We start from the raw sequence: 126,901 nt of genomic DNA on the forward strand, positions 1-126,901 counted from the left end.
TACTGTACTATCTTAATTTTTTGTTAAATAAATTTATAAAATGTATACTGTATATTTGGTTACTAATGTCTTGTTTCACTTAATAAGTCTAAATTGTTACAAAAGTAACTGTTGTTGTTGTTTGGTATTCTTCCTTTTACATGTCCAGCTGAGTTAAAACATGTGCAATGTTATGGTTAAGATATTAAGGTTTACAAATAATGTACTATCTTAATTTTTTGTTAAATAAATTTATAAAATGTATACTGTATATTTGGTTACTAATGTCTTGTTTCACTTAATAAGTCTAAATTGTTACAAAAGTAACTGTTGTTGTTTGGTATTCTTCCTTTTACATGTCCAACTGAGTTAAAATATGTGCTTAAAGTTTTCGGACTCGCATATGTATGGACAAGATTAAGGTTTACAAATACGGGAAAAAAATTAATTTGTTATTTTTTTAATCGTTATACATTTGTTATTTGCCAATAAGATGAATTATTGTTCTGTATCTGTATTTTAGCCAGAAAAGATTAGATTTTTAATTTCTGTAGATTTTAAGTATCTAAATTAACAGTAGTTAATTTATGTATATTTTTAATAGCCAATTTATATGTAGATTTTTAATAGCCCAATAATATCTATATGTAGATTGTTAATAGCCCAATAATAGTTATATGTAGATTTTTAATAGTCCAATAATATCTATATGTAGATTGTTAATAGCCCAATAATAGTTATATGTAGATTTTTAATAGCCAATTATTTAGTAGATTTTTAATAGCCAAATAATGTAGATATTTAATAGCCCAATAATAGCCAATTTATGTAGATTTTGAATAGCCAAATAATGTAGATTTTTAATATCCCAATAGTCGCCAATTTATGTAGATTTTTAATAGTCCAATAATAGCCAAATAATGTAGATTTTTAATAGCCCAATAATAGCCAAATAATGTAGATTTTTAATAGCCCAATAATAGCCAAATAATGTAGATTTTTAGTAGACAAATAATAGCCATTTTTAAGTAGATTTTTAACAGCCCAATAATAGCCAAATAATGTAGATTTTTAATAGCCCAATAATAGCCATTTTTAAGTAGATTTTTAATAGACCAATAATAGCCAAATAATGTAGATTTTTAGTAGACAAATAATAGCCATTTTTAAGTAGATTTTTAATAGACCAATAATATCCAAATAATGTAGATTTTTAGTAGACAAATAATAGCCATTTTTATGTAGATTTTTAATAGCCCAATAATAGCCAAATAATGTAGATTTTTAGTAGACAAATAATAGCCATTTTTATGTAGATTTTTAATAGCCCAATAATAGTCAAATAATGTAGATTTTTAGTAGACAAATAATAGCCATTTTTATATAGATTTTTAATAGCCCAATAATAGCCAAATAATGTAGATTTTTAGTAGACAAATAATAGCCATTTTTAAGTAGATTTTTAATAGCCCAATAATAGGCAAATAATGTAGATTTTTAGTAGCTGAATAATAGCCAATTATTTAGTAGATTTTTAATAGTATATTAATAGCCAAATAATGTAGATTTTAAGTAGACAAATTATAGCCATTTTATGTAGATTTTTAATTGCCAAATAATAGCCAATTTATACAGATTTTTAATAGCCCAATAATAGTCATTTAATTAGTAGATTTTTAATAGCCCATAAATAGCAAATTAATGTAGATTTTTAAAAGCCAAATAATAGCCAATTAAGAATCCATTCTAGATAGATTATTGGTAGTCTAATAATAGTTGTATTTAGTAGGTGTCGCCTACTAATATCATCGCGAAATATGCTAATGAGGCAAACATCTACTAACAACTATAAAAAATCTATCAAATATCTATCTACTAGTAGGTGATAAATAGGCGACAGCTCTATATCTACTAAGCCGGATAGACTATAAGGCTAACCGCTATAGAGCTATAACTACTAAGACTTTTTGTTATGGGTTAAAGATTTTTCATGACCCTTGACACAAAGCAGATATATTAATAATAATATTTATTTGGAACAACACTTTTTTAACAGTAAAAATTTTGAAGGATCAGGGTCAAAGATCAAGGTTAAAAAAAAAATAAAAAAATAATAATAAGTGGGACTTGAACCAGCGATCTCAACTGTGAGAGGCTGGATACATAACCATTACACCACACTGTCATTCACAACTTTGTAGTGTGCAGTTAACATATTTACACAATAGAACTAATAAAAAAAAATGTGTAAAAAAAAAATATTCAGGGGGAATTTTATGTAGGGGAAATTTACAGTAGGCGGAGGTTTGCACTCTCGGAGTACCCTCTATCTAGTTGCATTTTGTTTTTATTTAAGATTGGTAAGACAGGTTTATATACAGTATTTTAATCAGTTATTGTGATTTTTGTTTCAACAGTTTAACAATTATGTATTTTTAAATGATTGCTTACTAATCAAAGTGTATCCTATACAAATTTTATTTAGAATTACTGATATCAGTATTGTTATACACCATTCCATTCATGCTTTTTATCTATAAACAAAATAAATGTTTACAGTATACACTGTGGAAAAGGACTTATTGTGGTATATCTAAAGTTGAGTTGTAGGCAGTGAGTATATAGGGGTCATTCCATCTCAGTTCACCCAAAAAAAATGGAATTTTAAACCCTACCTCTTCCAATTTTGATGAAATTTGGTATATGGGTGATTCATAGCAATTAAAGCCAACATTTCAAATTTTAACTTTATCGGACCAACGGTTTTCGAGATATCGCAATTTCAATTTTCGGTTTTTACGCAAAAAAGCGCGCGGCCGCCACGTTTCAAAGAGCTGTATCTCGGGAACTATAGGTTCGATTTTAAAAACAAAGGTATTTTTGTAAAGGGGAGACCATAAGGAACCTAAATATACTAATTGTGTTTGTTTTATGTTAATTTTAAGTTGAATAAAACTTTGACATATATTTTGACCTTGAAATTGACCCCGTGGAACACGCCCGATTTGTTGGTGACTATCACGAAAAATGTAGCCCTACGTGTCAACTACAACATATAAAAAAATTGGAGGGGTTTTTTTCTTTGTTTCCATGAAATTACAATTTGAAGTTGACATACCTCTTCCTTTTAGTGTATTTTTGGTGTTGTTATACTTATACACAGTGTGAACACTAACTGTTAAGGTGTCTTATTGTTACGCTTTCTCATCAGGCCCACTTAAACAGTAGATGTATTTTGATATGAGAAATACTGGGTAACTCACATACTTTTCAAATCAATTTTGACACATAGTTTAGTGTCCTTACTATGTTATTATGCACATTAACATATGCATAATAAGTGATTGCAGAGAACATACAACAGTTACTGTATATGCCTTTTTAAAGGTTGTCATCCCCTATATAAAAACAAAACTACCAACCATGAAAAAAGTTCATTATTTCACAGATGGATGTGGCGGCCAATACAAAAACAAATATTACTTTATTAACCTTTGCCACTACCAGGAAGATTTTGGTTTAGACGCCGAGTGGAATTTTTTCGCTACATCACATGGCAAGAGTGCGTGTGATGGCATAGGTGGAACAGTTAAGAGGCTTGTCACTAAGAGAAGCTTACAGCGTTTGACTGAATGTCATATTATCACATCTCTCAGTATGTTCGACTACTGTGTAATTTTTTATTTCTATTTTATGTCTTTAGGCAATGTGGCCAAGGATTATCAATAGTGAATTAGTCACTGTCCTATCAGATAGGTGGTAATCCCCCTGATACAGGGGCTATTGTGTGAACCAGTTCACCGGGGTAACCCCCTACTCTTTTTCGAATAATGAACTGGGTCCTTTAAAGTACACACATGTTATAACTGTGTACACTGGACTATGGTTTATAGTCCTTATCCGAGAAGACTTGAAGAGAGGAGCGAGTCGGCCTCGAACCCTTGCCGATGTTGTTGTCTTTTAGGTACGGTAAACGGCGCCCCTGCCTTAACCGCTCGGCCATATGACTCGCTCATATGGACATTCCAGGCATCAACTTTTTTCATGTGGGAATAGATGAGGTATCTACTGTAGAAAAAGAAATAAAGCCGAGATTCAACCTCGCCCAGACCATCAAGGGTACATTACAATATCATCGCTTTGTTCCCGTTTCTCTGGCACAGATGCAGGTCTACAAACTTAGTACCCAGATAAACCCTCCGGATGTGGTAGTGATTCAAGAATCTTTCAGTGATGAAAATGAAATTGTTGCTGATACACAACCCACCATTATTAGACTTCAGAATTTTGTGTGCTGTAGTTATGATGGTGTCCCATGGATTGGTTTGGTGGTGGATGTCTCACTCTCAGAAGAGTTTGGGGATTTTCAAATTAAATTTATGCATCCTCATGGGTCAGCGAAAACCTTTTATTGGCCGTCCAAAGAAGACTGTTGTTGGATTCCTGAATCAAATGTACATTGTATTATAGCCTCTCCGTTTATAAAATCCTCTCCGTTTATAAAATCCTCTTCGACTAGGAATTACAGTATTTCCCAAAATGATCGCCACAACATTTCTAAATACTGTTTGAATTGTCCAGATGACAAGGAGTAAAGGCCAGACATAGACAATTGTAACATTATAATAATATTTAGTTTGTAAATAAAATTAATTTTGGAATACATCAAATTGACATTGAAGTAATGCATGGACAGACACCAAAAATACACTAAAAGGAAGAGGTATGTCAACTTCAAATTGTAATTTCATGGAAACAAAGAAAAAAACCCCTCCAATTTTTGTATATGTTGTAGTTGACACGTAGGGCTACATTTTTCATGATAGTCACCAACAAAACGGGCGTGTTCCACGGGGTCAATTTCAAGGTCAAAATATATGTCAAAGTTTTATTCAACTTAAAATTAACATAAAACACACACAATTAGTATATTTAGATTCCTTATGGTCTCCCCTTTACAAAAATACCTTTGCTTTTAAAATCGAACCTATAGTTCCCGAGATACAGCTCTTTGAAACGTGGCGGACGCGCCCTTTTTTGCGTAAAAACCGAAAATTGAAATTGCGATATCTTGAAAACCGTTGGTCCGATAAAGTTAAAATTTGAAATTTTGGCTTTAATTGCTATGAATCACCCATATACCAAATTTCATCAAAATTGGAAGAGGTAGGGTTTAACTCATTGGGTGATCTGAGATGGAATGACCCATAGGCTTTTCCTATATAATACTAAAACATCAAGAAAAAGTCTATCACTACACTATTTGTACAGTAATAAAAACATAGCATACATTCTATTCTAGCATCAGTCACTCTAAAAAAAAATGTCAATTACTATGGCCAGCCACTAAACAATCATTGTATGTACAGTACTTCAAACAAAAGCAGATACAGGATAATTGGTCATTACTTCCTTAAATATTATAAAAAGTGGAATAACTGTAACACTACAGATAGCCTACAGTACAAACAAATTATGATTGCACAATTTAACAAAAACTACATACTTTGTTTTAAAAGTAGAAATAACTTATTTTTCACAAACAAATTGTGATTTTAATTTACTGCACGATCTTGTTATTATTATTGTTATCATTATCATTATTATTATTATTATTACTATTATTATATTATCGATTGCGACAGCAAAACATTTTTTTCTGCACAGACACTCTTTTGTGGGTTTGTCCCACCTTTATTTATTTCATTTCAGTCGCATACTAACAATGTATAAATTGTGATAAAAATAAAAATAATCAGTAGGCCTACTTCTTAAATCCATCTTTATAACATCCTACACATATACTACCCCGCCCCCTTCTCCTTTAGTCGGATCCTGGCTACGGCCCTAGGTTATATTATTACTAAACTAAACTACTAAACTTAATTACATTAAGAGATATCCTGGCATATGCAAGTGGTTCACCCCAAATACCTATCACAAGTTTTAACCAACCACCAATAATAGAATTTTTATCATCTGAAGATCAGTTTCCAACGGCAAACACCTCAGGGGTACCCATCTACCGCGCTACCGCTATCTCGACGTTTTCTACCGCATTTTTTTTTTTTTTTACCGCATTTTCAAATTTCCCCATATTTTTGGCCAAATTGATTTACGCTTACACCCAGGAACAATAGTCAATAACCAGACAAAAGTGAGGCAGGATGTTGAAACAATGTCTATTCATGCAGTCTCCGTGGTCTATTATTGTATTTTTATTTGTATGCACTGCCTTTTGTTAAACCGTAACAATAATATAAACATGCACGGTACTACACGCCGGCCGTAGAAAAAAAGAAGCGTTCAACCAACCGTGAATCAATCACGTGGTAACCGGATTACGCGATTATTAATTTTGGGAGGATCCAAGTTTTAACTAAATAAACGCTTTGATTACACAGTGGTTGAGACACGTTTTTAATAGTTATTACATTTTTAAACACCCTCATAATTAATGGACTCTACCAATGTTGATCCGCTGCAAAGAACAACAGATCGCACATCGCACGAGGTTGTTGACGCGGTGTTTTATTTGGTTTTAATGTACGATCCGATAATACGAACATGTTAAATGGATTCGCCAAGCAAGTACTGTAGGCCTACGTTTAATAAAAATTTACCTAAGATTGTCGTAAGCTCTTTTGTTCAAACTTGATATTTATAGCAATAATGCACCCGTTGCGGCATGCACGCTAGGCCTCCAGCCTAGGCCTACTCCTCGATCGATCATCGATGTCGCTGGTGGGGAGTTTCCCAGCGATAAGAAATCGGCGAAATAGCTCATAAACGGCCTACATTTTAATGTTATATCTTTAATGCCAGTGTAATTACGTATGGATAAAACAATATAAAACTCAATGTTTTTCATCTGAAATAATATGTTAACTCGCGTAATGAAGCATAAGACGGATTCGGAATAGTTTTTGGGTTTCAAAATGGTAGCTAGCTAGGCTAGGGCCTAGAAGTAGAAGCCCTAGGCTAGGCCTGTGCCTAAAAAAAATGAGTAAATTCTATTGGGCAATACTATCATGTGTAAATATTGTACATTATGTAATTAAGTTAAATTATGTTATATACTGAATTTTAGTTCACTGCTTACACTGTGATAAACAACTATCAGAGAGAACGTGGTTACATATCAACGACATTATGGAATTGCTTCAATTGGTCCTCACCACCACATATTTCAGCTTCAGAGGGGATATCTACCAGCAAAATTCAGGTATGGCCATGGGTAGTCCATGTTCTCCGATTGTTGCGAATTTATTTATGGAATGGCTGGAAAATGAGGCAATAACTACAGCTCACACCGACATAAAACCGAGGATGTGGAAAAGGTATGTAGATGACATTATAACAATAATTCCCAAGGATGCGACACAACCATTATTACAACACTTAAACAAAATCGATGATGACATTAATTTCACTTGCGAAGAAATGTCCTTAACAGACAACTCTATCCCATTCTTGGATACGCTAATTCTAGTTGATGGGGAAGGCAACATCAACACTAAAGTTTTTAGGAAAGCCACCCACACAAATCAATACTTGGACTTTAACTCACATCATCCTCTACAACACAAGTTATCCGTTATCCGCACACTTCTACACAGATGTAACACGATAATCACAAATAATCCAGACAAACAGAACGAAACTGAGATGATACATACTTCACTTAAACAATGCAACTACCCTACATGGACGATTAGAAAGGTACAACGTAACCTAGATAAACAAAAAACGGACAAACAACCCGAAACAGAAGATATAAGAGGGTCGATATCCATCCCATATATTCAAGGCCTGTCAGAGAAAATCAAGAGAACATTTAAAAAATATAACATACGAACATACTTTAAACCATCTAACAAAATTAAAAACTTAATCGTCCGACCGAAAGATAAAGCATGCAAAGAGGATTCCTGTGGTGTCGTCTACAAAGTGGGGTGCACCAACTGTGAGATGGTGTATATTGGGGAAACGGGTAGGGCACTCAAAACCAGAATTAAAGAGCACAAGAAAGATGTTGAGGAAAACACACAGAACATGCAGACGCGTGCATCACGGAAAGTTTCGTCCTCCATTTTACATAAATCAGCAATCACGGACCATATGACCACACACAACCACATACCTAACTGGGATAAGATAGAGGTACTACACAAAGAACAAGTTTGGCTTAAACGTAAAATTAAAGAAAGCATCAGCATAAGAAAGCAAAATAAAAATACAAAGATGAATAGAGACGAAGGCGCGCACCAACTATCTCACATTTACGATCAGCTTCTGACGACGACTGGTCCCCTAGGCTACACAACAAAATCATCTAGTGGCTGGAAAGGAGACCAATCGGCGCCATAACGCATCATAGCAACTGAAGAAGTCAAGCTGACAGCTAGACGAAACTGTCTTGCCAACGTAAGTTTTATTGGTTTACTATCAAAGAACTACTTATATTATTATACGAATCGAAACCAGAAGAAATGTTTTCATTATACCGTATATATTTATTTATTTTTGTTGTTTTCCGGTACACTTGATTGATCTTCGTAGCATTACAGTCTCATGCAAAAGGAAAATGAGAAAATAAGCTTTTAGTTAATAGTCTTTTTTGTTTAAATTTAAGCACGTTTTATTGATTTGTAAATATTCATTACGGTCTCATGCAAAAGGAAAATGAGAAATTAAGCTTTTAGTTACTCATACTTTTTTTTAACAATTTTTTTTTTGTAACATTAATTTTAAATATTTTAAAAATCATATTTGTAGGTTTTTTCATATTTGTAGGTTATTTTTTTTTTGTTTTGTTGTAGGTAGGGGGCCACTTCCAAAGAAGAAGTGGAAGTCGACGATATTTCTCCTGGGTAATTCGAATAGTTCATTTTTACCACCACAAAGGGAGTTAGAGCGATTGAATAGAAATGGACTTGATATGTATTTTTGGTTTAACGTAATTAATATGCGAGAAATTTAGTAGGCTGATTGTCCGTGTAGCCCATACCCTTTCCACTGTTATTTTTACCGGACATGATACGGCAAAACAGTCCATGGAATTGGAAAACATTAACATTTAACATTGCTTGAAAAGTCTCTTGAAATAATACAGTTCTAGATTTTGATAAGGTATTTCCGATATGATAGTGTCCTCGATTGTTACGGTAAGGGTTTTTATTATGTTAAGTTACTCGTGATAATTCAATATTACCACTTTATACCAAAAGGTGTTCCTGCAGTTGCAAGACCAGGTACTGATGACCTGGGAGACAAGTTAACCAACATAGATTTAACCTTGAATATAGCTGAGTTGGAGGATTTCATATATTCGCTTTACCCTAATGTTGGCCTTGCGAGGGTCGGGTTCACGTTTTGCCGGGCAACACGAGGCAGAGCACTTGTAGAGCCACCAGAAACCATCGAATCAGCGACAGACTTGAAAAAATTCATCAGGAAGGGTAAAATCTATATTTTGCCTAAACGAGATTTGATTCGACGGGTAATTACACGCAACACTTTATTTACAATACTAGGCCTACAGTATATTGTGCATAATTCTATTTATATGACATTTCTATAACATTAATGAATGGCGTTGGTTGCATTTTTGTTACAGGCTGGACAACCGCATTCAAATATAAACGTAAGTACATACTGTCTCTTATGGTACTGATTAATAAAATTACTTGTAGTGTAATAACATTTGTATAACTTAAATCTTTTAGCTTAATCTTGAATTAACTGATCCAGCGCCTGTAAGAAAAGAGGTAAGCTATCACGTCATTACAATTATTACTTTGATATATTATTTGGATATAATATATGTCATTATTTTATCTACAATAAAGTCATATCTATATAGTATCAATACAATTTTCAATTACAGATTCTTTAAATACCTGAATCGGCGTCTAGAGAACAAGTGAGTTAATCGTTGTTCAGCAGTCAATTAAAATAGATAATTATCTTCTCCCATAGAATCAGAATTTTAAAAACTGAACTAATAAGTTTGGCCGTAAATAGACTGACGGCTAGAGGAGATTACAAATAGGCCTAATACCAATACCAACAATTTTATCCAAAATCAACAAAATAAACATGAACATTACATGTGTACCCACTTTGTTCGGTATTAGTTTATGACTCTGTTAAACAAAATAATATACTTTTCTTCTGTTTCAGGTTGGTGTTGCAATATCGTTGCCAATACATGTGCAAGGTGAGTTTTCTCAACCAAAGATAGCATAGCCCTACATTATGTAATAAATTAAGTTTAAGGTTTACTTTAAATGTTGGTATCGACAACGTTACTGTAGATACTATACCGTTTCAGTTATTATTTTGTATTTAATTTGTTTAATTACTTTTGGTATTACCAGAATGAACCAGGGCCGTCGGGTATAGAGGCAGTGCAACTTGAAGTAAGTTTACCTAAATACATTGTTTTATTTTTTTCCTTCAATTATTATTATATTTCTTTTCTGCAACTCCGAAGACTATTTTTTATTTAATTACTTAGTCCGACACTGATTGCATTTTGTATTATCCAGGAATGGATGCAGGCGTAAGCGGGACATTAGCAACATCCCAAGAAAGTCAACTTGCAGTTGACGGTAATCAAGAATGTAACAAACAGGTACATATTTGTGCGTTTTTTTTATTGCAATTCCTTTTAAATCCATCATTCCGCTGACCAACGAGGGTTAATCACAATCACAAACAGAATTATCAAAGAGAGTTTCAAATAGAATTTATACCAAAATATTAAGCAGAAGCTTAAATAGACAGAAGTCTTGAAAACAAATATTAACCCGCTGGATCTCAGAAGAGATCAGAATCTCAGAAGATATTCTGCTCTCAGAAGAGAGTGCCAATGAGGGTTAATCACAATCACAAACAGAATTATCAAAGAGAATTTAAATAGAATTTATACCAAAGTATTAAGCAGACGCTTAAATAGACAGAAGTCTTGAAAAAAAATATTAACCCGCTGGATCTCAGAAGAGATCCGAATCTCAAAGAGATTCTGCTCTCAGAAGAGAGTACCAACGAGGGTTAATCACAATCACAAATAGAATTTCTAGTTCTAGTCAATGATGCCGCTGCTGAAGGCTGTAGACACTGGAAATTTGTTGATGATCTGACATTGGGTGAGGTTATCAAATCTGGCTCAAGATCTAACTTTTTTTTTCTCTTTTATTCAATTTTTCACACTTCAAAAATAAGTATACAAGTTATGTGAAACAATGATAACAGGTATCATAGTAATAAACAATAAGGTAATCAAACTAATTTTTAAAAAAATATATAGAGATACTTGTACTTTAAAAAAACAAAAAAGTGTGAAAGGAGGTCAAATAAGTATGATACTTTAAGCTTAACCCCTAACAAGACTGCAGAGGACGGTACATGACAAAAAACAGCACATGAAGTATTGATATTTGCAATACAAAATGCCTAGTAATATATATAATTAGAGAATAACAAATTTCGGTAACAATTGTGATTAAAATATAATATATAAAAAATAAGATAACAATAAATGAATTGCTTGCAGAGTTCACTTGATAATTTGAGTGAATGGTGTGAAACAAATGATGTTAAACCCAAGCTGGCTAAATGCCAAATAATCAGATTTAATTAAAAAAAAAAAACAACAGGTTGATATATCCTATAATATTGATAATTTTACTTTACCAGTAATTAAAGAATTTAAGCATATAGGTGTTATTATCCAGAATGATCTCAAATGGTCTTTTAACGTAAACTACATTACTTCAAGGGCATCTCATAGATTGTTTTCTTTGTGCGTTTTAAAAATATCATGTGCACCAGTAAGTGACTTCATTACTGTATAAACTACATATGTAAGACCCATTCTTGAATATGCTTGTCAAGTTTGGCATGCATTAATAACTACCCAACAATCCAACCAAATTGAAAGAATACAAAACAGAGCCCTACAAATAATATTGGGTCAAGATACTTATAGTCTGGCCCTTGATAATGTTGGGTTACTAGCTTTGTGTACTCGTATAGCCTTTTGTAAAGTTATTCTGGCTTCTGAGAGATTTAGGGATATGTTACCGTTGTATAAATCCAATAGACTCAGTTCTAGATCTCTCAGAAGTTATGCAGCCAATGGCTTGGAGAGGCGAATGTGTAGGACTGAAAGACTAAAAAAGTCAACAATACAGTACCTAGCTAAAATTTTGTAACTTTTTAGGTTTACTTGTATTTTGTGTTTTTCATATTCGTATTTTGATGGAATTATTTGTATTGTAATCCACCCTTTTCACCTTTTGCTGCTGGAGTGGAAGTTGTTTTTAAACCATAATAAATAAATAAATTATCAAAGAGAATTTCAAATAGAATTTATACCAAAATATTATAAAGCAGAAGCTTAAATAGACAGAAGTCTTGAAAAAATATATCAAGCAGAAGCTTGAAAGAGAATTATTTGTAGAAACAAATACAAAATACTAACAAGCATTAAGTAATAGGTATAGCTGTAAAACAAAAGGAATAATTTGCCAATAATTAGAATTCTACATAGATATCTTTGATCGATAATTAGTTTGTAGAAGCTAACTAAGAAGCCAGCAAAAGATATATCAATAAAGAGAAACAAAAATTGACGTGAAATTTAAATCATAGAATCAAAAGATAATATAAACTTGAATATTTTTTTTAAGAATTTTAATAATTAAATATTTTGCTGTAGCCAATATTGTTTTAAAGTTTGAATCGATTAAAAGAGTGAAAGCAAATATCAAGTGGAATTTAATTGTAACATTTATTAAAATTGTAGAAGACATATAAATTGTTTTTGAATTTGAAATTTGAGTTCAGTATTTTGAGGGAATTTTTGCATAATGGATACAAAATTCATAACAATAGTTAATGGTCTGTTGTTGTTAGTGATTGTCTTAATAATATTTTGCTAAATTTATCCATAATTCCACAATCGACATTGTATTGACAATTTTGCACTCCTTACTTGTCACTTAATAGTTGCATACAGTCATGGATGACATCTTAGACCTACTTGATGAATGCTGTTCAACTAAGAATGTCGAAGATGTAAACACTATAAAAAATGAAAGTGATGATACAGGTAATGCCTATTGTGAATGTATCAAAGATACAACTGAATTTAAAGAAGTAGTTAATAATATCCTGAACATATTATGTTATGGTACAGCGCTTACTTCAGAGTAATATCCTGAACATATTATGTTATGGTACAGCGCTTACTTCAGAGTAATATCCTGAACATATTATGTTATGGTACAGCGCTTACTTCAGAGTAATATCCTGAACATATTATGTTATGGTACAGCGCTTACTTCAGAGTAATATCCTGAACATATTATGTTATGGTACAGCGCTTACTTCAGAGTAATATCCTGAACATATTATGTTATGGTACAGCGCTTACTTCAGAGTAATATCCTGAACATATTATGTTATGGTACAGCGCTTACTTCAGAGTAATATCCTGAACATATTATGTTATGGTACAGCGCTTACTTCAGAGTAATATCCTGAACATATTATGTTATGGTACAGCGCTTACTTCAGAGTAATATCCTGAACATATTATGTTATGGTACAGCGCTTACTTCAGAGTAATATCCTGAACATATTATGTTATGGTACAGCGCTTACTTCAGAGTAATATCCTGAACATATTATGTTATGGTACAGCGCTTACTTCAGAGTAATATCCTGAACATATTATGTTATGGTACAGCGCTTACTTCAGAGTAATATCCTGAACATATTATGTTATGGTACAGCGCTTACTTCAGAGTAATATCCTGAACATATTATGTTATGGTACAGCGCTTACTTCAGAGTAATATCCTGAACATATTATGTTATGGTACAGCGCTTACTTCAGAGTAATATCCTGAACATATTATGTTATGGTACAGCGCTTACTTCAGAGTAATATCCTGAACATATTATGTTATGGTACAGCGCTTACTTCAGAGTAATATCCTGAACATATTATGTTATGGTACAGCGCTTACTTCAGAGTAATATCCTGAACATATTATGTTATGGTACAGCGCTTACTTCAGAGTAATATCCTGAACATATTATGTTATGGTACAGCGCTTACTTCAGAGTAATATCCTGAACATATTATGTTATGGTACAGCGCTTACTTCAGAGTAATATCCTCAACATATTATGTTATGGTACAGCGCTTACTTCAGAGTTTGATAAATGTAGGTATAGCACTCAATGCTCAACAAAAACCTGCCAACACACAGTTTCAGTATTTCATGTTTATTTTCTCATTTTTTTAAACGTTCGTATGAAAAATCTAAAGTCAATATAATTATGATTTTTTTCATATTTTATTAGAATGATATGTTGTCCTTATTTATATGTAAATTATACTACAATAGGCGTACAGCAAAAATTTTCAGAAGTACAGAAATGACCTCGTTAAAAACAACACGCGCAAACACCGTGTAAACCCATAAAAGAATACTACTAGCTCAACCAATAAACTGGATGGTTGCACTCCGAATATGGAATTGATTTTAACATATAAGGTAGCCCTGACCTGTGTCGTCATGCTATCGTGATCGTCATTTGTTTATTGCAGATACTTCCGAAGATATATTCATTTTGACAAGCCCACTTAGATTCCCTATAACTTTTGTATTTTTCACCTGTTCGAGTTGACGATACATGTTATTAGTAATTTAAAACATTCTATTTTGCTTTGATCAACTTGGATTTTGTGTTCATTGAGTGAAACCCACAGTAAAAGGCCGACAAAGTCAAGGCCTATGTTATATTCCTCCAGCGAGACCGTACATGTGCAACAAGCATGGCAAATGAACGCTTACACATTGTGCATCTAGTCTTCTTGCTTGGGCTGAAAAAAGCAACATGAGACTTAACCCTAAAAAATGTCACATTATGGACGTTTGTTTTTCTAACAGACCCCCTCTTCCTCCTGATATCATTCTTAATGATCAGGTTATTTTCACACGTGATTGTGTTAGACTGCTTGGCGTTTTTATTCAATCCAACTTAAAGTGGGACAGACATGTTGATTACATAGTTAGAAGAGGTAATAGCAAACTTTACTCTTTGAGAACGCTTAAACGTCGTGGTGTTCCTTCTGATGATCTTGTGTCAGTGCATGTAGGTGCGGTACGACCAGTTTTAGAATATGCGGTACCCAATGGTGGTCTTACAATTGATCACATTAATGCAATCGAACGGGTCCAGAAACGTGCCTGTAGAATTGTTTTGGGTAGGAATTATACTGGTTATGACGATGCTTTGGTCACGTTGCGCCTGGATGGTCTGAGTCACAGGCGTCGGGACCTATGTATTGCCTTTGCTAAATCCATCTTGAATCCTCAGTCTAAATTGTTCTCACTTCTTCCTTCCAGGGGTAATGTTGTGCACAAATACAACACCCGCAATGCCGACAGGATTCGCAATGTCAATTGTAATACAGTGCGTCATAGTAACAGTCCTCTACCTTATTTGATTAACTTAATCAACGAATTTAATTTGTGAGTTGCGCCCTTCGATTGTAATCACTTATTTTAATGTTATCATGAAATGCAATTCAGCTTGGGACGCATGCGTCCCTATATGCTGCTATATTTTATGAATTTTTTTTGGTGTAAATTTGTTGTTTTCATTTTTGAATAAAGATATACCAGTCAATAAACAATATGTGATTACAAATTTAGTGTGCTATGCCTAATAAATGTGATCTGTGTAGTATTGAAGTGAAAGCAGAGGACATTTACATAACATGTGACTGCTGCAGTAAACATTTTCATGTGACATGTGTAAGAAATAGTTTTGAAGACAAACTATGTGATGCCAGAGTAATTTGGATTTGTTCGATGTGTGGGTATAGTAATTTTGCTAATAATATGTTGGGTGAAATAGGTATTCCCTGTCATTTCAATAGATATATGATTCTAGAACCTGATGACTTTGTCACTGCAGACTTTCCAGAATTAACGGAAAATAAAGAAAAATGTTGTAATAATGTCAAATTGAAACAGGAAGTCAAGATTTACTTGGTAGTGATTGGATAAGGGTAAGATCAAAAAAAAGAACAGACAACAGAAAACAAAGAACTTGTAAAAATAGAGTAAATAAGAAAAGAGGAAAGCGTGTTATGAATGGTATAATTATAGAACCAGGTGTAAAATATATTGGAAAAGGTGTAAAAGATTTCTATGAAAGACGAAATAATAGCAAAATGAAATGGAATATGAATAAAAATACTTACAGAGAATACAATGAGAATGATGAAACGAATGTATTAGGCAATCACAAACAATAATTGACCACAGTGTTAAGCCTATGTGTGATGTTTTGAAAAATACAAAGGTAACAAACAGAATACAACAACAATTAGGTGGTGGTTCACGAAATATCAAGGGTCATTTTGTAAGAAGATTGATAAAAAAGAGTCACAAGATACTGTGCACCTGAATTTAAAACATCACAAGAATGACTCCGAAACTATGGAACGGATTGGCGAAGATTATTTTAAAAGACATAGGTAAAAATGACAATTCAGAAATGAAAACTGACGAGGATTTTGAAATGAAATGTACTGAAGAAAATGGCAACATAGCAACTGACAATGTGAAAGCACAAAATAGCAGCAAAATTAATGAAATAATAGATTTGATAGTAATGTTACAGATCATAAAAATGTGCAAGTTGTGAATTTGAGGAAAATGAAGATAATTGATGACAGATTAAAAAAAAGCAGTCACAGAAAAAATTTGGTCCCATACTAAACCTAAATGTGACCAACATACTATCGATGTGGATATTGAAGTTTTAACAACAAAGAATTTTTCGGAAGAATTGATAATCGATGAGGGACCAAAACAGAAAAATACACCAATAAGGCAGAATACACAATCAATAAATGAATTACAACTATATAAGAGTAATGATAATAACATAATTGTAGAACAGGGTAGTTTTAATCAAGGGAATTATAGATTTGGCTTTGCAAGTGGTAAACAGTGTGTTGCAAATAGTCTTGTAGCTATTCTTTATTCTACAAAGAGGAATGGAAATGAATTTTACACCAAAGACCTTAGATTTAGATACAATATTGACTCTTGGAAACGAGTTGTACTGTTATATTCAAAAAGATTCCTTTTGATGATTTCAGAACTACAGAAAGAATTGGATATTACACCTTTGTAATATCTCCCAAAGATTACATCAAGCCCTTGAACAAGAATTACACCCATGATGCATTTTTTATGAATTTCAATAGAAGCATATTTTCTATACACTGTTCACTATATGGTTTATAGTTGAAAATTGATCCTCTATTCTACTTCAAGATTCATCTAAGAAGCCTATTAGAGTATGTGGAGATGGCAATTGTTTTGCGAGAAGTGTTTCTGTGCTGTTGTATGGAACAGAATCTAAACATGATGATTTTTTTTAGACAAATAACTAATGAGTTTATAAAACACAGTAAGGTGTATACAACAACCTTTATTAAAAATGTCACAATACCATCGAGATAATTATACAACTGCATTAATTTTGAAGACGAACTTATTCAAACCTCGAAAAGTGGCCAATAGACATCGTTGTTTCATTTCTACGCTCTTGCAAATGTTTTAAATCATCCTGTTAAGAGTATATACCCACCCAATGTTACTAACCGATACGTTGATGTATGCATGATGGATCAACTAATTTTTCCATTGAATTATCAAGGAAGCAGAACCATAGATACTGATATAAGTATTATGTGGAAAAGCACCAAAAAGACCGAACTGAGTAGTTGGACGCCAAATCATTTTGTTCCTGTGACAAGGTACGGTAGGCCTACACGTATATTTAATTACATTTCATTGTAAATAATTAAACCAGTACTCAAATTTATATAGTTTTAATTTTCTAATTTATTTGAATTGCTCTTTGAAATATTGTTTAAAAAAACAACTGTTTAGCAACGTTGACATTCTACTCAAACTTGTTTTTACTATTAATAATGGACTCCTGTACTACTCAAATTTATATAGTTGTAATTTTCTAATTTATTTGAAGCTCATTTGAGATGACAACAGAAGAAAATGATACATTTGAACTACATGGTGATTGTAGTACTGCAGTACCCAATGATAAAGAGGATTGGTCCATCATCAGCGATACCAGTGAGTGTCCAAGCCTAAACAAGAGAAAGAAAACGGAAGACTACATACAGAAAATGCCTACCTGTGAAACATGCTTTGACATTGAAAAACTAATTGAAGACAAACAAGTCGGTGTAGGAAAAACACTTGAAACTTCTAAGAAATATCATATCAGACCAGATAACTCATTTCCCAAAGATCTACATGAACGGTTGACTTACACGATGTGATAAAAGAGTTCATGCAATTCACAACAGTGTAAAGGATAACCGGTGAAAACATTGCAGCAGTAATTCAAGATTGCATTAAAGGATGAGGTTTGAATATATTTTGCCTTTGCAGACAAGGATATGATGGGGCATCGAACATGTCAACCACTATGTGAGGTGTTCAGGGAATAATCAGCAGACTACATCCCAAGGCTGTTTATACCCACTGTGGTTGTCATGTTCTACAGTAAACCTTGCAATGTTCATTCAGAAGTTGGATTCGGTAACTTAAGTGTCAAAGAGACAAAAGTTTCTTGAAAAGGTCATAACATCTGTTGCTGTTGCTCCTGTTGCTGTTATTGCTGCTGCTGTTGTTATTATATTTAAATATTATAATTATTATTATTTATAATTCTTAAATTAACATCGAAACCATTGCAGGAGATAGTACTTTAAGGTTGTTTTGCCGAAAACTACTTTACATCACATGGGAACAGTTCATGTGATGGAATTTAACAATGCCTGTTGTTCCTCAGTAACTGAAAGGTTGTGACTAGGCAAAAGGTAGGTTGTTTTTATACAACGGTAAAGCAATCATTATTAAAGAAATATTCTCATTTGATTGGTCACATTTTAGGCTAGCAGATCGTGCATGTGACTTCAGGAAATTGGAAACATCATTACAGTGAACAACCCCAAAATGCATTTCATAAATATGCAGTTTAAACATTGAATTGCATATGTACGAGACAAGAAAATATCGGTATACCGATTCAAGTATTGGCGGGGTAAGGTAGTAAGGCAACAAGAATAAGAATGATATTATGTTCTTAATGATGCTCATGTTAATGTTGTTTTGTAATAACGAAGTAACACTAAAATATTGGCAATACAGCTTGTAATGTTAATAGTGGAATTATGAAATTAAAACAGTCATTGTTGACATGTTGGATCTACTTGTGCATCTGTTTTGACAATAACTCCATTACATTTTTTTGCATTGTTTGTCTGTCGATAGATTCTGTCTCTGTATTGTTCACACTTAAAAGCACCAAGCATGGCGTAATTGTGTGGATCATGCATGCATAATTTTCTCTTGCAAACTCAAACCAATCTTTTGTATCGTACCACGGAATATAAAAAATGAAATCTATTAAAAATAATTTAATTTTAAAAGTTATTCAGTTTTGTAAAACTTATTAAAACTGCAGTTGCCTTTACTGAGACCTGGCTAAAGGAATTTGTTTCCGACTCTGAACTGGAAATCTCAAACTTCAATCTATATAGTTGAGATAGATCTAGAAATCGCAGGAGGTGGGTCTAAATATCGAACCAACTAAAAAGTTGAAAATTGAAGATGATGGCAATGAACATTTCCTGAAGTCATCAAATCATTGTTGTCATTTATTATAGACTCCCTAGCTCTGGTAGAGAATCCATTATTAACTTGATCATGGAATGTTATCCTAATCATAACGTGCTACTTATTGGGGACTTTAATCTTCCCAACATCACTTGAAATGACAACGGTACTTATGCAGTACCAGCTAACTCGGGTGTCACAAAACCTACAATCACCAAAACTAAGACCCCCTAAGACCACAAAACCCAAGATCCAAGACTGTAGATTGCCAATATTTCCCTTTCGCACCGGTCTTGTATTTTAAATCTAAATTTAAACATCTTAGAATTACTACTTTTATAAAGAAGAATCAATAAATATCAAAAAATAATAATTAAGATTTTACAGCCGTTTTTTCATACTCTATGTTCAATATTTTCGTTTCTATGGAACTACAAAAGAGCAACATTAATAGAGGGCTAAAAACTATGTGAAATACATCTATTTTACACATTTTTTTTGGGTGAAGATCATGTTCAATTTTAATATATTTTGTCACTGTCAATACAAATAAAATGTTACTGTGGATACTTTACATGGTTTTTTTAAATTTATAAAATACAGTACTCATGACAGAAATTCAATCCAGTTTTGTTCACACAAATGTTTTTAAGAATTTTAACACCAACCGATGATTAGCCCTAAATATTTAGCAAACTGTCCCTAGCTCAATAAGAGGTACACTACAGTTTAATTTGTTACTAAATAAGAGCTAGCGTTTACGCTGATCGCCGAATGTCTTACTGTATTTATTTAGTGTGGTTCTTATACTGTATAAATATAATCTTCTGAAATAATTTTCTGAAATGTTCATGGACTCTATAATACATGGTCATAATATTTTTCAGTTCGCATCAAATTGTGCCTACCCGAAATGCTATAACTATCTCATGGGGACAAGGTTGCCAACAGCCTGCAAGCTAAACGACTTCTTAGATTTCAGGGATGACCCTAATGCAGAGCAATTAAACTTGCTTGAACTCAATATTGATAGATCCTCAATAACATCACTATCCACAAACACATTGTTCAACATCATGTGCATTACACTAGCTTCCAACCAAAAACCCAGCTGGAAATTATGCCATTGCAGCTACAACTTTGCATACAGGAAATGTTTACTGGCATCATATTCCATTTTATAAGTTACAAAAGATACTACTACAAAATATTAGGGACCTTACGCAACAGGACGGGATTGTAGGGCGGATATTCTGTGTTCATTGGAGCATAACAGATGACAGAGAGGCGTTTTATAGTTTACACACCTTGCACAAAGACGGCGTCCGGCCAGAGACAACATGGCTTCATTGAAGGTGGCAAGAGAAGCTGTCTCATTGATTTCAGCTCATGCATACATTTTTCACATTGTCCTGTGGCTTCCATCCTGTTGCATAAAATCACTATTTAAGATTGTACAATAAAAATAAAGAAATGTCAGTAAAATTAAAACTAAAAAACATTAGGAAATTTACATTTAGATAATCAGAAATATTTAGATAATCAGAAATATATAGAATTCAATGATCGATAGATGTTAGTTTGTAAATGTAATGTTTTATGCCGAGTCCACACACAACTGGCACCAAACTGGCAACGTTACCTTCACATTACGTGACAATGATCATTATTGCTCATTATTTTATGTCAATTTTTTAGAATTTTGAGGTAAGATACTGAAACACTCAGAAACTATTACAATCATCTGAATGTATTATTAAACATGAATAGAGAAAATAGTAGTATAAAATAAAACTAGAACTGAACTTCACTAATTCTCTGTATATGACCAAGCATTCAATTGAACTCTCACTAATCTCTTAATAACATTTAAAAAAAGAACAAGTGAAAACAATTATATTGTTTGCAAGTATTTTGTAAATGATTGGCGAATGCCATTCGATTACAGTCGTTATGCTAATATTATAACGATAGATTAAACTGCTATAGAATGGATAAGACATATGAGGTCTTTGACACTTCAATGCCTGGAAGTTTTAGAAGATTTGAAGTGTAGATTTGTTATTATTTGCATAATGGATACACAATTAATAACATTAGTTAATGATATCTTGTTCTTAATGATGTTTTTAATGTTAATGTTGTTTGTAGATGTGAATAAAAAAGCAGACAATATTGACAATAATGTTAATAGTGGAATTATGAATACAACTAAATTTAAAACATTCATTGTTGATATCTTGGACTTATTTGATAATGCTCTACATCTAAGAATGTCAAAGACGCAATAACTATAAAAAAGAAAATTGATTATACAGGTAATGCTAATTGTGAATTTATCAAATGAATTTAAGGGAATAGTTGGTAATATCCGCAACCTATTAACTTATGGTACAGCGTTTACTTTGGAGTTTGATAAAATGTGATCTACGTATTTGAAATGAAAGCAGACGACATCTTTGTTACATGTTGCTGTAAACATATCATATGCAAGACAAGATATGTGTTTACCTAAACTTTTCTGTTCATACAAGAAAAGAAACAAACTCAAGAAAACATTGTGTCATTAATGTCCTTCCCAAGAGAAACCTATCTCAATCTGAAGCCGGTCTATACTGTACAATTTTATGCTAGAAATTACAAATTTATTTGATAGCTAATCATCAGGTACTCATAATATAGGACCAGTAACAATATTGCTCAATATGCAAAATATAAGATTAACTTAGAACGAATTAACTACCAAAAAATTGATATGAGGAAAAACTATATAGAATCCAATAACATACCTGGTGATATAAAAACAAAATTCTTCAAATCAGATTTTATAAAACTGAAAAAAGATCTACAAAAAACATTGTCAAATATAAACCATGTTGACATGGTTCCTACCTTTACCACTGATCATCTGAATGGTGACATGTTGCTGAATGATTTGGTAGCTATTATGCAATCCTACTGTTCTTTTGTTGACTATATGTTTGGACTTGACTGATGATGTCCTGATTCTCAGTTTTAAACTCTTAAGCTGTCGATTGCAGATGTACTGATCATTCTGTCAATCTAAGTTGTTGTGTTGACTACAGATGTGGTGATTATTCTGTCAATTTAAATTGTTGTGTTGACTACAGATCATTCTGACATTTTAAGTTATTGTGTCTACTGCAGATGTGCAGATCATTCTGTCAATTTAAGTTCTTGTGTCGGCTGCAGATGTGCTGATCATTCTGTCTTTTAAGTTCTTGTGTCGACTGCAGATGTGGTGATCATTCTGTCATTTAAAGTTCTCGTGTCGAATGCAGATGTGGTAATTATTCTGTCATTTAAAGTTCTTGTGTCGACTGCAGATGTGGTGATCATTCTGTCATTTAAAGTTCTTGTGTCGACTGCAGATGTGGTGATCATTCTGTCATTTAAAGTTCTTGTGTTTACTGCAGATGTGGTGATCGTTCTGTCTTTTTAAGTTCTTGTGTTTACTGCAGATGTGGTGATCGTTCTGTCTTTTTAAGTTCTTGTGTCGACTGCAGATGTGGTGATCGTTCTGTCATTTAAAGTTCTTGTGTCGACTGCAGATGTGCTGATCATTCTGTCATTTAAAGTTCTTGTGTTTACTGCAGATGTGGTGATCATTCTGTCTTTTAAAGTTCTTGTGTTTACTGCAGATGTGGTGATCGTTCTGTCTTTTTAAGTTCTTGTGTCGACTGCAGATGTGGTGATCGTTCTGTCATTTAAAGTTCTTGTGTCGACTGCAGATGTGCTGATCATTCTGTCATTTAAAGTTCTTGTGTTGACTGCAGATGTGGTGATCATTCTGTCATTTAAAGTTCTTGTGTTTACTGCAGATGTGGTAATTATTCTGTCATTTAAAGTTCTTGTGTTTACTGCAGATGTGGTAATTATTCTGTCATTTAAAGTTCTTGTGTTTACTGCAGATGTGGTAATTATTCTGTCATTTAAAGTTCTTGTGTTTACTGCAGATGTGGTAATTATTCTGTCATTTAAAGTTCTTGTGTTTACTGCAGATGTGGTAATTATTCTGTCATTTAAAGTTCTTGTGTTTACTGCAGATGTGGTAATTATTCTGTCATTTAAAGTTCTTGTGTTTACTGCAGATGTGGTGATCATTCTGTCATTTAAAGTTCTTGTGTCGACTGCAGATGTGGTGATCATTCTGTCATTTAAAGTTCTTGTGTTTACTGCAGATGTGGTAATTATTCTGTCATTTAAAGTTCTTGTGTTTACTGCAGATGTGGTGATCATTCTGTCATTTAAAGTTCTTGTGTTTACTGCAGATGTGGTGATCGTTCTGTCTTTTTAAGTTCTTGTGTCGACTGCAGATGTGGTGATCGTTCTGTCATTTAAAGTTCTTGTGTCGACTGCAGATGTGCTGATCATTCTGTCATTTAAAGTTCTTGTGTTGACTGCAGATGTGGTGATCATTCTGTCATTTAAAGTTCTTGTGTTTACTGCAGATGTGGTAATTATTCTGTCATTTAAAGTTCTTGTGTTTACTGCAGATGTGGTGATCATTCTGTCATTTAAAGTTCTTGTGTTTACTGCAGATGTGGTGATCGTTCTGTCTTTTTAAGTTCTTGTGTCGACTGCAGATGTGGTGATCGTTCTGTCATTTAAAGTTCTTGTGTCGACTGCAGATGTGCTGATCATTCTGTCATTTAAAGTTCTTGTGTTGACTGCAGATGTGGTGATCATTCTGTCATTTAAAGTTCTTGTGTTTACTGCAGATGTGGTAATTATTCTGTCATTTAAAGTTCTTGTGTTTACTGCAGATGTGGTAATTATTCTGTCATTTAAAGTTCTTGTGTTTACTGCAGATGTGGTAATTATTCTGTCATTTAAAGTTCTTGTGTTTACTGCAGATGTGGTAATTATTCTGTCATTTAAAGTTCTTGTGTTTACTGCAGATGTGGTAATTATTCTGTCATTTAAAGTTCTTGTGTTTACTGCAGATGTGGTAATTATTCTGTCATTTAAAGTTCTTGTGTTTACTGCAGATGTGGTGATCATTCTGTCATTTAAAGTTCTTGTGTCGACTGCAGATGTGGTGATCATTCTGTCATTTAAAGTTCTTGTGTTTACTGCAGATGTGGTAATTATTCTGTCATTTAAAGTTCTTGTGTTTACTGCAGATGTGGTAATTATTCTGTCTTTTTAAGTTCTTGTGTTTACTGCAGATGTGGTGATCATTCTGTCATTTAAAGTTCTTGTGTTTACTGCAGATGTGGTGATCATTCTGTCTTTTTTAAGTTCTTGTGTTTACTGCAGATGTGGTGATCATTCTGTCATTTAAAGTTCTTGTGTCGACTGCAGATGTGGTGATCATTCTGTCATTTAAAGTTCTTGTGTTTACTGCAGATGTGGTAATTATTCTGTCATTTAAAGTTCTTGTGTTGACTGCAGATGTGGTAATTATTCTGTCATTTAAAGTTCTTGTGTTTACTGCAGATGTGGTGATCATTCTGTCATTTAAAGTTCTTGTGTTTACTGCAGATGTGGTAATTATTCTGTCATTTAAAGTTCTTGTGTTGACTGCAGATGTGGTGATCATTCTGTCATTTAAAGTTCTTGTGTTTACTGCAGATGTGGTAATTATTCTGTCATTTAAAGTTCTTGTGTCGACTGCAGATGTGGTAATTATTCTGTCATTTAAAGTTCTTGTGTTTACTGCAGATGTGGTGATTATTCTGTCATTTAAAGTTCTTGTGTTTACTGCAGATGTGGTAATTATTCTGTCATTTAAAGTTCTTGTGTTTACTGCAGATGTGGTAATTATTCTGTCATTTAAAGTTCTTGTGTTTACTGCAGATGTGGTGATCATTCTGTCTTTTTAAGTTCTTGTGTTTACTGCAGATGTGGTAATTATTCTGTCATTTAAAGTTCTTGTGTTTACTGCAGATGTGGTAATTATTCTGTCTTTTTAAGTTCTTGTGTTTACTGCAGATGTGCTGATTATTCCGTCATATAAAGTTCTTGTGTCGACTGCAGATGTGCTGATCATTCTGTGATTTAATCTGCAGATAATGCTGTTATTTTAAGTTCTTGTGTCGACTGCAGATGTGCTGATAATTCTGTTATTGTGTCGACCGCAGTTAATTCAGTCATTTAAAATTCATGTGTTGACTGTGTGGAATGCAGGTATTCTGATTATTCAGTATATTGTGTTGCCTTTAATCATCTCGGACATTTCTGTTTGGTTATTATTTAACTTCGGACATCTGTACTGCATTGCTGTATAAAAAATATTAAATATATTTAGTCTTTTACATACAGGTATTTATTTAATTAGTATTTTAACTCATTGGATTGGTATTGCTTTGGTAAATATGAAAACAACATCAGCAAACTATAGCAAATATCAAACCTGAAACAGAACAATTTAAATGAGATTTGAATCATATGATTAAAAATCAATTCATTCAAGTAAACCTGCTTACAATAACATTGTAAGCAGCTTACAATAACATTGAAGGTGGTTATTCAAATTCAATTAAAGGGACAGTCACAAATATTTTGAATGAGATTTTAATATGTAACAACTGTCTAATTGAGTTGGTATTGCAACCAGCCTTGACCTCCTCCACTTCTTCCGGTCAAAGTTCAATAACATTTTATGCATTTACGCCCTCTACGACGAATAAGTAACGAATGTTATAACACTTCACCTATTTAATTTTTTTCAAAATATTTTGGTATGGATTGATGGCCCTTCACCTACTTTACCATTTGCCACCCCAGTTCTGCAAACTTGTTTGCATCTACGCCCTCTACGCCAAATCAGTAACTGGCTTTTACGAACATTATAAAATTGACCTACTTAATATTTTAAAAATATTTTAGTATGAATTGATGTCCTTTGACCTACTTAACCATTTTCCACCTAGTTTCTACGCCCTCTATGGCAAATAAGTAAGTACAAATGTTATAACACTTGACTTACTTAATTTTTTCAAATATTTTGGTATGGATCGATGGCCCTTGACCTACCATTTGAATGAATGCGCAGCTTCCACAGCATTTATTATCAAATATCTAAAAATATTTAAAATTTGTTGTTTGTACACGGACAAAGCTCTTAAAGTTATAAAAAAACATCAAAAAACATGATAATGAAAAAGCACATCAAAGACACAAACAGCATAGAGGCAAAAGAGAAATTCCAATAACAACAAATTGTCATATTATTCTATGATGAATTTCCTGTTTTCCTATGTTGATGTTATCATAGGTCATCCAGACTCCTAGGTATTTAAATGCTTACATTATGAAGATTTGTGCACTTTGATGTTGATAATAGAGGTTAGATCCTATGAAAATCACATATAGAGCACACAGAGGGACAGACGATGCCACAGCCACTCTCATTCACAACACTCAACAACATCTCGACAAAAACAACACATTCACACGCCTTCTTTTCATTTACTTCAGTTCCGCCTTCAACACAATACTACCTCACATTCTCCTTTCCAAGCTTATTAACATGAATATAAACTCATCTATCATTCTCTGGATAAAAGACTTTTTAACAAACAGATCACAACAAGTTAAATTCGGAAATGCTACATCAACAACCACATTCACCAATACAGGCTCACCACAAGGCTGCGTTTGTCTCCCCTGTTATACATTCTGTATACAAACGACTGTAGAAATGCCACCGACTCCTGTCGTTTGATAACATTCAAGATGCTGAAGCGCTTTAGAACTATTTTACCGAAATAAAGTTATTTACAGAGTGGTGTAAAGAAAACTATCTTATTTTAAATTCTAAGAAAACCAAAGAAATGATTATCGATTTTAGAAAGAAATAAAGTAATCATGATGATGTAGTAATCGATGGTGAATGTATAAAAGTTGTCAAAGAATACAAGTACTTAGGAACAATCATAGATGATAAATTAAAATGGAGCAAAAATACAAACATGCTATATAAAAAGGGTCAGCAACAACTGCAATTTAAGAAATTTAAAGTAGATAACAAAATTCTAACCATGTTTCACAAATCGATGGTACTTAGCCTGATATCTTTTTGTTATGCTGTGTTGGGAAATAGTCTCAATGTAAAAGATAAGAGAAAACTACATAGAATCGTACGAAGAGCTAGTAAAATGCTAAATATCCCTGAAATCGATCTTAATATAAGATTTGATGAGTCAGAGTTATCACTTGTAAAACAAATAATGGCAAATATAAACCATGTCCATTATGTGCCGAGTGCAACTTTTTAACACGTTCACTGCCACGGCGTATTTATACGTCAAAAATTGCGTGTCGCTACTTGCCAAGACGTAATACTACGTCAAAATCGTAGCACTTTTGTATTGTATGTAGAATCGCTGGCAGTGGTGATTGGAACAGGAATTATCGCATGGCAGTTTATGAATGATGTACGTAAACGATAATCTAAAAATATTTTGAATGACATCATGATAGTCTGTGACCAGATGTTACACTTTCAAACTGTAATTTAATATGTAAACGGGACTTGGCACTGGGACAGAAATTACGGAAAATGCCTTGGCAGTCAATGTGTTAAGGTCATGGTGCCATTTACGGAGTATTCTCTCACGAACTACAAGATATAGTAAATCGTTGGTACCAAGTTCAATTAAAACTTTTAATAAGCAGTGCAATAGATAAATATACAATTATGAATGGACTGATTTTGCGATATTTTACATATTTTAAATAAAGTATTTTTTTATGATATTTTAATAAAGTACATATTTACTTCAATAATTTGCAATAATCTGCAATACGCCTAGTCTTTCCTCAAAACAAGTTACGTGTGCTTTTTTATATTTTAATTTTTATTTCTTTTGTTGTAAGTATTGTGAATGATGTACAGTATAACTCTATATATGTATGTATGTGTTATGTATGTAGTGTATCAAACGACACATTTCCTAGTTTCGAGAACTTTATTGCGTCTATGCCCTCTACGCCGAATAAGTAACTGGCTTTTACGAACGTTATAACACTTGACCTACTTAATATTTTCAAAATAATTTAGTATGAATTGATGACCTTTGATCTGCTTTACCATTTGCCACCCTAATTCCGCGAACTTTATTGCGTCTACGGCAAATAAGTTTTACGTTCGTAAAAGCTAGTTACTTATTCGCTTTAGCGGGCGTAAATGCATAACATGTTATTGGACTTTGACCGGAAGAAGTAGAAGAGGTCAAGGCTAACATGTTGATGCTATAACAACACAATTAGACAGTTATTACATATTAAAATCTGTTTTTAAAAATATTTGTGACTGTCCATTTAATTGAATTTAAATAAGGACCTTGGAACTAGTAACCAACTTCACAGACATCTAGCTCACCTCCATATCATCGTCTTCATAAAAGTAGTGATCCAGAATTTGTTGTGCTAGTTCTTGAACAATGTGTATGTTGTGATTGGCAAGGAGGTCCAGGCGATCCAAAAAACCAAACTCTTCAAACTTCATTTTGCTCTATCAGAAGAAATTAAATGAATTGTATCAAAAAAATTAGTCTGGGTTCCAGACAGAGTTTTGTCTTAACATTAGTAAAAAGATAAATATTTTGGCACATATGGCGTTTCATACGTATACAACTAGATTTTGGATACTCCGTCTGGGCACACACGTACAAGTCACGTGGTTTGACACCAAGAATTCTTGCATACAATTATCCAGTTGACTAGTTTCAGCCGCATGCCATTGGCTTATCACTAGTACGCAGTTTTAATATTCATATTTCAGAATTTCAAAGACTCAACAACTAAGAAAAGATGATGCGCATGCGCTATGTTACGTTTAGACAATGTGTACCTGGGTCAAAGATTTTATATAGCCAAAGGCTAGATTGCAAAGAATATATGTTATAGCAGTTCAAAAGTGATTCTCCATGGAGAGGGAACAAACAAGATGGCGGCTGCAATCAACCAATCAGATATGCCCTATGCAGTACGCACCACTACGCCTGTGTTGAGCCTATCTGCGTGAGAACGATACGCAACGCAGCGCGTTAAGCGTATAAATGCGAACGCATTCTATTTGATCATCATATACAAAAATTGCTAGATTACCAAGAAATTATTCATTTTATTGCAATTAACAATAATTATATTTATTTTATAAAACCTTCACTGTGCTTTGACAAGAATATGTGTTGTAATTTATGTAGTCTTAATGTATTATATTAGATTATTATTTTTTATATTAAATAATGTTTTTGAGCACATTTACGGCCGCCATCTTGTAGGTTCCCCCTCCTGATGTTAGAATCACCTTTAGTCTGGAGTAAGCCCTCTAGTCTTCTTATTACATCTCTCTGACATAAGTACATTGATGAACGTTTCTAAAGCCTAAAAATGATTTTATATGCCTAGTAGTCTGGGATGGGATTTTTCCCAAGAACAAAACTCGTCTTGATATGATAGGCTAGCTTCACCACAAATCAAACATTGAATGGATCATTAAGCAGTGATAATTTGATAAGAGATATTATAAGAGATAATTCTCATCCAGACCCTGTCCTGTGTGTGGTAGTGTAGCTCTGTTGTGTGCCGGTGGTGGTATGTACCTCATTGGCGTTTTATTTGGCAGGTCATACGTACGAGTTGAGTAGGCCTAAGGCCAGGACTAAACAATATAAACAAAACAACTTGGCAACACAATTTTATATTTCAACAGTTGTTCAGTCTTGATCATACATTCAGCACTGTACATACTTGACCTTTTTCATTTTGAAACAAAAATGATCATTGGTCGATTCGAAATCCATATTTACATACCACCCGCCCCATATAGACAAATACTGTATGATAACGTTAACCTACATCATTCTTATCAGATGTTTGCAGTCTGCAAATCGAATTCTATACGTGTTTCACAAGTCTGTATTTTCAGACCAAAATCGAAATAAAAACAAATAAATAAAAAAAAAGACAATACAGTAAATACAGACTTGGGGAAAGTCTACAAAAAAGTATATAAACTATAATTAATTCGTCACTATATGTTATATGCATTGATTTAAATAAAGATAATTGATTTTTAAAAGATAATTGATTTTGAAAAGATACATCGATTGATTTTCTCAGAATCTTTAATTATTTATAATATATGATAGGATCTTGGAAACGCAAATACAAAAGCCGGTATCACAATCCGATCCAAATCTGCATATATTGTCATAAACCGCATTTGTTACATAATAATAAAGACATAAGTTACTTTTTATCTAGAATTCATTATAAATCATGTGTATAATCTATACAATAAGAAATAAAATTGAACAAACAATACGGATAATAAAAAAAAAATCTTATTTTGTTTCGTTCCCCACGATGAGACTCGATCTCGGTACATTGAATGCCAAAGACACGAGCACAGACCACGGAGCCATACACAACTGACTAAAAGTAGTGAATAATAAATTTACCTGTAACCAAGTGGAAAGCCTAGAAAGTGATTTAACAGAGTTCATATGGATAGAGATTAAGCAAACGCGTCATAAAAGCTTGCTTGTTGGATTATTCTATAGACCACCAAACGCTACACTTGATGTCCTCCGTTGTTTTACTTCGTCTGTTGAAATCGCTATGCTATACTACAAAAACAGCGAATTCCTTATTCTTGGAGATTTCAACCTACCCAAAATTAATTGGACTAGCAACCCTCATTCTGCTCCAGCTCAGTCTATGGAAGAACACTTACTTGATGTATTGCTTTCTAGCTGTGGCCTATTTCAATGCAATATGTTTTGTACAAGACTGGATAAAATGCTTGATTTTGTTATTTGTAGTAAAAACATTTCTGACAAGGTCTATACCACCTAACGATATTTTTTTTATCTGACTACTCATCTTTGAGAATTGATTTCTGTTTAAATTTTGATGTTAATACAAGTCAAATAATCTTCCTTCTGTCATGATAACGTTTCGGTCCAGTCTAATTATGATAAAGCTACCACATTTAATTCTTATTTTCATTCTTTTTTTCAGTGAGCCTTCTGTAGAAGTTGCAGGATAACCCTTGTGATTGTTAAAAATCATCAGCATCATCATCTTTTTTTTTGTAAATTTTGTGTCTAGCGTATCTCTAAAACTTGGAAACATAACATCACTAACTTTCTCAAAATATCGCCATTCACGTGAAGTTGTGCAGCTAACATTTTTATGAGTTAAAGTTAAATGCAATTTTATGATTATAGCATATTTAACATAGGTCGAAAGCAATGAAACTTAGCAAAAGTTTAATTTATATCATACACTAACATTCTATTGAAAAAAAATGTTATGTTCAACAGAAAGTTATGCATGCACACGCGTTTAAAAGTTTAAAGTGCGAAATATCAATTTCTAATCAACTTTCTACGCGTATCTTGTCATTTTGAGCATGTCAAATGTTCCCACATACGCGCAAATTTTTACGCACGCAGTGCGCATGCAGCGATTTGAACTCGTTTGATTTTTTAACTTTTTTTAAGAGTCAAATAAAAAGAAAAAGCAAATACAAATTCTACCTGTCTATAATACATTAACATCATATTACAAAAATTAAGCGTTCCAGTAAGTAGTTCAGGGTCTGGTGAGGTAAGGAATGGGATGACGGCTTGAATGACACCCTGTTGCAATAGCTCTTCACAGGTGTCTCTACCACTATATGCCATATTGCATAGACAAACCAGTGCCTATAAAAAAAACAAATAGTTATGGAAAGTTATAAATGAAGTTCTTAATAGAAAAACCAAGTGTTTTACCTAATAAGGTCAACAATAGTGATAGTACTTTGACATGTGATCCAAAGGGTATGTCTAGCACTATATTTAGTCTCATATCAATTAAATTCTTTGACATGACTATATTGATGGGTAAACCGATTGAAACAACCTAATTGCTAGGGAAGCAACCGGAGAGCTCTTTACGGTAATCAAGCATGCAGTATATTAACAACAAGAAAGCATGTACATGGTGAAAGGATGAAAATTTTAGAGCTGTCAATCGCATAATTTCAGACTTTAATAGACTTATGTATTTTGTTACAAAATAATGTATTAATTAATGTGTAATTAATGGGTGGGCTTATAACCGAGTGTCTCATTTTGCATGAAAATTAGTCAAAAGTCAGGGGTGGGCTTATACGGTAGTATGGTACTTTTATTTAACAAGAGGTTAAAACAATACCCTGGGGACACTTCCAACACACCAAAAACAACCAGGAACAATTTTAAGATTCAGCCAAGAAGCCTTTTTCACAATTAAAATCTCATTACAAGGAATCTCTTTGGTTTTATACAACACACTTCTTGTTAGGATGTTGAATATGCGTGTTGTATAAATGCGCCCATTTTAGGCTTCCATCTAAAATCAAAATAAGTTTTAAAAAATAATTTAAAAACATAAATTTGCAAAAGGTACTCTTTAAATGACTCCTAGATCTATATAAGGCGTCATCTACAAATTATTTCAGACCACAAATCAGCGTCCAGATGCGTTTTCTATTGTTTACACAAAAACGCGTCTCAAAACCTGTCTGATTTGGCTACGTCTAGACGCCAATATGCATGTTCGACTATGGCTCCGCCGTTATATACGGCTGACTGCACATTGTTATACTGACGTGTACTGGTGGTAAAACGCGCTACATACAAGTGAATTCATTGATTTTATAGCAATAACTTTATTTATGACAAGGATGGACTCATGGGCATAACACTGTTAATTATGAAGTTCTTGCTAATTCAAACATTTCATGGACTTGTTGCAACTGTGGAATGCCCAATTTTTCCACATCATTATTCTCACAATGGACCATTGAGATGTCAAATAGTTCTTCTAGTACAAGTACAAGTTATAGCTTAGATAAAAATCCACTCAGTCCACCGGTGGCGACATGTTAACAAAAACCAACCACCTTCCAAAGACACACACTTGAGGGATGAAAAAGGCATGATCAATGAAAGGACTCGGACTAAACCTAAACGTGATACCGCCAAGGTACCATTAAAAATTCTTGTTATAAATTTCCAAAGCATAAAGAACAAAACAGCAGAACTTGCTGTCTGCCTGGACATCAATAAGCCAGACATTGTAATAGGGACCGAGACCTGGTTAAACCCCACAATTGGTAGTATTGAGATTTTGCCTCATGAGTATACTGTTATCCGCAAAGATCATGATGACTCAAGGGGAGGCATCTTACTCGCATTTAAGAAAAACCTTGTTACCGCACATATTACTGATACGGACACAAACTGTTAGATTGTATGGGCAGAATTACAAATTACAGGTGCTAAATCACTTCTGATTGGAGACTTTTTATCACCCCCTGATAAGAAAAACGCCGCTTATCTTCAACCGTTAAGAAAATCTTCAACCAAAATCAAAAACATTCACAACTGTAACGTTTGGCTAGGTGGAGATTTTAACGTAGGTGATATAGACTGGGAGAGACAAACCATTAGACCAGGAAATGATCCAAGAAATGTCTGTCACCAACTAATTGACCTAACTTCAGATTTCAACTTGGAGCAGCAGGTTATGTATCCTACTCGACATAATAGGATTTTGGATTTATTCTTCACAAATAACTCTACACTAGTTGATAGTTCCAATGTAATACCGGGATGTAGTGATCACGACGGAATTGCAGTAATCACCATGAACTTGAAACCAAAACTAAATGCCCAGAAAGTTTATTTGTATCATAAGGCAAATATGATCGAACTCAAACAGGACATGAAAAAACAGAAGCGATGTTGTTTGTGTGGAGGATTTGTAGAAACAATTTAAAGTCAAGTTGTTCGAATTGATGGACAAACATATACCAACTAAAATGTCTGGGAAGACAAACAAACCACCGTGGATAAACAATAAAATTAAGAAAATGCTACGGCTCAAACAGAAAGCCTACAACAAAGCAAGAAAAACTGGCAATGTAACAGACTGGGACAAATTAAAAAATATACGCCGTTACGGACACACACCTTTAAAGTAACAAGAACTGCTCACAGGAGATATATCCGTGAATTTTGCTTGGCATAAAAAAAAACAGTTTTGGTCCTTCGTAAAAAGCTTAAAGAAAGACTCCTCTGGCATACCAGCACTTATAGATCAAGGATCAGATAACATTACAAAAGCGGAACTACTAAATACCCAGTTCACATTTTTACTAGGGAGGATTTAACATCTATCCCCCAAGTTGAGCCCTGTAAACACACACCTATTCCTGATACTGTTGATCCAAACGGCATTGAAAAATTACTCACACCAAATAAAGCTCCAGGGTCTGATGGAATACATCCACATATTTTAAAGGAATTAGCCACTAAACTAGCCCCTATTTTAACAATAATCTACCAATGCTCACTAGACACTTGTCAACTACACAAGGATTGGAAATTAGCAAACATCACCCCGATTTTAAAAAAAGGGGAGAGAACTAAACCAAGCAATAATAGGCCAGTATCGCTTACTTCGGTGTGCTGTAAGTTGCTTGAACATGTAGTCCACTCTAACATTATGGACTGTTTTGATAAAAACCATACACTCACTGATCAAAACACAGGTTTAGGAGCAAGCATTCGTGTGAAACCCAACTTATTCAAACTATACATGATCTAACCTTTGCACAAAATAGCAAACACCAGACCGATGTTGTAGTAATTGATTTCCCAAAGGCGTTTGATGTAGTAGCACATCAACGTTTACTTGTTAAATTAACACATTATGGGATCTGTGGCAAACTTATCATTAGATTTCTGTATTTCTTGCAAACCGATTACAGTGAGTAATTGTAGGCGGCGAGCACTTCAAAATTATTGCAGCAAGATCTCGACACTCTGTCAATATGGCAGAGAAAATGGCAGATGTCCTTCAATGTAAACAAATGCTATCTCCTCAGAATTGCGGCATCAAAAAACCCAATTGCCAACAACACAGTCTTGGAAATTCGATCTTGCAAGAGACTCACACCCACACCTATTTAGGTGTTGACATTGCTCACAATCTGAAATGGAACACACACATTAACAGAATAGTTAGCACAGCCAATAAAACTCTTGGTTTTGTTCGCCGAAACCTAAGTTTCTGTAATACGGACACTAAAGCAACTGCATACACTGCACTTGTAAGGCCAACCTTGGAATATTGTTCTGGGGTTTGGGACCCCTTCACCACTGAACCCACACAAAAAATTGGTAAAATTCAACGGCGAGCAGCCAGAATGGTCCATAACAACTATGACTGGCAACAGAGCATAACAGAACTAATCTGGCTCTGCCACTCCATTTTTATCTGGCGCCGGCTCAAAGGCAAACCAGTCGATCTTTAACCAGCAAATCATTTATCCAACACCAAACACGCACTAATACTTACAAGTTCTCATATGTGACAAGAACAACTAGGGACTGGAACGAACTACCTCCAAGTATACAGAACATTGAAGAAAGTGAATCTTTCAAGGAAGCATTAAAAGAACACTCAAGAAACATATCACCTGAAATCAGAGACTAAATGCGCACAAACCCTGCTTGTTTTGATCCTTAAGCAGTACCCGAAAGAAGAAGAAGAACTTTATATTAGCCTTTGACTCCATGCTTTGACATATATTAATTAGTTTGTGGTGTTATTTAGTGTTGCGGCTGTTCTTTTTTTGAAAATCCATAACAAAATATCAATTTTTAAGCACATTTTTTTTTATCATGTAGTATCCACTGTATCAGTCGTGTAAACAAGCGGTAAAGACAACGAATTAGTATTCGTCGCCTCTGACCTAGTTTTACGTGTACTGGTTTGACATTGTTTCAGGCCTTTGCGTATGCAGTATCGCCCGCACTACCGGCGGTAAGACAATCAAATCAGTACAGGTATACCCTTTTACCCCCGACAGAGTATACTGCAAATTTTCGTTTCTATTTATTCGCGACCTTTTATTTTCGCGATTTTATTTTTCTTGTGCTAAAGAGTGAATTTACCACATGCAAAAAAACGTAAAAGTTAACTTTTAGAACATGGAATCACTCAAACTATTGACCTAAGGTAGTCTGCTAGTCTGTCTAACATCCATCATGGACAGACCTTTGGTTGGTCTTGTCTAGGCCTAGGAAGATAGAATTTAGGCACGTACGATCGATCTAGCTAGTTTAGGGCAGGTCTCTAGGCCTAGTCAGGGTATCAGGAAAGACTGCTAGTTATGATATATTATGCTGTGTGTGCATTTTGTTGTATAGTTTAGAAGATTCCATTTTCATAAAGGATGGTCATAACATTATGGAAATTACAATACAGTAATGTAGGCCTGCTGTTCATATTAACTACCTAATATATATGGTAGGCCTACTTCCGTAGTAGTTTCCTAGCAGCAACATCCATGCCATTGTTTATATTCCCACGGTGTTGCTGATAGGCCTAATATAATATTTTTTAAGAGACATGATCCAACACAATGAACTAGGCCAACATGTAAACATAGAGACATGATCCAACACAATGAACTAGGCCAACATGTAAACATAGAGACATGATCTAACACAATGAACTAGGCCAACATGTAAACATAGAGACATGATCCAACACAATGAACTAGGCCAACATGTAAACATAGAGACATGATCCAACACAATGAACTAGGCCAACATGTAAACATAGAGACATGATCCAACACAATGAACTAGGCCAACATGTAAACATAGAGACATGATCCAACACAATGAACTAGGCCAACATGTAAACATAGAGACATGATCCAACACAATGAACTAGGCCAACATGTAAACATAGAGACATGATCCAACACAATGAACTAGGCCAACATGTAAACATAGAGACATGATCCAACACAATGAACTAGGCCAACATGTAAACATAGAGACATGATCCAACACAATGAACTAGGCCAACATGTAAACATAGAGACATGATCCAACACAATGAACTAGGCCAACATGTAAACATAGAGACATGATCCAACACAATGAACTAGGCCAACTAATAAAAATAATATACCAACAAAAAAGATAGTACAAAATTCATTCTAAATATAGTATCAGAACATTCAGACGGTCGCTCAAAAAGACTGTCGACAGAAGATCGTAATTAATATAGACCTAGTTTTTTTGGTCACATGGCATGACACGCGATACTCTCTGTTTTACCGCAAACCTCTTGCTTGTTTTTTTAATCGGTACAAGGGGTGGCTACTGTACAAAACAGTATTTAAGAAGATCATGTGCCTGGATTTTGTGTCACATGACATTAAAACTGTTCCCAAAATCCCACAACTTGCATGTTTTTCCCCTCCAAATTCTGGTCGGGCCTTTTTCTTTACACATGTCGTAATAATAATTTAGAAGGCCTATGTTAAATCTAACATGGAAAATATATTTATTTTGCATATATGTTGTTGGTGTCCTAGCCTGTTTTTATAATTCTCTAACCAAAGGTAGGATTAAATCATTTATATAGTGTAGACCGCCGAAAATCTCTCTAAATAAACAAATACATTTTTATTTTATACGGGTTTCAATCACACAGACGTGTCTTCGCCGCGATTGGGTAGCTCATGAATATTCATAATAGATTGTTAATGAGGTTCTGCATTGGACAGACGCGTCTGATGGGTTCCAAGTTGCCAGACACGTCTTTGTGGTCTGAAATAATTTGTAGATGACGCCTAATTCTTTACCTCTTTTTGAATATCAAATGTTTCTTCACATCTTTGGACAATGTATAATATCAGGTTTGGTATCTTGCATACAGAACTACAAACAGTAACATCAACTATAAAACAAATCATACGTTTTAAATAGCATTTTTCAAAATTGCTTTGCATTGAACATTTAATTCTGTCTTATATATTTACATAGCACTAAAAGTACTGATATAACAATTGTTTCCCATTTCCATTTGGTTTTTATTTTATGACAGACTTAGACAAAAATGCGTTTAATCAATTGTAATTGTTTTTATTTGATTTTTTTCCACAGGCCAAAAAAACTGTTGACCCCTTTGTGAAATTGGTGAATGCATTGTAGAGTCCCAAATTGTAAAATCACAAAAAAAACATAAAAACAACAAAAACCTTTAAAATCACTGCAATTCGTAACATTTTTTTAACGGAATATGTTTTTTCAAAATTCATAACTTACAAATTGTTTTATAATTTTGCTAAAAAAAATTAAATATAAATTTATAAACAAAAATTAAAATATTTTTCCATAAGAATTGGACAAAGCATAAGCCCAATTAGTTTGTCACTATGATACAAACCATCCAATTTATAGTACCTAATAGATTGCTAAGCAGCCACAAACTTTCTTTTCTGATATGCCTGTGTTGAGAGTTCACAAGAAATGGAAAAATAGTAAGAATACATCCATTTTGCATCACCAACTTTATGTTTTTTGTAGGTCCACTGCATAGGTTACCAAGACAGCGGACAAGTGGTGTCAATGCCTACAAAAGAAACAATACATTTACACATTTTACATTGCATTTATTCATTTGATAACATTTATTTACAAACTCTGACAACAAAGTACAATGCATATAAAATAATGATAATAGGTCAGAAAATGAAGGCAGATGCCCAGAAAGATGAATAAGAAAATAATAATAATTAAAAAAATATAATTAAATAAATAAATAATATAAATATATATATACAGATTTCCTCATCTTATTGTTTCAAATATATATAAATATATAAATATATATAAATCCAAAGGCAAATTACTGAAAAACTGACAATGCTGTGGGTACCAGTGGCTGGATCTCAATAGAGATACAAAAAAAAGTGAAAAGCTAAATCAAAACGATAAAGTAAAACAGCCAGAAAAATTAGCAGAGTGTTCACCTGTCAATGTTACAGTATTTGCTACAACAGGTGAATAAACAAATCTAAATATTTTGAAAGCATCTAGACTTTATCTGCATCAACAATATGAGAAACAATAAGGAAATTGAATTGGAAATAAAAAGTGTAGTTGTAAGTTACCTGTATGTATTGCACTTAATCTGCCGAGGCTAGTAGGCAAGTCACACTAACAAGTTTAGGTATAGCATCATGTGATATCAAGAGTTCTTCAAATTCACCACTAAAATACACAATATTTTTAAATGTTGGATATATTCTGTTTTATAATACACCTTAGTAGATTGTTGTGATTTGATTGTAGGAGTGTGGGTAAGATGATGTTAAATAAATGTTCTATTACACTCTCAATGATGTCATTGAAAGCATTGTCATTAATATGCAAGTACTGCAATTTTGTTTATCTTTGTTACACAGTGAGCAACCACACATGCACAGAGGCTAGGCAGTTGACTGATCACTTTCGATCAGCCTGTAGTATGCGCTGTCTATAATTGTTCTACTACTGTTCAAAATTGGAGTGCTGAATTTCCAAATGGTAGGTCTTGAATTAAAAAAGTAGGTGTAATGAATGATTATCTTGCAATTGAACATTTGGCAAAAAGTGAAAAACTTAACTATTATTTGTATCCTATATTTAATGATTTATTTTAGGAAGGAACAAAGGATGCATTTAAATGTTTTTAATGCATGTGTTTGGAATTGAATAATACCAAGCCAAATGACCATTACAATTCATGTCTCGAATAAAATCCCTATTAATTAATCAACACTATACGAAATATGACTCAATCTGCCAAGTAGATTTAGCGATAGGAATAGAATAATTTTAATAATTAATTACAAAAACTGCAACATTTACAGGCTTTTTCAAGCAGTTCATTGTCTTATAAATTGTTAGACACAAAGTGTGTTTCCCGAGGTAACAATGAACTTGCCAAATAGGTTCAGTAACTTTTCAATCATTACTATAATCCACCGTCTTTAGTGGCCAATAAATAGGAATATTTATGCAATGATTGAGTTGAGTTTTAGTTTGAAATTGAAATAGATTAAGCAATATTGAGATTTTCAAGCCAAAGTAGATAATCCAAATTGAATTGTTTTTGCAAAGAAATTAGGGGTGACATTATTATTCAAAAGCATGTAGTAATGCAACTGTTATGTGTATGCATTTAAAAACAAAAAAAATGACATAGTGTACAGATGAACTACCCATTTAATTTAAAATAGTTAAATAGTCAGATGTTAAAACAACTTTATTCAAATTGAAGTACAGTATGTTGCATGCTTGTGCTGTAAGCTTGTTTAAACCATTTAATTCTAGCTAATTACCGAATACTCAATAAATTTGAAATTAAAATGGATGTACGTCTCCAAAACCACCCAAATTTACACTAAACCCGACATCTAAAGCTTTTTTCTTATCTTCTTTGAATATTTCATTTCCTAAAAACAAAATTTACCCAGTTCAAAACCGAACAAAACATTCACATGGAGTGAATTGAACGGTCATATACTAATTTTATTTTTTTAATATTTGTAAATTCTATTTGTTTTAATTTAATTTTGTTTTGTCTGTTATATTTCATGTTATTGTCCGGTAAAATTGTTGTGAGGGTCCCTAATGACCAGCTGATCATGATTCGGCTCGTTGGACCACCCTTTTTAAATATTGTTGAAATAAATAAATACTAGGGCAACAAGCTATTCAATGAAAAAAATTAACCATTAACTGCTTTGTAGTTTTCAAATGTCGCAAAATGTTGATCAAGTTAATCCTAGTCAGGATAAATGTTTTGATTGCTGCTGTTACTACTATTGACTATACGTATAGTTGGGTAAGTGCTTTTGTTCACAATCATGCATAAAGTGATTGGCAATTGATGCAAACTATATGAAAATTGAAAGAGGAAGTTGTAGTAATTATGCAAACCTTGCCATTGCATACATAAGAACCCATGCAATCTCTGCCAACACTGGTAAGTTGTCAAATTCAGAATTAACATGCTGTAATAGCAATGGTGCAATGCCTCCATTCATGAAAATACTGCAAAACAAAAACCAAAAATTAATTAAAAACTATTTTAGTTGCAAAAATGCATTCGCTACTATGTTGATAAACACTATAGATCTGTGTTTCTATCAAATTATGTATCTTAGCTTGATTTTTTTTTTAAACTGTAGTTGATTGAAATTTTAGTTTAGTTATTGAAAATAAGTTTTAAAATGACTACTTCAATAAGCCTATTCCAAACCATTGGTGACCTTTGAGTCACTCAGGCAGGTTGAACGCATTTTTTGGTTGGCTAGCAACCACGAAGCGCCACCTACAGTCATGACGTCAGCACCGCAGAACTCTACACAGTAGTATATATTAAATATAACAAATTGTGAGCCATGGTCAAATTGAAATAAAATTTGTACATAATAAAAAACATCAATTTTAAGCACCTGCGGACAAAAAGGAAGAACCCTGCACTATACCGATCATGAGCGACTATAAAAAAAAAACATTTTTACTCGGGGTACCCAAGTCTAGGACTCGCTCATCTTCTCCTCCCATCTTGACACTATTGAACCAAATTTCAAACCCTACTAGTTCTTTACGCGTCGTTTGACGGCTCTGAAACATGCATGCATATACTAGGGTAATAGGTGAACAAAGCTATAGAGAGAAAATGTTCGTACTTCAACCGGATGCAGAATTATGACCTCATAAACATGGTACCAATCGCAAAAAGTGCGATTTATAAAGTACTACTCCTCCCTTATTTGTTGTAGTATTGAGCTGGGATTTGGCATGGGTATACTACAGGGTCGAAGATGGTACCTTGGTGCCAAACCATTTTTGTCATAATATAGCCGTGTTTTGTCATAATATAGCCGTGTTGTCATAATATAGCCGTGTTTGGTGTCATTTCAAAGGTCTTGACTTGGAGAATAAGAAATATACAGTAACACCTATTTATGATATTGTGACGTCACTTCTGCTCCCGGAATTAGCAAAAAATCACTTTTCCGGTTATGTGACGTAACTTTTTGGAATATAGCCGTATTTGGTAGCGAGGTTATTGATGTGTATGTGACGTTACATCCCGTCTTATGACGTCGTTACAGCTTCTTTTGCTGTACTCCGAGTATCGCACATTCGTGCTTGTTTTAGTTAGTATTCAATATCAACAGATTATTGGGAGTTCATTTTATTGGTATTATGGAGCAGGACAATGACTTATTGCAAGTCTGCAGAATGGTATGCACATTTTCGTTGCTGTGTAAATAGGATAAGCTACATGATTTTCTGCTTACCATTGCCGCTTACCGTTATCTCTCATCTGTGTAAATTGGCCTTTATCCAAGTCATCTGGTGGGTCAAATATTAACATGCTTCTCAAATGATTATGTGCAATCCCTACACATAACCCCAATATATAAAACACTTTGATGTGATGATAAGTTGTGAATGTCGATGGATAGAGAGTCTCTTGGGTTTCAATAGGAAATGAAATAACTTTTTATAAGGGAAGAGATAATGCATTATAAATAGCCTTATATTGAAAAGTCACAGGTACTCTTAAAATGCCATTAACTCTAAAGTACCGAGTATGGGAAATGATTAATTTTTATATCTTACTAGAGAATAATGTACAGTAGGCGTAACAACAATAAAGATATTTTCTAATAATAATAACTATTATTCCAAAAAAATCATCAATGAGGACGCTGTTCGGCCAGAACAGTCATGTTTTGTGAAATAAAAATATTTTTTTAAGTAATTCAATTTTCTCAACCAAATATTGATTTATCTTTTATAAATTCAATAATTTAGCATATTCTTTCCTGAGGTTTTGGGATTGATTTTTTGTGAGTTTAGGGTTGCTTTTTAGTTATGTCTGTTTCAGTATCAAATAAATAAGATTTTATTTTTAGTGTTACAGAACAAAAGAAAATATGAAACTTTGATTAAGTGCAAAAACATAGAAATAGCTAGCTACGCTAACCATTCATGTTTTTGCTAAATGCGATTAGAGTTGTCAATTTGCGGGAAAAAAAATTTGCGAAAATAATTTTTCCGTAAAATCTAAAACTTCGTCCACTTTGGCTTCAAATATTAACATTTTATGTAAACCACAACGACTTCGCCGCCGTCGCCAGCCTATAATAAGTGACAGCGATGTAGCGTTACTTGCCATCAACAACGTTTTTTTCACGTCACTCGAATAAATTAAACAAGTTTTCCGTTAGGAGGCTTATTAATTGTACAGGCGAGTAGTTGTAAATCGCGTTATCTGTAAATTTACACGCGCCCGACTAAGGAGAATTTTTTTTTATGAATAGATATGCGCAGTAATTGTAATTACAAACAAACAAACTGCGCATGTGTAGAGATAAAGTTATTGCGCAATAAGAAACATGCTGCATGGACATTCCGACGTCGTAATTCGTTTGTGGTGTGTTACGATGTTGTCGCGAGTGAATAAGAAGCATATAAAACACAAATAAAAACTATTTATTATTTTATATTGTTTGTGATAGAAAACTTTATCCAGGCAGGATGCATATGCTGATAATTCATAGAGGCCTGACGCCGATCATACATGACTCGGCTGTGGCATAGTCAACCATTGAATAGGCCTCCTATATAGGCTATGGTCGTGGCAACTTGTATTGCGTCAGGCCGGTGAGGCTGCAGTAGATAGGCCAATGCGGTCATGTTTTATTTTTATTTTAATCACAAATTTTGAATGAATAAATGTAAAAACAATACCAGACCACAACCTAATATATTTATTTTCAATTTTCCAAAAAAAAATCGGCGAAAGAAAATTTGAACTTAGCGTGAGCATAGGCTAGTATGAAATCCTTTGCGAAAACCCATTCTTCTGTAAACATGAAATACCATTCCATCTAATTTTCTGTAGAGGTTGCAACTGGGATAAGTAAATCTGGAGAAATTATGAAAACATTGCTAAACAATGGGCGCTATATAGTGAAGAAAACACATCCATTGGCCAGGCACTTTACAGAAGTGGGAAAGGTGGAAAATGTTGAGGAAATCTTTTTTTTTTTTAAACTAGAGGCTTTAATAAAATAACAATGTTTTAACAAGATGTTTTTTCCACTTATCGATTATTGAGAGGTAGGTCTGCAAATAAGAGATTGGTATGTTTAAAATGGAGAACAAAACATCTACCACTTTATGCTATGCTGTAGATATGACATTACAAGCAAATGCAAAATATAAATCAATTAGGAGATTGCATAAGTTTACTAAATTTTGACAAATTGCTCTTGGTATATATATATTTACTGGTTACTGGATGAATTCAAACAGATGTTGAGATACATCTTTGCATTTCAAGAACTGGTAGAATAAAGTTCTTTATGAATTTGTTCACAAATGTCAAGTGCATAATGCACCTGGTAATATAAATTATTGTACAATATATCAGTATATGCAATGTTTAACTTGATGATATATTGATCCCATATTATGTAATTATAGTTTACCTTATGTCTGCATCTGGTCCACTAATAAAGTTGGATATAGCAAAAGCTGCTGATTGGATGACCCGTGGAATAGGCGACTGCAAGAAAGAAAAACACATACCGGTAGTTTGTTTGAATTTAAATAACTAGATGGTGGGCTCGCTTTGCTCGTGTACCATCTAGGTCGTGCCCACAGATGGTTCTCGAATACACAGTAATTTCAGCTAAAAGAATGGCAATTTCAAATGTATGTACCGCAGGACTATAATACATTGTCAATTACAGAAACAAATAAATAGAAAAAATGATTTATGTAGTCAACTAAAATGAGCACCCTGAGAATGAGTGCGACTTCCAAAAGAGAAACTTGTCATGAAATTAGTCCAAATTTCAGACTCATTTAAACAAACCCAATTTGTGTTTTGTATGTAACATTAGGGTTAAAGGATGGGGAAGAGGACGGGTACAAAGAGGAACAATTTTTAAATATATTCTTTATCCACTCGGTAACGAAATAGTTTGTTCATGTTTTATAGGCCTATAAATAATATACTACTTAATACAGTAACACAAACTGTCAAAATTGTGCGTTTATATATCTAACAGTAGGGCCTACCCACACTCACAGTAATAAGTTTATTTGTACATGTGTTTATATATCTAAAAGTACCAACACTTACACTTTTACAATAAAAATGGCGACCAAAAAATGGTTAAAAATACGTATTTACAGTAATGTTCAAGTATTGCAATATCAAAATCAAAATGTTTTAGGTTAATTCCCCAAGGGCCCATAAATTTACCTACAGGAACTTGTGTTAAACCAAATAGTTATATTGAAATGTTACATTCATCGCAAATCAATACATTTATATAAACGTATATTAAATCTATCAAAATAGTATGTTTTTTTAATAAACATAATGCTGTACTCGAACTGTTCAACCGGTTTTCAGCTATTAAAAAAAAGTATCGTAGAATTGCGTGCGGGTATTTTTCAAGATGGACATCCATCATTGTATACCACGATTGGAAAACACCCCTATTTGGGGCAAATCATTGAATCTAAATTTGTTTTAATTGTCAATAACTAATTATCTAACTCAATTTAATTAGTAAACAGCGTTACATCAGGTGGTTAAAATCAGCGCCACCTACCGTCGTGACGTCAGCACCGTGATACTCTATGGTATTTATATTACTATCATGCTTTTTATGATTTTTCATAAATCCAATATGGTAATTTTAATTCAAATAGAACACCTACAGTAGATTAATATAGAGAGTATAAAGAAAAAAAAAAGGAAGAAGCGAAAACGTATTGTATAAAAATGGTTATTTCTACACTATTATTTTATTATTTAGTTGACAGGTAGTAGCAACTAGATAATTGGATTCTCCTTGTCTGCCCCCTACTTGTCAACTCTTCTCAAAGATGACAGCTAGCATGCCAGTTCGACAACTTGTATAGTCAGAAATATAGGCTCTGTCATCTCATGGGATCTAGTTCTTAGATTATACATCAAAAAATCTTGCCTGTTACCCCATGAGGCTAAAACATATTGCTTCTCCTGTGATTAAAGATGATTCACAAAACAAAAAAATATATAAAATCGATGTGTGTCCTCCATGTGTCTACAACTAAAATGAAAACTTATGATTAAATAAAAGCAAATTAATGTTGCATTTACTGGTAGTGCTTATCTTCCAATATGTTTATAATCACAGAAACATAGACAGCTGATTATTGGCAACTACTGTTTAATCAATTTAATATTGAATAAATTAGATAAAATTGATGTACTTTAGAAAGAAAATGTATGTAGTCTACTCCAGTATTGGAATTATAACCATGAATAACACAGTATAGTCTACTGTAGTATTAAAAAATCAAAAAAATCAATAAACAGTATTTAGTTTACTGCAGTATTTAAATCATGATAAATTTCAACATCTTGTATAACTTCTATTGTAGATAGTTTTTTTGCTTTTATTTTTCTTGTATTTTTTCCAAATCTGGACCTCTTGGGAGACCAGTACTTGTGTATTGAAAGAGCTATTCCAGAATAAAGAAAGATTTGTAATCAATAAAAGGTATCTAGTTTACTGCCAATAAGCAATAGTTAGTTTACTGCAGTATTAAAATCTAATTACTATGTGTCTCTTCAGGTAAATTTAATGACAATGGTTATTATCAAAATGATAAAACAAATGCAGTAAATGCAGTGACATTGATTTGGATGTATTTTTGCAGGATTCTGATTCAGCTGCTATATTTAGTTGCATCTACATGTCATGTTGAGGTTGGCAGACAATTAGTGAAATTTACAGCAAATTAACCTAGTTAAATGTTAAATTTGTAATGGTCAAATAATCAGTAATAATGAAAATCTTCACTTTTTCTTAATTAATAATAATGTGTGTTACTTTCATTAGAAAACAATAATAATACTGATATATGTAATTTATGATATGGTATAAGACCAATGTGCTGATGGGAAGGCTATTGATTTCCAATGAATAACAATGTTAATTTTAATTGACTCTTTTAAATACTATACTAAAAATGTGAAAAATAAGTTGATTTTAATAATTTTAGCGGCCAACTATAAATCCCAACATGCATTGCACACAGATTGATATTTTTGTTTTTCTTCTGTAATTCACCCACTTTTCAATCGATGGTGTGGCCAAAACAAATGGAAGAGTCATTACTTTTTAGCAAAAATATCTGTTTTCCTCCAATTTGTATCAACCGAACGTCAGGCTATATGCCTATAGGTAGCGTACGATGTTTGTACGTTACAAAAATAAGCCTACCTGGACTTGGCCTACAGACCGTCCACGAGAGGACATTCACGGTGAGCTACTTAGGTAGTGCATTCCTTCTCTCTTTTTATCATAATTTACCATAAAACATACATTTAAGACAAGGAATGACCTGGTTTAATGTTTTTAAAGTAATATATATGCATTATTTTACAAAACACTGTTGTGTATTGTGGTAAAATAATACATATGTCTTTAATTAAGTCGAAGTATACCTCCATGGTTGGGGTTTCATTTGTTTCACTCAAAGTACATTCTCATCTCATTTCTTGTAATCACTGAACATTTTAATATCAAAACCTGCAAAAATATCTTTAAAAAAATTAAAATTGATTTAATATACCCTCTTGTAAAGTGTATACCTTTCATTTTATGAGTACTAAAGTAAATCATCACAAAGTCATGTGATCATGGTCATTGCATTTTAAAACCATAATCATGAGGGATTTGTTTAAATGGCATATATCATACAGGAGGTACTATGATAAATTCTAAGAAGGTCCCTTGTTTTAATTTCATATCCTAGACTGTGAATGTCAGGTCAGTAGAATCTACTATATGTTGCAGGTGGTGTTATAGGCCGATTTTTAACTAGTGGCATTCATAGCAGCAACAGAGCAAGAGAGCACTGGGAATACTTCTTTTTCTGTTTACTACGTAAGTATGTTCTTAACATTTAAGTTCATAGAGAAGTATTTCATTATTTATTGTATATTGCATATTACAGGCAAATGAGTCAGTTATGTTAAAATAGAAACTTATTATAATTGATACAGTTTAGTACAGAGATTGTCAAGTCAGGATAAAATAAATGATTCTTCTTTTATGTTTCCTAGTGTACAAGGTGCAACAAGTGTCCACATAAACATTTATTTTTGTATTCTTAACAACTTCCGTTTGAAGAATGACTTAAAGATTTAATTGTCAATACCAAACCCTACCCATAACTACTTCCTTCAATATGCAAACATTGCAATGTTAATAAGGAGATACTACTGACGTCTAGATTTAAAACATACAATGTACCATTATTAATGAACATTTAAAAGACATTGCTTCTAACTATATGGCATGTTTTATTATTGCATTGTTCACACAATTCAGAATCTATAGAATTATAAGGTTAGCATTAATATGCAGTATTTTAAAATTTACCTTTATCTCATACAGGGACAAAAATTCAATGGTAGAAATAATTGTATAAGGTTTTTACAAATCCCAATATTGTACTGTATATTGAAATCACATTCCCTTGGGTGAATATCAAGGGCTGTTCACACGTACAGCATAATATATAGATGGCTTAGAGTGATGTCCTTATGTGAAAAGTAGGCAATATTGTTAAACCCACTTATTACACAACATTATTGGCATTAGTATACAAAACATGCATACCACTTTAGCTATCGCCAATTAGTTAAAAATAAATGTTGACCTTATTTTAAAAATGGTGAAAGCAAAGATAACTAAACACCAGCTAAAATCAGAATGGGTTGAAATGGAAGAATTGAGCTTAGGAATTGGAATTCTTCACCACCCGGTGATATTAAGAGAGATTCTGGACAATATGTGCAAAACACTGGGGCTCGTTTATATGACATTATAAAATGATTACACTGTGCCTTTAGCACCTTGGTGGAGAAGCGTGCATTAGATATTGTATGGAGGTAGCGTTTGGGTCCTAGCAAGCTGTCATAAAGGCAAGCTAAAATCAATTTTTTTTTCATTACAGAAATTTCAGTATGATTTCGGCACGTTGTAACCTGTTGGCGCTGCTAATTGTAGCCGTTAATGGAAATGTGTGTTACTTTCCTCACACATTTTCTTGCACAGAAGCTAATGAAGAACTACCGGACACGACTATAGAAAGAGCATGTGTTTGTGTTCACGCTGATTGCATACCTAAATCTAACCCGTGTCCTTCTGTAAATAACATTAAATTTAAAGATTCAACATTTGAATTTATATCCAAAAATTCATTTTCAAATTATAGCAGATTAAATTCTATTGATGTTCAAAGTGGTAGTATTAATTTCATACAGGAGATGGCCTTTGGGAATCAGCAGCATCTAAAGATGATTCGTATTACAGGCAATAAGATAAACGTGGAAACTGGGGCTTTTAATGGCTTGTCACATTTAGAGATTTTGCAGTTTCAACCAAATTTTATTTCCATATCAAGCAATCTATTTTCTGGAATTGGATCATCATTGCAGAATCTAGATTTGGGATCTGGAATAGTTATGAACATTCTTAATGATACATTTGATGAATTTATAAATTTAAAATCATTATCAGTTGCAAATAACAAGTTAAAAACAATTAATAAACAATGGTTCATCAGATTAACTGAACTGACGGAACTTAATCTTGCTGGAAATTACATCCTTTCAATTCCCAGCTCGGTCTTTAGTCATCAGACCAAACTGAAAGAGCTGTATGTGCCAGAAAATGACATTATCATATTGGAGCAAGGATGTTTTGATGGATTGGATTTTTTGGATGAGCTTGTCTTATCTGGAAATAAAATCAGTGATATTGGAAATGTTTTAACAGGTTTTAAAAATCTCACTAAATTGGTTATAAATGACAATTTATTGCAAATGCTTAAAAAAGAAATGTTTGCTGAACTTGCATCACTTAAGTACCTATCACTGTCTGGAAACTCCATTGCAGAAATGACAATTCCATTACCCCTCCCTAACCTAGAAATTCTGGATTTAAGCAAAAATGTTTTGCAAAGTCTACAAAAATATAACTTTGAACATTTACAGACAATCACTAAAATTAATCTTGCTGATAACAAGATCAGCAAAATTGAAAATGGCACTTTCAGCAATCTAAGCACATTAGGGTATTTATTTCTGGAGAACAACAAATTGGCAACATTTTCTTTATTTGATTTTGGAAATGACAACAAGCTGCAAAGTTTAAACCTACAAAACAACACTCTAACGTCGTTGAGTTTTAGTACGATTCTTATACCACAATCACTGATGTATTTGGAAATGCTATGGCTCGACAACAACAGATTGACAACATTTCCAAGTGTCATCTTTGATTATGCACCAAGCCTTGCTATCCACCAGAACTCGCTCCAACTCACAAACAATCCTCTGAAATGCGACTGTAACATCAAGAGTCTGACAGAGTCCAGACGGAACATTATTTTAGACTCAGACATACGTACTGAATGCCAAAACCCTGGATGTAGTGTTCCAACGACTATGTTTGCACATGGAGACATAACTGTACCAGTTGGTGATGATGTTAGCTTCATCTGCAAAGTAACTGGTCAACCCAATCCAATTGTATCTTGGACATTTAATAATGATATTATAATTGGTGGTTGGTATAATATCATAACCGGAACGTCACAGATACATTTCACAAAATTATCTGCAATTAACTTTGGAAACTATACATGCACAGCTACGAATAATGTTGGAACCGCTAGTGTCACGATGAACTTATTTGAAAGACCAGTAAAATATCAAGGAACTGGAAGTAATAATAATGCAGACAACAAAAGTTTCAGAATTAGTCCTTCAATATTACCTTTTGTAAACCTCATCCTTTTAGGATTTTTAACTTTTTAATTAAATCATTTGTGGCAAAATTCTTCAAATTTTGATACCAAAGAATGATTTCAATGTAGATTGCGAAGTTCCTGTAATACGACACTGTGTTCAAAAATGTGTTTGTAGCATTTAACTTTGGAAAGGCTTTTTGAATAAAAATTATTTACAATTTTAGGTGGTTAAAACCATATTAATAAAAAAAAAATATTGCCAATATAAAATATATTTGTAATGATTTAATTTAACAATTTTGTATACAGAATTCCTGTCTTAGTGCTAGGGCCTATGATGGGCAATGATGGCACATTTAAATACTTTCAATTATACAATGCACTGTAGTAAGTGTAATCATGGTTTGAGTAGCCGTTTTTTACAATGTTGCTAATATTATTTGCACAATATGGCAGCACTCATGTAAATGAATACCACTTTCGAAATATTATTGATTTAAGTGAATTGCTAATATTCACATTAGTGCGATAAGTGAACATAATACATAACTGAAACATGTACAGTATTCAAGTGTAATAATTATGAATATTAACATACAGTGATTTAATGTAGGCCTATTGTAAACAATCTAATATCAAATGAGAATATAATTTATCACAATTAAATTACAAATATTTGTTCTAGAAATAACTGGCCATCTATTCTTTATTGTTAAAATCAATGTGCAATTCAAGTTTAAACGCAATTAGAACAAAATAGAAATAAAATGCATAATAATAGATTTTACTGTACAATGGTTTTAATATAAATCGTACTGATTACTGAAATTGGTAATTGGCTCCTCTCTCTTCTCCACCCTCATTCTTATGGGAAAACCCAATATGTGCATGCAATTTATTTTTAAATGACAATGAAAATGTTATTATTTACAATACTGTTCAATTACAAAATATGACAAATGCATCAATGGAATTTAAACAGCCAAGATACAGTTAGAAACATGTTTCATCATCTGTTACACAGTATTCAAAATATTAATATTAACATTTCATCATATAATTTTCCATATCATTCCAAAATTCTTCAGTTTAATCCTGCATAATCTAATGATATACATAAATATTGCAAACCTATGGCTTATAAAGAAAATATAGTTATTTTTATATTTGGAAAAGAATTATCCAATTTTTAGAGCAATACTGTATAATTGAGTACTATAGCTATGTAATTGGCTGCTGTATACACCCCAAACCCTGCTAAAATGTTAATGAAATTCACTAGTAGCCTAATAACTGAAACATGTACTTGACTTATAGTCCCATTCCCTATGTTTTTTAGATCAAATTTAAGGTCACGCACTACATTTAATATAAAAATAAATACTATATGGTCCAATTGAGATAACTTGTTTTGTCTAAAAAATAAGTTGATTCTAAAAATTTTAGCGGCCCGCTATAAATTCCAACATGCATTGCGTGCAGATTGATATTTCCGTTTTTCTTCTATAATTCACCAACTTTTCGTGAGGCAAAAACAATGAAGGACTTATTACTTTTCAGCGAAAATACCGGATTTCTCCCCAATTTGTATCAACGGATTCTGGCAAAAAACGTGCCACTAGCCTAGGCCTATAGCTATTACCATACCAGTCATCAGTTTGAATATAAAAAATAATTTTAAAATAATGCCTTAAAAATAATAATGTTTAATATTGTTTCTGTTTTGAATTACAATATTTTTGTAAATTATGAATGAGAATCAGTTTACTGAATTTTTTAATAAATAATTTAGTTATAAATAAAAAATATGTGAGGTACAAGTAATGCAATTTATATAGCATTTGTTATCAATACATATTTCAGTCTGTAAATAATTGTATGTTCTCCTTTTATAACATTAGTGAGCTTACGAATCTGTAATTTTCTGCAAAATATTAATCTGCGCACGAGTATAAGCCCAGTATACTCTGTACCATTGTCATCTGGACTGTCTTTTGGTCCGATAGATAGAGCAAAGTTTATGACGTCATCTTGAAATGTTCAATAAAAATAGTTGATTAGTATGTGGTTTGCCTACATTTTTCAATTTTAGTTATAAACATAACTAAAACATATTTTATGTATATTATAGTATATAGTATATAGTATATAGTATATAGTATGTAGTATGTAGTATGTAGTATATAGTATGTAGTATGTGTAGACTGTGAATTCACTTTGATTCTTCTAGTTTCATTAAAAAAAAGCCCTCTTTTAAGGTTTTAATTGGGTGTCTTTAGTTCAACCTTTGAACATTGCTAACCAAAGACCTAGCCTGGCTAAATGCAACTGTTCAACACTTGTGGCTAAAAAAACATCACGCTCTATTATATACTCTGTTTACCGTCCCAATGCGAAAGTTCCCTAATAATGTATGGAGTACACTGTACATAATGAGGATAAGAAAAAAAAAACATTTGATATGCAAATAGTAATTGATATTGTGAGACATAATAGATTTTTAATTAAATTTCTCAGTGCTTTGCTAAAATGATGTGCTGTTAAAACTGAATTTATGTTTAAATTTAAAATAAATTTTGTGTTATTAAAATTATTATAGCATTAAATCCTGTATTCATGATTTGTATTAGATGCTGTGTTAATCCTTGACCAATAAAACCTGTTCTTATAAAGTTATTACATACTACTGTATAGTTTAGGAAGGCTTCCATTGGATTTGTAAAAGCTGTTGTGAATTAAATATGTACATCATTGCAAACCCAGTTTTCTTTGAAAATCAGTTGTGTCCTTGGTTAAACTCCTGTCTCTCCCAATGAGCCTGTTTCTGCTTCAATAATTGTGGTTGGTTGTTAATGTTGTTAACTTACGCAAATTCAATGTGATCAGGCAGTCAAACTAGAACAGCTGTCAATCAAATAACCATTATTTTGCATTGCAAACTAAAAGTTACACATGGATAACCCGTTAAATGGCGTTCTAACCCCACTCGTTAAATGGCGTTCTAACCCCACTCGTTAAATGGCGTTCTAACCCCACTCGTTAAATGGCGTTCTAACCCCACTCGTTAAATGGCGTTCTAACCCCACTCGTTAAATGGCGTTCTAACCCCACACGTTAAATGGCGTTCTAACCCCACACGTTAAATGGCGTTCTAACCCCACACGTTAAATGGCGTTCTAACCCCACTCGTTAAATGGCGTTCTAACCCCACTCGTTAAATGGCGTTCTAACCCCACTCGTTAAATGGCGTTCTAACCCCACACGTTAAATGGCGTTCTAACCCCACACGTTAAATGGCGTTCTAACCCCACACGTTAAATGCCGTTCTAACCCCACTCGTTAAATGCCGTTCTAACCCCACTCGTTAAATGCTGTTCTAACCCCACTCGTTAAATGGCGTTCTAACTCGTTTCAACCTTTATTTTCACACTGATTGAACATCGTTTCAACCTTTATTTTCACACTGATTGAACATTTGTCCTGTTTCTGCTGCCAAGAAATTGGGGTTAATTTATTCACAAGCTGGTTATTATTTTGTTATGATAACTAAGGGTAAAACTATATTTAACTGACTTAATTGCAGGATGTAAACAGCATAATGGGCATCTTATAACCTTTCTGTTCAATCATTCAATAATGAATTGGAATAATAATGCAATACTCCACAGCCAGTTTCCATGACAATTTATGATGTGGCATAATAAAAATATTATAATTATTTCTAACAAAATGATTATGCATAGTCATACAACAATACTCAAAAGTTTATGAATGATCTACCACATAAACACAGACAGTTTGATTGTTCTATAAAATGTAACCAAACAAAATGCAGTATATTATTTAGCATACATTTCTGGCATTATAATCTAAATAATCTATATATAAATTTACATAAGAGCAAAATTTGGTAAATCGCACGTTACTTCTAGAATGTTTACTCGATGGTATATAAAGTTGGTCAATCTTTCGGTATTGATTTTAACCACCTAATGTAACCCTGTTTACTAATTAAATTGAGTTAGATAATTAGTTATTGACAATTAAATCGAATTTAACTTCAACTGAAAAGCGGTTGAACAGCTCGAGTACCGCATCATAATGTTGAAAATACTATTTTGATAGATTTATATAAATATACTTTATTACTGCGAGTGTGGGTAGGCCCTACTGTTTTTACTTATTTATTTTATTTTTAACTTAAACTTAAAACCAGATTAAAAACACATAATATACAAATAAACTTTATTACTGACCATTGCTTCTCAAGGTTTGTATTAATTAATAATTACAAAAAATATAAATGTCGTAGTGGTGTATCGTTACTATTTTTAATCGACTATGACAGTGAACAGTTTTAACAAAGTATTAAATCGCAAATGTTTTACTGTATTTAGTGGGATATTATTCATAGGCCTATAAAACATGAACACATTTTTTGTTACTGAGTGGATAAAGAATATATTTAAAAATTGTTCCTCTTTGTACTCATCCTCTTCCCCATCCCTCGAGAATTATATTTGCCTCAGCTAGCACTTTGGCAAAATATCATTCCCCCGGGGATGTCAAATCTTATATTTTACCTCTAAAGCCTGTTTTCCTGTCGACGTTAGTCGACGCTATCATCGTTAATCGTTAAAAGTTCAACGACGATCGTTAGAAAACGATCAAGTTGAAATGTTAACGATAGCGCGAACATTTGATTTCTAGCGTTGAACGTTAGAGTTGAAACTCCGGTCTTCTTTCTCGACGTCATCGTAACGCGCAAAAATGAATAGAGGACTCCCCTGCCTCTAGCAGTAGGCTCACAGTGTAGGACACGTGGGCCTAGGCATACTAATATCTCTATACTGATGGTTCTTCGTTTTCAGTAGACCTATCCTAGTCCAAATAGCATTTTGGACTAGGCTGAAGACTTTGACCTACCTAATATCCCCGCGCCTACTTTCGGAACATCATTTTATAGTAACTTGGTAAGGCTAGGCCTAGCTTTGACCGCGCCGCGATGCAACAAAAATAAATGTAGTCAGCAGAATTTGCCATCAATTATGTGACGTCATGTGCTGTATCGCCATGATGATTGGTCAGTTCTTGCGTTTTAGCGTTGCAATATCGCTAGAGTTGAACTGGATTCAACTCTTGCGCAGGCAATATCTGTATTAGTTATGGAAAATAATTACTAAGAGCACATTTAGAGTGTCAGTATACTCAGATTATTGTCTACAATACAGTATAGAAACCTCTATTTATCGAAAGACATAAATTAAAAGGTATGTGCTAAAGACGATTGCAGAGGAATCACTGCCAAGTAGCAATATTTATTTCAACTTAGTTTCAATTTCTAGGTTATACACATAATTAGGTAAGTTGATTAGTGACTTATAGACTCTTATAAACACTTAAAACTCGTAAAGTGTGGATATAAAAATAAAAGTATTTTCCAACCAGTCTAAACTTCTGTGCTGTGAAGTGAAGCCAAAATTGCAAGTGCAGCTACGGCGATATGACACTGTGTTACAGAATAGAAAATTTGTGAAATGGTCTATCTTCCGACGACTTGTTATCATTACCCTTATCAATTACTTTTGTAAAATTATGCTTATCTGATGTATATTTAGTCGTTTTTCCCATTTATCAAGTCAATATTTAATAAAATGCATCAAAACAGTGAAAAATTAAATAAGTTTTTACTTTATGTTTGCTGATTTTCGCACCGACTTAGGGAAAAGCCTTCAAAATCAATGAAGCGTAACGTATACAGTACATTCCTGCTGAGCGAGCAGACGACGATACACATGCTCTCTCTGATGCCCATGCCTGGCATCGTCACGTGATAAGCAGATACAGTATACAATACCAAACTGGTCGGGTCGAGTAAACCCCGTCTATAATCACAACAATCGTCTAGTATGCTAGCTAGGCCCGTAGCTATCGTGGCATGGAATCCCTAGTCAGATTGGCTCTCAACCATAACAAAAATGATTTAGGCTAGTGTAGTATGTGAAGCCGATAATACGATCTGCACTATAGGGGTATAAAAATAGTATAATTTATGACTCCATGATCTGTACTAAATTTTGTATTTCATTAAATGTCAAATATAATTATGCTACTGTTATTATTACAGTTTAGGCCTAGCTTAGCAAATCTACAAAAAATGTATTTCACAATGATCGGGTGGTCATCGTTTGACAGGGGAGAAAGATGTAAATTAGTTGACAAACACAATTCGTACATGTATATGACGTCGCGAGTTTGGAATCCAGTGATGACGCATGAATATTAATGAGCTTTCCTAAGCTGCTGAAAAACAGACCCTACCCTAAAATGTATATGAAATTTAATTTTTTTAATTTCTTGTTATAACTTCTTCATTCTGACATGTCTATATTGTTATAATATTTGTTATTTAATACATAAACAATATTTAAAAGTAATTTTAAATCTAGAATCCCCCTTTAATATAGCAGAAACTGTTTTGCTGCCCTCTATATATGTAACAGCTTTTTTTCTACAGTAGACCAAACCAAACATCTGCTGGAAATTGTCAGTGAACATCAACTAAGCTGTTTCTTTGTCCTCTCATCATCTTGACAACATATGATGTTGCCAGGGTAACCCCACGTGTCCTGAATGCTGCCACGCTAATTAAATAACAAGATAAGGAGTCAATTTCCATGTAGGCACCAGACAAATATTCTTCTCCAAACATGTTATGTAAATGGAGGACATAATTTATATTGCACCCTTGCGATTAAGACAATATGATAATACCGAAACTAAACAAAATTATGCAAAACACCTGGAGATGTGGATATTGGTAAAGAGAGAGAAATTTAGCCAGTGATAACTCAGCTGCTTTAAAAGCACTTTTCCTTTAAGATGAATTAATTTAAGATTCTGATTTTCATTTAGCTGAATGTTAATCAAGATGCATACTGATGATATGCCAAAGCAAATTACTACAGCTTAACACATGACTTTGAATAATTAGATTATCTATTGGGTAAAAAATCATATCAGATAACTGGTTTTTTAACATGGTTTATACACCAACAAAATAATAATGAGCAGAGTACATTCCATGTTTAAAACATATCATTACTAGACTTATGTGCTTATTTCCATAAAGTAATAATAATAACAAATAGTAATAATAATAATAATGAATAGTAATAATAATAATAATGAATAGTAATATTAATAATAATAATAATAAATAGTAATAATAATAATAATGAATAGTAATATGCGCCAGGATCAATGCTCATGGCGCATCAGCCAGGATCAATGCTCATGGCGCATGAGCCAGGATCAATGCTCATGGCGCATGAGCCAGGATCAATGCTCATGGCGCATGAGCCAGGATCAATGCTCATGGCGCATGAGCCAGGATCAATGCTCATGGCGCATCAGCCAGGATCAATGCTCATGGCGCATGAGCCAGGATCAATGCTCATGGCGCATCAGCCAGGATCAATGCTCATGGCGCATGAGCCAGGATCAATGCTCATGGCGCATGAGCCAGGATCAATGCTCATGGCGCATCAGCCAGGATCAATGCTCATGGCGCATCAGCCAGGATCAATGCTCATGGCGCATCAGCCAGGATCAATGCTCATGGCGCATCAGCCAGGATCAATGCTCATGGCGCATCAGCCAGGATCAATGCTCATGGCGCATCAGCCAGGATCAATGCTCATGGCGCATGAGCCAGGATCAATGCTCATGGCGCATCAGCCAGGATCAATGCTCATGGCGCATCAGCCAGGATCAATGCTCATGGCGCATCAGCCAGGATCAATGCTCATGGCGCATCAGCCAGGATCAATGCTCATGGCGCATCAGCCAGGATCAATGCTCATGGCGCATCAGCCAGGATCAATGCTCATGGCGCATCAGCCAGGATCAATGCTCATGGCGCATCAGCCAGGATCAATGCTCATGGCACAACAATGCAATGAGTAAAAGTAAAAAGGCCTAATAATGAATTTGCATGAATAACATTCGAAAGTTGGTTCCAATGAAATGGAGCAGTAAAACTAAATGTTACTGATTTTTATTTAGCACACAAAACAAAATAAATTCCCATTAAATCTATATTTAAAAAATCACACAGGTTATTTATATTTTTATTATCAAACTGATAATACTGATTTTGAGATCGTCAGTTCGACTCCAATGCTTTGTAACCTTATTATGACATCTTGATGTTTACCAATATCCACCCAGGTGTACAAATGGGTACCTGATAAGATAAACTGCGCTGATTACTAGCTGCTTTTTATTAAATAATTGACTGGGGTTAATGTTTGTACAGTGCTTAGAGATTTCACATTAGCCACTTAGGATAATATATTATTATGAACGGAAATAATACCATAAAAAGAATCATAAATTTAATTTATTTTCATATTCTAACAAATTCCATCCCAACCCAAACCCTTATTGTTTATGACCAACACAAGTGAGTCAGTGTACTATAGAAACTGAACTTAAATCAAACTGGCAAGAAGCATGTGATAGAGAAGTTGCCTTAGGCTGTTTTGTGTATTTATCATGAATCTTAAGCTGCACATCCATCTGGATATCTTGTAATGTGGAAGCTGATAAAATAAAAACAAACAAAACAATAAATTCTTGTAGCTTCCTTCTAAATAAACATTCTTTAAAGATTTTGAATTTCTTTAGTTTACTTTTATGGTCTCAGAATTCATTGAATATTTTACTTTTTCATTTAACTAATAATACTAGCAGGTAATCAGCCAATGGGCATCATGATAAAGGAAAGAGCCATTCCCTAAAGCTTTTTAGATCTAATTTAAAGATGTATTGTCCCTCAAAAACATGAAAAATGAAGATTAATTAAATCAGACTTTGAATATGTTATTTTGTAGTTTTAATAAAGTTAATTACTTCAATAGAAAAAACACAAAAAAAAAAAAACTGTTTTCACTTATAAAATGACAAAATAAATGTTAAAATTCAACCAAAAATCCATTGGCTGGCAGCCAATTATACCATTTTTTGCTTTAAATTACATTTTTTTCAGGTAAATACATTTTTTTTCGATCCAATTTTTGGTCAAAGTGGATAACTATTATGTTACATTAAAATGGAATGTTAAAAAAAAAATGTTTAAAGAATTATTTTTTCAGGGGGAAAATACATCTTTAAGGTCACAAACTACATTAATATAATAAATAAATACTATATGGTCCTATTGAGATTTTCGTCTTTAAATGGTTAAAAATGTGAAAAATAAGGTGATTCTAATAATTTTACTATAAATCCCAACATGCATTGCGCGCGGATTGATATTTGAGGCCTGGCATCACAAAAGCGGTGCAGTCGCAACCCAAACTTTTGAGATATTTAGCCTTGAAGTATGTGTATTTTGCAATCATTTAAGTCGTTTCCATTGAAAATCATTAGGAAATTGTATTTTTGTTCACTCAAAATCAACTTTCTTTACGGCGCTTTTGTAAACAAACCGCTAAACCGAATCACGTCATGTTTGGTACCTATGTGTTCAAAATTATATCAGCTACCATAATTCTACCTAAAAGATTTTTTTTAATCTAGCCAAAGGAAATTGGTTTTTATTAAGGTGTTAGGTTGATGAAATTTCTAACAAGAATTTGTGACTGTGATTGGCTATAGAAATAAATTACGCTCTCTGATTGGCTGACGCTTTGTTTACGATGAAAAAGCATAGCTTCCATCGTAGTTTCTCGAATGAATGTTTCAACATTTTGTGAATATTTACGAAGTCAATCGTTATTTTTATCCATATATTTTTTTTTAATTAAAAAATTAAAAAATATATATAATATTATGTACCACACAGTGATATATTTTCGACTAGTTTTCCGTTATTGAAAAGAAAATAGCGAGTTTTGACAGAGAGGTCTTGTCACGTTGATTGGCGAGCTAGGCTTGGCCAGGCGAAGCTAATCATATTTTTTCGGTTACAATAATGATTGATTGTATTGTTTTTTTTGTGAAGATGTTATGTGTATTAAAAAATAAATATCATAATGATAATCACACGGAATTAATTGACAATCCTAACCTACTGTACATTTGATGTTAAAATGAATCTTCTTGTTTCATAGACGATTGATTAAAACCCCCTTAGCACCCTAACCATGGTTTGCTATTTAATTTACATTGAAGTGTAATTCTTTTTTTGTTGTTGCAAACTATGGTTGTGTTTTCACTAGGGAGTAAACTGTTTCTTAAAACTCAAATCAAATTGAAGCCAAGATACTAGGATTTACATTTCCACAAGTTATGTCCAATTTCTACTGATTGCTGGTGCCACATATACTGTGTCAATCACTACAGCTGACAGTTGTTTACACAGGTGATCAACCAAGCAGGTAAATACTGTTTGCCTGTAACACTCTACCTTATTTATTCAATCACTCTACTGCCCTCTTTATATGGCTATCACAACAATAACAGCGTAAACTCCTACAACACAAAATAAACATGTGCGTGTGTATGGCACGTGTATCCCTTCAGGTAGGCCCAGAATTAACTCATACAATTTCAAAGCATGGTCATGATGGCAAGAAAGGTGACAGATCAAATAGTTTTAGTAGGCTGGGAATAAGATGAAAAAAATTATTTATAGTATGAAGGTCATTAAAAATAATGATTTACTTCATTCAACTATTATTATACAAATAATGAATGTTTATGAGTGTAATGGTACAAATAATGGCATGAGGTGAATGATGAAAGGTTATATATCACAGAGGCAAAGCTGAGTTGATATTTAACCTTTCATCATTCATCAAATGCCATTATTTATGCCATTATTTGTACCATTGCACGAATATAAAACATTCACTTATTTTTTTTATATAACATCTAATTTCTAAATAGATTCCGGTCATTTGAATCAAATAAAAGGTAGCTCTGGCCTACATTTAATTCACATTGATTAAAACAGTAACATTTGGTTTTTAATAATATTATATTATATTATTATTATATTATTTTATATTTATATGGATTTATAAAGACACCTACTTTAGTGATAATTATGTTAACAAACGACCAAACATTCATAGGTCTAGCAAGGCTAAAACACCTAGGAGGCCTAGCCTAATACTAACAGGCTTAGGCCTATATGCTAGATCTAGTACTAGCGTGGCTGAAAGGCAAAACTTCGACAGACAATTGAAACTCATCTAGGCTAATTATGGTTTTTCAAACGATTTCACATCTTGTAGAGATGTTCCCATTAATGAATCAAAATTCTACAAACGATCTACATCTAATTTAAATGCCCTTTTAATCTAAATTAGTACATATATCTTTCCAGAAACGTACTACCATCACGAAAAAAAAACGCGACGAAAGTACAAAATAGGTGACGCTGTTGTATTTCAAAAGCAATAGTATAAAACAAAATATTTTCCAAATGCGAAAAGATTTTTTTAGTCGCACACGAAAAAAAGTACTATTAAACAATTGTTTAATAGTGCGTACTATTGAACGCCATGTGACCCACATTCGTCCAATCAAATAACTGGAATTTATTTAGGTGTTATATAAACTGAATTATATTGAGTTAAAACTATACTACTGTATATTAAATTTCCAGACGTTATCAAGCCTCTTGAATTTCCCGAATATTAAAAAAATCTCTAATCTAAAATTTTGGTTCAAAATAAAAACTTTTTTTCAAGCTCATGTTGTTCTCTGTATGTGTTTTTTAGCAGGTTATTTCTGTATTTAATACTAAATTACATTCTAGTTGCTAGAGTGCAGGACGTATTTTTGGTAAAACAAATCTTTTCAAACGTATCAAATCTGTTAAAACGTGTCAAATTAAAACATCTTATTCCTAAAACCAACACTTTCATCATATTTGGATCTGTGTATATCTTGCAGGATAATAAACCAAATAAGAGGAGATAATCTAATAAAATATTAAGTTGAATTCCAATACTCTCTGAGAATTCAATCCAACTCTGCCCTAAACTGTCTTGGCCAAATCTAAGTCGGCCCCTAGTCAAGTCGGCCCCATGTCAACTCGGCCTCACAGATCAACTCGGTCAAAAACTAATCGGTCAACTCGGCCTCCATTAAAGTATGGAACACATAAAGTGAAGCGAATTAATAAAAAAATAAAATGACGTGGGGCCTACTTGACATATACGGCCGATAAGGTTTAAGGCCTGCACCCCTCTCTGGAATGCCTGTACTGTGCTAACTCAATGTTTACCCAGCGCACACACAGCTTGGACAAGGCCTGCACCCCCCCCCCCCCCCTTCTCTCTCTGAAATGCCTGCACTGTGCTAACTCAATGTTTACCCAGCGCACACACAGCTTGGACATTTTGTTGAGTTTAGTAGATAACAAATTTGAAAAGGCAGATGTGTTTTTTTCTTTATTGTTTTCCATGGAACATCTGCTATGAAAAAAGTAGTTTTGTTTCATGACTGTTTGTAATATTCTTAACAAATCTCAATCAAAAGTCATTAATAATAGCTTGCAAAAAGGAGGGAAAATTGAAACTAGACAATATACTTTTGAAGGACAATATTTGTTCTTTGTTAAGATAGTACTATCAGATAATTATACCATTTCTAGAAATATATGAAACTAAAATTTAATACATTAAGAAATATGTACAACATTTACATGGAAAAGTTCTTTATTTATAAACAAAAAAAACAAATTTTAAGGTAATATGTTAAAAAACATAGACCAAATTTTAAGTTAATATGTTAAAAACATAGAACAAAGTTTATAGTAATATGTTAAAAACATAGACCAAAGTTTATAGTAATATGTTAAAAACATAGAACAAAGTTTATAGTAATATGTTAAAAAACATAGACCAAATTTTAAGTTAATATGTTAAAAACATAGACTAAAGTTTATAGTAATATGTTAAAAACATAGACCAAAGTTTATAGTAATATGTTAAAAACATAGACTAAAGTTTATAGTAATATGTTAAAAACATAGAACAAAGTTTATAGTAATATGTTAAAAACATAGACCAAAGTTTATAGTAATATGTTAAAAACATAGAACAAAGTTTATTGTAATGTTAAAAACATAGACTAAATTTTAAGGTAATATGTTCATCGTACACTAAAACACATAAATGCCACCGGTGTGAACTAGGCCCTAAATTGTTATTAATTTTCTCATGCCACTAACCACTTAAGTTTCTGAAATATGTAATACTGTATAACAATCTTGTGTACAGCATACAGCATTCAACAAGTTTTAATTCAATCACATTAAACAAACAAGAAACAACAGCTACAAAAACTTTCTATCATAAAACCTGAATTGAGCAATATCTAAATAATAGAAAGTCAAGCTAAAACAAACAGTTTCCCCTCCACTTAGCAATGCTACATTGCCTGCGGACATCCGCCAACACAAAGTCTCTCACGCTGGATATATTGACTTTTTCCATAGGGGCAGTAGAGTGGAAGATTTGAAATTTATAAAGAATGGCTTTCTTGGGAACATTACAACAGGTTACAGATGGAGACTGTATCCTATTATATACTGTACAGGTTACAGATGGAGACTGTATCCTATTATATACTGTACAGATGGAGTCTGTATCCTATTATATACTGTACAGATGGAGTCTGTATCCTATTATATACTGTACAGATGGAGACTGTATCCTATTATATACTGTACAGATGGAGACTGTATCCTATTATATACTGTACAGATGGAGACTGTATCCTATTATATACTGTACAGATGGAGACTGTATCCTATTATATACTGTACAGATGGAGACTGTATCCTATTATATACTGTACAGATGGAGACTGTATCCTATTATATACTGTACAGATGGAGACTGTATCCTATTATATACTGTACAGATGGAGACTGTATCCTATTATATACTGTACAGATGGAGACTGTATCCTATTATATACTGTACAGATGGAGACTGTATCCTATTATATACTGTACAGATGGAGACTGTATCCTATTATATACTGTACAGATGGAGACTGTATCCTATTATATACTGTACAGATGGAGACTGTATCCTATTATATACTGTACAGATGGAGACTGTATCCTATTATATACTGTACAGATGGAGACTGTATCCTATTATATACTGTACAGATGGAGACTGTATCCTATTATATACTGTACAGATGGAGACTGTATCCTATTATATACTGTACAGATGGAGACTGTATCCTATTATATACTGTACAGATGGAGACTGTATCCTATTATATACTGTACAGATGGAGACTGTATCCTATTATATACTGTACAGATGGAGACTGTATCCTATTATATACTGTACAGATGGAGACTGTATCCTATTATATACTGTACAGATGGAGACTGTATCCTATTATATACTGTACAGATGGAGACTGTATCCTATTATATACTGTACAGATGGAGACTGTATCCTATTATATACTGTACAGATGGAGACTGTATCCTATTATATACTGTACAGATGGAGACTGTATCCTATTATATACTGTACAGATGGAGACTGTATCCTATTATATACTGTACAGATGGAGTCTGTATCCTATTATATACTGTACAGATGGAGACTGTATCCTATTATATACTGTACAGATGGAGACTGTATCCTATTATATACTGTACAGATGGAGACTGTATCCTATTATATACTGTACAGATGGAGACTGTATCCTATTATATACTGTACAGATGGAGACTGTATCCTATTATATACTGTACAGATGGAGACTGTATCCTATTATATACTGTACAGATGGAGACTGTATCCTATTATATACTGTACAGATGGAGACTGTATCCTATTATATACTGTACAGATGGAGACTGTATCCTATTATATACTGTACAGATGGAGACTGTATCCTATTATATACTGTACAGATGGAGACTGTATCCTATTATATACTGTACAGATGGAGACTGTATCCTATTATATACTGTACAGATGGAGACTGTATCCTATTATATACTGTACAGATGGAGACTGTATCCTATTATATACTGTACAGATGGAGACTGTATCCTATTATATACTGTACAGATGGAGACTGTATCCTATTATATACTGTACAGATGGAGACTGTATCCTATTATATACTGTACAGATGGAGACTGTATCCTATTATATACTGTACAGATGGAGACTGTATCCTATTATATACTGTACAGATGGAGACTGTATCCTATTATATACTGTACAGATGGAGACTGTATCCTATTATATACTGTACAGATGGAGACTGTATCCTATTATATACTGTACAGATGGAGACTGTATCCTATTATATACTGTACAGATGGAGACTGTATCCTATTATATACTGTACAGATGGAGACTGTATCCTATTATATACTGTACAGATGGAGACTGTATCCTATTATATACTGTACAGATGGAGACTGTATCCTATTATATACTGTACAGATGGAGTCTGTATCCTATTATATACTGTACAGATGGAGACTGTATCCTATTATATACTGTACAGATGGAGACTGTATCCTATTATATACTGTACAGATGGAGACTGTATCCTATTATATACTGTACAGATGGAGACTGTATCCTATTATATACTGTACAGATGGAGACTGTATCCTATTATATACTGTACAGATGGAGACTGTATCCTATTATATACTGTACAGATGGAGACTGTATCCTATTATATACTGTACAGATGGAGACTGTATCCTATTATATACTGTACAGATGGAGACTGTATCCTATTATATACTGTACAGATGGAGACTGTATCCTATTATATACTGTACAGATGGAGACTGTATCCTATTATATACTGTACAGATGGAGACTGTATCCTATTATATACTGTACAGATGGAGACTGTATCCTATTATATACTGTACAGATGGAGACTGTATCCTATTATATACTGTACAGATGGAGACTGTATCCTATTATATACTGTACAGATGGAGACTGTATCCTATTATATACTGTACAGATGGAGACTGTATCCTATTATATACTGTACAGATGGAGACTGTATCCTATTATATACTGTACAGATGGAGACTGTATCCTATTATATACTGTACAGATGGAGACTGTATCCTATTATATACTGTACAGATGGAGACTGTATCCTATTATATACTGTACAGATGGAGACTGTATCCTATTATATACTGTACAGATGGAGTCTGTATCCTATTATATACTGTACAGATGGAGACTGTATCCTATTATATACTGTACAGATGGAGACTGTATCCTATTATATACTGTACAGATGGAGTCTGTATCCTATTATATACTGTACAGATGGAGACTGTATCCTATTATATACTGTACAGATGGAGACTGTATCCTATTATATACTGTACAGATGGAGTCTGTATCCTATTATATACTGTACAGATGGAGACTGTATCCTATTATATACTGTACAGATGGAGACTGTATCCTATTATATACTGTACAGATGGAGACTGTATCCTATTATATACTGTACAGATGGAGACTGTATCCTATTATATACTGTACAGATGGAGACTGTATCCTATTATATACTGTACAGATGGAGACTGTATCCTATTATATACTGTACAGATGGAGACTGTATCCTATTATATACTGTACAGATGGAGACTGTATCCTATTATATACTGTACAGATGGAGACTGTATCCTATTATATACTGTACAGATGGAGACTGTATCCTATTATATACTGTACAGATGGAGACTGTATCCTATTATATACTGTACAGATGGAGACTGTATCCTATTATATACTGTACAGATGGAGACTGTATCCTATTATATACTGTACAGATGGAGTCTGTATCCTATTATATACTGTACAGATGGAGACTGTATCCTATTATATACTGTACAGATGGAGACTGTATCCTATTATATACTGTACAGGTTACAGATGGAGACTGTATCCTATTATATACTGTACAGGTTACAGATGGAGACTGTATCCTATTATATACTGTACAGGTTACAGATGGAGACTGTATCCTATTATATACTGTACATGGATGGAGACTGTATCCTATTATATACTGTACAGATGGAGACTGTATCCTATTATATACTGTACATGGATTCAAACCAAAGACCTCCCAAAGTGCACATATTCACAACAAGTGTAATGATGGAAATAAGTTTTGTTAATCTTTTGAAAAAATAAAAACTAAGTTTAAGCTTGTAAGTTAAGTTATTCAATTGAGTAGTGCTAGTAGTAGTGCTTTTCTTTCTTTTGCAAAAACTCAAATAAATTGTCTAACTTCATGAGAAATATTTAATTTTTACTATATTTTCATATTCGCATGCATAAACATAATCAAATTTATCCAAAAATTATATTATTTATCTAAATATAATCAGCAGAATATTCAATATTGTGAAAAATACTACAACTCAAAATGAAAGCTATGTTTTACAATAGAACAACACTCAAAAATGAAAAACTGTAGTTCCTGTACAACAGATTGTTTGTATAAAGTGTTAAAAGGTTGCTTGTCAATCTAGTTGATGTTGAAATCTGATAAGGATGAAAACATTTATAGATGCCAATTTTGGAACACGTTTTGAAAGTGAAATGACAGTTCAGGAAGCTATGAAGAATAAAAACGCTTTGATACAATAACAAGATGATTCTAGGGACTAAAAAAATACGCAAATCTGAACACTACCTATATAGGGTTAAAGGACAACTTTCCCAAGAACCATATTCTAATAATGTATCAGAACAATTGCAAGATTTAGTATATTGCCGCACAGGCTAACCCTCGCCATCGCCGTAATTGCTGTAACGTCCATGGCAAAATCTACCTCACACAGCGAGTTTTCACTGTAATTGTAAATAGCGTCACTTCAATTGCTAATTTGACCTGTATTAGGCTTACATTTGCCCACATTTTCAGTCTGGTATTTTGAAGAAACACTTCATTATCCATATAGGCAAAAGAAACAATAAACAATTTTTTACGCTTTATCTAAAAAGTGAGTTTACTAGAAATGTTCGTGCTTTGCCAGACCTGTCTACTGACCCGAAAGAGTAGCTGGAAACTGTAGTGCCACTGATTTTGGCGAACATCTCATCTGGTATGCAGGAGTAAATTTGATTGATTAGAAGTCAGTAGGTTCAGACCAAATAGGGAAAACCCATGTCTGATAATTCTGTTTTTTTGCTTCAAATGACAAGATCGATTATCACCAAAATTTATGAGGGAATAACTACTGTAAATAATTTTAACTTATAGTCTTGCATCACAGATCAACATTCACTAAACAGAAATGTTTTAATATAGCTATTATCAATACACTAAATATTGATTATTACAGTTTTAAAAAGATTCGGATTAAGCCCTCCACGGACCCACGGCAGCCAGCAGTGCAGCGCCTACCAGATCAGCACACCGGGAGACGATCCCTACTCTTTTCGAATAGTGTACCAAGTTCTTTAACGTGCACTGTTAAGTACACGGAACCAACGGCTTTACATCCCATCCGAAGGACGAGGCAATGAAAGTAAAGCATCTTGCCTAAGGATGCAATTAGTATGGTACAGATAAAACCTCGAACCCATGCCTATCACATGCTAGTCCGATATTACCATTACCCCATTACTCTCCAGTATATACAGCACCCGCCGCGATTTCTAGACGGTCTCCCATTGAGAACGCAACCGGGCACAACGCTGCTTAACTTCGGTGATCTGATGAGAACCGGTGTTTCAACGCAGTATGGCCGTATATATACAGTTTTGTTCCGCTTTCTGAAATTAGATTACATTAGTTACTTCTTTCTAAAGTACTATATATTACTTTAATGCACACTGTACAATTTTAGACAAATTTAGTGTATCGCACCAGCGATGATTTAATTTTAAATTTTACGCTTTTTTTTTCACTTTACTAATAATGTATATAAAGTGGAGCCTAAATGAAAGCATAGCTTCAAATAATAATGAATTTTTTACTAACACACACATAATTTTAATAAATTCAAAACATAAAAAAGTAAATATAGGTTATATAAATTATTTAACAAAGATGAATGTAAATAATAAAAAAAATTACAAAGAAACGATACATGTTTTTAAAATCTATTTTATTTTTCCAAAAAATAAAAAAAAAATAGAGAGGGGGGGGGGGGAGGAAGGCATACTGTACGCCTACTACACTCCCGCTAGATCCGCCACTTAGACTATCAATCTAGTTTATATAATTCTAAAATGATCACAGTAAATCATTTTATTTAAGAGATTCGTAGTTTGTTCACCTTATATCTTGACAAGTACTACATTCTCCTCATCTCAATCTTATGTGAAAAGTGTGATAGATTGAAACCTATTTAATAGGTTTTCTTAAGTTTAATCCCATCATCTTGTAATCTGGTTCTCATGTAAATACTTAGAGCTGTTTTCCTCTCACTCCAGTGAATTAACACAGCATGTTTAGGCCCGTGCAACCATCACACAGATACAGTTACGCATTACTGGCACCTATAATGGGGATCAATGACTGAACAAGTACAAATGCATATCAGATTTGCCCTCAGGTGCACCTTTTGTTGCTAATTTCATTCACTGTTTTAAAGCCGTCAGCTGTGAATAATCACGTTATTGTGATTGTTGAAAATGCCATTCACGACCATTCAAGAGATAGGAAGTAAACAGAAAAACATGATGGTACACGTTTACACATTGCCACTGCTGCCTTTAAAAAAATACTACTAACCTAACAAAATATCAATAATTTGTTTTTAGGGCATTACAAGAAGAAACAAGAACAGTTCTGACTAATTTATTGTTAACATATCCTATACATATTGGTAATTAGATATACTTTAATCAATGCTTTTAGTATTTACATTTTAAACTTGATATCAAGGGTTTTTAAAGCTACATTTTGATTTAAAATACACAAGGTCAAGTAAAATTAATTGTTAATTTTCATGTCTACTCATCACATTTTTGAGTCTCATGAACAGATTTACAATTTATTAGTATATTTCAAAAAGCATAATTTATCTAAGGAAAAGAAAATTTAAACCAATGTAAAGAATGATTATTCTGGGCTTGGACATGAAATATGATATGAAACCATGATTTACTTTTAAATACACATATAGGGTTTTACAAGATCGTAATATAATAAAATATTAAATAGCAAATAGTAAAACTCCTCACCAAAAGCAAAGCAGTACAATTACTTAGCCTACGGTCACACTACAGCCTCAAGCCTGGCAAGACTCACTCCAAATGAGAGGCCAGGTTTAAGTTTATTGATAGTATAATAATATATTAATATATGTCCAGTTAATCCCAAAATTCCTATCAAAATATTTGGTCAGACTAATGCAATAGGTCACATGAAAGGTAGTGATGATTACAAGAGCTCCTCTAATGACTCTCTATGGGTCTCTTTCTGATAAAAGAAAACGTTTCAGTATGGTAACAGTAAAACATCGTTTAACCGGTTATCGCTGTGCAACTTGGCAATGGCAAACTAACGTCTTTCTCCATTGACTTAAATGAGTGAACTACCGTAGCATTTGATTTTGGGTAATGACATTATTTTATACTACAAGGATTTCAATTTTTTTAAACACAAATATACATTTTATTTGTATTATTATCTATGAAATTATCTACAGTTGTATAACTGCATATTATTATTTTGACAATAGTAGTTCCATGATGGTTGCAAAATGTCAATCCATTTTTTGTCATAAAACATTATTAATACATTTACCTCATTTTTTAAAATTGTAAAATTGGTTATGCCTAGAAATAAATGAGGGTTTCTTTTCTGCGAGTTGCGAGTTGGAAAATGCAAGTTGTGAGTTGGAAAATGCAAGTTGCGAGTTGGAAAATGCGAGTTGCGGGTCGGAAAGTGCGAGTTGCGGGTCGGAAAATGCGAGTTGCGAGTGGGAAAGTGCGAGTTGCGAGTCGGAAAGTGCGAGTTGCGTGTCGGAAAGTGCGAGTTGCGGGTCTGAAAGTGCGAGTTGCGGGTCGGAAAATGCGAGTTGCGAGTCGGAAAATGCGAGTTGCGAGTCGGAAAATGCGAGTTGCGGGTCGGAAAATGCGAGTTGCGGGTCGGAAAATGCGAGTTGCGGGTCGGAAAATGCGAGTTGCGGGTCGGAAAATGCGAGTTGCGGGTCGGAAAGTGCGAGTTGCGGGTCGGAAAATGCGAGTTGCGGGTCGGAAAATGCGAGTTGCGAGTCGGAAAATGTTATGAATGCAACATAAACATGGCTGAATCCATATTTCGTCAAATGAACTTTGGCATATTATTAGCCAATGTCATGTCCCAATTAGCCTAGCATTCAAAGGCCCTGTTCAGACCCATGGCGTTAGACCGTTTTAGCGTACAACGTTACTATCAAGGTCACATTACAAACCGCAGAGAAAAAAACGAGGTGTTCAGACCCATAGCGTACGATTATCGTTACAACGGAAGTACGTCATCCAGGTTGTTTCTAGTTGCATATTCATGTACTCTTACCCACGTGTTTTCATCATTATTTCCACTGTATATAGGCCTAGATCTCAGCCCTACAATTATGACAAAATTTGCCGTAAATAAAACATACCTCAGCATTTATTTAAGAAAAAAATATAGTAAAGCCAAATTTCTGTTTCTATTGTTTTTATTTTGTAGTAAAAAACATTTTCCCCAGGCTCTTGTGTTACGAAAATAAAGCAGGCCTCGTAATGATGAAGAAAACAATGATTGTGATTAGTCTATCCAGTCCAGTCAAAGATATATATTCTTTAGTTCAGTCGGTTGAAAATAACCCTTAACTTGCTAATAAAAGGGACACAGCTCCCCTTGTTTGTTTACTGATTTTTTTAGGAGTTAGGGGGTTTTCAGCATTAAACTTGTCCAGTCTAGTCTGCCTTGATGAATGAGTGACTTGATGTCCCACGCTAGTTTTTAGCTTGAATGAAATGCGTGAATGGCTCTAGGCCTAGCTAGGCCTAAAAGCGGATGGGATCGTAGTCCCTATGTTTAAATACAAGGTGCATGTATTTATGTCATTTGTTAGAAAATATAATGGTAATCAGTTGATAATAGTTTGTAGCCTTTGTAACAGTTGTATTTGTAGTGTAGTTAGGCCTTATTTATTCTGGCCTTTTTGTTATTGAAATCCATCTCACACATTGACGATACAAGATGTCAGCCTAGGTCAAACCTTGTTTCGCGTCATAACAGGAAACGTTGACTTACAGTAGCGTCGTACGCTAAAACGGTACTATCAACCGTTTTCCACTACAACGCTACAACCGTTGTACGACGCGTTGTACGCTAATCCCCAACTGTTCAGACACACATTCTTTTAGCGTCGTACGCTAAAACGGTCTAACGCCATGGGTCTGAACAGGGCCAAATTGTATTCTCAATCTTATCTTTACCTAAAACATGTAGTTACTAGTATGTCACTATGATTTATTAACGCTGTATGGTGTAATGTCATAAATCAGAAAGTTCATTAACTGAAATTTGAAGTAACCAAACTTGATATATTTGACTTATGAAAGTGAACTTGAAACCTGCTTTTTATGGCCAAGTTTTCGCACTGTTCCTTTAGGCAGTTAGTTATATTCAAGAGGACAGAAGCATTAGGAAACTGTATAGTACTACAGCTGAACCCTTTCTGGGAGAAGAGACTCTATGAGATTATACAGACAGTAGTTGATAAGACCTGTTCAAACATTTTTTTTTCCATTTTGGCTGTCAATTTATCATTGTCAAAACAATCCTTCCTCTATGGTAAATATTTTTTACAAATAGTGTGTATAGATGAAAAATTATTTGACATGGAGGTATAAAATAATTACAGTCGACGACCTTCTCATTTACACACTTCTCAATTACGAACCTTCTATTTTACTAACGCTGTTCGAGTGATGACATCATCAGCCAATTAAAAAAATATAACAACATTTTTTAATACTGTTTGTTCTTCTTACTATACTATATGCATGCACAAAGTCTTACAAGGGCTTGTTTGGGCATGTTTTACCACTAATTTTATTAATAGAGGGCGCTTTTCCCTGAACCTTCTCATTTACAAACTTTTCCATTTACGAACAACTCTCAGTCCAAGGATATGTAAATGAGAAGGTCGACTGTATATGGGAAATTAAAAATTGTGTTTACTAAAATGTGGGTCACTACAGCCTTAGGGAGTAACGCCTACACGCCTAACGAATATGTACAGTACTATAGTTTAGTTTATTTGATACTATATTTACTAAACAAAATTTTTACCTTACACAAAATATTTACTTCTGATTATTAAACAAAAATAATTAATAACAATTACATCATTATTTGTTATATTAAATAGAATATCAATAAAAAAGTACCATTTACTAAAGAAAGAACAATAATTAAAGCAGTTTTTTTTGTAAGAAATATTTCTTGTTAACATGTTCTACATAATGCACTGCCGCGCTTGCTAGTTGAAAAAGAGGAATGTCATTATAGGATCAAGTATTACCAATAGGAAACAATTAATTAAAATGATTTACCATGAGGTAACCAATGTTCTAGTATGGGATTGGGATTGATGGAACTTTACTAACTATAAATTTGCTAATTGAGATGTCCCAAACATGAGAATGAACATCTAAATGCCCAGTTGCCTTTTCAGAATGCTTGACATACTAACAATTAGATTAGTAAGAACCTGCAAATTAATCTAGTGAAAATAAAGGCAATTGTGAATGTACATATGTTTGGGATGCAAATTTGAATAACATCAAGGAAGTGAAATACAAAAATTAGCAAAATCAAACAAAATCAAAAGTTATAGATAAATATAATATAAAAATGTGTCAACATTTATCTTCAGTCATAAAACTAATATTGTGTTGGTTTCGGTTGTTGGGTGTGAACGTGCACTGGTTTAATACATACGTAATCAGTTTGACAATAAATAGATTATCATTAATATAATCATATCCACTCTATTTTGATCTTCCCATGTAAACAATTACTCACAAGAGCCTTTACTTTTTGCTTTCACAAAAGATATCTATGAAACTTGTCACTTTTACTACTTATTGTGTTTAGTGTATTAAATAACAATAGATTCTATTAATTGACTGAAGAGATCAATTGTTATTCCAGGTGTGTTTGTTGTTAAGTGGTAGACCACTAACCACAGGTGAGCTCATCCTCATGAGTCACTAGACACAATTGCAGGTATGAAATGAGTAATCATCCAGGGTCCCAACATGAACAACAATCATTACTTATTACCAAAAAAAAAACCTTCTTCGACCTTCTCATTTCAAACCCCTTGGTCTAAAAGGCGTTCGTAAATGAAAAAGTTCATAAATGAGAAGGTCCTGAAAAGCGCCCTCTATTAAAATCAGTGGTAAAAAAATGCCGAAACAAAGGCCCAGTGTATAACTTACTGTGCAAGTATAGCAAGAACAAACAATATTAAAAATACAGTATAAAACAAATAAATGTAAATTAACACTTTGACTACTAAAAAGATTTTTGCTGCTTTTTGTTACACACATTCTCTGTACAAAAATTCCATTCTTTACTTTTTTTTATTATTGCATGTTTTGATACAAACTGTAATTTTTTAACCTGTTTTTGAAGTAATAATATCAGATCCGTTCTGAACCGCATATATTTTACATTTTGAAAGCTACTACAATCTAGTGTGGACAGCAAGTAAAATGGAATTCCCATAAAAATGACTAGGCGGCACCTGATAACAAAGTTTTAAAATGTTAATAAATAAGAGTCAAGTATTTTTATAGCGTATAGAGATTTATATTAAATTTTTTCCCGCAAATGTGTATATTAACTGTTCTACACCCAGGAACATTTCTTGTTATAGTTTTTTCATACATTTTATAGTCTGCAATCAGGGTTTTTTGGATGACTCATTTTTTCTGCTCATTTTTTGTTGGTCGCAGATCTCCAAAACAGCGATAGCAGTTATGTTGTAACTTGGCCAGCAGATGCACGTATATATGAAGTTGTGCAAATAGTTTAATAAAAATAAGGTCGCGTAGCGTAACGCGTTATAAATTCAAAACGAACAGCCTTTTTCAAATGAAACTTGGACACACGGATGCTTCATGTCAAGGGTCATCTTCCTGTATCATCAGCAAAATTTTGAACATTCGTATTTTCGCGCATACGTACGCTTTGAAAGTTTAAAATGCTCTAAATCAATTTCTAATCAACTTTCTACACGTTTCAGAACATTTTAGCATTTCACATTTTTCAAGCTGCATACTTAGCTCGTACGCAGCTTAGACAGACCTATATACCTATATATTATGATAAGTTCCTTTAATTTTTGATGAATTATGAACGTAAAATAATGACACACGTGTACGTCAAACTTTTAAAATTGTGCGCCTAAAAATTGTTAATTTTATGCAAATTTGTGTAAAAATATGCCTATTTTGAATCGGTTATAGCTCTCCGAGATGGCTGGTGAGCCCTATTTTTTTTCACTTATTATAAAGGGTAATGAGTTGTAGATATGAATTCATGTGAAATAAAAACTAACAGTCATCTAAACCGTTTACAATGCCAATACAGTCAACTGTTAACACTTTTGAACGATTTTGATCGATGCAATGCTGTTTGCGCAATCGTTGTGGTGCAGCTTACTGTAGACTAAGCCTAATAAATAGCATCTGTATGTTACGATGCGTTGCGTGAGCCTAACTCGTCACCGTGACGAGTTCAAATCTAGTTATTATTAATAGATATAGCAGTTATGTTAACAACAGACATTTGTACAAGATTTTAATTGTTGATTATAATGTCCATTATATTAAATAAACTTAATTTCACTATTCCCCACAAATGAAAACATTTTTAATAATGTAAAGTAAAAAGAAAACGGACACATACAAGTTTTTAAATATAGTGTTGTGTTTGGGCCAATGGCCTGTATAAGTAATAAATATTCTAGACAATGTTCCTAGGAGAGAAAAGCTGACAAGTTGTATAAAAGGATCAGGAAAAAACTCCTTACAAACGTTTAAAATCATTTATGATTTAAATATATCCAAAGAAAGTATCAAAAATTTAAAAAAACTTCTAACAAAAAACTAAGTAGATAAAGTAATACCACACATCTGCTTAATAAATACAAAGACAGTCTTATTCTTTGGCACAAACAAATCTTCTATTGTTGTAAAAGATAAAGAGGACTGTTAAAAACCAGAGTAACTCAAGTTCATTTTCATAAAGGCTTTAATATCTAAAAGTGTTACAATTTTATTCTTTAGCAATCGACCTTGTTTAAACACTAGGCAGCATAAAGAGTACCAGTATTTCAAAAGTGCTACTTACCATTTTAAGTACACAATTTATACAACAATAACAGTACAGTATACAATCTGTATACTGATTTAATTTGTTTGAATTGAAAATAATTGCTGTTTGACTGGTTAAAATACATTTGCGAAAAAGAATAGGGATTTAGGGCCTGTTTCTGCTGAGCAGAAATAATCGATTATTAACCGTTTATTTTTTTAATCGATTATTTTTGGGCAGCAGAAACGGCGCAAAATAAAATAACCGATTAAAAATAACAGATTAAAAACACTTAATCCATTGCGTGTTTTAATCGATTATTTCTTGTTTTAACCGATTATTGCGGAGCAGTTTTGAGCTGCAACACAAATAGCGATTATTGACCTCACTTTGACCTCTAGAGTATGACAAACTTATTCACGTCACAAACATGCTGTTTATTTGCGCGATATCGACGACGATCAGCAAAACCACGATCGCGATGTAGACCGAATAACAATCACCCGTTACATTCCACCAGTTCAGGCTAACGATGTTTTACATGTCATTTTTTAGGCCTGTTGTCTGTTGACTTGTTTCGGTAGAAATATATAGCCATAGGCCTAGCAGGCCGAAGGTAGAACCAACGAACAGCGAAACGAACTTTTTTTGCCGACGTGTCCTTATTAATATAACATCATTATTCTGTTGTATGTGGTACGGTAGTAGGCCTAGATGTTTATTTTACAAATAATATAGCTTTACGTAAGAGTAATTTTTAATCGTAGGTCTACATGTGAGAGTTTTAGGCAGCGATAGGATGTAAACAAACCAACTCTCATCGGCCTTTCATAACTTGAACTGCGCTGTGGGGGAATGATGACGTGATTTAAAAAACCGATTACCTGAATAACCGATTAAAGTCGTAGCAATTTTCAATTTTTGTGGTTTGCGGTGACTGGAAAAAATCGATTATTTTGATTTTTTCAGCAGAAACAGATCCTTAGTATCAACAGTTGAAAAAAAATGAAATAACATTTTACCAATTTCTTATTTTTTAATCTCTTACTAATTTAGGTGAATTCAGAATTTTTTTTAAAATTATAAACATATTTTAGTTTTAAAAAAAATTTAATTGGTGGCATATTAATGGCGACATGGCTCGGTGTTCGGCTATTATTTTGTTGTTGTTTTTCACTGTTCTCCTGAGATTTTCCACAGCAATATTAAATTATTCGAGTGATAAATTGCTTAGCCTTAAGGATTCGGCACTAATTTTGCAATCAGGTGTGTCCTTGTTTGTAAAACCAACCCAGAAGAGAGGCAGGCGCAGAGGAGCCCTTGTCAGGCCGAGAAGGCAAGCTTAAAAAACCCTGCTACTTAGTATATACATTGTCAATGCACAATTGTATAGGCACAAAGTGGATGAACTTACATGTCTTATAAACACAAAAAAAGAAATTAAAAGAATGTTGTCTCAGTCTGTTACTATACTGGGATTTAATCTTTTTTGTTCAGATCGTGACTTTCAAGCAGTTGGGAAACCGTATGGCGGCGGATTATGTTTACTAGTAAATCAACGTTGGTGCAGTGGTAGTATTTGTGTTCACTTGTGCTCCAATAAGTTGGAAACACTCATTGTTTGGTGTTGACCCTTCTACCTCCCCAGGGAGATGAATGCTTTGATAATTTATATTGATGAATGAACAGAATCCATTGTAAACTATGTAAAGTTTTGCGAAACACTATGTATCCCAAGTATTGTTGTAAATATGTACCCAACCAATATCCTTGGTTTGATAAGAGTGTTGTAAATCTAGTTAAGTTGAGGGACGATGCATTTTATCCTGCTACATATAAAACAGCAACATATAATCTACATAGAGGTATACATGCTGCCAAAAGGAAATACTCCAGTAAATTAGAAGACTATATTGCGTCTAACAACTCTAAAGATATTTGGAAGGGTCTTAATTTAATTACTAAACTATCACCCAAAATGTGTTAATATAAAACAAAATGACAGTAGCTTACCTGAAAAGTTAAACAAGTTTTTTGGTAGATTCGAGAATGAGCATGGGCCGAACCTATCTGACGGTTTATCCAATGAAGTTGATCTTCATATCTCAGAAAGACTCGCTCTCGCCCAGCCGATATTAAAAGTGCATTATTAGATGGGCAGGCCAAAATTAAAGAGGATTTGAACCAAACTATTGGATTCAAATCGGACAGAATTACATAACTCGAGGAAAACGATATTATCAAGGCTAACAAGATTGGTCAACTCGAACAAACGGTTGAAACATTTTTCTTAAACAAGTTGTTCCGCAAAGACCCATATTAATTTTAAAATAGGGAAAATCTACGGGCGATGTTGTTGCTTTAATGTACGATCATGTAGTTAAACATTAAGATAAACCAGGTAGATATGCTAGAATTGTATTTCTGGATTTCAGTTCAGCTTTTAACACCATCTCACCTAGTAAGCTGTATTGTAAGCTTATTGATCTAAATGTTAGTAAAGCGATCGCAAATTGGGTGTTAGATTTTCTAACAGACAGAACACAACATGCTGTGGTTGATAATGTAAAATAAAATACATTGACTCTCAACACTGGTGTCCCACAGGGATGTGTGCTGTCCCCTTTTTATTTACTTTATACTTTATAATAAATATAATAAATAATTAACCAATTATTTTTTTAATCTATTATATTTGGGCATCAGAAACGGTGCAAAATGACATAACCGATAGAAAAATAACCAATTAAAAACACTCAATCAATTGAGTATTGTAGTTACTGTGATTAGATTTCTTTAAAAAAGAACTTCAAAAAAAGTGAATAATAGATGTTTTTTTCTATTATAAATTTGTAAGAAACTATTTCATTTTTACTAAACATAATGGATATACAGTAGCTGAATATGAACAAGAAATCAAAATTGTATTACAAAAATATTAACATTTGCAAAATAGTGTTCATTGACAATGCAATTTGATTGAATTTGTTTGCTAACTTCAGTAGAGCAGATGGCATTTATTAATGTGCCAATTTGACAATAGCCAACTGGAATTAAAGATGTATATTACAATGGTTCAACTTCAATAAATATCGGACAAATGAAACTAAAGAAATCAGTGATGATATCAGATCACCTGCAGATTACTTATGAACACCATCAGCACAAGCACATAATACTACCACAAGATAATGAAAGAATTATATAACAAACCAGCAACTTTAATGTTTATACCTAAAAAAACTTCCAAACACTACCTACCTGTACCAGTATGTTTCAATGCAAAGCCCACTTCTTTTCCGTGAAGTGCCCTTTTTAAACTATAGATCAGTAGTGAAGTATGATAAATATGTCTAACTAGCCTACAGTAATCCATGATGATTTTGCCACTTTTGTGGAAAAACAAACACCCTCATATGAATCCTTGCTACAGACTTGGATTATAAAAGTCAGAAAGAACTTAACAGTAATTTGCCCACTACACTGTTTTTCAGCCTCCAGGTTGAAATAGTATTTTTGAATTTTACCAATAAAAAACATTTAACATAATAAATAAGGTAACTATAGTAACAAGATCTTTGTTGATCAACATAAATTAACTTTCTATATCTATTATTTTATTATATAATTTTGTTTTTAAATTATGTGAATGAAATTAAAATTGTTCTTGTTTTCTGTCCTCAACTATGAGTATTGTAGTTACTGTAATTAGATTTCTTTAAAAAGGAACTTCAAATCAATAGAATTAGAATTGAAAAGGCTATTTTTTTAATTGGTATCACACAACTCTGATTAAGAATAGAAGCATAAAAAGACGATGAGTAAGTGATGATATTTTATTAATTTAAATAATGATAACCAGCACATGAATTTAAATTCAATAGATAAATTGCAATCAGCATGAATTATGAATAAATTTGAATATGTTATCATGCAGCTGTCATTTGTTGGGATCTCCACATTGCTTTTGTGTGTAATATACACAAGGTCTACTAAGGATAACCCTACTATTAAGTACCTTCTTATGCTAAAAGCATTGTTACTAAAATGTCTCTTTATTTCAAGCAATATCAAAAACAACAGATGTGTGTGATTTTTTTTATCTGAATGTTAGTAATAATCAGATCTTGTACAATCATATAGGATTATGTTTGTAATAATGTTTCATTTGTTTAAAAGACAGAATGTCCAACACAACAGATGTCATGCGGATTTCCTTTCAAATTCTATGTAATAAAAACGGGATACAGCATTTTTCAAAATCTTAGATTAGGAATGACGGTTGGGAATGGAGTTATTAACAAAATGTTTAATTGGGTTGTTTTACTATTTTAGAGGGAATATATTGGTATATACGGCTTTACCATGTTGAACACCGGTTCTCATCAGATCACCAATTTGATTACAACATTCAAAAGTATCTTGGTATTTATATCAATGCGAAACTTAACTTTAATAAACATGTTGATGATATTGTTGCTCAGGGTAATAGAATGTTTGGTATGCTTTGGCGTCATTGTTGATAGCGTTACTAAACTTAAATTTTATACCTAATTTTTCCGACCGCCTTTTGATTTTTCATCATTCTTTAAACAAATCGTATTGAACGTGTTCAATCCAAATTTATTTCATACCAAAACTCTTTTATTCAAAGATTATCCGCTTTACAATTCAATTGCTATTAAAGATAATACTATCAATATTTATTTTGACAGTTTGTCAATTTTTAGATCTAAAGTTCTCAAAACTATTTAATTTTTGTTCATTTTTTGTATGTTTCATATTGTATTTTCCTGTGTTTAATGTATATCTAAAGATTTTTAAGGCATCCTATAATTGACGAATTTTTACTGTTGGATATAGTTAAATAAAATTTTAAAAAACAATAGAATAACCATTTATACTGTATTGTCTTTGATGAAAATGATATTTTCAAATGTCTAATCAAAATGAAATCAAGATCAAAAAATTGTTTTTAAAAGATTAATTGTTCTTATGGATTATGACATCATTTGATCAGAATTTTAAAAATATTATTGTATAAACAGCCCTTAATATAGCATAAAATTAATTTAATTCTAATTAGCCTATTAAATTAATACTAGTAAAGGAAGCTAGAACGCTTTCAAAATGTAAATTTGTAAATAATTGAAGAGGGCAAGATGTTCACAACCATCAAACTGTGATAAGTTAAACACTTTATTTAGCCTATTTACTACAGATTTCCTTTTGTTTGATCGTCAATGTTTGTAATGGAAGGCAAGCTGTTGGACTTGCATTCTAAAATTAACGAAAACAATGAAAGATACTATTATTTTGGTTACTACAGGTTATGATCAAAAACTGCTGACCAAAAACACCCAAAGTAAGTAATTAGTGTTTGACATCTATTTAAAACAGCTATGTTCACACACATCCACTAAAGCGTTAGCTTTATTCAGATTCAAAAATTCAAGGTCAGGGTGTCCGTTCACACACAAATTTGCGATCCAGATACTAACAATAAGTAAGACGTCAATGTAAATGAAAGAAGCTGATTGGCTACTATGAAACAAAGGTCAAATCTCTAAATGTTAACATTATTGATCTGTATAGTGTATCCTGTATCACAGTATCGGTTCGGGCATTCTCACACAGGCTGCGATCACAGTATCGGTTCGGGCATTCTCACACAGGCTGCGATCAGTTAGGCTAACAGTTAGCTCCCGAACTGGATAACAACCCGCTAGTGTGAACCAGGCCTTTAATTACAACAGCTCAGGCTGACTAAATTGAAAATTTAACTTGAAATAATAATAATAATATTTTTTAAATGCTATTTTAATTTAAAATGTTAAAGAAAAAAAAGAAAAATATTTTGGCTAAAAAAAGCCTGGATAGTGTCAATTCAATATTTTCATATTCAGAATTAATGACAGAACAATTAGGGTGATGGGCAATGAGTATCATCATTTAAGTACCATAAAAATGCCAAACAAATGGCAAAATTTATAACATTCATAATTTTAACTATTTATAGTACATTTATCTACAGTACATTTATGTAGAGGGGAAGCTCCATCCCTTCCTCCCTGAAATAAATATTTTTTGGTGATACCTTTAAGTGCATATATTCTTTTCAGAAAAGGGTGCTCTTTTATGATTTTTCTACTGCAATTGTTTCAACCAAAGCTTGCTTTGATTAACATTTATCAAACGGAAATGAATAAGGATACAATGAAATACTGTAGGAAAAAATCAATTTTGTTAATACTGAATGATTAAGGTTTACAAATAAGGCTTTTATTGGCTTGATATTATAGACTCTACTATTTGATTAATAGGGGATAGTTTGTTACTGTACTGTAAATTGCAATCTGCGCTAAAATACATGGAATTGATTAATTCTGAATCCTAGCAACATTAAATTGACTGTAATACATTATGAATTTGTTTTATTATTACATGTTATAACAATGTATTTTATTTTAATAAGTATCAGAAAAATCTTTGCACAAATAATGGTTTAAAGAGATCCCTTCCCTACAATTTGTGAAGTTTTGTAAAAATAATACATACATACATATATATATTACTTTAAAAACATTAAACCAGGCCATTCCTTGTCTTAAATGTACATTTTATGGTAAATTATGATAAAAAGTGAGAAACAATGCACTAGATCGCGGCGAATGACCTCTCGTGGACGGTCTTTAGGCCTAGCCTAGCTAGGCTTGGTTTTGTAGGCCTACTGTAGGTAGGTAGGCCTGGTAAACAAAAATATCAATCCGTGTGCAATGCATTTTAGGATTTATAGCGGGCCGCTATAATTATTAGAATCAACTTATTTTTCACATTTTTAACTGTTTATAGACGAAAACAGTTATTGCAATAGGACCATATAGTATTATTTTTACATTAAATATAGTTTGTGATCTTAAATTAGATCTAAAAAACGTAGGGAACATGGTCTTTAAACATTTGGCAAAAATTAGGGGTCAAGATTATAATACTTTATTTACATTAGCAATCAATAAAATAAGATTACAAAATAGTATATTTTAAAACTGCAGTTCAACTAGCATATCTGATTGGCCAATTTAAGACAATCATATTGGGCTTGGAGTAAATATAGTTTGTGATCTTAAATTAGATCTAAAAAACGTAGGGAACATGGTCTTTAAACATTTGGCAAAAATTAGGGGTCAAGATTATAATACTTTATTTACATTAGCAATCAATAAAATAAGATTACAAAATAGTATATTTTAAAACTGCAGTTCAACTAGCATATCTGATTGGCCAATTTAAGACAATCATATTGGGCTTGGAGTTGTTAATCTAAATATTATTTTGATGATACATGCCCATGTGTTTTAATTACTCTTAGTTGCCATGCAGTAAAGCAAATGAATTATTCAGTAAAAAATGTACAGGTAGCTAGTTGAGAACATTGATATACATTAGAGTGAATTATACGCAGCATCAAAATTAAATTCAAACAATTTTAATTTATTTCAAAGATGGAAACCATAATTAAATTATATAGATAATGCGAGTATCTGTGTTGTGGTGGTATCAATGTTTGCCCTATTATATCCCCTAGAACATGTGTATGAAGTACACATGAACAGGGTAGCTGCTCTCTGGATGCTATGATGACTTTATATTATAGTATCATTCTAAGATAAACATCGCACAACTTTTTTTAGACACCCAGGCGTGTGAAAAGTTGGTAGGTTGAAATCAACAAATACTCAATTCTACCATTTAGCAATGCAAAATGTATGTTGAATAAAAGTACTGTATAATTAATTATGCGAAATCAAAATCCTTCATGTACTGGTACCTGTTTATTTTTCCAGTAATGAGGGCAATTCCGTATCCTCTCATAAAATTATTTAACTATTTCTTCATTCTAAATGACACTTTGTTTCAACGATGATCACACTGACAGAAACATCAACACTCATAACAATTTTCTGGGAAAGGAGTTAGAAGAAAAAATATTATTAAAGATAAGATCAACAAAATTCTTTGGATTATTTTAAAGCAATCATGACTTAGTCCCAATGGATGTCCATAATGCCCTTTATAATTCCAACTCCCATCAAATCAGTCGCATCCTAAGCACTTCTTAGATAAAATGATTGCCAGCTTAGGAAAGAAATTATTTTTCATAAACGAAGGACAAACAAAATTAGATAAAACGAATAGGTTTTCTATGAACGTGCAAAAGGCAATGCATTAAATAAAAACACACAAACGCAAATATATTGGCTGGTAACAGCGGCACGACCACAATATTGCAACCAAATACTTATATTTAACATGTATTTTTATTTTTATTTTTTTTAAATCCTCACTTTTATGTTTTACCAAACATATCAGTTACAAATTAAATCTGGAATGTAAAACTAAAATAAATAATAAAATCATCTTCCGGTATTTTACTAGCTATACACTTTGATTATCATCTTTACTCTCCATTGATTTGTTGAATGAAACGGTTAATTATAAGGGGTTTGTTTTGGGGGAGGGCAGGGGAGGTTGAGTGTAAGTAAAGGTTGCTTGAATGGTAGCTGCATTTGGCACACTGCATTCTGACAACTAGAAAACAATATTAAATTAAAGTAACGTTTTGGTGGTTTTATTGTGGTAATACCTATTTAAGAATGAAAATACAATTTAAATAAAATTAAGTATAAAAAAAAATGAAAATTGTCACTAACTACTACTAGAATATAATCAATAACTGTCACTATAAATTGACTAAAATAAATATGAAACATGCTATAACAACAATAAATCAGGGCGCAAATCCAGTCTAAAGCTTTAATCAATTTTATATTAAGTGAAAATAACTGATATGAAAACACGAGAGTGAAATCTATGCAGAATTAATAATAAATCAATAATATTGAATAGAACCTGCTACAGTGACCTAACCACACTAGCTGCAATTAATACCCAAATACAATACATTATTAGTGAAATAAATTAACTAATTGTGGAAACACAGAGAACAGTATGAAAAGGTTAAAAGCATTCTTCTGCGTTATTAATTGATTTTTTTAAATACAAATTTGTTAGACCATGAAACCAATTGTGTGTTAATCATACAGAATATGACCCACCTACAAATAATGGAAGAGTCCAATAATAGTTTAGCTACTGCTGCAGCTGATAACACTAGACCAACATTTAGAACAAGTCAGCAGAGGAAACGAGATGTGTTTATTCAAACCAGGCTACTAATTAATAAATACTATACATTTTATCTGCTCCACTATCTTGCAGCAGCTATCTATGGAAATTATTAATCTTTTTAATTTAAATGCTGGTACAGTAAGTAATATCAAGTATTAAGTTCATTAATATCTTGTGTGGTGGACAATTGAAAGTAGACTTTAAAAACAGGTAAATATTATATTTCATTTTTTATTGGTCAGATGTTTTGCCCTACTGTGACGTAAATTGTAATTTGTACTAAGTACATTGAAAATACTTGCGAAAAAATATACAAGTAATTCTCAGGTGGGACTCGAACCCACGACCTCCAAGTCACTAGCCTGGCGTTTATACCTCTAAACCCATTTTAAAAACAGGTAAATATTATATTTCATTTTTTATTGGTCAGATGTTTTGCCTTACTGTGACAAAATTTGTGCTTTTATACTAGGTACATTGAGAACACTTGCGAAAAAATATACAATTCTCAGGTGGGACTCGAACCCACAACCTCCAGATCACTAGCTTGGCATTCATACCTGTAGACCACCGAGCTTGCGCTGATGGCTAGGTACCCAAGTTAGCAGTGGGTACTGCACCTACAGGATTGTAATTGTTTGTAACTACTGTGGAGTAGCTACCGAGTGTACATAAAAAATAATAAATTAAAAAGTATACACTACCTGTAATAATGACAAAGTTTAAATGTTTATAGGCCTAAGGAAAATCATCCCCTACCTATTCATGTGAAAAAAAAATAGGAAAATTAATATAAAAAAATAATAATAATAAATAAAATTACAATATTATACTGTAATTTATGTTTTACTGTACTGAATTTGTTTATATTTAAAAACCAAGCAATTTATAGGCCGAAATGTTTGGGGTTACAACAATTTTAAAAATATATATATTCTGATAATAATTAATATTTTTGAATAGTATTATATTATCGTTTTGATTTAGCCTTTGTTTTTTTTTTTTTGTATCTTCATTGAGATCCAGCCACTGATACCCACATCATTGTCATTTTTTCAGTAATTTGTATATATATATATATAAATCCAAAGGAAAATTACTGAAAAATGACAATGCTGTGGGTATCAGTGGCTGGATCTCAATAGAGATCCGGAAAAAAAAAGCCAAAAGCTAAATCAAACGATAAAGTAAAACAACCAGAAAAATTAGCAGAGCTTTCGGGCAACACTAGCCCTTCATCACTAGCCCTTCATCAGTGCAAGTGATGAAGGGCTAGTGTTGCCTGAAAGCTCTGCTAATTTTTCTGGTTATATATATATATCCAAATTTCTTCACTTGCACTGATGAAGGGCTAGTGTTGCCCGAATGCTCTGCTAACTTTTCTGGCTGTTTTACCCATTGTTTTGATTTAGCTTTTCGCTTTTTTTTTTTATATCTCTATTGAGATCCAGCCACTGATACCCACAGCATTGTCATTTTTTTATATTATATATTTTATATTATAAAATGAAAAAAATACAATCATTTATTTTATGCATCATAAATTATTTTAGTGCAGAATAAGATTTAACAGTTAACATTAAAGAATTATTTTTTTATTTCTGTAGAATTTATCGATATTTGGAATTACAATATATTTGTCATAAACCAGGATTAAGTTCAGCCTATGGTGGTGTTTTCATTGCTCCAATTAATAAACTCAACAGATTAAAATCTGCACAGCACATCTGTTTAGATAAACAAACATGCAAAGCTGTCTGCCATATTGACAATGCTCAACAAAAGATTCTAAATCTCTTGACATTATTTATAAGCTGGTAGGCAAGACTATTTGACATTTTACATGTTAATTACCAACTGTGGATATACTAATTGGCGAGCTAATTCTACATTATATTCATTTTCTGAATAACTGATTTTACCAGAACTAAATGGTTATCAGTTCAAGCATGCTTTGTATTGATAAATATTTTAGATCAGATAATCTGAATTGCAACAGTTGCTTTAATAAAAACATTTGCGAGAGAAATAGAAAAGCAAATTGAAAAGAAACATAAAACAGCCATTAACGATGTATGAATTACAAATTCTGTTGACTATTCTCATGATGTCAGTAAACTGCGCTCAAAACACGGTCACCTTCATTAAAGAGCCTTCAGATAAAACTGCTCTAAAAGGAAAAGATGCGTCATTTAGTTGCATAGTTGACAATCTTTCAACCGGCAACGTTGTAAGGTGGGTCCAATGGGGAGCAGTCGTCATCTCCGAAAATGAAATAGTAGTTCATGGATTTGCATTGCATTTTCAAATTGACGCAAATCGCAATAAAGGAGAGTACAATCTTACGATTAAATCTGTTACACTAACAGATGACGCACAGTACAATTGTAACGTTTATGCTAATGAGGTTGCACAGGAACCAATTATTTCATCTCAAGCAGTTAGGCTTACTGTTAATTATTTGCCAGAAAGTACATATCCAAAATGCTTAGAAACTATGGGAGATGGGATATATAATGAAGGAGATGATGTCGAGCTATGTTGTGAATCTGAACGAGCTTCACCACCCGTCACTCTCCAATGGACAAGAAATGGTCAAGTTATTCGCCAAAACATTCGTATCGACGATAGTGAAAATGGAAAACGTAAAATGATATACAAATTCAAAGCTACATCGGAATATAATGGTATGCGCTTTACATGTATGTTGACATCGTCAGCAGATCCACATTACAAACGCAATTGCACATCAGGACCAATTGCAGTCACATACAAACCTCAAGTTCTCATACCAAGTTATGAAAATGCAATATCCCCTGGACAAGAAATTTTATTTTTCTGCAAATCAACAGCTAATCCAGCAGCAACTAAATTTAGATGGGAACTAGAACCAGCCATTGATAGCAACAGACTTGTAGTAAAACTTGACAACCAAACACTTCAAATCTTAAACACAAAATCAAAAGATAATGGAACAAGAATAAGTTGTTACGCCACAAACAGCATAGGTACTGGGCATGCTCAGTTGATATTAATTGTGGACCCTAATCCTACAACAACTCCTACTGGAGTGATAGAGACAACTAATTTGGCAGCGCCAATTCCACCAGAAACTTCAACAGGGGATGAAAATGCGCTGACATCAGCTATTATATTGTGCATAGCAACAATTGCATGCATCATGGTAATTTTACTACTGACAATTCCAATACTACTTGTTTATTGTAATAAGAAAAAGGAAAAAAATGTTAATTATATTTCAAAGCCTGACTGCTATTTTGAACCAAAGGATTGTAGGACTGAATTGCCATATAGTCACGCACAGCCTAGAGCCCTAGGTTATGCAGAATGGGGTACAGGGCGAACAGTTTCATCTGATCGAACAAATAGATATGATGAGCCTATTTATCAGGAAGTTGAAGAGAAAGAAGGCCAGCACCAGGAGGAACTCCCTAAATATTATTATCCTGATCCCTATGAAGCAAGATCTTGTTTACAATCAAAATATGATGACTTTTCAACAGTTTATACAACAAGATCTATAATAATCTAGTTGTTATTATATAGAACCAATATTATTTACCTTTTACCATTTATTAAATAATAATCTTTTAATTGATTAAATTAATTTAAATTAAAAATGTATAATAAATTATATATAATAGAATTAAGAATATTTTTGTAAACATTTTAATTGCAAAATTTCAACTGGTTTATATCAAATATGGTACCATAATGAAGTTGTGGGCATGGTTGAAAAATTGGGGCGGGTTGGATGAACTATTATTATACATTTATACCTGAATGTTAAAGAAGGTCAATATCAAACAAAACAAACAGAGGAATTATACAGACCTATAATTGATTCCACATGGATTCCTAAATTGATATTCAAGTATTTATGGCATCTGGGAATAAACCTGGGATGTGTATAATCCATGAATTCTGTTCTTTGTATATTTAAAAATGCTTTAAAAACCTTCAGTTTCCTGCCACAGGAACAAAACTAACAGATGGATCAATTGATAATAGGTTGTACAATAATTGTCTTAAAACTGATTATGATTATGGGTGTTAAAATGTGATGTTTGTGACTTGTATCACTGTGCATTGCTCCCGGCATTGTTATGTACTACACCACTAGGCTAGTTAGCTAAAACAGAGGGGTATAAAGATACCTGCTATAAATGAGTCTAAAGTTGTGAACTGGTGCTAGTCTTTAAAAAAACAACTGGGCACAATTTAAAGATTTTACTAGATGTATAGCACTTTTGATATTGACATGACATTGCTAGGCAATACAGAGTCTTGGGAAGGCAATACAGAGTCTTGGGAAGCCAAGGATGATTTTACAATCATAAAATGTATCAAGTGATATTTATACTCTTACTGTACATTTAAATTGTTTTTGTTCTATACCAATATCATTGAAAACCAATAGGATTTGGATGTTCAATTTTGATTAACTGTATATGACCACTTATAACCCCATGAGTGAGTATAATCTCACCCCTGCACAACTTTGGTAATACAGTAGTCTGGGTTCCAGATGCAGTTTTTGTATTAATATAGTAAGATAAATATTTTTGCACATATGGCGTTTCATACGTATACTACTTGAACTTGGATACTCCATCTGGGCACACAGGTACAAGTCATGTGGAATTCTTGGTGCATACGATTATCCAGTTGACTAGTTTTAGCCGCATGAGCTACTCACTCGTACAAAGTTGTAATATTCATATTTCAGAATTTCAAAGATTCAACAACTAAGATTATGCGCATGCACTATGTTATGTTATGTTATCGCGAAGTGATGATGACGATATGATAATGAAAGTTTCTGAAGGCTAGAAATTTTATATGCCTAGTAGTCTGGTAAAAATTTGATGGGATTTTTCCCAAAAACATGAAAACTTGTCTTGATATGATAGGCTAGCTTCTCCGCAAATCAAACATTGAATGGTTCATTTATTATGTGAAGATAATTTGATTTAATGCCCACCCATCCAGACCATAAATGTATGCCCAGCCCTGTGTGGCGTAGCTCTGGGCCTTATTGCCGTTTTATTTGGCAGGTCATACGTACGAGTAGGCCAAGACTAGGACTAGACAATGTAATAAACAAAAAAACTTGGCAACATGATTTTACATTTTAACAGTTGTTATTTCAGTCTCGATCGTACATTCAGCATTTATTAGTAGTAGTACTGTACGTACTTGATCTTTTTCATTTCGAAACCAAATGATCATTGGTCGATTTCGAAATTCATATTTACAAACCATATAGGCAAATACGATATGATAACCTACGTCATTCTTATCGGATGTTTGCGGTCTGCAAATTGATTTCTATACGTGTTTCACAAGTCTGTATTTTCAGACAAAAATCGAAATGAAAAAAAAATAAATAAAAAGACAATGAATACAGACTTGGGGCAAGTCTACTTTGGTAAATGCAATGCCCTCTCCATATGGGACTATTCTCAGTCATATAGTATTATTTTCATTCTCTGTGGGGACCAATAATAATATAGGCAGTTTAGTTTGTTTTCAATTGCAGTTGGTATAATTTAACAATTTTAATTAAAAGTGCAATAAAAATACAAAATTGTATAGTATTGATATTATTTGTTAGACATGGAAACGCAGTTCAGTTATATTATTTTAAATGTTTATTATCAATTGTGAACACATACATTCAAATCCTCATATACTCGTAATTATATGAAAATAACAAAATGATTGTTATACTCTTTTTCATCCTAAGATTTTGTATAATTAGATTTTCATTAAATTTTAAAAGTACTGTATTTACTGATTTTTTTTTCCATTTAAGATATGTCTAGTTTATAATCCCACATTTAATTGTAAAACTACTAAACTCCATTGCGTTACTTTTCTATTCACTATATTTCACTAGTCATGCGCATATAATAATCATTCTCAAGAGCTAATCTTGGTAAATTCTGCTGAATATTTAGTAAAATGGTGCTTTTGTTGCCGCTGGCTATATATTGTGCTTTGTGGGGCTATTGTTAAGAATTCAACTTTTACTGTTTGGCTGTTACTGTACTTCTATGTTTTGAATGTAAACACACATGAGTTTTTTTCACTGTGATTTGAAATTTTAACAATTGTTAGAATAAAAAATATCAGAAATAAAAATGTATTTATTTACTGTTTGTGTACAGAAAATGTTTGTGCATCCGTTGACTTTGACATCTCGTAATTGTTGTCATTCGTGGTGGTGTAATCAATGATTGCGAGTGAAGAACAATTTCAATCAATCAAAATATTGCTCATCCTTTCAGACACATTTTTAATGGAATAGGTTAACCACTTTTGTAAATGGAATGCCTATCATAATTAATGTATATGATCTCAAGTATAACCCCATGCTTAAATATAATCCTGATCAATTTAAGTCATTTTTAATTGAATCCCTATCCCCTAATTACTATTGTAACCAGGCCTTCTCTGGACTGGACAGCAATATATTATTATTGTTGGGATATCAGCTGGTTTTATACATGATTTTTTATTGAGAAATGAGGTTGCTTGATGGCTAAAAAAGAGAAGTATTCATTACTTGCAGCTAGTTAGAGACATAATATTTCTTTAAAATTAATCAAATCTAGAAATAATTATCATAAACATGGACTACAGTATAGCATTAACATTTCTTAACAACATTGAAAATTAATCTTCTAAATATTGTACTACTACCAGTGAAAGATGAAAGGTTCTTTATTAACATCACTCAATACAGTTACAGTACAAATGGGAATTAAAACAATTTCAGCTCTTTAAATCGTGTGAAATTATTGATTGAAGTATTATTCAAGATTATGACATGCATTCACCTTCAAGAATTGAAGAGAATATCAGATGAAATTGATACAAAAACGATGATGTTAATGCTTACTATCATAGCGATGGTAGTGGTTTTAGTGGCTATACTCATGACGATGGCTGACATGATCATGACGATGGCTGACATGATCATGACGATGGCTGACATGATCATGACGATGGCTGACATGATCATGACGATGGCTGACATGATCATGACGATGGCTGACATGATCATTACGATGGCTGACATGATCATGACGATGGCTGACATGATCATGACGATGGCTGACATGATCATGACGATGGCTGACATGATCATGACAATGGCTGACATGATCATGACGATGGCTGACATGATCATGACGATGGCTGACATGATCATGACGATGGCTGACATGATCATGACGATAGCTGACATGATCATGACGATGGCTGACATGATCATGACGATGGCTCACATGATCATGACGATGGCTCACATGATCATGACGATGGCTCACATGATCATGACGATGGCTCACATGATCATGACGATGGCTGACATGATCATGACGATGGCTGACATGATCATGACGATGGCTGACATGATCATGACGATGGCTGACATGATCATGACGATGGCTGACATGATCATGACGATGGCTGACATGATCATGACGTCCCACAGAAATAAAGGAAACCTAATGTATTAACCGATATAGCAGAGGAAACGCTTTGAAAGTAGGGCTCCCAAATATATTTCTAGTTTTAGAACGCTGCACAAAATTGGTTAAAAAAGTGACAGGCTTCACACAAGCTGTGAGGACATAGCTACAATAATAATATTAAAATGGGATTATTAGATCTGTGAGAGAGGAAGCAGCTGTGTGAACACTGCAACAAATGTAGCCATATATAACTGCATCGAGTATATTATGCCTAATCACATTGATTGGGTATAATGATAATCTACCACTTAATTTAGGCCTATTCAGACACAAAACTTTTTTTATTTTGTGTTGCAGCTAAAAGTTGCACAGCAATAACCGGTTAAAGATGTATTGTCCCCCTGAAAAAATAATTCTTAAAAATGTTTTTGTTGAATATTCCATTTTAATGTAACATAATAGTTATCCACCTTGACCAAAAATTGGATCAAAAAAAATGTATTTAACTGAAAAAAAATGTAATTTAAAGTAAAAAATGGTCAAATTGGCTGCCAAAATTAAAAAAAAACAATAGAACCAACTGAGTGAGCTGGCATGGGACACAAATAAATAAATAACAAATTGAATGGGTAGTTTTACCAGTTATTGTTGCACTGCCATTAATAACCAGTTAGTAAAAAATTGTCCTGTTTCTGCTCCCAAGAAAGATTAAAGTTTAATTTATTCACACCATTTTTACTGGTTACAGGAACAGGACCATACAATCCTGAGTATAATACCATCTCCTAATTTCTAAACATGTCATCCTACGGCTATACTTGATCAATAGTAGTACAGTACCCTAGTAGTACATGTCATCCTACGGCTATACTTGATCAATAGTAGTACAGTACCCTAGTAGTACATGTCATCCTACGGCTATACTTGATCAATAGTAGTACAGTACCCTAGTAGTACATGTCATCCTACGGCTATACTTGATCAATAGTAGTACAGTACCCTAGTAGTACATGTCATCCTACGGCTATACTTGAGCAATAGTAGTACAGTACCCTAGTAGTACATGTCATCCTACGGCTATACTTGATCAATAGTAGTACAGTACCCTAGTAGTACATGTCATCCTACGGCTATACTTGATCAATAGTAGTACAGTACCCTAGTAGTACATGTCATCCTACGGCTATACTTGATCAATAGTAGTACAGTACCCTAGTAGTACATGTCATCCTACGGCTATACTTGATCAATAGTAGTACAGTACCCTAGTAGTACATGTCATCCTACGGCTATACTTGATCAATAGTAGTACAGTACCCTAGTAGTACATGTCATCCTACGGCTATACTTGATCAATAGTAGTACAGTACCCTAGTAGTACATGTCATCCTACGGCTATACTTGATCAATAGTAGTACAGTACCCTAGTAGTACATGTCATCCTACGGCTATACTTGATCAATAGTAGTACAGTACCCTAGTAGTACATGTCATCCTACGGCTATACTTGATCAATAGTAGTACAGTACCCTAGTAGTACATGTCATCCTACGGCTATACTTGATCAATAGTAGTACAGTACCCTAGTAGTACAGTACCCTAGTAGTACAGTACCCTAGTAGTACAGTACCCTAGTAGTACAGTACCCTAGTAGTACAGTACCCTAGTAGTACAGTACCCTAGTAGTACAGTACCCTAGTAGTACAGTACCCTAGTAGTACAGTACCCTAGTAGTACAGTACCCTAGTAGTACAGTACCCTAGTAGTACAGTACCCTAGTAGTACAGTACCCTAGTAGTACAGTACCCTAGTAGTACAGTACCCTAGTAGTACAGTACCCTAGTAGTACAGTACCCTAGTAGTATTTTGTCTTGCTCGATTTATTCCCATTACATCCTTTCTCAAAATTGAAGAAATCCATTCAAATATAACCCACCACTCAATACTTGCTTTAGGAATAAGAATAACAATAGTGCTTCCTGTCGATTTAACAGGAGCGAACCGGCACCTCTATTGAAATTTTAACTTAAAACTTTCCTTTCAAAAAGCTTACATAGATAGAGAGGCGAATATAATTTTTCATAAACAAATCATAAACACTTTCCATAAGTTTATTTTGAAAAATTATATCAAATTATTGCTAAAAAATCATTGTCAGAAAGAAATCTACCGATGGGTCAGGAAAAATTACGTTGGTTGGTATCCACACAGGCATATTGTAAATATATAAATTTGAATACCATCTTCAACCTGGAGGCTACTAACTATCATCTAGTACAGGTGTTGGAGGCTACTAACTATCATCTAGTACAGGTGTTGGAGGCTACTAACTATCATCTAGTACAGGTGTTGCAGGCTACTAACTATCATCTAGTACAGGTGTTGCAGGCTACTAACTATCATCTAGTACAGGTGTTGCAGGCTACTAACTATCATCTAGTACAGGTGTTGGAGGTATTTACTAAATGTTCAGCAAGTATGTGGCAATACAAATATCCAATAGCCTAGTAGTAGTGTTCAATTCAGGTGATCATTCATTTTCTGTTTCGCATGAGGACAATTTTCCATGATGCATTTTGCTAAATCAATACACCATTGGAAAGTGTCATTTCAATGTATGTATCAAAGCCTTATGTAGGCCTACAATAGTAATGCTATTCAGAACCAAAGATGTCGGTCAACTCTCACAAATAAGTCGAATTCTGTCTACTATTTAAAATACATTTTGAATATCACCCGAATAAGTTCTTCAGGAAGTGTATGTTTTTATGATTCTTTTTATCATGATTCAAATGAGTAAACAAATTATTTTAAAATCTTTATGACTGAGAATTTTAACCTAAATGATATCAATCATGACTTTCAATAAATACAAACCACAATATGCTAATTAAAGATAAAAATAGACACTATTGCAGTCAAATATCAAAGATTCACTATAATAACATCATATTTAATACAAAAACACCATCAGAATAATACCCAATGACAACAATGCAAATTAATTTTCCCACAAAGTTGTCAATATTTGACAGCTGAGGCATATATTTTATGCGAGAAGAACCCATTCTTTTTATTTATTATGTGTTCAATTTATTTACAAAGAATCAATAAAGAATACATGTTGCCATGGAAAAGGGATTTTTACTTAAATACAAATTTCTGAAGTACTCTAAATACGGTAGGCAGACACTTGAGCATATGATAATATGCACTGATATTATATATAAATAGACGATGGTTTATTAATATTTCCTTGTTTGATTGCTATCTAATCAATATTATCAATATATTTTTTAATGTCTACAGAGTAAAAAGAATGTCACAATTGACTGGCTTCCACTATACACCTAAAAATTGGTCTTAATCTTGTATAAATGCAGTAGTCATTCTTGATTGTCACTGATACTTTCATCAAGCAGTTTCATAAAGCATGCATTGTATGATGCAAAACTAAGGCTTCAAGCAGTTTCATAAAGCATGCATTTGTATGATAAATGGAAAACTAAGGCTTTGTACTGAACATTAAACTATATTTTCTCAATTCTGATTAAAAGCAGAATATGGATTTAAGAAACTTGGTATTTGCAATTGTTAACAGTAATTAATCTGCTGGCACTTGTAGTTGTACTGTAATAAAGAATACAGGTTTATGTCTCTGTATTGGATAGGCGAGGTACTTTTTCTCGCAACACTAGTTCTTCTTCATCCAGAAGACGTTTGTAGTAACAATATTGTCAACTTTACCATTTACACATGGTAAACCTTACAGTACATGTAGGTTTTTAAAACCTTTATATTGTTTTAATAGTTATTATTATAAACCTCCAGCTAGTTTTAGCATCAGAGATAATAACTGCATTGCACTACAATTTTGTTCTTATTGTTGTAAACAAACAAGTTCATGATATTGTGACAAAACCCCAGAAACAGATTAGACCCTATTGAATATTTGAGAATTATATGAATAATACATTATATTATAGTCACTGATTATAGTACAGGTATCGGCAATTTCAAAAGGTATATAGGGGAGCTTAGAAAAAGCCTATTAAAACTGTCTAAAAGAGCTCATGAATGGTGGCATTGTATAGCTTACATGGGTTCAACAATGACTAATAAGTGTGGCCATTTATCATTTCTGCAATCATTCTATATAAAGAATTTCTACAAATATTAGCAATAGATGCAGAAGCACTTAATGGATATCCAATTGTGAGACTAAATTGATGGTGTTATAGTTCAGATTGCTTATTTTGCTGTATTTAGAATTTATATCAAACCTGCATGATTATATCCAAGGTGCAGTTCGCACTAATAATTTCTTTTCATTTGAAAAATCATATCCTAGACAAAACACACACAGACAGCTGTTCTTTTTGTTAAAATATGATTCATTTTTCAAATATGTCCACTTATATTCTTCAAGGTTTTGTTTTAAAAATAAAAGGAGACCTAATAATGATATAATAGGGGAGAACATTTTAGTAGAGATGGTTTAATAAAGTCTCTAGATAGGCTTTAAAACTCAGAAACATCTTACACAGCCATGTAAAAGCCCTGCTCTTTCAAATAGTTATTTTGATTTTTTTTTATAGATTTATAGAAATCTTCGTTTTTCTCTCTACAGCTATTAAATTACGTGAAAAACAAACTATGCAAACTATTAAAGTCAATCTGATGAGTCTGGTGGCATAGCAAGTTTGAGTCAATGAGAAAACAAAATCTCGTTTTACTGGTGTATTTTTTTATATTGACTATTTTCTTTCTTTATTATACTATTTTGCAGTTCCATGAACAAAATACATTACGAGCAAATAATAAAACAATATTTTCAAGTTGATTGATATACCAGCAACATTCTTTTAAATGTTTATTAACAATTAGATCAATTAAATTTGATCCAAGTCAATAAAATCATGTTGTAATTTGACTCCTAAAACATGTTACAAAAAACATGGATTTCAACCAAAGTGACAATTTTGATATAATTATAACAATGAAAATATTAGCAATAGAAAATCAGAAATTGAATCTATTCATTGCACAAATTAAACAATACGGTATATTGAACAATCATATGCCCTGAGCTTCCTTCCACTATGTTTTTATTTTCTTTAATAAGCATTCCTAATTATTAAATATCTAATTACATACAGAACAATGAACAACCAGTAGCAAAAATAATAATTTCTGACTAGGACAGATTCTTTATCAATATTTCTAATCAGTTTCAATGATAAACCAGAAATATGGCAATATGATATTTGATATTATGGACAGAATGAAACCATAAAAGGCACAGACTGGTTATGCAGTATGTTAATTAACAGACTAAAGATCAGGTTTCCTCAATGAAATAAAATACGTTTAATTTGATCAGAAAGAAGTACACAGAAGTCTAAACTAATCTTTCAAACTGTTTTGTTGCTTGTGTATTTCTGCTACCTGTATAAATGCCAACAATCAGTCATTAATAATAATATCAATCATTATAGCAGAATACATCTCCATCTCCAGGAATAGTCTTTAAGGTTATTTGTAACTGTCCCATCAAGCCAATAGATAAGTTTTCAAGTACTTATCAGTTTTAATACTGGACATCAATTGTTTTTAACACTCAGGGCCTGTTTCTGCTGCATAAAAATAACCGGTTAAAATCGGTGTGAACTCCATTTTCTTGGGAGCTGAAACAGGACAAATCTGTGGTCACCGGTTAAAAGGCAGCGCAAAATAACCGACCAAACAGACTAATACGCACCTTGTAAAGATTGTTGTACACTAATTATCTCATGAAAATATCTAGTGAAATCAGGCCAGTTACTGAGAAGGTTTACAGGGCGGCGAACTTGTACTAATTTGAATGGCATGCCATGGTCCTGGTAAAAAAAAAAACTTTTTCCTATTATTTACCGCCCAACCATGACAATCAATCAGCACACAGGATTAACATTCAGAATAACGCTTTCAAATAAAATTAGTTTGACGGACAAAATGGAATACTTTAACAGTTTATTCTCTCTACAGTAAATCAATTTAATGAGAAAAAAAGTAAAAATGTTGTTTAATATTTAACACTTTGACTGCCAGAGGTTTTCCCAGTTAGAAACTGCCACTGCCAGCGTTTTTAGCCCAATTCGATGTTTTTATTAAAGCTGGTTGAAACCATGTATGTGATCGGATTTATATGTATTTAGACTAAAATAATCATAAAGATTTTAGCTTTACAATGGTACCACGAACGATTTTCAAATCGCAATATGTAAATCGTAATAGTAAAATAAAAGTAATTCACTTTGAGTTTTTCGTAGTTTCACGCAAGAAAGAAAGAAAATATCGCCCGGTGAGATCAACAAACAACGAAAAAGTTACTTACACAGCATCGATAGGCCTATAAAAACAAGTTATCACTATCGAAAAATGTATTACATTTTATAAATCATAAATCTTACATCAATGTTTTGCCAAAATCCACATAGTAAAGACACCAGGCCTAGTTAACCAGGCCTAAAGTTGGTCCGGAACAGTTTGACGACTAGGCCTAGGCTAGCCTAGTACTACTAGCCTAGCTAGTAAACTGATGATAATATCCATTACATTCCTAAACAAGTTTATTACGTGAAACTCTGTCACTTACAGTGAAACACCAAGACAATTAGGGTATACAGTCGACCTTCTCATTTACGTACCCCTTGGTCTGAGAGGCGTTCGTAAATGAAAAAGTTCGTAAATGGGAAGGTTCGGAAAAAAGCGCCCTCTATTAAATCAGTGGTAAAAACATGTCCAAACAAAATGCCCTATGTACAACTTATACTGTGTATAGTACACTATAAAGAACAAACAGTATTAAAAATACAGTATAAAACAATTAGATTTAACATGTAAATTAACACCTTAAATGCCAAAAAGATTGATATTTCTGCTTTTTGTTACGTTAACACACATTCTCTGTACCAAAATTCCATCGTTTACTTTTTATTGTGCATATTTTGACACAAACTGTAATTTACGAACTTGTTCCTAAAGTAATAATATCAAATCCGTTCTGGACCGCAAATATTTACATTTTTAAGCTACTATGTATGTGTGGTGTTTGACAGCAAGTAAAATGGAATTCCCAGAAAAATGGCTATGCGACGACTGACAACAAAGTTTTAAAATGTTAATAAATAAGAGTCAAGTGTTTTTTTATATCGTAACCACATGCACAAACAAAACTAAATTGATAGTATGGTCATCGTAGCTAGCCTTTTTTGCAGTTCGCGATCAACCTTTGTTTTTTTCAAAAACACGTGCAGGGTGCTCTCCATGCACTCCAGCAGTGGGGATGATGATCTCTAGCTTAGGCCTAGACTAAACGGCCTAGCTAACGGCCTAGGAATAGACAACTTTTAAACTAGAAATAAATCGTGGATCGTTTTTAATAAGCTTTGCTTTATTTATGAAATAATTGTTTTGGGGTAGTTTAATAAATTAAGAAGATAATAAATTAGTAGGTACGTAAAAGTTTTATTAATATTACTGATGACGTCATCGTTCGAACGGCGTTCGTAAAATAGAAGGTTCGTAATTGAGAAGTGTGTAAATGAGAAGGTCGACTGTACATCGATAATAAAATTAAATTTCATATTGAAACTCCATTATTTTTTATTCAGATAACAAACAAACATGCCAATCCACAAAAACTTTTGTAATGCTTCGGCGGCATAGCTAGAGCACGACCGATACACAATGTGCCAAGACATCGCTACTGTGATGCGCGCCGCGGTGTATGTTATTTCGACAGGTACCATTTTGACAGTCATTCGTAACCAGATTAGTTACTTTCAAAAAATGCGAAACAGGAAGATCTTCGTGTTTGGCAGTCAAAGTGTTAATTAATAATAGCCAAGAATGTATATCATTACTAATGGTAATTAATACATTCTTTAATAATGGGTGTTTGTTTTATAAAGCCAGAACATTAAACTGCTAATGTAAACAAGCTATTATTTATAGTGGCTCTTTATTTCAATCATGTTACAATTTTAAGTGAAAAAAAAAAAAGAATGTATGTTATGAGTAATATAAATTAAATAAATATAACAGTTTGTTAATAAATTAGCAAAATTGATTTTAATATACAGTACAGTGTCCATAAATAATTCAGTGTCAAGTCACATTGTAATCTATCAATAAATAAATATTAAACATTATGATTGTGTCTATGAATGACATATAATAGAAAAAATAGGTTCTTACTGTAGCAGTACCACCCAGTAGGCCAAACTCTATTGACAAACTGTAGTATAAACAGGCTTTGAATTTATTAAGAGTATTTTGGGGATATAACAATTATGTTTATGTCAATACACAGGAACTGTTTTCATTGTTGTTAATGCATTTAATAGCTTACACCTTGGCAGATTTGATAAATGAACATCTTGGCTTCCTACTGACAATAGAGCACTTGCAATTACCTTGCTTAATGTCTTTCTAAATACTCGATATTAACAATACCATTCTACACTCGGGAATAAAAGCTTTTAAAGCTTCTTCTGTCACAGGCTAAAAATATTTTTATTTATTTTATTTTATTTAATTTTCAGGCAAACATAAATGACAACACAGCGGTGCAGCACCCTGAGGATTGCCATGAGTGCAAAGCACTATCGAGATGGCTCTCCATATACTGCACTAGAACATATAAGACAAACATATACACAAGATGCTCTACATAGACAAAGACTTATTATTAAGTCTTTGGGAGTGGAGTTGTAAATTGTCATGAGAAAAAAACCCTGACATATGACAGGACTTGAACCCAGGACCCTTAGATTGGTAGCCAAGCATCATAACCACCAAGCCACAGCTCCACTCCTACATGTACTTCTAACAACATTTTTAATTACTTTAAAATAAGCTTAGTATAAGACCATCTTTGTTTGTTGCTTTAGCTATGTGTACTTTTTTTAAATCCTTTATTTTTTTTAATTATTAAACTACCACATCCATTATAACACAAACATTAATACAACAAATTTAGCTGCTTATTACAACCATGAAGAATTTAGGACATCTAGGATGCTGTTAAAAGCATTGCCAAGCTTGTATTGGTCATTGACATTTAATTTTCATTTCAGTACTGTATTCTCAAAAGCTCAGCTATGATACGTACCATGTACACTGTCAGTCACATGTACCACATTTGAGAAGTAAAAGCCCATGAAAACCAGAATAACAAATCGGTTGCTAGACATTTACTTTTTTATTATGACATATGTCAGTAGAACAAATTGATTGTGACATTCATTCAATTAAACAACAACATTTATTAAATTATTTGTTTGTGTAATTGTTATGTTTAGGAAATTCCTATAAGTATATTATGGCATCCGCAACATCTTTTTAATAAATCAGCTAATATTGTAAGATTAAAACTCTCGCATAGAAATTTGAATACAACTGACACCTGAATAAATAGCCCCATACTATATAGCATTAATATAGGCAACAACTGCAATATTATTACTTAATAAAAATGCATGTGAAATTAAAAATAAACAATGTTCAATTCAATGACTATAGCTGTTAACAATGTTTGTGACATTCTTCAATATATTTACATTTTTATTGGCCGCGTCTGTTTAATTAATCTGTGCAGAACACAAACAATGAGGTAATATTAAACATGACTGAGGAACAGTGTCTGTTTACTTTTACAGCAGATTTAGAATAAATTAGCTATATATATTTTTTTCATTCATTTATTATCAGCCAGAATGATGAATTTATGTTTTTAATATAATTTGTTATTTAGTTAGCTCAATAAATATCTTTTCCGACAAAATTAGAATTGCTAAAAATGTGATTAACTTGTTTCCAAAAAAATATAACGGATATATCAATGAAACACATTTTTAAACATTTTTAACAGTAGTTTATCAAATCATTTCCACTGTAAAAACACTAAAGTGAGAGAGTAAACACTTGTTATCCATGCAAGCTGACATGTATGACACATCCAGTAATTAACAAGACAATTAAACAAATGCTCGATTACTCTTTGAGAAAAACAATGGAAATTTGTTCAAAGAATAGCTAGATGGACAAATCAATAACAACCGATTGGCATCCGACAAATCCATGATACGATACATTAGTATTAAACCCTATTGTTCTAACTTACTTGCCTGAAATTGAGATTGTATAGAGCAATTGTTATAGTTGATATGATCAATGTCAGACTATTAGCATGTGAGAGACAGGAAAAAAGTGCATCCTAATTATAGGTGCTTTCATAGGATAATTATACTACAATATTATTCATAATTCAGATTACAGGGTGATTACATGGTTTACATACCAGAGTATAGGTCCACCCTAAGTATAATTCTACCTCCAAACTTCGCCCTGTATTATTGTTAAAATTGATAAAACCATTGTACAAGTCGACCCCTGAAAACAGTGGAATTTCCAAACATAACGGGACGCATTATTATAGAGGGCGTGCATATATCCTGAATATTCATGATGCATGCCTGAGCTCATGACATCATACTTGCAAAACACATTGTCTGACCTGATGCATGTTCGCAGTGCAGATCGGAGTTACTTAAAGACACTAGACCTGCAATTTTTGACGTTTTGTAAAAAATACTGCAGATTATATAACTTTAAAAACATTAAACCAGGTCATTTCTTGTATTAAATGTGCGTTCTATTGAGGTTAATTAGAAGATAAGAAAAAAACAATGCACTACCTGATTGATTAGTAGCTCGTGTCGTATTCTCTCGTAGATGTTTCTAGGCCTAGTTGGGCTTAGTTTTGTAGGCCTAGCTGGTAAAGACCTAGCCTGACGTTATCGCAATGCTGAAATTAATTGTCTTTCCTTTGTTGGCAGAATCCATTAATATGTAGGCCTAGCTATGACATAATTAAACCTGCATAATCACAATTGATTCTAAGGTTATTCATTGCTTTAAAACTGTGTTTTTATAAAGCAAAGCAATCAAAAGGAAATTATACTTTATTGGATATAACCCACTTACTAATCATAGGCAATAAAAGAATTTTATTTACATTAACACTTTTTTAAAACAATATAAGGGGTCCTCAAATTAAATAAATGCAATCGTGTTTACTATTTTTAAACAAAGAGAAGGAATCGGATTGAGGAGTTTAAGGAGAAAGGAAAACAAAGTCTGTATGTTCTTAACTGTATTCCTTTCTCTCGGGTGACTCTTACCAAGGCAGCTGAAATTCACATTCAAACATAATACAATCAATTTATAAAAATTCTATTTTTTATAGGTCATGTTGAGTCATAAATAAATAAGCATAAAGGAAATACATATGTCAATACCTAAAGTATTATTTTATTGTTTATCAGTTTAGAATAACTGTTAGAACATATTTGAAAGCAAAATTAAAATGGTACAAATATTGTCCGTGTGTATATTTATCAAAATCATGTATATATTAGTTTTGTCCAAATCAATTGATCATCAACAATAGTACATATCTCAACCTGTCCATGCAACAGTAGTGCTGACATTAGTTCCTAGTTTTCATAGAGCTTCATTAAAATACTTAAGGTGAACACTTTGTATCCAACTACCTGCATGCTGATAAATTCTTGCAATACCTTAATACACACCCCGGGTGAACAAACAAGTCGCACATTTCAACCTTAAATACACACCCCGGGTGAACAAACAAGTCGCACATTTCAACATTAAGGCTACAAATAAGCGTGCGTGGGACTTATTAGATCAGTAAACATAGTTTAAGACTATAGATGGCAGCACACTAGTTTGACAAAAAAAGTGTGATGTTTCTAATATCTGGGCACATCACATTTATTTGTCACATCAAGTTTGATAGTGTAGAGAGAGCTTTACCTAGCAAGTGTCACAAATTTATGACATTTATATTTACAAACCAATGTAAACAAACAATAATCTCTATACAACATAATGACTTGGGGCCTGTTTCTGCTGTTTCATTTGTGGATGAATGAAATCACAAGATATGTTATTCAGTTGTGGGGGAGAGAAAGTACGGGGAAGGATGGCAGGCAATAGAAAAGAATCACAGATAACAAATAAGAGCATTTTTGCGAAAGTAAAAGAGGAGTTTGGGGTGGAGTTCCGGGGACTACCCAAGCTAAGCAATTTGAGGCGTTAGTACACGCTCGCGAAGGGTATGGATGGTCCTATATAAACACCAAAACGGAAACAAAAAAGGGACTCAGAATGTTGCAAATACCTACCAAACGATAGTAGATAATGGTTAATTAATTATGAAAACCCAAATTTTATAGCAAAAATCATCCGAATTTATGTTATAAACGATGAAATTAGCAACAAAAACTTAATCCAAACGAGCGTATTTATGGCACGCCCTTAGTGCCTTTAATAGGAGAACAATGAACATTCTTACTTTGATCGTTTTACATAATATAATTTTTTAGAAAAACATCACATCGACCGAAAACAAAGGTAATCAGAGCCTTTGATAATATATTAAATATGATTTTATTAAGCATAGAAATGTGTTATTATTTATGTTCGTACATAAATATACGAAATAATGTTCAATACTCATTACTTTATTGAAGGCACTATGTGCGTGCGATATTCTATGACTTGGATACTCTCGTTTTATTTAAGTTTTTATGGCTAAACTCATCGTTTTTAACATAAATTCGGACGATTTTTGCTATAAAAGTTGGGTTTTCATAATTAATTAACAATTATCTACTCTCGTTTGGTAAGTATTGCAACAATCTGAGTCTCGTTTTTGTTTCCGTTTGGTGTTTTGTAGGACCGCGCTCGCGAAAGACAACAGTCGTTCACGTGGGAAGGGCCGTATTTCATCGCCTTTGTTGAGGATAAAAATTATCCTAGGCGATCGGGCGCTGCACGACCCTCCCCATCATGTTATTGAAGGCGCCATGAGAATTAATTTTATTAGCGATGTAAGTAGGCTTTAAAAAAAAAAAAAAACTTGTAGACCTGGAGACAACATTTTATTTTTTTAACATGTTTGAGTGAGATGTTCGACGATATATACACACGTGTGTATCACGACTTTGATGTAAACAAACAAACAGCCAACTCACTACTTCCGTCTGAGTGTATTGCATTTTGGGTAATGATGACGTTTTGCTCGACGACCACCCATAGATTTAACCGGTTATTTCGGAGCACAAATTGAGCAGAAACGCGGTCTTGTTATTGTTATCTATTTTTAATCTATTTAAAAATAACCGGTTAAATTGCGTTATGCAGCAGAAACAGACCCTTGCTCAACAATTTACTAAATGATGATTTAAAATTTTCTCTGTGATTATAGCAAATTGTTTGAGGAAAGCAAAGCAAAACGTCATTGTACTCAGTTTAGTTTACGTGACAGTATTTTGTACTGTTGTAACATTTAAGATGTTCAATATGAGAACAGTAATACTAGGACAACGGCAGTAAATAGGGTACAAGAACAGTAATACTAGGACAACGGCAGTAAATAGGGTACAAGAACAGTAATACTAGGACAACGGCAGTAAATAGGGTACAAGAACAGTAATACTAGGACAACGGCAGTAAATAGGGTACAAGAACAGTAATACTAGGACAACGGCAGTAAATAGGGTACAAGAACAGTAATACTAGGACAACGGCAGTAAATAGGGTACAAGAACAGTAATACTAGGACAACGGCAGTAAATAGGGTTCCATTTTTTGTTTGTTTTTGTTTCATTCTAACACAGAAGTAATTACTTGTGCCACAATTGAATCAAAGATATGGTCTGTGATAAACCATCAATCAAACATCAATGCACAAAATACATTTACAAAACAAAAACACCATAGTACTAACAAGTCAGTCACACAAAAAAGAAAAACATTAAGTATATATAAAGATAAAACAATTTTACAAATACAAATAGCTTTATTCATCAAATCAAAATAAAATAATAGATTCAAGAAAACGATGAAATGGGGTCTCAGGAAAACAGGTTTGTATGATAAGAGACCCCAGATTACCTAATTATTTAAAAATTGGTTTACAAAATAATAGTTCAACAGTAAAAAAGATAAGTGGAGACCACCAAAAAATAGACAAGCAAATTATTTAAAACACTATTTTCCAAAAAATCTTATTGTGATGAGTTTTAAAAAAGCGTAAACTGTTCAGTTTGGTAACCACAGCGTGTTGCTAACGCCTAAACTGTTCAGTTTGGTAACCACAGCGTGTTGCTAACGCCTAAACTGTTCAGTTTGGTAACCACAGCGTGTTGCTAAAGCCTAAACTGTTCAGTTTGGTAACCACAGCGTGTTGCTAACGCCTAAACTGTTCAGTTTGGTAACCACAGCGTGTTGCTAACGCCTAAACTGTTCAGTTTGGTAACCACAGTGTGTTGCTAACAATTGTTACTGTCCAGTAGAATAACTAGATAAAAATAAATGTTACCTGCAGTAAATTAATGAGTGGTTGTATTGCACCTTGCTTAATAAGAATCTCACGAAATTCTGGTCCCTCACATGCAATGTTCCCTAAAGCCCAGCTACATTGATCCTACATACAAATAAAATTTTCATTTAATATCAATTAGAAAAATAATAATAATAATATACAATATGTGTGTGTATACTGTATACTGTATCTGTATAAAAGTAAAACTAATACTAACTAGAAAGCCACTCCGAACGTGCATACCTCCGCCTACTGTAAAATTCTCCTACATAAGATTTCTCTGGGAAAAAATATATATTATATATATATTTGTGTGTGTCTTAATGCTGTTTGTGATTTAGACTAATATCACTACAAGCATGTGTATGCGAGTTTGGTGTAATGGTTATGTAAGAAGCCTTTCAATTAACATTAGAACAGCAACGCTAAAATCAAACGAGTGAATTTAAAAAGAAATAGGTTTTTTAAACAACTCGCATCAAAAAAGGTGCACATTAAATCAAATTAGGTTACTTTAAGACTGCTCCCCGGCTTAACACTAGCAGGTCTGAAAAGTACACTAAAAAGTGGTCCAGAATTGGGGCCATTGTCCCAAATGGTCCTATTTTATTTTAATGGAATGGTCCTTGACCACATATCTATCTGTATATTCATTTTCGTAAAGATCTTGTAATTACTTTTTGAGTAATCCTGCTAACAAACAAACAAACAAACACACAAGATCGATTACATAACCTCCTTGGCGGAGATAAAAAAGTAGTCAACAAGAAAACTGTTTGTTAGCATACCTGCAGTGGTGCACTGTGTCCCTGAAGATATACAATGAGGTAAGGGGAAGCATGCTTAAGAGCTAGCATAGCATGGTCTGTTTTACCGGCAGCAATGTTTGTTATACACCATGACGCTTCTAGTTGTAAGCCTGGGTTGTTGCATGTTAGTAAACTAATTAGGCTTTGAAAAGCACCATCAATACTGATAAAAGAAAAATATATTTGAAGTCGTTTATAATAATAATAATAATAATAATAATATCAAACATTTATAAAGCGCTCTTTACCGGAGTCTCACAGTGCAACATGAAAAGAATAAATTGAAATAGGTGAGTTTTCAGCAGAGATCGGAATTGAAAAGAGTGCAATGGGTGTACAAAGAAGTTGGTTCCAGATCTCTAGTGCTCGAGAAACAAAGGCATGGATTTAAAGTTGGTTCTAGGTAGCGTTAACATAAGACTAGATCCTTTTCAGAATGAAGACCTTTCTGTAGTAGGACATACGGTTTAATAAGTTTGTAAACATAATGTGGAGCAGTTCCACAAAGACATGAAAAGGTTGAAATCTTTGTACTGTATACTGTTTATAAAGTGAACATTCTGATTTTGATCTCTAACTCCATAAATTGATGCATTTTGCTATTTTCATTCTTCTGTCATCTTCAGTACATTATTTCTTCTTTTTTCTTTGATTATTGATCTTATTATTAGGTTATATGCATTATCATGCATATAACCTCTTGATTCTGTCAAAATCTTTATTTATTTATTTATTCTTTCCTTAGCACTATTTTGTCCGTGAATTATCTTGATATCAGTTTCATCTATCTAAGTCAATTTTTCAGAGTATATTCCTTATGGCCAGGAATCGATGTGGTTATGTTTTCAGGGTGCGCAATCAAACATTACGTGGTCTACACATGATTTTACGAAATCACGTTTGTAATCATATATTCACAAGCATGAATCACAATTAAACAAAATTTGGTACTCATAAATTTCAGGTCATATTTCATCATATGGCAATACAATTACGTGCGTAGCGCATATAACGCTTGCGTACGCGCGCTTAAAATGTTCAAAATTGTCAAAATTTATTTTCGATGAAATTAGAGTACGTTTCAGGCAATTTTAAGCGTTTAAAAAAAATTGCCATGAGTGCGCCGACTTTTGCACGCGCACTGCGCGTTAAACGTTAATGCGCACTCTTTTTGCCCGATTTCTGTTTTACAATCTTTCTTTAATAATATCATCATATTTGATTCACGTTTCAACTCGAAATTGCGTTATACGAGCACGTCAAAAGTGACTGGCTACGCACGTATAAGTTAACAAAATGGTGAAAATATGCTAAATTTCAAAATTAATATATATCGTCAGAAGGCAGGGGAACACCTATTTTTTATTTCATTTTCTTGAAGTGTATGTATCATATGTATGATTTATTATCAAATTAAGAGAACAAAAGTTGATTAAGTCATCATTAATTGCATATTCAATTTTTTTTAAATAATTTCGACAATCAAACAAATTATGACATTTTCTTAGGCCAAAATAACAAACTTAACATTAACTCCTTCCTTCAAAAGTTCATATATTAAAGTTAAAAGTATATAGTTTGACAGTGCATCATTTGTTTACATTTTAAAGATGTCATCATAGTAAAAAATTATAATTCATTGCGGTATGTAATAATCTATTTGCACCAAAGTGGTTACTGCATAATAAATACACTGAGGAATTTTTCTACAACTTTTAGTCAGTTGTGTATGGCTCGATGGTCTGTGCTCGTGTCTATGGCATTCAAGGTACCGAGATCGAGTCTCACCTTGGGAAACGAAATAAGATTTTTTTTTATTATCCGTATTGTTTGTTCAAATTTATTTCTTAGTGTATAGATTATACACATGATTTATAATGAAATCTAGATAAAAATTAACTTATGTCTTTATTATTATGTAACAACAAATGTGGTTTATGACATTATACGCATGGATGTTTGATCGGATTGTGATACCGACTATGGTGTTCGCGTTAGCAAGGTCCTATCATATATTATAAATAATTAAAGATTCTGAGAAAATCAATCAATCAATATATCTTTTAAAAATCAATTATCTTTATTTAAATCAATGCATATAACCTATAATTCGTCATAGTGACGAATTAAATCTAGTTATTATTGATCCTATTATTTTTTATTAAATTTCAAATTGTTTTTTTAAAGAGCAGTGGTGTATATATATCAACCTTTAAGTGACCAAGTCAAAAAAAAAAACACAATTTTCTTTTAAATTTGCACAATGAAAGGTTTGGTTGAAACTAGTCTGGGCTCCAGACGAGTTTCGTCTTAATATTAGTAAAAATATAAATGTTTTTGCACATTTTGCGTTTCATACGTGTATTACTTGAGTTTGGATACTCCGTCTGGGGAAACACGCACAAGTCACGTAGTTTGACACCAAGAATTCTCGGTGCGATTATACGATTATCCAGTTGACTAGTTTCAGCCGCATGCCATTGGCTACTCACTCGTACGCAGTTTTAATATTCATATTTCAGAATTTCAAAGACTCAACAACTAAGATGATGCGCATGCACTATTTTACGTTTAAACAATGTGTTCTTGGGTACATTGATGAAAATTTCTGAAGGCTAGAAATGATTTTATATGCCTAGTAGTCTGGTAAACATTTGATAGGATTTTTCCCAAGAACATGAAAACTCGTCTTGCTTCTAGCTAGCTTCTCCATAAATCAAACATTGAATGGATCATTTAATATTATGCAGAGATAATTTGATTTAATTCCCACCCAGACCTTGTCCTCTTGTTCTGTGTGGTGGTGTAGCCCTGTTGTGTGCCGGTGTGCCTTATTGCCGTTTTATTTGGCAGGTCATATATTATAATATTTATATATTTCAACAGTTGTTCAGTCTCGATCGTACATTCAGCACTGTACATACTCGATCTTTTTCATTTTGAAAAAAAATGATCATTGGTTGATTCGAAATCCATATTTACATACCGCCCGCCCCATATAGCCAAATACGGTATGATAAACTACGTCATTCTTATCGCATGTTTGCTGTCTGCAAATCGATTTCTATACTAGTGTTTCACAAGTCTGTATTTTCAGACAAAAATCAAAATAAAAACAAATAAATAAAAAAAAGACAATGAATACAGACTTGGGGCAAGTCTAGGTTGAAACATGCAGATAAAATTATTTTGGATATCTGTATCTTGTTGCCATAGTAACGGCAATTTTAAAGTGTATTTTTTCCTATTATTTCACTGTCAAATAAGGTAAACGCTCTTACACAGATTGTTGAAATTTAATTTAATTTTTAATACAAGATGATGAAAACTGAGAAACAAACTGAAAGCAAAAAATTGTTGGTCGGGCATGGGAATGGACCATACCATTTATTTTCAATAGGGTGTTTTTACTTGTGGTAAAAAATTAAATTTTGGCCAAAGTTTGGAACTTCACAATGTCTATGGTAACACTTGAATTGTGTTGTTATTGATTATATATATTCTATGGACCTTGTGTGAATGGATAAAAGGCAAAAAACTTTGTGGAATACATTTTTGTTATACTGATGTTGTCACAAAAGTTTGTATTTTTTCTGATTTCAGGATGTGTTATTTGTAAAGTAATGGCATAAAATTTGAACGCAATTCAAATTGAATCAAATATTAAAACCGAAATGTAGATAATCTAAACTCAGTGTTTTGTTAACTTGTGTATGTACATATTCACAGCTATAAACATGTGTATCAATGTTTAAATGAATCAGAGTCAGGCCTCGAATTTTACCGCGGCCACCGCCGTCGGTGCCCTCCCAGTTGGCCTCAATGCCCTCGAAAATGAATAGCACCCACGGCCACTACTGGCCTGCCCTTTTTTTTGCGTTGGCCGCGAGTGCCCTTCCCGAGTTTTACCACAATAAAAACCACTGAATTAGATAGAAAATAATGTCAAGAAGATTTGTTTACACGACTCGGACGAGACGCAAAACTATCGCCTGAGCTGTCTTCGTTGCAAGGGGATTTCCCTAAACGCATTTATTAATACACAAACAGTAAACAAAACATCGAACATTGCAATAGGGAAACCAAAATAATATCATCCCGGCCGCCGTGCGTGGTAAATCATGGTATAGATAGTACATTAAAATACAGGGGTGTAAACTTTAAATAATCAAGCTAAAAACGTTCCTCGATCGGAGGTTACTGAAAGTATTAAAGTCACACAATAATCGAGCTAGCCGCCTTCGATGAATAAAAAAATTACACGCACTCCTAGCCTATCCTCCTGCCGCCGATCCGGTCGAACGCACGCAAATTCAATGAATTGGGAAAACAATTCTATTTGACGCACACGCACCCTCTGATAAGAAATTTCACACACAAAACGTTTATAATTTACAGTCCCTTTCTTTTTTATGCAAAAAATAAAGAATACTAAAATCAAACATTGAAAAGTCATTTTGTAGTTTTCATCAGGTTATTTAAAAAATAATGATTTAGCTTATAAAAAATAAAAAACAGTAAATCAAATAAAAACCCATTGAATTTCAGACAATGGGCTTCCAGTTTACTACTTTTATTTTATTTAGTTAAATAATGTTTCGTTTCCATCAATTTTTTGTCTATTGTGACATTAAAATGGCTTATTCAATAATAAAAAAAAGTGTGGGGGGGGGGGGTTATTTAAGCCTTTGATCTTTAACCTGGTTTCTTCAGAAGAAAGCACAGATTAAATGTTATTTTAAAGCTTTAACCGCTCTTAAATGTCTTAATTTCAAATTCTTATATTTTTTTTTAAGATGCATATTATACTGTAAATCTAAATTTCTAATCTTTGCCCTGTTTTATGTTTTTTATCATTAACTATTATATTTGTTAGTGTTCATGAGACCCGATTCAGTTGGATGGATCCCCCTTTATCAATGATCATTAAATTAATTTCCACACAACAAAAATTAGCTATGCATTTCATTTCATAAGCAACACATTATATACAGTAGATAAAACAAAGTAGGCAACTACTTAAAAATTGTTCATTTCCTTCAGGGCAGATAGAGGGCTCACTATTAAATTTCCTTATTGTCATCACAAAAAGCTATCAATAAATTGTTTTAGTTTTAATACCTTAAGAATGCATCAATGTTTGCTAAATCTTCAGCAAATGCTTTCTTTAGTTGTTTAAGTAATTCAAGATGATCACTGCCAATTACTTGAATGTCCAGTCCAATACTTCCTACCTGTAAAAGTATACCAATGTTATATTAATAGGTTTAATTATGCAAACACTTCTGTTTTTCTGTTGCAAGAGACTCAGACTCCTGCATTTTAGACTCGTCTCTTCCGGCTTAACATCGTGCTTCGTCTCAGGTTACAAAGAACTGAAATTTGATGTTCTAAGAATGTTCAAATACGAAATTTAAGCCATTGTACTGCCATTTATAGTATTTTTTTCCAAACATCGCCACCATGACTGCTTATTACATGTTCCTTAATCCTAGAGGATATGGACATAATTTAGAAATGTGTGGCATTTATCAATATATGCCTAAATTTTTGTTTAAGCTAAAATATTTAAGAAGTGCATAAGCAAATTAAGCTTATTCTACGCTCGCGCTAAGGTCAAATTTTCGTTTGCCAAAATGGCGAAAGGTTTTGAAATACATTAGCCAAATTGAAAATCCTTTAGCTAAATTTAAAAAACCATAAAAATTCGAAAAAATGTTTATTAAATAAATAATGCATGTATTTTTTTTATATTTTATTTCTTTTACATTTATATTATTATTAGGTATCCCAATGAACCTGATTTTTGTTACAGGGATTTTAACACGTTCGTGAAATTTCAAAAAGTGACGTGTCTTTGAAGTTAAAAATATACTATTTCTTATGTACCCATGCGAATAAAAATTATATGCCTGAAAGATCTTGTTTAAGGGATTATTTTTATATATTTATAATCTATGTTTATTAAATATTTTAATAGAAAACGCGAGTTAAAAATGAAGTACAAAAGCCGGCGAGCCGAAATCCGTGCGCTAAAAATAACTTTGGAAAACATCTACCCATTTTCGCACTCGATCGCACGAGGTCCATAATAGGTGGTGGAGTAATTTTTGTTGCATGTTATCAGGCTTTAAATACTCTTTATTCGCTTATTACTAAATTACCGTCGCCCAGGCAATGTGCATGGTATGCATGTATTAGCGCGTTAATTAATGATTGGATAACCCCCGCAGTGGACTGTTCCATTTTCTGAACTAGTCTTCGCCGCACACGAGGCATGTCGAAAAATGTCACCTCTCATCATGGAATATTTGCTTCGAAACGTCAATTTTACCGATTTATTAAATTATTTAATAATTGGAATATTTATCAATCTATTATATAAAACAAGAAATGTACCGCAGAAATTTAAGAAGCTTTGAATTTGCTATGCAGCGGCCGTAACCCATTCTATGTAGGCGGCCGAAACGCGCTTTGGCCATGGTTGCCGTTGCAGTATACGCTGTTTCTTAGCTATTCAATTTAAAGCGCAACTTTCGGTTAGAATAATCGAAAGGGAAATAAAATTAAACATGTTAACATTATATTATTGAGGTAATTACTTTGTTAAATTTAAAATTCCCCTTTTTAAATAACAGAACAGCCTCGTTTACGGAAGTATTCGTCCACATGTTTCTGTTTACATTTTCTTCTCGAAGTTCATTTTCAACGTCGAAGAATAGGGACTTCCCCTTTTATTCGCTAATCATCACGTTGACGACGGCCGGCCACGAACCAATCACATTAACTGTGTGTCATTAAAACGTCATCGAGGCACGCTCTGCGCATGTTTAAACAGAACTAAAACAATTAACACGGCGATCGTGACGTCGTCACATAAAATGCTGTTGTGGTAAAAAGTGTACCCGAGTCAGAAAGTACCGAAGTGTGGCGAATTCTCGCTCCCATAAGAAGTCAAGCCAACCAGGCTAGGCCTAGGCTTGGAAATGTATTTTCGCCAATTTGGCGAACGAGGCAATATTTATTTTCGCCAAATGGAGACTCCAGTCGCCATTGGCGAATTGGCGAGCGGTTAGCGTGAGCGTAGTTATTTATCAAACCGCCTTTAAGCAGAAAAATTGGGTAAAATTTACTTTGCGCATGCGAGCAACAAGTTATGTCTTAAGACGAAAAATCCTCTTACACGTGCACATTAGCTTTTTCTTCTTACCAACGCATGTTCCATTATGAACAAAATGGATATCTTTAGGCTTAGAGTTAGCCAAGTTCAACCGGACATAATAGCGATAACATAGACGCACCTTAAACCACATATTATTATTGTTTATGTCCGAGAAACTATCCATTTTAAAATATAGTTCAATCTACATGACGACCACAATGAAAGTATTTGGCTGTATTTGGCATAAGACCCAAACTTCTGCCCAGATCAATTTCGACAATCGCTGTTAGAGTTGTTTATCATCCCCATGAAATAACAATTTCAACATGTGTGAACATATTGTGAACAATTTGAATACCATGCGTCAAAAACACCCTGATGAAAATTACCTGTTCCACAGTAAACGTTGTGCTTGAGACTGTATTTTCTTCTTCACAGCGAGCACGCTTTGAAAATACCACATTTTTCCTTCTTTGTTTCCGCAAAACTTTAAAGAAAATAAAATTTAAATCATGTGATACATTAAGGATTATTGCCAAGACATATTCACACAAAAGAAAATTATATAGAATGTATTTTATCGCTTTTTTGTGTGAGCCAAACGGCAATAGTGAAACCAAATGGTGAAAAAATATTGTCTTATTCACCAAATTGACGAATATATTTCACCTTGTGTAATTAGAGACATATTTTCAACTCTGAACAATGTGGTTTTGTGTCAAATGTATGTGTTCCAAATTTGTAATTTTTTCCTCTTTTAATCATTTTTTTTCCCCGCTGTTCATTAAACTGTAGACGGCACATTTAAATTATGTGACCGATATGACACAAAAGTGCAGGACAAGCTTTTTCCAAACAAAAACTTAAAAGTTTGAGATTTAATGTATGTAGAGATGCATTTTGAAGAATAAAACCGCATGATATCATGATTAACTAACTTTTTACAATATTTTCAATAACAAAAGTCCTGTTATGAAATACATACGGGGCGATCATAAAAGTGAAGATGTACGATCGGGACATGAGGTTTTAGGGGGTTGCCTGAAACATTTTTATAAAAATTAACAATATCAATGTTGTTATTTTTATTTTTGAATGATGAATTTTCAGTCTCTATCCCACCAAAGTATCGGGACACGATTTTAGACACTTACTGAAGAATGACCCATATATAATATTAGAAAAGGGGAGAGGGGGCCCTCCCTAAACCCTTCCCTGCACCTCAATGTTGAACAATTCGAGGGACACCACCAGACAAGTGCGCGTACCTATTGTCAAAGAATATATATCACAAGAATGAGTATTCCGCGATTTTTGCATGAGAAATTTGTAACAGAAAGCTCCAGAGAGTGATGCCCGCCCTCATAGGGCGGATGTATACATACTAAATAAGACTTGATTTAATTATACATGTCACATTAAATAGAATTATGATAATATATTTTGCAAATTGTAAACTATTTTATAATACATATTTAATAACAAACTAGTGTACATTCACTTTTACAGACAATTATATACTAACATGCTAATTAGTTCACAAAAAAGGCGAAACGAATTGTTACTCAGCACGGCCTATTATTTACCATTGCCGCGTACTACTCTACGCCCGGTAAATTAAGTATTGTTTTTATGATATAAATTAGTATAAAATACATGTTATTAACAGGATAAAATGTTAAATATCATTAACATTTATTTGTTTTACCAGAAACAAGTTAAATATAGGAATATTATTAAACTATCCTTCGTGAAAACGCGTAAACACCAACACGCCCGGTCACGCTATCGTAGCGCCCGGTTGATAAAGCGAACTGTTTATACAGCAGTTTTTACTAAATAAATTGCATAAAACGAACAATTAAATATCCAAACAGCATTTAACATGATGTTGGCATGTAGTTGATACATTTTTTATCATGAAAATACTACCGGTGGTCTGGTTTACGATGAAATCAGTCGCGTCTGAAATCGGTCGCGATAAAATCAACTTCCGGTATTTTGTATGGCGCGCCACTAGAGCTATACGTTTGATGATATCGGTCGCGTTTGAAATCGGACGTCGCGTTTGAAATCGGTCGCGCTATTTTGTATGGAGCGAGATACATGGTAGCGGGATATACATTTTCTTCGTTTATAATAGTCTAGATTTAATTGAAATTTTTTATGTAGAAACTAGATTATTTATGTGGATATTTTTTATTTTGGTTAACAAGTATTTATTATCAATCTTTTTTTTTTTTATTTCACAGGTCTCGGAGAAGGACTGTGTCTTTTCAAAATTAATGGCCATTTCTAAACACGTTTAAATATTTTATTAGGCATATAATAATTTACCTCTATTTTATTATGTACTGTAATTAATATATTATATAGAGAATATACTTCTGTGTCTTTTATTATGCAAATAATTACGTCAATAATTGTTACAATGTGTAGCCCGTAAAGCCAGCGTATCCATTTTTATACTTATGCATACTGTGGCAGATATATCATATCCATGTCATTAACAACTTACTATTCAATCACCTTATTTTTATTTCTATTTTATTTATGTCCGTACGTTATGTAGGATAATATTAAGTATATAATGATTATTGTTGAGGCAAATCACGTGTATATTTTAATTTCTAATGTTTAGGCCTAAAATAGTTTCTAGTAAAAATGATTATTATATGCGGATCGTTAAAAGGCGAGTTACTGAAATAAACCCCGAAATAAGCCAAGGATGCGCCTTCTATGATCGTGCAGCCGTTAACTGCACGTTATTTTGCTGACGGGGATTCTCCTTTTTAAAAAAAAACATGCAAGTAGTGTCAAATCATGGACAAAACATGTACGATCGTTGTCCATGGCCAGGTAAAGATGACGTATAGGCCTATTACTAATAACCATACGTTTGAAACATCTATAGGCCTCCTGCACGTGTTTTTGTGAAACCTAGTTCCATGGTGAAACGATATATAATTTACGTATATACGTCGGCGATACTATAGTTTTTAATTTGAATATTTTTTATTTCTTTATTTATAATAATCATTTAATGTAAATAATTAAGTACCACTCAGTGTCACATCCGTACGCCGTTCGTAAATCTAAATGTTTAATAGAGAGGTTTCGCAATCTTACGAATAGGATAACGAAAACGGATACGTCACGCACACGTATTCGTTTTCGTAAGCCATAAAAAAATCTGTTTCGCATGGCAACGAAATATTGAGGCGCATCCAAAATATGACTGTGGTAAAATTGAGCGAAGCGCAGGTACGTGTTGCTTGGTGCTTGGCTGCCTAGGCCTAGCGTAACATCAATGCGAGTGAGGACTTTAAAAACTGCTATTTATCAAAATTGACTTGGCCTTTTAGTAAATTACTTTAATAGTAAATTACTTTCAATAAATCTATAATTATATTATAATCATGAATCATTCTTGATTCAAATGCAAAATGTGCAAAATAGATCAAAAACTATACTCGTTTTGTAGTTACGAATATGACTGGTGATATTCGTCAACACGAATACGCTTTACGAATATGAAAGGGGGATCAGCTCAAAAGTTTCACAAATGTATGACGTATCCGTTTTCGTTGTCGTATTCGTAAGGTTTCAAAACTTTAAACAGTGGCATGCTAATCTTTTCAAAAACTTTATTCAATAAAACTTTTTAAAACGATTTTCTAAACGAACACATTACAATTATTCATTGACACCTGTAAGATAAAATGAAAACACATATTATTTATAAATAATGAGATAAATCTTTATATGTACTGTACTTACAAAATAATAACAATCGAGGTAAAAAAAAATGTTAATAGTATCAGAAATTCTATATTCAAAACTAACTAAAAACATAATTAGCGTTTTCATTAAAAATTCCTCTGGGCCTAGTGCGTCCCATGCAAAATTGCGCGACCGATTTCAAACGCGACCGATATCATCAAGTATTAGCTCTAGCGGCGCGCCATACAAAATACCGGAAGTTGATTTTATCGCGACCCATTTCAAACGCGAACGATTTCATCTGGGGTGGTCTAGCCTTTGATTAGTGAAACCGTCACAAAAAGTTTATACATCCCAGATACATCCTCACTTGGCGGCGCCCTACCACATGGACAATATTACTGTTACAGGGAAAATGGCGGATTACTCATTCTTGTGATATATATTCTTTGCTATTGTTCGCTGGATGGTGCATGTGCATTGAAAAGTGTAGTCCTCCTCCCTACGTACTCAAGGTTGGGTCTCTGACACTGAAACTACGAAGTAAACACGAATGATTGCTGACTGTATTATATCCCCCCGAGGGGATGGCACCCCAACCCACACCCCTACTACTAGCCTAGACTGTACTCTTCTAGCTAGTAGACCTCTAGGCCTACATCATTAATAAATTAATCAATTTTCGCCTAACTTCTAATCATTTAGGTTAGCCAGGCTGAGCCAGGCAGGCTATCCAAATCCACTTTAAAAAAAATAAAATGCCTCATTCTATTATATATTAATACGAAATTTTGAACACACCGATTTCTTCTTCTCTCTTTTTATCTCTTATCTCAGCAACTTCACTTGTTGGTGAATGTTTATAAGAGGTTTTTCGGTCCATTTAACCAGTGAAACAACCAAGGTCAACTTCTACACTGTCTTTTCTATTCTAACTGTATTGTTTGTAGCAAAAGTACACTTTATCTTTGCTTGTAGGTGTCGACTCACATTCCACATGTGGTGTATCATGCATAATACCACGTGATCGAGAGGTCGCATCGCATTCCTCTTTCGTCGTCTTTTGAAAATAAATTCAAAATCCAGGGAAACAACGAGGAGGGAGGTGTATGGAACATTAATTTTCTCTACTTCTCTACGGAGCGCCATTTATGCCTTTATTTACTTCCGAAATAGAAATAGTAAACTGGTCATGTGGATCAAATTTGGCACCGGTGAGCACAGTCATATAGAATAGAAATAAGGCACTAATTTAAATATATTTTTATATGTTAATACACTGTGCTCAAGTGGACCAAATTTGGCACAAGTGGAGCAAAATAGAAATAAGTTACTGAATTTGAATATATATTCATATATGAACCCAATTTGGCGCCAGTGAAACACAGTGATATAAAATAGAAATAAGTACGTCACTGCATTTTATCTTTTTGTATGTTACTGTGCTCAAGTGGACTTAATTTGGCGCCAGTGGAACACAGTGATATAAAATTAAATAGGAAAGTCACTTAAATGTTAATATCTTTTCGTATGTTAATGCTCTGTGCTCAAGTGGACCCAATTTGGCACAAGTGGAGCATAGTGATATTAAATAGAAATAATTCACTGAATGTTCATATCTTTCGTATGTTAATACACTGTGCTCAAGTGGACCCAATTTGGCAGGGGAGCACAGTGTTTGTATGTTAATACACCTGTGCTCCAGTTGATTGGCGCCAGTTGAGCACAGCGATAGTCACATACAAAAACATCGACTAAAAATACTTCTGGAATTCAAAAATATCGGTTAGCCCATCCGTAATGCAAAGAAAAATTAGGGTTCAATCTACTTCACATTGATTTAAATAACTTGCGTTTGTTTGAGCCTAAGTTAACAATATATGAAAGAACATACAATTATTATTCACACATTTATTAAAACTCTAATAATGATTTTGACAAAACAAAAACAGTTCAGTTCTAACAATCGTAACGTTGAAGTTGAACTCGGTTCAACTTCAACAACAAAAATTGAAGATTTTTAATGTTGATTTCTACCCCCTCTACGTACTCAAAGTCTCTGGCAATGAAACTACTACTATACGGAGTAAACACGAATGATTAACTGACTGCATTATATTCCCCGAGTTCCCTGACTGGGTGAGGGGGATGGAGCGACAGACTATAATATAAGTAGTACTAGCCTAGACTGTACTCTAGTAGACGTTTAGGCCTATCATTAATAACTTAATTGAGCACAGTGGATCCAATTTTGCGCCAGTCACATACAAAAACTTTGAGAAAAAATACTCGAATTCAAAAATATTTCAAACTTGGTATATGTTCAATATCGGTTACTTCATCCCTAATGAAAAAGAAAAATAGGTCTTAAAGTCATCAGTGATTTTTGTAATTTGCGTTTGTTTAAAATGTATATTTATGATAGAACATATAGGCTTTCTCCAACACATTTTTTTTAACTTAAATTGTTGTTATCGTCATTTTAAATTTGGTAATATACGTTCTAAGGTTACTACACGTTCAATATTATAGAATTGTATATTCTTTCATAAGTATTTCTCTTAGAAAAACGCAAGTTACTAAAATCATCAATGTGACTTGAAACTAATTTTTGTTTTGCATTACGGATGGAGTAACCAATATTGAACATACCAAGTTTGAAATATTTTTGAATTCCAGAAGCATTTTTTATCGATGTTTTTTTGTATGTGACTATTTCGCTGTGCTCAACTGGCGCCAAATTGGATCAATGAAACACAGTGTATTAGCACACGAAAATATATTACTATTTATTTCTTTTTAATTAAAATAAAGAAAAATAATTTTTGGTATATATTAAATTTAAATTGCTCACTTTACAGAAAAATCCGATTCCTAACCGTTTTTTGGGTCAAAATCATTATTAAGAGTTTTAAAAAATGTGTCAGGATTCAATTGTATATTCTTTCATCAGTATTTATCTTAGACAAACGCAAGTTATTTAAATCACTGATGGCTTGAAACTAGTTTTTTTGTTGCATTACTGATGACGTAACTGATTTTGAACATACAGGTATATACCAAGTTTGGAATATTTTTTAATTCGAGAAGTACTTTTTCTCGATGTTTTTGTATGTGATTATTTTACTGTGCTCAAAATGTGCGCCAAATGGGTGGTCCACTGGAGCACAGTGTATTAACATACCGTAAATCTTCTAGTAACGCTGGGTTTTTCTTTTATTGTTTTTTAGGGTGGGTAACTATTAGAGTAGTGGGACTATCACTAATCTTAAATTTGGGCACCTGGAAATAACCCACAACCAACTTTTTCGGTGCAACTCATAGCAAAATAATAAAACAGTACGAATAAACAAATTTGGTAGAACTGTAACTTTATTTTATAAACTCAAAAACACTCAATCCTCCCCCACTCCTGAGATCAACATGCATTATCTCCTTATTTTAAAAATACGGCTGCATCATAAGTTTTTGTGACTATTATTAATTATAAGGTGGGTCACTGGGGTCACTATATTAGAAGAGGGATTACTATTATTAAAGTGTGGGTTATTATTGCTCTAGACACATCATGTAACCATCTGATAGAGGGCGTGTTTGTGCTATAAAGTAGGAGTCGAGCGGTTCGAGTTCGGCCTCTCCTCCTAGCATGCACTCGCTATATATTATAGTATTATAATTATAGTATTATTATTAGTGGAGTCTGTTAGGGCTGAAATAAGGGTGTTTGGTTCAGTTTCTTCCAAAAGCACCAAATTTGGTATACAGGTTGCCCACCCTATACAAATTCAATTTTTGATGGGCGCCAAGCAAAATTACCCCTTGGGTCACCTAATTTGCATAATTTAAAATGGCGGACATTTTCGCTTATACAGTCTATATCTCTAAAAATACTGGTCATAGAGAGTTGATTTTTAGCCCAAAATGTTCATAATGAAGTATTTTTGAAAAAAATGACCGGAAGGACCAGTTTTAACCTTTGACCCATATTTTAAGGCATTGCCATATCTCAGTAAATAGTTGTCACAGACAGTTTATTTAAGTGTCAAATTGTTCAGAATATATATGTTACTATTTAATTTAATGAAACATTTTATCCAAAAATGACCGGAAGTACTCAGTTTTGCCTTTGACCGTTACGGTGTAATTACCAACCTTGTTACGGTTAATATATTTTGATATCCATAAAACTACTTGTCATAGAGAGTTAATTTTGGTGTCAAAATGTTCAGAACATAAACATTTCTATTTACTATAATAAAGTTTTTTCTCAAATAATGACCAGAAATACCATATTTGACCTTTGACCTGTTTTTTTTAGGCAAATTGCCATATCTCATTATTGGGTTGGAGTGGAAAGTTCATTTTGGTGTCAGATTGTTCAAAATATATATGTTTCTATTCTGCTTAATAGAAGATTTTTCAAAAAAATGTCAGGAAGTATAGTTATTGACTTGTTAAATACATAAAATTTATAAATTTGTTCAGTTTATTGTATAGTTAACTGTATATTTATGATATTATTTTGCAACCCACTTTTGAGCACTTGTCAAAGATGGCTGCTTGCATGTGCAATTGAACAAAGTATACTGAACAAAGTTGAATAGATTGTCCTATTTGTAGTGAGTCTAGAGTAATGTAAATGAGAAATGAGAAAATTGTATATACAAAAAATACCCAATCTCATCTAATCGAGTACTTAAATGAAGTCTTCCACATATTTAGCAATAATGTGTAGGCCTACTGATGAAATCCAGTAAAAGTTTTGTTTTGGAAAGTTAGTGTTTCCGTCACTTGTGTTTGCTGTTGCATAACAATTTCATGTTGCTACATTTCTCTTTGTTGCCATAACACGAACAACCACTGAATGGGGAAAAGACACCGAAGATTTCTGTCCTCCAGACCTAAGTCATCCAAGGACCGTCCAGCTTGGTGGTTCTCAAAGATTTTCAAATAAAAAAAAAAAAAAGAAATCGACCATATACAGTAATCATCTAGAAGAGATTGGATGAATAGGAACAGTTTTGTTACTAATGACATGTTACGCTCTAGTATCCTCTTTTTCATATATTGCCCTTTTTTCAAACTTAAAATGAACTCTGTATTGCATGTCCTTGACTATGTGAACAATGCAAATTTTATGAATGGAAATGTTGTGCAAAAATCAACAAAAAGGTTTAGCCTCATTTCTAAGAAACAATATCATACTCAAGCTCAGAACATGATGGGGCATTTCGTCTTTACGAGAACACTGAAAATATTACAATTACCATACATGTGCTTATGGTGACTGAACCAACCAGACTGTTCAAGGATTGCTAAAGAAGTTTGAATAAGCAATTATTTTCCAAATACTCGATATGAGAAAGGACACATCATTCAATACTTTGAAAATGTACATAAAAGAAATGAAAGTAATAAAATTAAATCTGTTAATGAGGTTAAAACAGCTCATCAATATATTATGTTACACAAGCCAAGAGTTGTTACCAATTCCAATATAACAACAATTTAACATTTACTAATCAACCAAAAATCAAGTAAAAAGGCAATAATGAAAAAGATGATACTAAGGCGTAATGTCATAAGTAACAAAACTGTAATACCCAAATCGTGTCCAGATGATGGCCAATTTTTTTTAAATTTAAATTCGAGAATTCTGCCAAGTTTGGCGGACCAATGATTACTTTAGGTCTGGTGGAAAAAAAATATATTTTTCAGTTGTGGTTCGTGATATGGCAACAGTAGTCTAGTTTTTATATTGTGCATCCCGAAAATGTCCATCCTTTTAATTAGTAGGTTATACCCCAGTTTGAAGGCCCTTTAAAGAAAGACACTCAGCGAAGAAATGCAATATAGGACAATTACCCTGAATGTAACAACCAAACAAACACAAGTGATGGAAACACTAACTTTCCAAAACAAAACTTGAATAGATTTCATCAGTAAACATTATTGCTAAATGTGTAGAAGACTTCATTTAAGTACTCGATTAGATGAGAATGAGATTGGGTATTTTTTGTCTATACAATTTTCTCTCATTTGCGTTACTCTAGACTCACTACAAATAGGACTATATTCAACTTCATTCAGTATACTTCGTTCAATTGCACATGCAAGTAGCCATCTTCGACAAGTGCTCAAAAGTGGATTGCAAAATAATATAAATATACAGTTAACTTGAACAAATTTATAATTTTATGTATGTAACAGGTCAACTGTACTTCCTGACATTTTTAGTCGCGTGGAAGCGACTCTATAGTTCACTATGTCGGT

General features: G+C 33.0%; 4 protein-coding genes across 4 annotated transcripts; 2 read left to right on the top strand and 2 right to left on the bottom strand.

Moving 5' to 3' along the window:
- Nucleotides 1–25,745: 25,745 nt before the first annotated feature.
- On the bottom strand, nt 25,746–39,278 carry LOC140044100 (uncharacterized). The gene is made up of 6 exons (XM_072088580.1): nt 39,252–39,278; nt 39,017–39,185; nt 38,416–38,510; nt 32,255–32,422; nt 29,086–29,217; nt 25,746–25,979 (listed from the first exon to the last, which is right to left on the bottom strand). Exons 1-6 carry the CDS (start codon nt 39,276–39,278, stop codon nt 25,953–25,955), a joined length of 618 nt encoding a protein of 205 aa, XP_071944681.1. The 3' UTR covers nt 25,746–25,952.
- Nucleotides 39,105–121,538, bottom strand: LOC140044997 (uncharacterized). Its single transcript, XM_072089726.1, has 9 exons — nt 121,430–121,538; nt 117,295–117,392; nt 114,865–114,977; nt 109,723–109,906; nt 108,932–109,036; nt 45,115–45,191; nt 41,540–41,653; nt 39,727–39,826; nt 39,105–39,185 (listed from the first exon to the last, which is right to left on the bottom strand). The coding sequence occupies exons 1-8, from the start codon at nt 121,509–121,511 to the stop codon at nt 39,742–39,744; spliced, it is 858 nt and encodes a 285-aa protein (XP_071945827.1). The 5' UTR covers nt 121,512–121,538; the 3' UTR covers nt 39,105–39,185; nt 39,727–39,741.
- On the top strand, nt 46,820–54,203 carry LOC140043276 (uncharacterized). Its single transcript, XM_072087777.1, has 3 exons — nt 46,820–46,957; nt 48,650–48,657; nt 49,655–54,203. Exons 1-3 carry the CDS (start codon nt 46,892–46,894, stop codon nt 51,519–51,521), a joined length of 1,941 nt encoding a protein of 646 aa, XP_071943878.1. The 5' UTR covers nt 46,820–46,891; the 3' UTR covers nt 51,522–54,203.
- On the top strand, nt 87,011–93,126 carry LOC140044995 (kin of IRRE-like protein 1). The gene is made up of 2 exons (XM_072089723.1): nt 87,011–87,181; nt 88,579–93,126. Exon 2 carries the CDS (start codon nt 89,043–89,045, stop codon nt 90,522–90,524), a length of 1,482 nt encoding a protein of 493 aa, XP_071945824.1. The 5' UTR covers nt 87,011–87,181; nt 88,579–89,042; the 3' UTR covers nt 90,525–93,126.
- Nucleotides 121,539–126,901: the final 5,363 nt, after the last annotated feature.

Source organism: Antedon mediterranea, chromosome 3, assembly GCF_964355755.1.
Source record: "Antedon mediterranea chromosome 3, ecAntMedi1.1, whole genome shotgun sequence".
NCBI lineage: Eukaryota > Metazoa > Echinodermata > Crinoidea > Comatulida > Antedonidae > Antedon > Antedon mediterranea.

Bases quoted from the DNA above. Each gene is read 5' to 3' on its own strand.
- LOC140044100 (XM_072088580.1), bottom strand. From the start codon at position 39,278: ATGCATTGTACTTTGTTGTCAGAGTTT. The intron at 38,511-39,016 runs GTACTATAAATT...TTTGTTTTATAG, and splicing joins GCTGCTTAGCAATCTATTAG to TTGATGTTACTGTTTGTAGT. The intron at 29,218-32,254 runs GTAGAATTTGTA...TTCTTCTGATAG, and splicing joins TGTTAATGTATTATAGACAG to AGCAAAATGAAGTTTGAAGA.
- LOC140043276 (XM_072087777.1), top strand. From the start codon at position 46,892: ATGTACTTTAGAAAGAAAATGTATGTAGTCTACTCCAGTATTGGAATT.
- LOC140044997 (XM_072089726.1), bottom strand. From the start codon at position 121,511: ATGGACCGAAAAACCTCTTATAAACATTCACCAACAAGTGAAGTTGCT. The intron at 114,978-117,294 runs GTAATTTTCATC...ATACTTTTACAG, and splicing joins CAACGTTTACTGTGGAACAG to GTAGGAAGTATTGGACTGGA. The intron at 39,827-41,539 runs GTTTGCATAATT...TGTGTATTTTAG, and splicing joins CTTATGTATGCAATGGCAAG to TGGTGAATTTGAAGAACTCT.
- LOC140044995 (XM_072089723.1), top strand. From the start codon at position 89,043: ATGTATGAATTACAAATTCTGTTGACTATTCTCATGATGTCAGTAAAC.